Consider the following 144,179-nt stretch of genomic DNA (forward strand, 5'->3'; position numbering starts at 1 on the left):
TGGAATTTAAGAAAAAGTACAGATGAACATATGGAGGAGGAAAAAGAGAGAGGGAAACAAACCATAAGAGACTCTTAAGGACAGAGAACAAACTGAGGGTTGATGGAGGGTGGTGGGTGGGAGGTGGGCTAGATGGGTGTTGGGTATTCAGGAGGGCACTTGTCGTGTTGAACACCGGGTGTTGTATATAAGTGATGAATCACTGAATTCTACTCCTGAAACCAATATTGCACTGTATGTTAACTAAGTAGAATTTAAATAAAAATGTGAATGAATAAATTAATTAATTAATGAAAATCTGCTCAACAGTGGAAAAGGTAAATATAAATAATACAATCGTTTTAATAGCATTTGTAAGTATCATTCAGCAATTTGATTCTTTGCACTTAAAATTATCTTTTTGAGATTCAATCTTAACCTTTTGTGTCCATCCATTTCTCTCTATCCTCACTGCTAACCCCTTAGTCTAGGTCTTCATCATGTCTAATGGAATTTCAGCAACAACACCCTAACTGACCTCCTTACCTCCAATACTATTCTTTTCTAATCTGTTTTCCAAACATAGGACACAATGATCTAAACCCCAAATGTTCTCCTTAAACCTTTATTGGTTCTTCCCAGTGGAGTTCAAACACCTTAGTGTGGTATGACACCTGCTTGTTGTCTGGCCTTCTTGCTAACTATTCTCCCTTCCATGGTCTATTCTGCATTTCAGTCAAAGGAACTAGCATCATTTCCTACATTCCAGTCAAGTCGAACTACCGTCATTTCCTACAGAGCCAAGCCCTCCTGCCTCTGCCCTTGTGCACACTGCTCTCTGTGCTGTGATGTTCTCAGCAAACTCTTTGGCCAGCTACTCCTACTCATCCTCCAGGTCTCTTAAGTATATGTTTTCTCCATTAGGATCTCTTCCCTCCCCTTCCCCCTACCCAAAGCAGGGCGAATGTCCTTCTTTGTACTGTCCTGACACTATGTTATATCCCTTTTTTTTTTTTTTTTCTCTTTTCTCATCTGGTTTCCTCACTAAGACCTCAACTCCCCGAGGAAGGGCTATCTCTTATTTGTCTTCTTGTCTCTGATTCCCAGAACAGAATAGGTGTTATTAAATGGATGGGGAGTAATAGTAAAGGCCTTCATAACTTTGAAGTTATCTTGATAACATCCCTTTAAGTCATGAACCCAAACAGGAGTTCAGAGAGCTGACTCTTTGAAATCTCATGCGAGGGGTCAGAAGATCACTTCTACAAGAACCATCTTCCCATGTTGGCCTGTTTCAAATGTTCTGTATATCTTAGATTTACCATATTGTGGAGTGTGTTTCTCCTAAGGTATTTCCATTAGTTTTTAAAGCCCACATGCATCTTAAAGGAAATGTAAACCATATGTTTGACATTCATTTACACTTAACTATGTTTTTTTTTTCTATAAAAGAGAAAAATGTAAATTGATGTTCAGATGCCTTTGGGGCTGTTTAATAAATACAACTTTCAAGTCATTTTTCTTTCCATGGAATTATTACAAAGGAAAATGCCTTTGAACAATAGAAGGTCATGGCTCAGTCCCAAATTCTAAGTGAGTGGTATTTTAGGAGGCTCCAAACTTGGTTAAAGTCCTTATCCCAGAGCCCTGAACCACAAAGGTCCCAGTTGCATTTGTTCTCTTCATCTGTCAAAGGTAGAAACAGAAGATACTGACCTTTTATTTATCTTTTCATCTTTAAAGTGTAATTTGAGGAAAAGTTTCTGTAATTAGAATAAGAACATCTGGGTTATAGCCTCGACTCATGCTAGAAACAGGAGTGACACCCATATTCTACCTGCCGCATAATGTTGGTGGGAGCATCAAGTGACACGGACGTGAAAGTATGTGGACACAATAAAGAACACCACTCACAGTCTGTCAGTGGGAAGGCAAATTGATGCAGCCTCTTTAGAGGGAAATTTGGCAATGTCTACAGGAATTTTAAACAATGCACATGACCCCTCACTAACAAAATCTGACTGCTATATATTTACCCTATGGATATGTCAAAATATATGCATAAAAATATTCATTGGACTAAACTTTTTCATTACAAAGAAGGGTATAATCTGAATTAACATACTTGGGAGCCAGTTACATAAATTAATGGAATACTAAATGATTGTTGAAAAAATACACACACACACACACACGCATACATACTGATATGGAAAGAGCATCAAGATAGGATATGTAAAAAAAAAAAAAAAAAGCAAGGGCATGTCACTGAATATTGCATTGTCCCATGAAGGGAGGAGAATAATATCAAGGAGAAACAAACAAAGCAAATAAATTAGAGGAGGAAATACATATATATTTCACAAGGCAATGCAGAATATTTTTTCTTGGTAGGATATATAAGGAAATATACAAATGGTTACTTTTGGGGACAGAGCCTAGGGAAAGCTTTTAATTTTCATCTTCTGCTATTACCATACTTGGATTTTCATGCCATGCATGTGTAGGCAATGGGCTTATGGGACAGTTTTGCTTTCTTCTTCATACTCTTTTTTACACACATGTACACACAAACATACACACATATACACACATGAATATTTAAATAATGTTTAAAGAAAAATGAAAGTATGCAGTCCCTTAGCTTAGTAATAAAGAGCACAAGCTTCAGAGCAGACAGATTTGGGTGTGAATATTAGCTAAGCCTCCATTCTAGTTACATCACCTTGGGAAAATTACTTGAACTCTCTAAACCTCAGTTTCCCCATATGAAATTTGGGGGAAGATAACCTATCTTTTCAGCCTATTATGGGAGTTACATTGTATAATAAATAATGCATAGCGTTGAATATAACTTACAACATGGTAAAACCTCATTAAGTTGTGTTTATAGTTATTGTTTTTGTTACTATCCTCACAATGAGCTAGCTAACACCTTTAAACCTCATTCTCCATTAAGAAGATTAGTTCAAACAATGTAGTCCTCAGCCTTGATTCAGGGCTAATTTTAGGAAAAAGAAATGTGAGAGTGGGCTCCTGATAAGGCCTAGCTGTTAAAACCAAAAGGCTCAGGTTTTTGGGGGGTGGATAAACCAAGTAAGATGAAGCAGGAGGATTTCATTTGAAACATATTCCCCACCTACCGTGTATGGCCCTAAATGTCAATGCCACGTCCCTTGAAATTCCCTGCTGCAACATGGTGTCTTAACCAGTTGACAGTATTTAGCTCTTTTATTTCCCTAAGAAGCTCCAGTGCCAGGTTCAGATTCTAGAAACCCTGGTCTCCAGCTTAGTGCCTTTGGTGGACTCATGGTTTCATGCACTCTCAGAACAGACTTTTCTAGAGTTTGAAAAAGTTAAAGTGCACTCTTGACCCAAAACCATTTCTTGATTTTGAAAAGAAATTGTTCCTGGAAGTGCTTCAGGGAAAGATTTGGAGGAGCAGCTTTCCATTTTGACTTGAATTGCAAACTCACATTAAAAAACATTAAGGATAATAAACTGGAAATTCAATTACCAGGCTTGAAGCCAGAACACCGCACACTCGATTCGGATTTGCATCTTAACTTATAGCTTGTTCTTGCCAATATTACTTACAATTCAGACCTTTGCTCATGGTTAAAAAAAAAAAAAAAAAGCACTTAGTACACAGATGATTTCTCACCAAGTGCTTTATGATGGACCTGCCCAAATGTCGATTTGGGTGTGAGCTTAAATTAGGAGGAAATTTAAAATATTTCTCCCTTTTATTCTTATATTTTTATTATTGCATTTTGGGAATCCACAAAATTACATGACAAGGGTTTCAAATTTCCAAACATATTGAATGTCTCCTCTTGTATACAACAGAGATTTCTATTAGGATTATAATCTAATTTGTTTACAAGATACTCATGTTGAGATGTTAGACACCTGTCTTTATGAAGATGATTCCTAGTAGGGGGTTGGAGAAACAATGAAAGGATATGTGATAGCCTTGCCAAAGAAAGCAATGATAAGAGTATGAATTTTTGGTTCACCTTGATTTTTTAAATAATTCAGATATCCAGATGAGGGTTTCCATGAATCTGGATAAATGACCGTCAAGATGGGATCTTTCCAGTTCCTTTTTGAAGAGTGGCCTGACTTAGCCATGAAGGGCCTAGGCAGAACCAAGTATGTTGTTTGCATTCTCTTGGTGTGAATATAAGCTCGGTCTTTTATCAGTTGTGTGACTATGGACAAGTTCCTTAACCTTTTTGTGCCTCAGTTTTCTCGTCTGTAAACTTGGGATTAATTAAGAAGAGCGTATCTATCTTTTAGGGTTGTGTAATGATTAAATGAGTTACTAATGCATGCAAAACTCTTAGAATAGTGCTTGGCAATAGTAAACACTCAATAAATATTAATTTATTATTATGAGGTGTGACTCATGGAAGACTTACAGGAATAATTAGCTTATTATATTTGCTGTAGAGAAAACAGTGGTTTCTTTTTGGATGCTTCCCAGGATTTTGGCTTCTATCTATAGCAGTGAATCTCAGTCTTGGATGCACATTGGATCACCTGGTGTCAAAGTATAATTTCAAAAGTTGAAAACTTGACTCACATACAAATACGCAGTCAGTACTTGCCAAAGACTTATTTGATTCATTTAATGAGAGAACCAGCAGGATACGTTCAAAGAGAATTAGAAAGATCAAATAGATATAGGTCCTGAAAAAATGCTGGAATAAGATTGTTAGGTTAGATATAAAACTGTTTAATGTCTTATGGAGCCAAAAAAAAAAAAAACCAACCCAACCCTATAATCTTGGAATTGGGCAGAAATTATTAGCATCTCTACTGGAAAAATGTATTTGCATTGTTAATGGACCAAAATCTCTAGCACTGCCATCAGACTTCTACAACAGAGGTTGTCAAACTTGGGTGTGTGTCAGAATCACGGGAACTTGCTAAAATTATCCAAACCCAAGCCCCATTCTACTTTAATAAGCCTGGGCTTCTGTATACTTTATTAGCTTTCTATGTAACTCTGTTAAATATCAAGGTTTGAGAACCACTTTTCCACAAGGCAATATCTATTCTTACGGAGTTGTGAAATATCCTAGTAAATATGAAATTAAATGAAGGTACGTCACCCTAAAGACTTAAGATAGTCTTTGGGGTGAGCCTGTTAAACAGTTGCTCCACCATGATGTTGAAAGGCTATGTGGTTATCCTGTTGCTTATTTCCAAGTTTTGGAATTGTTTTCTTAATACTGAGCCATGACCAGATAACATCCCTAGGTTCTGATTAATTGATCTGAAGCATGGCATGGGAATCAAGGGTTTCAAAGCTCCCTAGGTGATTCTACTGTGCATTCAAGGTTGGGAACTGCTGGCTTTAAGTTTGTCTCATTTCCTGACCACATTCTGTGTTTTATGCAGTGTCAAGAACATGGTGTGTGTACAATATTATGTATTTAGTTAAAGAGTTAATAAATTAAATTTACTAAACACAGACCACTTTGGAATGACCCATGTTGAAAAAGACACAGATTTCTCTGGCCAGCCTTTAATAGAGGTAGATGCTCCTTCAAGGGCTGGCTACTCCATTCTCAGTTTCAGGAAAACAGCAGAGAACTCTCCAGTTAACATTCTTTCACGTCCAGGGCACTGTTCACACTGCTATACCCAATTTACAGGTCTCCTGGATATGACTAACCTATCTTCTCCTGCCCAGCTGTTCTAGACAAATCCTTCCTGTCAGACACATATATTCCTCTTTTCTTTCAGTCATTTACAAAGTCTTAGAAGAGATACTTCCAAACACAAGATAAAAATAATTTATTTTGGCTTCTGTCTTATTCTTACAAACTTAAGGGTTGTTAGAACAACTCAGCTGTTTCAACTCCAGGCTCCCATGTCTTCTCAAGATGTTGCTTCCAGTATGGCATTGCTGCTGGTAGAAAGTAAGGTGGATGATGTAGGAGGTAGACTCCTCAGCCATCATTCCCTCATTATGGTCTATTTTGAGGAGTCATTGGTCTTTCCTTGTGGTTTTTAAAATTTCATTCTTCCCGCTGTTTGTGCTTTTGTTTGGATATTCTGTGACAGGAATGAAAATTATCTTCATTGCTGTCACCAAGATTCTTTTTGAGCAGGAAGCTGCTTGATGTGGGAAAATAACATCAGGAAGTGCTAGGATTCAAGATGAGACGCTGAGAGCACAGGAGTTGGCTGGGACTTAATCAAGTAAGATAATGGCTGAACTTCTCTACCTGAGACAAAGCAAGGTATTTGTTTTTGCTCCTGAGAGGGATGAGGAGAGCCCAGAAGGAAGCAGAGAAGAGAAAAAGTGATGGTAGAAGGCTGGACAGCTATATGAGGGGAAGGACCAGTGTAAAACCCCTGGCAGGGTGGCCACAAGGACATTTAAGAACAGGCTGGCTTTGTTTGCAGCTCTTGGCACTGCTGTGGGATGAGTGCCACCTCTTTGCAACATTGCCCCCCAAGTCTTCAGTGAAATCTATTTCATGCGTCCATGTGTGCATATGTCCATGATAAGAAATGGCACGGAATTTCATGACTGGATCAAGGTAACACAGTCAACATACATGCAAGCAATAGCCAAAGCCAGAAGGAAACTATAATTATGGAAATCTTGAGGAGGACTGTGAGTGGGTTGAGGTTCTGGAATGGGGTTCAAGGCAGTCTTGTGTGTCTCACAAGTAGGGTTACGTTGAATTCACTCTTTCCACTAGATTTAATGGAAGGATGAAGAATGTATGACTATGCGGTACAGAATCTCAAGACAGCACAGATGTGCCTCATCAAAGGGCTAACAATCTAGTCATGAAAATTCGAGATACATACAAAGAGCTAGACCTACCAGGGAGAATCTAAGGGTCTTGGAAGTGCAGATGAAGGAATGTTAGTTCAAAGTAAAAAAGGATTCCTTCTGATTGGAGAAAGTATCATAGGCCTCATGGAGGAGATGGCATCTGAGGTAAACTTTGAAAAATGGATAGTATTTAGATGTAGAGAACAGGGAATTATAATAATTACTCCCATTTATTAGACAGGAAAAAATACTCCCATGCAACCACTTCTTCCATCAAGATATACAGTATATTTATCACCTTAGAAAGTTTCCTGGTGCCCCTATCAGAGCAACACCTCCCAACTCTTCACTTCAGGTGGCCACTGATCCGATGAGTACTCACTTGTGTTCTCTCATCTGATCCTCACAACAGTCCTTTGATGTAAGTGCAGTGACTGTTGTCATTGTACACGGGAGGGAACAGCTCTGTTTAGTAAGAAATTTGCTCTAAATTGCACAGCTAGAAAATGACAGAGCTCGAACTTGAATCCAAGGATAACTCTGAAGCCCAAACTCTTACACAGTAGAGGGAGTAACATGAGCAAGGAGAAGAAGGAAATTGCCGGACATGTACGGTCAATAGTGAGTAGTTTGGCTACAGGATAAGTTTTGTGAGGCAAAGTAAAGGGGAGTTTAGCTAGAATGTTGTGGTTTTCTATGGATCTCTTTTCCACCCAGAGGAAGGGTTGTGTGTACTTATAATCCTTACGACTCCTGAGCCTACAGGTTGAACTTATCTTCTAAATGATGTTTACATGTCAAAGAGTGTCCTATTTATGAGGCGGAGAATAACTCCCAGGTGGCCCTGTGAAATATTAAGTGCCGACTTCATAGTATTTGCGATTATTTATCCATATGCATGTACACATTTGTACAGAAATAAATACACATTGTACACATGGGCATCTGTGCTGAAGTATGCAGCCAAGTGTCAGCACATTATCAGATTTAAATTGGCTGCCTGACTCTATTAATAGCCCTGGTTTTCCAGTTTCTAAAATAAAAGATCCCAGAACAGCTGGACTGAAATCTGAAACAGAATGGAAGAATACAACCCTGTAAGCAGTAGTAGTCTCGTCTGTAACTGCTAAATAAAGTTTGTAGCTTCATAGATTTGTGGAGATGCCTATAAAAGCACCCTTGAAAATGCTAAGTGCTTTTTAAAAACCAGCTTAATCTCCAGCCAGTGAAAGGGATTGATTATGCTTTATCAATTGTGGGATTTTGAAAATCTCTCTGACATCCCATTAAAATTTGAAAGGAGAGCTAAATCCAGGAGCAGACGGCGTCCACCTTGGCCATGTGGCTCAATGAAAGGGTGGTGCGAAGACCACCACTCACCCACTAGGATTTCTGTCTCAGCAGTTTATCATTTCTCGAATCTCACCATTAAACGTTTGGACTATTAAAGTGCAGTGCTTTTCACGATCCAGTCCAATATGCCTTCTCGACTCGACTCCTGCTGTCCCCTCTACTCCTGACTATACCCCAAAGTACCATATACTCCTCCCTCACTGCTACCTGAACACACCATACACGATGCTCTTCTTTGTCATGTAGTTCACACTGTTCACTCAACCCATGTGTCCTTCCTCCCTTTACCTGGAAAAACGCTACTCAGTCTTCACAGCTCACCTGGAACAGCCCTCCTCATGACATTTACAAGACACTCCTTCACAGCCTTCCTACCCAGGCAGAGTAAATCATGTCCTCCCTGCTGTTCCCATAGCACTTTGTTCTTGATCTGTAGTGAAAATACATCCTTTCAAGGTGTCTGACCCTTGCTTGAGTGAGCTCCTACCTCCTTGTGGCCTTAAATAAGTGTGATCTTCGGCCTGGTAGTGTTGCTTTCGCCTGTGAGCTTGTTAGAAAATCAGAACATCAGCCTCTGCCCCAGATATACTATATCAGAAACTCATTTTAACAGTATCACCAGGTGGATTCATATAAACATTAACATTGAGAGGCTCTCCTAAAGGACAGAGATTATGGCTTAGTGAGCCTTTAATTTCTTGACAGTGCATAGCCTCATCAAAGGGCTAACAATCTAGTCATGAAAATTCGAGATACATACAAAGAGCTGGACCTACCAGGGAGAATCTAAGGGTCTTGGAAGTGCAGATGAAGGAATGTTAGTTAGTTCAAAGTAAAAAAGGATTCCTTCTGATTGGAGAAAGTATCATAGGCCTCATGGAGGAGATGGCATCTGAGGTAAACTTTGAAAAATGGATAGTATTTAGATGTAGAGAACAGGGAATTATAATAATTACTCCCATTTATTAGACAGGAAAAAATACTCCCATGCAACCACTTCTTCCATCAAGATATACAGTATATTTATCACCTTAGAAAGTTTCCTGGTGCCCCTATCAGAGCAACACCTCCCAACTCTTCACTTCAGGTGGCCACTGATCCGATGAGTACTCACTTGTGTTCTCTCATCTGATCCTCACAACAGTCCTTTGATGTAAGTGCAGTGACTGTTGTCATTGTACACGGGAGGGAACAGCTCTGTTTAGTAAGAAATTTGCTCTAAATTGCACAGCTAGAAAATGACAGAGCTCGAACTTAAATCCAAGGATAACTCTGAAGCCCAAACTCTTACACAGTAGAGGGAGTAACATGAGCAAGGAGAAGAAGGAAATTGCCGGACATGTACGGTCAATAGTGAGTAGTTTGGCTACAGGATAAGTTTTGTGAGGCAAAGTAAAGGGGAGTTTAGCTAGAATGTTGTGGTTTTCTATGGATCTCTTTTCCACCCAGAGGAAGGGTTGTGTGTACTTATAATCCTTACGACTCCTGAGCCTACAGGTTGAACTTATCTTCTAAATGATGTTTATATGTTAAAGAGTGTCCTCTTTGTATGTATGTACAAAAGTGTATGTATTCACTCAGCAAAGAGATATAATGAATCACATGCCAGACATTGCCCTTAGAGCCAGAGATGTAAAGATACTGGAGAATTTACAGGTGTGGCTGGAGTTAAGGGTCCTAGAGATGAGGTAGGAAAAGGCTAAGCCTGTTGAAAGCCTTGAAAAGGTCTTAGGATCGAATCAGTCTGAAAAACACAAGCCTGGAAGTTATTCCATAGATTCCTTTACTTGGGTGGGAGGGAGGTTCTCAGAGCACTGAAATGTCACTATGTCTTGTGACTCTATAAGATGGCGGTGTGTGCCCCAAACATATTTGATCACAGAAACCTTATTTACTTGCTTATTAAATAGGGCCCATTTATAGGATTAATGCTTTTCAAGGCATTGGGAATCACTGGTCTACTCCCATACATTTGGAATTCATTTTGTGTGGCCTGGTGACAGTGTTTGTATTGCCTTATCTTGTGATTTAACTATAGCATGTCTTTTGAATGTCTCTTCTCAGCTGGATTGTAAACTCTTACAGGAGAAGGAGGAATCTTGTGCTTATTTTTCTACCCTCATTTCACATTGATATTCGTGTTTTTCCATGATTGTCTTTTATATCTACCTTGCAACCAAGTAGAGGCCAAAGACATGGTGGGCACTTGGTTAGTATCTGAATGGCCTAAGGTGGATTTAACGTACTAGGGAAGACATCTGATGGGGATTATAATCCTGGCTTGGACATTAACTGTGTTGACTTTGAGCCAGACACTCACCCTCTCTGGGCTCCATCATCCACTTCCTCAGCCAAGCACAGCCACTGGATGACAGCCTCCCATGGAGTTGGGTCTGCAAGCTTCTGAGTCTTCAAGTAGATTTAAGATATCATTGGAGAGATTTGAATTTAATTTTAGGGAAAATACTGTACTCTGCTTTTCTGGAAATAGTGTTTGAAAATTAGAGAAAGTCAATATTTTAGAATAATTTAGAGGAGAGGCACGACCAAGGTCATAATACAAAGTCTTCTTGAAAGAGATTTTGCAGGACTGAAATTCTGTGATCTGTATAAAATGAGAACAATAATGTGTTTCCTTCTCCCATTAGTCATTCTGAACTTGAATAAATCTGAGAAGATTTAGCCTTACTAATTTTAAAAGTAGCTGCTGGAAATATAATTTGATTATAACCACCATAACAAAAGAACTTAAACATATGTTGAACTTGCAAGCATTATTAACACTCGGTTAAAAACATAGTACCTTCTGCTTATAGAGACGGTTCTCCCAAGTAGCTCAAAGCACTTTGCACTGAAATGTTAATATCCTCATTTTATGGATAAGGGAGTGGAAGTCCAGAGTGGGGCTAGCTGACCCAGTTCCCGACTAACATCCGAGTCAGAGCTGGGTATTGCCCTGGACCTGAGGTTTCCGAGTATGGCCTTTTCCCCACCACCAGATATGCAGAGTGTTCATTTTGATCTCCAGCCCAGTTGATGAAAGCTATCTTCCCTCTGAAATATGTGTATATTTACTGGATGCTGTATATGTATGTGTCCCCTACAAGACACGTGATTTCCTGAAACCTGCAGTTAAACAATGATAATTGGAAATGGACAAGGTGCTTTGGCAGATTTGAAGTACTGTAATACTTAATATTAAGTCTGAATGCTTCTTGCGATAAGCAGCCTTCAGTTACCCGAAATCAGGGCCCATGATTAACTGGCAATTGGCTGGTATTAATTATGAGGCACGTCCTGTAAATCTCTTTGCTGATGGGGCCCCAGGCAGGTCTGAGGCCAGCCGAGGTCTGCAGCATGTGGAATCTGGAAGCACAGACCAGAGCCTAGTGCTCTTCCTCCCCAGCCCACATTTGCTTCCTAGTTCCTGGCAGCCCTGACTGCATGTACTTCAAACTCCATTTCCATCTCAATGAGGTTATGTCCAATGTGATTGTACCTTCCCCTGGCAGGGCCCATCCACCAACCTTGTTCTTTTATCTCCCCCTCGGCTTCTTACATTGGAGAACTTGTAGCTCCTTATGATCTGCTGAACATTAATATTCACTAACTTGCTCCAGGGATCTACGCTTCACCGAGCGCATTTTCACCTGAAAGGAGTTGTTTAATATAAACATTTGGTTAATATTCTGTACATTTGAAAGTATTTTATCAGCATCAGTGTAGGACCAAAAGTCATTTAAATTCAATGGGAACTGATTATGTGCCAAGAATCAGTCCTTTCCAAAAGAGTATGTTTTCCCCCCTACTATAATGTATACATTATAAAACTCACTTACACGGTTGATAGGAACACTTTGTGGACAAACCAGCAGCCCTGCATTTCATCTGACTGAGTATTCATCAGCTCTGGCGCTGGTGTTAAGTGGGGGAAAATATTATACAATATTGCTTTAAAAACTGTCTAAATATAATTATCAACATCTTTGGAGTGATAATAATTATAACAAGAGCTCATCAGAGAAAACACACAGTTTGATGAGGATCCTCTACTCGAGTCCCTGCCCCCTTGCAGAAGAAGGATGAAAATTCTTTTTTTTTTCCCTTCCTAAAGAACCCTAGTTCTCTGAACCCTACTTCTGGCTGCCCTACAGTTTTTCTTTGTGTGTGTCTGTGTGAAATTCATTATCCCAAATAGTTGTTAAGTAGACAATACAGGCAGCTCCAAGAAAGGTTGAAATAGACAAATGGAGAATGCTGCTAAGATTTGTTTGAATTACATTCCAAACTTTGGGACAAAGTCTTCACAAAAACAACTATTATTACTTTCTGCCTGAGGCACCTGTGGATACCGAGTTTTCTTTAAACGTTTTTTTTTCTCCTGAAATATAACTTACTGGAGAAGGAAGTGTGTATGTATGTATGTGTACATACAACAAATAAAAATCTATGTGGCCACCATCCAGGTCAAGCATCCCTGTATGTGCCTACCTGACAACAAATCTCTCACCCCCATGGAGTTAACTGTGTCTTCAAGTTTAGCTGGAGTTTGTTCATTTTATTTATTTATTTTTAAAGATTTATTTATTTTTGTGAGAGAAGAGAGAGCAAGCAAGCATGAGCGGGGGTGGGGAGGGGCAGAGGGAAATGCAGACTCCTTGCTGAGCAGGGAGCCTGATGCAGGGACTTGATCCCAGGACTCTGGAATCATGACCTGACCCATAACTGACTGAGCCACCCAGGTGCCCTTGGAATTTGTTCATTTTAAATGCTAGATAACCTTTATGATAATGGATTTATTTATCCATTCTAACATTGACAGACATTTGGGAAATTTCTGTTTGGGGCTATTCCAAGCATTGTCTCTCTGAGCATTCTCATTGGTGTACATATACAATTGTTATCTCTGGAACACATCCTTTAGAGTATGATTGCTAGGTCATATATTTGCATTTCTTCAATTTTATTGGATAATGCCTAGCTGTTTTCCAAAGTGGTATTACCAGTTTGCATTCCTGCTAGCAGCATGAGAGTTGCAGATGTACCACATCTTCATCAAGACTTGTATTGCCAGGCCCTTAAATTTGAGCCAATCTGGTGGGTGTGTAGTGGTGTCTTTCTATAGTTTCAATCTGCATTTCTCTAATTATCACTGAGATTAAGCTTATCTTTCATTTGTTAGTTGGCTGTTTGGGGTTCTTTTGTGAAGTGTCTATTCAAGTCCTTTACTCATTAGTGGGCTGTCTTTTCCTTATTGATTTGATGGCCTGAAAAAGAAATGAAAGCTCTATCATGGTGTCTGCTTAGGAAGTACCCAACACTGTATCCAGCACATAATTTAACGATGATAAAGACAAAAAATTAGTGTAGATGCCAAGGCAGACTCTGCTACTTCTGAGATTCTTATGAATTTCTAGAGTAAAGAAAACATAAGTTATTAAAAAAGGCCACTGGGGCCATATATCTCAGTGCCAGGAGTCCTCTCCTTGTAGTTGGGTTGTTTTGGAAGGGCTCTGGATCCTTCAAGGATCATTTAGATTGCTGCCGCAGGGATTTAATAATGTATACCATAGAGTTCCAGAAACAAATAAATTCCTCTAGCAGCAAATAGCCCATTTACTCTCAGGACCCTGGAAGAATACCAAAAACTAAGCTCTTGGACATTCAAAACACTCATTAGTGTTCTGACAGTGGAGATAGCCACATCCTAATTGGCAACATAGCCACATCCATGATTGTTACATTGAGCCAGACCAATGTCAAACATTGAAACAGCCAGCCAGAACTTCTTTAAGGAGAAGGAGTTTGGATAAGAATGTGCCCAACTCACCCTCTGAGATGTGGCTTCGAAGGGTCCAGACACCTTCTAATTCTAGGACTTGCTCTGGATCTGTCTTCTATGATTAAATACTTCTCGATTCTCCTTGTGCTCCCGAATTCCCACATCTCCTCTGCATGTCTCCAGTTCCAGCTCCCTAAGAGAGGGCATTAACTGCTCCACTTGCCCCCTTAAAGAATGTGTCCCGGGCGCCTGGGTGGCTCAGATGGTTAAACGTCTGCCTTCGGCTCAGGTCATGATCTCAGGGTCCTGGGATCGAGTCCCACATCAGGCTCCCTGCTCCTTGGGAGCCTGCTTCTCCCTCTGCCTGTCTCTCTCGCTCTGTCTCTCACAAATAAATAAATAAAATCTTTAAAAAAAAAAAAAGAATGTGTCCCTTTTTTGCTGTAAATCTTTTCTAGATCACCCCCTGGGCCGTTTTTTGCAAGTTATAAGTACTTTTTTTGGGTTCACTGCTGGTCAGACTCCTAGAGTTCTGGCCTCTGTGTAAGAATCCCTTGCAAATGTTTTTGCTTAGAAGCCATGGCTGTGGCACATGTTCAGGGTCAGGTCTGGAACAGAGGCTCATGTGACATCTCAGTGCTAACCAGAATCTTGGGAGAGGTGAGGCTCTCCAGCCCCCGCTCTGTTCTCTCCTCCTTTTGTGATGGAATCAGTTGACTTGAAGCTGAACATATGGCAGCTACCATCATAACATAGAAACCATTCCCTCTACCATGGCAACCGGAAAATCAATGCACACTTATGGCTTGGACGTACTCAGTAAATGCACAACATATAGGAGGGTTTTTTTTTGTTTTTTGTTTTTCTCTTTTTTAAAGAAGCATTTGGAATAGCAGCAGAGAATTAAGACCTTTTCTTCAAACACACCTCTTAAGTCCTTCTGTGGAGAGGGGTGTTTGGAATATCTTACCTATATTGTTCTGTTTCATTACCACAGGAGTTTCTTAATGGAACTACATTTTGTTTCCAAATTTCAGGCGTATTATTTATCCCTGAATGAATTGGATTCAATTCAGTTTTCTCCCAGAGATCTTTGAAATTGATTCGTCAATATATTGTTCCAAAGTTCTACACCTAAGGGAGAGTACTGCGATTAGAACCTCCCTAAAGCATCTGACATCTATAGACTAAATAATTTGGCTCCATATTGATGAGAATATCAGAGGCACACATTCTGTCTAGTGTCTTAAGGATAAGTGTCTTAGTTTTATTACCATGTTCATCTTGGTGAATTCTCTCCTTGCTCAGACCTAGAAGGTAATCGTATCTTATTGTCTCTATCTATGTAGTTCCATCACATAAATAGTTGGAAGGGCAAGAAAAAACGGGACTTTTTTTCTGTGAGAAAGCATTGCCAGGGGCTGTTTCTTCAGACTTCCCATAACCTCATTCCAAGGAAAAAAACAAGCCAAAGAGTTGAAAGGAGCAATAATGGAGACTAGGAGCCATGAAAGTTTGGTTTCTACTTCTGTCCTACTTTGGCTGTCTCTAGCTCCTCAGATAGAGCGGGTCGTACAGACTGTGGTTCGAAGGACCCTTCTGCGTGAAATCCATGTTCCCTTAACTCTCAGCAGTGTGTTGTTTTCTCTGTGTCGTGCTCACCCATTAGCATTTTAATTTAGCTTCATATGGCACTGTTCTGCAGATGGATTTGCTTTCTTGCTTTTGTTTATTGTACGAGTGACAAACATGAGGGCATTTTCATGATGTGAAAAAATGCCGTGAAGTTGTGAAAATGAGGTGACTTTTCCTTGCCAAGCCCCAAGGAATGTTAAAGCAGAGATAGCTCTGACAGGGAACCGCAAACGTTCCCAATATTAAAATGTTCAGGAATCTTGATCTAATTGAAATGAGAAGTTTTGGCCGAGGGCTAGGGACTCAGACATGACCTTACACTTCTGTCTGTTCAGTGGGATGTGGCTCATCTGACTCTTCGGGAAGTCCCTCAGTCCTTTACAGAGACACCTTCTTTCTGTGGATTTTGAGCAGCACTTGGAAATCAGACACCTCCTGCTTTGGGGGCATAGTGGTGAGTGGATGGTGAACACACTCTTACAAAACTAGTCTCAGGTATTGAAGGGCTTTGTTTTGTGAGTCCATCACTCCTTGAGATCTGTAAATTCTTACATCTACCTGGTAGTCCCTAAGGATCCACTTACGCATTGGGTCTAAAAGTAAACAACTTTCTCATTGGAGGTTTTTAAGTAGGAAAAAAGCAGTTTTAGGGAAGGGAAGCATAAGAAACTGTCTTATAAAGGTTGTCTCTTTCCTATACATTGGATATTCCTAAACACTTGCCTTCTTGTTTAATATTCGTTGAGATTTCTTAGAGCAAAGTGTACTGTTTAAGGCAGGGGTGGCCAATACTTGTTCAACATCTAATACCAAGCCAGAATTCATGACAGACATCGTTAATCAAGCACAGAATTCCTTCCTGCTGAACCAAGAAGTACAGTGTCAGAATCCTTCTCAGTACGACTCCACCAGTTGATCAGAGTTGTGATGCAAAATGAAACTGACCTACCTTCCCTGGTCTGGACTCAGCCAGAGATGTGATTCCTCTTCTTAGCATGAGTAGCCAGATATAGCAGACAACCTTCATCTGGAAACTATGAGTATTCAACACTTACTACAACTTCCCCTCCCTCTGACTCTAGTGAAGCATTGCAAGTATAAGAGGGGCTCTTTTGTTGGGCAGGTTCTTTCTTTGTCTCATCTCAGGCCACCTCCTCCTTTATGTCTCTGTGCCTTCGCTCTGCATTCATCAGGGGCTTGGCATGCTCTCTCATGGCACATCCTCTCATGTCTGGGTCCTGGTTCTGTGGGAGTGATAGGCAGAATTCTGAGATGGTCCCAAGATTTCTGCCCCCTGATGTTTATACCCGTTACTCTCCTGATTAGGTTACATGATGTGACAAAGGTGAAGAGATTTTGCAGATGTAGTCAAGGTCTCAAATTCGTTGATTTTGAATTCATCAAAAGGAAGAGTATCGTGGGTGAGTCTGATCTAATCAGATGAGTTCTTAAAAAGCTGGGTGGGCCCTTTGTGAAGGAAGAAACCGAAATGCTCCTGCTGGCCTTGAAGAAATAAACAGCCATGTTGTAGATTGTCTATACTGAGTGCTACATGGCAGGACTCCAAGAGCATCTTCTAGGTGCTGAGAGTGGCCCTCAGCCAATAGCTAGAAAGAACATGGAGACTTCAGTCATATAGCATCAAGAAAATACATTCTTCTAGGGCGCCTGGGTGGCTCAGTTGGTTAAGCAACTGCCTTCAGCTCAGGTCATGATCCTGGAGTCCCGGGATCGAGTCTTGCATCGGGCTCCCTGCTCAGCGAGGAGCCTGCTTCTCCCTCTGACCCTCCCCCCTCTCATGTACTCTCTCTCATTCTCGCTCTCTCAAATAAATAAATCTTAAAAAAAAAAAAAAAGAAAATACATTCTTCTAACCACCTAAAAGAGCTTGGAAGTGGGTATTTCTCTAGTTGAACCTCAAGATGAGGATGTAGATGGCCAAAATTTTGTTTTCAGTCTTGTGAGGACCCATTTGAAACATGTTGGGCTCCTGACCCATGGAACCTGTGAAATAACAAATTTAACCATGTTAAGCTGCTAAATATGTGGTAATTTGTTACACAGTAATAGAAAATGAACCCAGCAGGCCAGATGTAGGGTACAGGATTTTCCACTTGGCCCTTTCTGCTGCCTTCCAAAACCAGCAAAAAATCATTTTGATGGGGAGATGGGTGGGGGTTGGTGAGATAGGTAATGGGGATGAAGGAGGGCACCTGTTGTGATGAGCACCAGGGTGATGGATGGAAGTGTTGAATCACCAAATTGTATGCCTGAAACTAATATTACACTGTATGTTAACTAACTGGAATTTAAATAAAAATTTAAAAAAATTAAATAAAAAAAACCCCCTACATCACTTTATTTTTAGGGTCTGATTGGTTTTTCCCTTAGGAAAATAATTATAGTGTAACAAGAGTAACAAAACAGTGATGATATTGGGAGGATGAAAGAAATTTCAAAAGCTTATAAGTCAGAGTAATTATTTCTAGTCCATATGAAAACAAGAAGAGAGAGTCAGTGCTTCCTCACTTCCTCACTCCCACATGTATACAGTGAAATGGGTGTGGCCCTTAGCCCAGGAAACACCAGTAGTAATGGCTGTTGAGACCTGTCTTAGAAGGAATCCTGACACTCCCTGGGCCTTGCTTCGAGAATTCTTATTTGCAAGTATTAAATCTGTTTATCCTTCATTTTACTTTACTTTCTGTTACTTTTTCTATATGGATACCTCATCCTCCTCACGAAGGGAGGTGGCTTTCTTCAAGGGGTTTGGTAGACAGCAAACATCAATCATTGACATTTTGAAAAGTTCTGGACAAGAGACTGTGTTCTCATTCTGCCATTGCTCATCATAGGCAGTTTACCATAAAAACTATTTCCCATAGCCTTTATTTTGCAGTGAACAAATGGATCCCCTCCCTCCTGTGGAAAGGTCTTTTTTATTCCCATTTTCATTTGGGACTTCTATTTATTTTGAAGAACGGGGGATGATAAGAATCTCACCTGTTTCATAAGGCTTTTGTGAGGAATAAATAAGGAAATACACGAGAAGTTCTTAGTACCATCAGGCACATAGCACATGCATAATAAATGTTAGCCATTATTATTATAATCACTATTATAAATCTATTATGTGCCCAGCAATTTGCAGGACCCTAAAGTGGTGAAGCAGAAATCCCTGTGTGACTCCTGCCTACATCACAGTAGAGACTCTCAGATGAAACATCACAATGGCTCCTGGTCATTCAGGAGTGGGGGGGGCTTGGGGGCCAGAGTATAAACTGGTGGATCTGAGCTTGCTGAAACCAGACAGCCAGTCTCTATCAATCAAGAGGGGCTTAATCCAGAAAGGTAGAGTCTCGGGTTTGAGATCATGGAGGGGAGGGGGTAGTTGAGCAAAGTTTCTATTTGGGTTTTTTTCTGGACAAATGACACTGGAAGGGGAGAGAATTGAGTGGATAGTTTCAGAGTTTCAGAACCAAGAGACTTTATGATCTAGGAGTTGCAGTCGATGATGAAGAAAATGGGGTGGGGGTATGGGTTACCTGAAAGTATGCCAAATCAGGAAGAATTATGTTTTCTGTCAGAGTTTTTTCTCTTTCTGTGCACTCAGAAAAACCTGATTTGCATCATTAGGTTGAAAGTTTTGTATATATGTGTGTGCGCATACATGCATATATAATATACTGTTAAAAAGGGGCAGCATAGTTGACTAAAGGACCATAGTGTATGTTTTTTGTGTCCTTGCTGTCTATTCAAATTATAGGTGAGCTCGACAAAGGCTTCTTTATAAACCTAGGGAGTTTCCATTTATCTGCTGTTTGGCCTGTATAATCCTCATGTTTTACACTTTTAGCCCTTTTAAAAATGTCATTCTTTTCCCAGGGTTCTTCTGATCATTGGGTCAGAAGCATCTGAGTCCTTGTCATCAGTTGCGCCTCAGCTGTACTAGAAACTAGATGTTTAAGAATATCATAATCCCAGTGTGATATAAAGACCTTTCTAAGGAAGATGAGATACCCAGAGACTGGAAAGGAAAAGTCTGAAGGATTTGACCACATTAAAATGAAAAGCTTTGGTTCAGCAAAACACCAGAAACAAATTCAAAAGATAAAATACACACCGGAGAAGCCCATTCTCTCAACACATCTGACAGTTCACAAAGAGCAACTACAGTCCAACCTGAAAAATGAACAAAGTGGTAGGAAAATGGGCAGTATTCACTATGAGGACATAAGAAATAGGGATGCCTAATTAGGTGGCAAAAAGCTGTTCAGTCTTAATAAAGAGTGAAGATAAAAGCTTAGTAAAGATTAACATTTACTGAAGATTAAAATGACACTTCTGCCATAAATAAAAACATTGTTGGCAACATCGTGGCTAAGTGGGCGTCCTCCTGGGGGTACCTACAAGGGCACATCTGCTAGGAATGGTAAACAGCACTGGCTTAAGCATTGCCCAAGTTTGTGGCCCAGAATCTGAGCAGGGGTCCAGCAAGGTGGAGGCTCCCACCTCTGAAGTTCAAGCAAAGAATGACTCCTTTTGGTGACTGACCTCAAAGATAGGAAATTTTTTTAATAGTCTTCTAGTGTTCATTTGGTTACATCTGAGGCTAAAATTCTTCTTTGTCTTTTCATGCCTAGATGTTTTTATTTACTTAATTTGTTTTGTTTCTTTGTTTAATTTTTTATCCTTGAAGTTCATTACCAGAATGTCTTGGTGTTTCCCAGGGTATGGACAGTCCTTTCTAGTCTCATTTGGGCCTTTCTTTAATTAAGCAATATTTTCTTTTGTTATGACTCATTTCTCTTTTTTGGTCATCTGTCCCTACTACATAGGCTACTAGTTACTACATATGTTGGATCTTTTTATTATTGTGCCATGGGTCTCTTTTTTATTATACCATGTCTATAATCTCTTTTTATTTTGAAACAGAGATTTTTGTCCCCCAGGGAATATTTGGCAACATCACATGCTTATTGACAAGCTGCTGGCATCTAATTGGTAGAGGCCAGGGACACTGCTAAACATCCTACAATACGTAGGACAGCCACTGTCACAACAAAGAATTATCTGGTCCAAAATGTCAGTAGTTGCAAAACCTCGCCCCAGGGTTCAGGCTGGATCCTGATAGATCTGTAGTTTTATTTTTTTAAAGATTTTATTTATTTGAGAGAAAGTGAAAGAGGGAGCACAAGCAGGGGAAGAGGGAGAGAGAGAAGCAGGCTCCCCGCTGAGCAGGGAGCCAGACATGGGGCTCGATCCCAAGACCCTGGGATCATGACCTGAGCTGAAGGTAGATGCTTAACAGACTGAGCCACTCAGGTGCCCCAGATCTGTAGTTTTAAATTATTTCAAATCATGTGGAAGAAATCCAGAACTTCTATAGGAGTAATATGTAGATAATGTTTCTTCTTTTAGGTAATGTTTTTGATACTAATGCTAATGCTGGAGAATTTGAGAGCATGTGTGTGAATATTTGAAACACAAAACCGGAGAGATGTTTCTCTCTACATACATTTATATGTATCTTATACTTTTAAGTGATACTATCATAAACCTTGATTAAAACATGATTACCTAACATATTAAGGGCTCGTGCTATTTGTGTGGGTTACATTTTCTAGTTAATGGCAACTTAACCTCAGAATATTTTTGTTTCAACCTTTGTTTTTCAGAAAAGATGTATTTCCAGGCTGAGGTTCTTGCAGTGTTTCTGAATAATCAAGCAAGTTGAAAACCCTGTAATCTTACATAAATGTAGGAGGAGAGAATTATGGTTATTAACACAATTTCTTGTAGATAATGAGATTGGACTAAAATGATATTGAACAAAATACATTTTCTAAAAGTGATTTTAAAAAAAAGTCAATATCTAGCCATAATGAATTCCAGCTATTCGACGTCTGACTGAAATTTTATTTACCACTTCAATCACATTGTATACATCACTCTTATCAGCATGGAGAAATTCCAGGAGAGTAATGAACTGACCCAGACTCACTTTATCTCCTTTTTCCATAAATACACATATTTTAGTGCTCACTGTTCTAATTGTTTGCAAATTCATTTGCATGATTTCTTTCGATCTTTCACAGAACTTAGAAAATTAATTACTTGATCTCTGTAATAATAACCACCCTGTCTCCTCCCTTTCTGTATTAAAGCTAATTTAAAGGGAGGAATTTAATTCAATCATCTCATTGTTTACTCAAATTACACATGCATAATGAGATCTCAGTAGGAAAGGATGCAGAATGCCACCTTGAAGACTCAAATCAGTACCTTGGGGCAAAAATATGATAGTCTAACCATGTAGTTATTAAGAGTTCCCAGATTATAGCATTTGGATGATCAAACCTATGGTTTCTAGGGCTCTTCTCAAATCAGAGATGCTGAAAAGATTCGGAGGAGGGGGGACAAACACTTCAGGGGGCAGAAGTCATCAATATCATCACTGCAGTAGGGGTTGCATACGTTTTATAATTTCCAAAACCCACTGATACTCTACACTTGATAAAATGATGTGGTATCTTCAGTTTATTTTCCTTTTCTATGGCCATTCCTTGATATTTCCCAATATCCTCTCCCCAAAGGGTTGAAATAAAATACGAACAAAACTAACACATATAGTATTGTCAATCTGGACCAAGTTTTGGATGCCATTTTAATTTTTCTCTCTCTCAGCTCAGTAGTTCTAAGGGGGTTAACCAGAACAGTCTTCAATGAAGTTAAACACATTTTAATAATTACCTAGTGTTCATTTAGATGGGCATTTATTTCAGAGGTTATTCAACCCATGGTCTCTTTGGAAGTTGTCTTTTTTATTCAAGGTTAGTTGCTTATACCTAACCATGTTCCAGAAAGAGCTGAAGTCAGCTTACAAGGATGCAAAATTAAAACCATGCCGAGTTCATGTTTTACTACACCATGCAATCCCAGGGGCAATCAAAATAGCAGTGAGTGCAAAGAATCTTTTGGTCATTGTTGGACACTCTTTGAAAACAGTGTAATCAAACAAGCCATTTGTTCAGTGTCTGCTGTGGGCTCAGCATTGAGTTGGACACTGTGGAAGTTATAGAAAACATTACCTAATGGATATAGAAAACCATACCTCGTGGATTGGAACATTCCACATTCTGGAATTCAGCTGTCTGGTAAATTTAGCTATTTAGAAAATAGTCAAGAGATCAGCCTAAATAATGAGATAGTATTTCTAACACTAACTGGAGATCTGTTTACTCATACTTTCCTTATAAATCTAGCAAACATGATTCTTTGATGTCCAAGCTCATAGCACTCATGGAGCAATAAATTGGAAGGCAATAGTTTGCTACTACAGGCACATTGATGGCTGAAAACTTCTGCAAATAAGAGAAGAGAGATTTGAAAAACAAATAGGTAAAAATCAAAAGGCTCCAGAGTGAGGACATTAAGTGCAAGGACACCTAATCATGAGGCACAATTCAGTAATGGGTGGCAAAGATGTACTTAACATCTGTTTATTTAAAAAGACAGATACATAAGATATACCATAAACATGCTTTTTGCCAAAATGTTTATACTTTTTAAAAAGCTTGGCCTGGGAAGAAAACCCTCAATTATCTGGAAAACTCAGTCGCTCTGATGCATTTGTTTTCTGGATAGCTGAGATTTTAGCATTGTTGATGAGGCAGGACTAATAGTAAACAAAGTGATAGGATGTCATTAAATACTGGGTTGTTTGTCATCTGCTTTGATAGATTCCAGGGTAAAGTAAGTGATTCTAAGCTCCACGGGTGAAAGAATGGTTAAAGATTTGTGCTATGCCTTGAAGCTAGACTAGAATTTGAAAAGATGTCGGGGTTTCACACCGATTAAATATGAAGTCAGTGCTTTCTTGGCCCTTTATCCCCCTTTCTCTCTGGAAAGTGGTCCAAGGAGATGGACCACTTGGAGGGTAGAGATTCCAAAAGGGGGCAGGTGGTGGTGCCAAAGCACAATGTGCCATAGTCACCATTTTTCTCGGTACCTCCTTCCATCTCTCTGACAATCTTCCTTCCTCCAGCCATCCTGAGTCACGTGATTCTGTTCCAGCGTGAAGCGGAGAGAAGAGCAGGGCCGTAAGAACCATGCTCTAGGTTCGCATTCTGGAGTCTTACTAGCTGGGTGACCTTGAGCAAGACGTCGACCCTGAGCTCCTGCAGATGACACCAGGACGCCTATGGTCACAATGATGAGTCAGCAGAACAATGCAGGCACTGAGTATTTTCTAAACCACAAAATCCTCTGAGAAATGTTGTGTTAGTTTTCCACTGGATGATAAGATTCTTCAGGATTCCTAATTTTCTCTTCACAAATCTAGGACTGATTATGGGAACAGACTGCTCTTTAGGACTTGAACTCAGCAGTGCTGCAATTATTATGACATGTGGTTTAAATCTCAGCATGAAGGGCAAGTCATTGGAAAACCTCCTCCTTTCCAGCATTTGTCCTAAGAAAGTATCTGAAGATGGGCATTATTTGGTTGATCGAGGGAAGTGTGCTAGGAAATTATAAAAATGTGGATGGCAAGACTGAGAGTGGGAATAGTAATGAGTCCAAGTCAGTCTGTTGAAGGTTTATGGAGAGTATGATAATGATCGATGACTGCCCATTTGAGCCATTATGGCCTGTAGGTTCAAGTGCACAGGCTTGGAAATCCCTATCAAATGAGAGGGGTGGTGTGGCCACTTACACAAAATGAGCCCTTTCTCAAGACAGGATCATAGGGGAAGGGAGGAAAAAATGAAACAAGATGAAACCAGAGAGGGAGACAAACCATAAGAGACTCTTAATCTCAGGAAACAAACTGAGGGTTGCTGGAGTGGTGTGGGGAGGAGGGATGGGGTGGCTGGGTGATGGACACTGGGGAGGGTATGTGCTATGGTGAGCACTGTGACTTGTGTAAGACTGATAAATCACAGACCTGTACCTCTGAAACAAATAATACATTATATGTTAAATCAAACAAACAAAAAAGAAGATAGTAGGAAGGGGAAAATGAAGGGGGGGAATCAGAGGGGAGGACGAACCATGAGAGACTATAGACTCTGAGAAACAAAATGAGGGTTTTAAAGGGGAGGGGGGTGGGGTGCCGGGTTAGCCCGGTGATGGGTATTAAGGAGGGCATGTATTGCTTGGAGCACTGGGTGTTATGCACAAACAATGAATCATGGAACACTACATCACAAACTAATGATGTAATGTATGGTGACTAACAAAATAAAATCATTAAAAAAAAAAAAAAAAAAAGATGAGTACTTTCTATCCAAACCAGCTTGTCTACCATTCCATTTACCAGAAGCAAGGCCTGCTGTGTCTCAAAAGAACTGTACTCTACTCAGGCTTTGCGCCTAATGAGATAGAACTCATTCCTCTAATTGGTTTGAGAGTGAATCCTGCTCCCTGTGTCTAGGGAGATCTGCAAATGCCCAGAGCTCACCCTGGATCTCATCACCATCAAGCCTCATTCCTTCGAACCCCTCTTCACCACTGGAGTCAGAGTGATCTATTTAAGTACAAGTCTATAATATAGCATTATATGTTAACTATACTGGAATTTAAAATAATATTTTAAAAAATGCAAGTCTAACCACTACTCCTACTCCCCAGGTCCTCTAAAATAAATTCTGAGTTCTTTAGCATAGATAGTAAAGCCCTCTGTGATCTGATCCTCAGGTCAGTGATACAGCCTTAGCTTCTGCTGGTCTCCAACTAGCAATTTATGCTCTAGTAATGCTAGAGTACTTGAAAGCCATGGCCCTCTTACTTCTTACCATGAGATTATTTTGTACTTCCATACCTTTGCATTATTCTTTATTGAAACACTCTTCTTAATCTCCTTACCTGGCTCTTCTTATCAGCCTTCAAGACTTAGCTCAGACATCTTCTCAACAACCTTTCTTATAATTCCAGAGTGGGTACAAGGAAGGTTGTGCTCTATGCTTGCACTAAAATTTGTGCATGCCTCTCTACTTATGATGGTACATTGAAATGATCTTTTATGTGTTTTTCCCATTAGAATATGGATTTTTAAAAAACAAAGACTGTATTTTATTTATATCTAAGTCATGAGCACTTAGCAAGAGACCTGGCAGGCTACATAGCAAGTATATGTCAAACTGAGCCATTAGTTGTGCCTCTAGGACATTCCTATATAGAAATCCATGTTAGTCCATGAATGGAGATCTACCTTGAATACTGGACAAAGGGGAGAATTGAAGTGCTTACCAAGCCGATATTGGATAAGCTGGGTATTGTCTACATTTTCCACTGAATGAATCTCCCTGTATTTCAAAAGTCATTTTAATATCTCCTCATTTCCTTAATAGGCATTATGAGGATACATCAATGACCAGAAAGAGCACCTGCCCCCAAAGGGTTTGTTTCCTAGGGGTACAAAGCTAAATATGTGCTGCAAGAGAAGTGACAGCCTTGGGGGTTCAGTGAAGAGACAGACGGCATGCTCCTGAGGGAGTCAGAAAAGACTTTGTAGGATAAGGGACACATCAAATAACCTTGGAAAATGGTGACGATTTTGAGAACTAGAAATTGGGAAGAGATAAAAGGCAGAGTGGGAGAAGATGCATTCTAGGCAGAGGAAATATCAAAGGCAATGAGATGGAAAAGCCCTGAATGTATTTGGGAAATAAGAGGAACAACCGATTGTTCTCAACTGGATCCTGATGTGATTCATTTTCCACTACTTACCCCCACCGCCATGCTCCAGCCATCCCAGCTCCTTTCTCTGGCCCAGTGGTTCACAAACTTGCGTAAGAATCAGAACCGTCTGGAGGGCTTGTAAAACACAGATTGCTGGACCCCATTCCAGCTACCAAGTTTCTGATTCAACAGGTCAGATGATGCTGATGCCATGGTCTGGGGCCATATTTAAAAATCACTGCAAAATTGTCCTGTGGATGCCACCATGGCAAAGACCTGGACACATGTTCCTCAGTCCCACTCTGGAGACTGTCGGAGATGGACCTTAGAGCATCCAGTTGCTCAGCCTGTGAGGTGTGTCGCACCACCAGGGCAGTGGGTACAAGAGGAGCAACTGCCCCCAGAAACCACAGCTAACCACCCATTGGCAGAGCGGCCACCACCATTTCAGTTGTAGAGCAAGCAGCATTTTCCCATCATCCTGGCAAATGAAAGACTAACTTGAACCATCTGGTTCTGTAACACCCTCCTACACCACTGCTTAAAAGCAGCCAAACATATTTTGTCTTACATTTTGTCAATAAAATATTGCTCCCGGAGGCTGTCGGCTTGTCATGTTTGCAGCCCATAAGCAATGTTGGAGCGCTTAGTGGTGGCACCAGCAAGAGGAAGGCCATGGGCAAGCCCCTCAGCCTTTGGCTGCTGACACCCTGTGCACCCCTCTTCTCAGGGCAGATTCTCTAAACTGATGCCTGCAAGTAGTTTTTGAAAGTGGAACTAAAATGTGTCCACACCTTTTCCCGGCCGCTCTGCCCTCGCTGGCCTTTTAATCTTGTTTTGCCTTCTGACAGTGAAGAATCAATGTCTAGCATTTCCAACAGCCAGGTACAGTGTGTACACATTTATTAAGATTAATTAAAAAGTAACAAATTGTAAAGTAATAACATTAACAACCAGTAGAAAAAGTGTAGACAGTTTGACAGTCTTTTTGAATTTCATTAAAAGATGGTAGTGACAAAAACCCCAGAGACTATTTCTACTTTACTAAAGAAATAGGTCACAGATTCAATTACAGTCACTGAAGCATGGACTCAATCTATCATGGCAAATTAAGTACATTTTAGCAACCTACTTTCCTTTAAAAATTTTATAGACACTTTCAGTGGAAGAAGAAAGACTATAGAAAAAAAAAAAGAAATTGCAAAACCAAGTCACACCCCAACTCCCCCCACAGCTTTTGAGTAAGCATTTGGCTTATTTGCTTTGGGTATAAGACAGAAAATCATTAAGAAATACCCGGCTCGCTCACAATTATTACTCTTCACTCGTTCATGGTTTAATGATGCAGATTTGGAATTGGGAGTGGGAAACAGCTCCAAATTAGAATCGCTGGTCTTCAAAGGGGGACTTTGTTCTCCAGGAGGAGCCCCACCCCTTTCTTTTAAAAGAGGACTATTTGTACTTTACAGCTTTTATGAAATTTTTGCCTGAGACTCTCAGGGCTGACATGTTGTGTTCATTTCGGGAAAGATAAATAATTAAATAATTTTTTAAAAAAGTGCTCATTTGGCCTGTGGATGTGGTTTAGCCAAGTGCAAATATTGGGACAGCGAAACAGCCTCTTGCCTGTAGCAGAGTTGATTTCATGTTGACAACTGGAGTTTATGAAGGGCCTCTTGCCATGAAGCAGCGGGGGCCATCTCTAAGACCCTGCAGCTGCAACAGCAATTGTAGAGTGGGGGAGGGTGAGACCCTCGTGTTTCCGCTTTGACAAGTTAAGGGCCGAGGGCCGGGACACTCCCAAGCCCATCTTAGGAGTCTGTTGTTGGGCCAGAGCAAGCAGCTTCAGAAGCCCAGGTTAAGTCTTATTCCTAAAAAGACGCTGCCACCCAATCACCTATTCAGTTTAGTGCTGGTGTTTCCTGTCCCTCCATAGTCCTGCCTTTTCCCTGAGAACCTGGCTGGCTTTCTCCTGATGCTAGCCAAGGTAGTGTAATGGGCTCAAACCAGAGAAGTGATTGGCTTTGCTTCCGAGAGAAGTGATAGAGATGCTTCCAGGCATCTCTGAATTATCTTGCTATTGCCCAATTAAACAAGAGCCTCCCTTTAGCCAGGCAGAAGACTAAACTCACTGGTAGAAGCCCGCAGAACCTCATTTCTACTTTTGATTGCCAAAGTGCATCTTCCTTAGGGCATTAGGTTTAATAGTGGAAAGTAAAGTGAAGATCTCACAGGGTCAGCATCACCCTTCAAAGTATCTCAAATCCAGAGGTATCCACAGTTCCCTCGCTGGGAAGTATATAGAACTCTGAGTCAAGAAGCCCCTGGGTCTTCTTACACTGCAAGTTCCTTCAAACTACTGAGTTAAGATAACTGGGAGCTGATGTGTCTACATTGTGTGCTGTGAAAATGGGATCGCTCCTAGAAAGGGAGAGTGATGAGTAGGGAGGCGGCTTATATGACCAGAATGGTAAAAGATTGCAATAAGTGGAGGCTGTAGGTTCTCCATGTAAAGGTGACGAACACATATTGGTGTTCATCTGCCGTGGCCATGCTCGACCTAAATGGATGAGAGTGCCAAAGAAACTGCATGCTTAGGCAGCTACCTAGCCCACCCATGAGATTGGAATGGTGTGCTGGCTACCTGCACTTATCCTTCAGCTAACTAAGGGCAGTAGTAACGCCTGCTGCATCTCCCGAGTCTGAACTTGTACCCACTGCCCTGGTGGTGCGACACACCTCACAGGCTGAATATAGATGGTTGTGGATAATATAGACAAATTTTTTATGCTAACTCTGATTTTACAGTATGTTTTAAATTCTGCTCGGTGCAATGAGACTCTTCTACTATGCAAGGCCCCTGGGAACTGAGACCAAAGGAATAGCTGTTCCCATCTCAAGCACATTTGCAGGGTGTTGGAAATGACAGCAGTATGGAAAGCAAGGCGTTTTGGTGTCACTCATCTGGGGTGGGCCAAATGTTGGTAGCTGTGTTTTCAGGCTTGTCACGTGATTGGAATGGATAGCATTAATTGAGTACCATGGATTTAAGTTATTTGCATACATTAAAATCAGTTTCAGCATGACTCCCTTATACTATTCTTTCCTGTTGTTTGGGGAGCCATCAACTTCCCCAAATCATCCTTTTTGCTGGAGAAGGTGAAGATGCTGCTAAGCCTGGTCAATCTCCACTTGGGAGGGGGGGCTCTCACTACACCTGAGCATATGTGTGCCCAACTGACAAGGTAGATAGCGGGTAGGGCTACCCAGAAAGACAAGTGCTGTGCTTTGCAACTTTCCAAATGAATTTAAACCTCGGAGATCAATGTTGATGAGATGGGTGTTTGAACACAGCCATATGAAGTCAGGAACCAGACCAGTGGGATTATCTCCAGGAATATGTAAGAAACAGCTCAAGATTCTGGATAAAATCCATCTTTCTCTTGTCTGAGTTTTTAAAAGGTCTGATCAGATGGTACACCAAGCTTAGCTTCCTTGGGAGATGGTATAGCATAATGATTAGGACCATACCATCGTAAGTACCATTATAGACATTATGTATGTGGTCATAATTTGGGGGATGGCTCGTTCTGTCCTTAATTACATTATCTTTTCATAGGTTAAACAGTAGGAGAAAAAAAAAAAGGTATGTTTTCAGAAAAATGATATTAACATTTGTCTCTGGTGGACCATTGCCAAGACAACATAGTGAAGTGGATTTGGAACTGGAATACCTGTACCTTGTAGCTTCCTAGGAGCGACCTTGGCCAAGTCTTTGGAACCTTTTGAGTTCTAGTTTCATTAAGTGAAAACATGGAGATTCTATATGTCCCTGGTGTCCTTTGATGGGATTCTCATTAGGACCTTATGAAAAATTCTTCATGTTCATGTAGCACTTATTTTACAGAGCATTTCTCATAAATCATTGCATTGAAGCCTCATGCTAACACTTTGAGATAGATGTTATCCTTCCCAATTTACAAATGAAGAAGTGGAGGCTGAGAATTTCCCAAGGCCACCAAAATAGTTCACTGGCATATAGCTAAGGCTCCCAGGTTCAGTAGTATTTCTAATAGGCCATAAGTGTATTATTTTGGGTAAATGATGTATGGGAACATGCTTAGGAGATTATAGTGTGTGATGTAAATGGTATGTTATATAGTTATTTGGAGATTCCCCCTTTGATATGATGATGTGATGTAAAGAGAAAGGTAGCACAGAAGCAGCAAGGTTTATTTACGAGAGTCAGTTATTAGCAGTGAAGTTGGTACCCAAACAGCAACTGAATCCCTATATCTAGTGTTGATTCAGGAGAAGCATCATACTATTGATCCCTTTTATCATTTACCCTTTTTCCATTGCTGGTTTTCACTTCGGGGTGACACATAGCTCACCTATTAAATAGTCATCTTTGTCCACATGGAAATTAATGAACTGATGATTGTCTCCGGTATATACCAGTGAATTCGAGCTCAGGAAGTAAAAGGAAGATCTCCGGAAAGTAGACTAACCAGGGTTTCCTGGTTGAGTTATTCCCTTCCATCTGAGTCTCATTCTGCCTTCCCCTATGCCTGCTCTCCGAGAGGCTCAACCATCTCTTGATGGACTTGGCATAATAACCACGCACAGCTGGACTGCAATATGGTTTGAGAAGAAGTACACTCACAGCCTGTGATGTTAGATGAGCTTCAATTTGTTCAAACCACTTGCTGTGTCAGTCTGACTCCAGGCATCAGTGTGAAAAATGGGAAATTTAGATACCTTTATAGATAGTAATAGCAACAGTCATACCTTGAAATTTTATAATATTTTTCAACTTACTATGCACATTCACACATGTTTCAGGCAATTCTTACAACAATTTGGTGAAATAGACAGGATTATTATTCTTAGTATGGATCAAACAACCCCAAGACTTGGGAAATTTTTGACCTGTTCTCTCCTACAGCTGGTCAGGGGCAGACTTGTGTCTTTACTCATGTCCTGCCTCTTTGTTTTGCCTGTCCAGGGCCACTTTTCTGGAAATAGGCCACTTGTAATTTTGGGACCTCCTATGCTCTCAAACATTTTGTTCCCAGCTCCCATGTTCTTATCAGACCTTATCCTCCTGACCATACTTGATTGATCCAGGATTGGACAAATGACACAATGTAGGTTAGACTTTCTCTAGAGTTTTTCAAATTGGAAATGGGAGAGAGCGTCAGGAAGTTTCCAATAAGGGAAACTTAGCCGTGATTTTTACTATGTTGATAAAGCTGATTTGAGGGGAAAGAATGAACCTGACAGAGAAGCAGAGCTGGGGGAAAATGAGAGAATCTTGGTGGCAATGATGTCCCTGGCTCCAACTATTCTTAAAGCAGCATCCCTTGGGAAAATGAGGATCGTTAGCTCTCACTTGACATAAGCAGATAATTACATTCCTGAAAGGTTTTAGTGAGATATCATTTCTCTGCTTTTCAAATCAAGGTTCTGAATCCTTAATGTCATAAGAGTTTTTCTGATTGGTGTAGAGTTTAGAATATGGAGCCAGATTGCCAAGTTACAGATCTCAGCGCTGGCATTTACTGTCTGCCTAACCTTGGGTACATGTCTTTATGTCTCAGTTATGTCATCTGTAAAATGGGCAATGATAGAGCTACTTCTTGTGGTTATATAAAGGCTAAACAAATCAATATCCATAAAGTGCTTAGAATGGGGCTTGAGCATAATACTTGCTACATAAACAAAGCTGTTATTATTCAATGAATTTTTATTTTGGAACCCCTTCCATACATGAAGAACTCACTGTAGTTATTATAAGTGAATATGTTACAGTTGTGCTTTCAAATATAAAGAGTAAAAACAGGATCTCTAAATAGAAGAACATTTCCACATACCTCTCAGGAGTTAAGTAAAAGATATTGAAAAACATAGTTAATAATGAATAATTTCAATGATTCTGTATAAAGAACATTCATGATACTACCGAGTAACAAAGGAATATTAGAGAAAGAGTGATTTAGATGAGGAATTCCTGAAGTTTCTGTGTCTAAGATAAGGATATTTCTAAGGGTAGAAATTAAGTATATGGTCACAGATTTAGAGACAATCTTTTTAGTTTGAGCTATTTTGAGAGCAACTTAGAGATGGGGACTAATCCATGTTTGCATCTCAAATACCAAGCAAAATTTCTGAAGAACAGCACTGGTTCTTTTCATATTAAATGTGAAAAAGACTCTTCTCTTTTGATTTTACCCTGCTGTCACAGAATACTGGTGGCAGAGTTCACTGGTGGAAGTAAGATGGGAAGAATGACATCCTAACTCTTTTGCAGTTAACCAAAGATTTTCATGCCTGGAAAGAGAAAGGGGAAATTTTTCATATTGTTCTTTCTTTAAAGCTCAGAAGCATTATGGGCACACAATAGTGATTTCTTATAGAACTTCAGATACTAAGAAAAGAACCAGAGTGGATCATTTTTATGTTAGAAAAATGTAAAAGACAAGGTAGTGATTACAACTGAGAGATAAAATGAGAGAAAATGTGTCTGTGTGCTAGGAATTCTGTTTCTTTTAACTCTTGCTCCTTGTGTGATTTGTTTGTTTGTTTGTTGATGTCCAACTCTCAGCTAACTATCATTTCTCTAATTGCTGAAACTGCTGAGAAAAAATTATGTTTGGACCATGATACCCAACTAGCTGCATCCAAGACAATGTTTCTAACTCTGTGCACTCACTATCTCTAAGGCAGAGCTGCTGATAATATCTACTGGACGATTGCAAATGACATCCCAAAAGAAATTGGATGGGGTTCTTGTAGAAGGGTATTCTTTCAAGTGCAGCTCCACTAAGCAATGGGAGGCATCGCACTTCAGAACTTTCAGCTCTTTTATAAAGTGTAGCAGCCTTGTAGATTTTTATTTGATAATTCTTAATAGTCTGCTCTATAAGTGAGGCTAATTAGTCAATTCTGAAAACATGTGTATAGACCCATGTATACTATTTAGTGGGTACACAAAGTTCACTGTGGAGTGGATTTAGTGAATTTCTGAGAGATTTGAGATTGATGGGGTAGAGCTAATGGGAGATTGGTGTAAACGAGGTACATGTAATCAACAACCACCCATTTTGGAAAGGTCAAAGGAGAATCCGTTTTCTGGCAGACACTTCTTTCTTTCTCAGCAACTTAAAACTATAAATAAAATGTCCAGTGATACAATTTTTACATTTGTGTGGTATTTATATCAATAAAACTTTTCATGAACATTATTACCTTTAATTCTCACAAAATGATGAAATAGGTAGCTCTTACCACCCCCAGAAACATTACTAAGGAGGAAACTATAGTTTGGAGAAGTAAATGGTTGGGTAGACAGAATATGCTCTGAGATTTAATTAGATAGCCCTCCTCCTTGCAGACATTTATGTAAGGGATCTAGCAAGTTTCCAACCCAAGTAGATTTTTCTGTTCTTGCATTTCCCAACTGCCCGCACCCCCCCCCGCCCCTGCCAATTGTAGTCTCTCAATACTTACCTGCTTTAGAAGTCTGACCTCTTCAGGGCTCCTGAGCAATCCTCTGCTTTCTAGACACCAGGTCTATGAATTTGGTTTCCAGTTTTCTAAAGCTAATGCATAAGGCCTTCTTTGGGACATTCTTTAATAGATTTTCATATAATTGTGCAACAATCAAGATAGACCTAGAACCCTCACAAATTTTTGTTTATTCGAGGCAATGTTTTATAATTTATTAAATTCCAGAAAAAAGGTAGATGTATTTTGATTTTCCAGAATCTCTTTCCTCCTTCTGGCTCTCCTTTTGGATAATGCACACTACTCACTCAATCTTAGCAATGAGAATTTGGGGGTGATTGATACTAATCCCTAATTCAGTATAGGAATTCTGATTAGATCAGGACAATAAGCCATACTCAACTTCCTAGCTGAGATTGGTTCAGACAAGGACCCAGTCTGAGCCAGTAAGAGGGTAAGTCACAGGTGAGGGAACTCTAGGGAGAGGCACTGTTTTGTCCTAAGTGATGTGGTTCAGTGGGACTTTATGAGACATGGACCTACTTAGATTATTTTATTTACTTAGATTATTTTATTACCACGAGGAGATAGCCTGGGACCACTGAAGCTATGAAGGGAGGCTTGCAGATGAACCTAAGACCTCAAGGACTGTGGGTCCATGATGACATCCTTTGGGCAACTGGGACTTCTGGACTTTTCTAGAATGTGAGCCAATAAATTTTCTCTGCTATTTAAGCCAGTTTAGCTGGGTTTCTAAGCTCATAGCAGTGTGTATTTGGCCCTCATATGCACGCATGCTGACTCCCTTCTGATAAGTCCTTTCTCCCCTTTCTGTCTTTTCACCACTCCCATCTATGGAGGGTGAGAGCTGGAGTCCTGAGACCTGAGTTCATGCCTACGTCCATTACTTACCTGCTGTGCATATTGAAAAAGTAAATATCCCATATTGTAGGTTTGAGAGACAGTGATGATAAAAACAATATTTAACCTACAGGGTTATCAGGAGAATCAAATGAGATAATGATGATAAAAACACCACAGAAATACTACCTTTCTGAAGAATGTTAATTTAATCTAGAAATTGTTGTCCAGCCCATTTCCACCAGGTTCTTTCCAGGGACAAATGTATAATGACCTGGGAACCGATCTATAACCTGGTAGAAGCAAGAAGGGTTATGTGCAAATAGGTCATAGGTAGAAAAAGAAAACTCTAGTTTTATCTAAATAAAACTCTAGTTTTCTGGTATCATAATTATTTTATATAGGGCCTGATTTAATGCATTATGGAATATTCCACTGAATGAAATCATTGCAGACTTTCAGCAGCAAGCAAAGATATTAAGAAGCAGAATTTGTACATTGTGATTGATCATATTAAAATAATTTAGTTCAAAGTAGGCATCATTATATCTCATCTAGAATTTCCTCCTAATGTGAGGAAATGTTTCTGCATGGTAAATTTGCTCAATTTTGCAGCAGCTGTTCCTGAGCTGGAGACCCTTACAGCTCCCTGGGGCTGGGATGCTAGGGCTTCTGGAAGCTGGGCAGTGTCCCTTTGACCTCACTATAGAGTGGGCACGTGCCCTAGACTCTCTCCTCTTGACTGACTCTTGTGTCTGCCCTGGGCCTGATCTTTTCGGAAAATGTTACACAGTTGCATAAACAAGTTCAAAACTGGCTCCATTTTTCTGGTCTCACCAAATCGAGCTGTATAAACATGGAAAAGGCATTCACTAGTGCTTCCCTTTGTAGGGAACTCATTCCGATTGCCCCATCTTGTGGAAGAAAGAAAAAGAGCCAGTTGTTTTTTTTTTTCCCTTTGGGCACATGCCCCAGAAGAACCAATTCAGCCCAGCTGTCTTCTCTATCTCTGTCTATAATCTGGTTCACATAATACATTTCCAATAATTTATTCTGAGGAAAGGCCAGTGTTCCTCATATATTTGCAACCTGACCTCTTTTCTTTACTGATAGGACCAGGACATGATGATTGCATTCACAAGTGCTAGACAGAAGTCTATGGTGCACGGAGGACTCCAGCCCTGCTACTGTGATTTAGATCCAAATCAGAGTGCTTTCCTACAGGTCTCTTAGCTTCCTGAGTTCTTCTCAAGATTTGGGGAACAGAGTGACCATCTCACTTCCAGCTCTCTGAGATGTTTACCCCTCTTTCCACCCTACTTTCTAGGTGCTCCTTTGTACACAGAAGTCTGTCCAGAGGAAGAGTGGATGAAATCAATTCATGTATTTGTTCACCAGTTTACTTATTTATTTATTCATTCATTCATTCATCTGTTTCACATTTATTTATTGAGGACCGTCTCTATGCCAAGCACTATGCTAGGTAGTAGGGAAAGCAGTGATGGGCAAAACAGCCATATTCACCACTCGGACGGGATTTACATATTAGTTGAAGTTGACTACGTAGACATTAATCAAATAATCAGACAAATATATAATTGCTGATTGTGATAAGCCTCTGAAAGACAATTAAAGGGTACTATAAGACCATAAAAGAAGAGATCTGACCTAGGAGACCTAACCTTTCCTGATAAAGGGACACTTGGGCTGAGATCAGAAGAAATAGGAGCTAAGGGGATGGCAAGACATTACAAGCAGAGCTTTTGGGTCCAGAGGGAAACAGAGCTCTTGGCCTGGAGAGAGATCAGTGGCTGGAGTAAAGAAAAAGGAGGAGAGTGAGCCTCCCAGAGAGTCTGCAGAAGCAGGCAGGGGCCAGATTATGGCAGGCCTTTGAGGGCATGGTAGGAGTTTGGCCATCTGACCACATTACTTGCCAATATGAAGCACGGTCCATTAATCAAACAAGACTGACCTCCTCTGTTCTCGCTCACGGCCATTGTGGCAAAGGAGTCAGACCAGTACTTCATGGATGTCTCCATTTCTTTCTGGGCCAGGAGAATGCTGTGGGTTCCACTGTCCATCTTGTGCTTTTTCATTCCAGTGCTTGACTCACAGCTGCATCTTCATGAGGTGCTGTGTACATTATCAAATTAGTATCTTTGTAGTGAACTCTAAGATTTATATAGCACCTAAGAGTGTTTGTATTCATGTGTATAAATGACTGTTGATTCTGTCTCTAAGCGACAAAGACCAGCTTGCCTCCTCAAGCAGTCAGCCTGAAAGTTGCACAATACTGACATCTGGTGCTTGTGTGTGATTTGAGATTGTACAAGGTCAGAAGGAGGCTTCTGAGACTAGTCCACGTTGTAAGATATAGCGAGGCCAAATGTTTGAAAATGTTGAGTACACACACACACACACAGACACACACACACACACACATGCCCCTCCACAGTCTTTTGTTTTGAACTAATTCTGACTTTCCAGTAATATGCATACTTGAAGGCTAATTTCAATATGATGTTTTCTTATTGTCATTATTTACCATTGGACATGAGGTTCACATGATGGAAGGTGAGGTGCTGCCTGGGTTTGGGAGAAAAACAATGAACAAAACCATAAATCAATGTTCATTTAGCATATATTAATATAAATTATAGGATTAAGTGTAAAGAAAAGAGTCACCCTCATAAAAAAATCTAATAATGGTGATTTTAAATAATATTTGCATAGTAATTTACAATTTCGAAAGCATTTTAGCATATATTTCCATATTCCCTCAGTCATTCAATCATTTATTCATTCATTTAAGAACAATTTATTGGGTGCCTACTCTCTGTGAGTGGTCTAGGCTGCAAGGGATCTCTTGGTCCTGGCAGGGCAATTAAGAGAGATAGTGTAGTTCTTAACCAAGTATGCTTTGGATTTGACTTAGCTGCTCAAAGCGTCTGCGTCCTCATGTGTTAACTGGGCAGTGATAATAACAGTGTCTATCTTAACCGAAATGTCCTGCGGATTAAAGAAAGAAAGTGAATGTAAAACATTCACTACCTTGTCTAGTACATCACAAGTAACCAGTGAACCATGGCTTTAGGTATGGCAGGAATTATTTTACTGCTAATTTTCAGTTTCAGAAACAAAAGACTTTCAACTTGAATATGCTCAGTGGTGGGAAAAATAAAAAATGGGTATGCTGTCCATGAATTTATCGGTCTGGGAAGATCTGGAGGGCTAATGGAAATAAACAGGTTGAAAAGGTTAGAAAAGAGGGCTGGCTCTATTGTCAAAGAACTTTAATGTCTAAGAAGTTTTGACTCCACTCTGTGGGGAAGTCTGTAGGAAATGCTGTTCTCAGAGTAATACTTTGGGGTATAGGTCCCTGGGGCTGAATGATGGGAAGGGTCAGAGATGGAAAGCAAAACCATCCGTTATAAAGCTCTTCCAAGGGTCCTGGTCTGAATGAGTTTGACCTGGAAGCACACACAGATCATGGTGGGAGTATAGAGGAGGAGGTCGATGAAGGATATTGTAAATGAATCTAGATGAGAGGTTGTCTGTTCCTTGTTTATTGGCCTCTTCCTAGGATGGCTGCATTGTCATCTTTTGGAATCAACCTTCCTCGGAAATACAGAAGAAAACACTCTGTTTCTTTTACTGGTTTCCGCTTTGTAGTTTGTGGAGATCAAGTTCTACTTCAGAAAATTCAGTGTATCCAAGCAACTTATTTATGCTTTGAACACTTAATTAGGATGGGTTCCCTGTCAGTGTATGGCCTGTGGCCTTCAGAACATTCAGACATTTTTCTTTCTCAGAAAGGGAACCAAGAGGGACTTTGCAAATAGGATATGACTAGTCTAGTATCTGAATGCTCTGGGTTTAGACCTCCCAAGAAAGAGTCTATAAAGGCTGCTTCTAGAAAGTGAAAAGTATTGGTTTTTAGTGAAGTGAAAGTAAAGAGAATGATAATTAAGAGGTGGACACTATTATCTCATTTAAGAAATACATTTTATAATCTATAGCAAATACATGTTTTTTTCTTATGACTAGAAATTTTGTCCATATTGATCATACAGCCATAAAGAAAACTGTATAAATTCAAAAGTATAGGAGTCTTAGAGAAATTCAATCCCAAGTTTACAAATCATTTAGAAAAGCATGTAGCTTGGGGCGCCTGGGTGGCTCGTCGTTAAGCGTCTGCCTTCGGCTCAGGTCATGATCCCAGGGTCCTGGGATTGAGCCCCACATCGGGCTCCCTGGCTCAGCGGAAAGCCTGCTTCTCCCTCTCCCACTCCCCCTGCTTGTGTTCCCTCTCTCGCTGTCTCTCTCGCTGTCAAATAAATAAATAAAATCTTAAAAAAAAAAGAAAAGAAAAGCATGTAGCTCATTGTGAATATTTTAGTTATTAAACAAGAAATTTAAAAAATCAAGATGAATTAAAAATATTTAACTTAAGAAACTAAAGGTAACATCAAAACAATCCAAACAGAGGTAGGAGATAATTGGTGATGATGAAAGCTAATTTAATGGAATAGGAAACAAAATGCAATTAATAAAGCAAAAACAACTTCTTCAGAGCATCAAAGTGACCCCTCTGCCTTGAGTGTCTACTGGAGAAAAAACAAGAAGAGAGAGTAAACCTTTGGAAAAAGTAGAAATGTTACAATAGATATTAAGAGTTTAGAAGGACTAGAAGGAATGTTTTATGTAACCATATGCCAATAAATTTCAAATAGATAGGTTCCTAAAAAAATTAATTATTAAAATTGGTTCAACAAAGGTAAATATTCATACTATTTCAGTCATCACAAAAGCAATATAAACATTTGTCTAAGACCCACAATTTGAAGAGCTATCAGGATTACGAACAACTCTTATGATAGTGGTGATATGTACTTGGTGAAATGGACCAATTCCTTGTAAAACACATCTACCAAAACTCATGCAAGGAAAAATAGATAAACTGAAAATGCCTATATATCTACTAAAGAAATTGAATCAATAATAGTAACCTTCCTAAACAGAGAGCACCAGGCCCAGATGGGTTCTCTAGTGAATTCAAACAAATATTTAAGGAAGAAATGATACCAGTTCTCTTCCAGAAAACAAAAACAGATTCTGTTCTATGAAGGCAATGCAGGTATCAAAAAATACACAAACAACTCTTAAAACAATAGGAACACAGCCTAATTAAAATATGAACAAAAGATCTGAACAGATACCTGATCAAAGAAAATCTACTGATGGCAAATATGCACAGAAAAAAGATATTCAACATCATACCTCATTGGAGAACAGGAAGTCTCATTCATTCCTGGAGGGAATGCAAAGTGGTACACCTACTTTAGAAGTCAGCTTGTCAGTTTCTTTCTTTCTTTCTTTCTTTCTTTCTTTCTTTCTTTCTTTCTTTCTTTCTTTCTTTCTTCCTTTCTTTCTTTCTTTCTTTTTACAGATTTTATTTATTTATTTGAGAGAGAGAGAGAGATCACAGAGGGAGGGGGAGGGGGAGAAGCAGACTCACCACTGAGTGGAGAGCCCGATGTGGAGCTTGATCCCAGGACCCTGGGATCATGACCTGAGCCAAAGGCAGACACTTAACTGACTGAGCCACACAGGTGCCCCTAGCTTGTCAGTTTCTTACAAAAGCAAACATATTCTGGGGGTGCCCAGGTGGCTCAGTTGGTAAGTGTCCAACTCTTGATTTTGGCTCAGGTCAGGATCTCAGGGTTATGAGATCAAGCCCTGCATCAGGCTCTGCACTCAGCAGGAAGTCTGTTTGTGGTTTCTCTCTCTTCCACCTCTGGCCCTCACCCCTCCCTGCCAAATAAATAAATAAATAAATAAATAAATAAATAAAATCTTTAAAAAAGAAAAAAATAAGCATACTCTTAACCATACAATCAGCAGTTGCACTCCTTGGAATTTATTCAAATGAATTGAAAATTTATGTCCACACAAAAACCTATACACAAATGTTTATATCACGTTATTCATAATCATCATAACTTGGAAACAGCCAAGATGTTCTTCAATAGGTAAACAAACAAATGGAGGCAAGTTCATATAATGCAGTATTATTTAGCAATGAAAAGAAATGAGTTATCAAACCACAAAATGACATGCAAGATTGTTAAATACATATTGGTAAGTGAAAGAAGCCAGTCTAAAAAGATTATGTAGTATATGATTCCAACTATATTACATTCTGGAAAAAGCAAAACTATGGAGATAGTAAAAAGATCAGTGTTTGCTACTAAGGGTGGGGGAAGGGAAGGAGGGATGAGTAGGTGAAGCATAGGGGATTTTTTTTTTTAAGATTTATTAATTTATTTTAGAGAGAGAGAAGGAGTGTGCATGCCTGAGTAGGGGGAGAGGCAGAAGGAGAGGGAGAGAGAGTCTTAGGCAGACTCTGTGCTGAGTGGGGAGCCTGATGCAGGGCTCTATCCCAGGGCCCTGAGATCATGACCTGAGCTGAAATCAAGAGTCAGACGCTTAACTGATGGAGCCCCCCAGGCACCCCATAGGGGATTTTTAGTGCAGTGAAACTTTCTGTATGATACTGAAATGGTAGATACATATTTTTGTACATTTGTCAAAAAATCATAGAAGGAGCCCTAAGATAAACTATAGACTTTATTTTTTTTTAATTTAATTTAACTTTATTATGTTATGTTAGTCACCATACATCATTAGTTTTTGATGTAGTGATCCACGATTCATGGTTTTCGTATAACACCCAGTGCTCCATGCAGTACGTGCCCTCCTTAATACTCATCACCGGGCTCACCCATCCCCCCACCCCCTCCCCTCTAACACTCTCAGTTTGTTTCTCGGAGTCCATAGTCTCTCATGGTTCATCCCCCACTCCGATTACCCCCCCTTTCCCTTTTCCCTTCCTTCTCCTAATGTCATCTGTGCTATTCCTTATGTTCCACAAATAAGTGAACCATATGATAATTGACTTTCTCTGCTTGACTTATTTCACTTAGCATAATCTCCTCCAGTCCGATCCATGTTGATGTAAAAGTTAGATATTCATCCTTTCTGATGGCTGAGTAATATTCCGTTGTATATATGGACCACATCTTCTTTATCCATTCATCTGTTGAAGGGCATCTCAGCTCTTTTCACAGTTTGGCTATTGCGGACATCGCTGCTATGAACATTGGGGTGCATATGGCCCTTTTTTTCACTACATCTGTGTCTGGGGTAAATACCCAGTAGTGCAATTGCTGGGTCATAGGGTAGCTCTATTTTTAATTTTTTGAGGAACCTCCACACTGTAGACTTCAGTTAATTATAATGTATCAATATTGGCTCATCAGTTAACAAATGTACCACACTAATGCATGATGTTAATAAAGGGGAAATTGGGGGTGAGGGGACCCATGTACTTTCTGTTCAATTTCTCTGTCTTTTCTGCTCAAATTTTCTATAAACCTAAAAGAGCTCTAACAAAGTCTGTTATTTTTTAAAGTTATAAGATGAAAAATAGAAAATAAAGGATACCAGGGTTGAATGGTTCTATAGGACACTCTTTCTAAACTTTTAGGGACAGCCAACACCTAAATTATCCAAATAATGCTAAAATATGAGGGAAAAAGAAAATCTTCCTAATTCCTCTGGAAAATGACAAAAATAAAATAAAAACCACACTGAAAAAGAAAACTATAATACACTCTTATTATAAATAAATATGCAAGCACCCAACACAATATTAGGAAGGAGAATTCAGCCATGTATTAAAAGAAAAAAATTACAGTGTCACAGATTTTATTTTAAAAGTTCCACAAAGGATCAATATTTAGGGATTATCTTTTTTTTTTTTAAAGATTTTATTTATTTATTTGACACAGAGGGAGAGAGACAGCTAGAGATGGAACACAAGCAGGGGGAGTGGGAGAGGGAGAAGCAGGCTTCCTGCTGAGCAGGGAGCCCGATGCCAGGCTCTATCCCAGGACCCTGGGATCATGACCTGAGCCGAAGGCAGATGCTTAACGACTGACTGAGCCACCCAGATGCCCCTGTTTAGGGATTATCTTGAGGGGAATTCTATGTCAAATCTGCTTAGGAAATATACTCTTGGCAATTCACCATGCACACTAACACATTAAATATTCTGAATTCCTACAGAAAAGAAATGCATTTTGGTTTAAAATAGTTTTCCCAAAAATATTTGATAAGAGAACACTCTGTTACTCCTATATAGTAATGGTATTCCATAGAACACGCCACTCAGTGCAGAAATGCCTCTCTCCTTTGACTTGTATAAGGAACTGTGTAGGCAGACTAATGGTCTGAAGATGCTCATGTCCTACTCTCTGCAGCCTGTGAATATGTCACTCGACAGAGCAGAGGGGAATTAAAGTTGCAGATGGAATTAAGATTGCTGATCAGCTGACCGCCAGATAAAGTAGTTATCCTAGGTTGCCTGGAAGGGCGCAATTGTAAAACACAAGTTTCCTTAAAAATGGAACAAGGAGGGAGAAGAGAAATCAGAGAAGGAAGTGTGACAATGGAAGGAGGTCAGAGTGCTATGATGGGAGAAGGACCTGCCCTTGCTGGCTCTGCAGATGGAGGAAGGGGCTGTGAGCCAAGGAATGTGGATAGACTCTAGAAAGTGAAAAAGACAAGGATGGAGATAGATTCTTTCCAGAGTGTTCAGAAGGGAATGTGGCTCTGCTAACACCTTGATTTTAGCCCACTGATACCTGTTAGACTTCGGGACTGTAAGATAATAAATTTGTGTTGCTTTAGCCACCAAGCTTGTAGTAATTTGTTGCAGCAGCAATAGGGAACTAATACAGGGACTGCCTTAACATCTCCTTTAAAAACCTCATTACTCATTTTTGGTCTTTTATTTTACAATTAGTCCTGTGAAATAAACATACTAAGGGTAAAGTGAGTTGGAATTAATACAGAGTCAAAGTTGTATAGAATATGTATAGAGTATAATTGCGGTGTTCTTTACTCTGGCTGTGGTAGAGTGGAAAAGAAACAGCATTTGCAGTTTCAATGTTGCTGTAATTTTGGGAAAACTTTTCTCAAGCTGTATTTGTGCTTTTATAATTATATCATGGAGTTACTGTAAAGACTTAATAGGAGTCCATATTGGAAAGAATTTGAAAACTGTAGAGTCACCTGGGGGCGTTTGAAGCATGTCTGTGGTCCTTGCTGGCTATGTTAATTCTGGGGAATCTCCACCATGCTTACTTTGTCTGCCTTCCCCATTCTCTCCATTTCTTCTACCTTCCCTTTTGAGACAGACTTTGCACGGATAATATACACTCCTATGTGTCTCATTCCAATAAATTCATTATAAAATTTCAAGTAGTGAAATGTTTTTCTCTTAACTTTGTCCTACATCCACCCCATTCCCCCATGATACCTCCCATGTTCACCCATCAGTAACTGCTGTTCTTAGTTTCTTATGTTCTTATATTTCCAGATTTTACCTTATGAAATTCAAGACAAAATATATGTTCACATTTTCCCATTTTACATAAGAGGTGGCTTTTTATATACATTATGCTGTACTTTTATTTTTCACTTAAACAAAATTACCTTGAATACTTTTTCCTATCTGCACACAGAAGTCTCCTTTATTCTTTTAGCACATACAACAATACTTCAAGAACTTATCTAATGAACAGGTTAGAGTTCTTAGTAGTTAGCATATTTAATTTATGGGTTCATTATGCTACTAACTTGCTTAATATTTTTTTTCTCCTAAAATGTGCTAAACACTTTCCCAATTACCCAAATTATGACAAATTGAGGAATAATGGACTAGTTTAATGGCAAGTTGCTATTATCCTTGAACATAACTTAAGCTGCATTTCAGCTAAGACAGCCCAGGTTGAAAGTTGTCCAATGGTGCAGTAAGAAAGGATGTAACCCATGTTGGGGAGAGGATGAGTTTCCTAGTCATTGGAATGGTCGGTAGATGTATACCTAATCCTAAAGAAGATGAATATTTCAACTGGGAAAAAAAATCTTAAATAATTCAGTTCTCTTATGATTAAGCTGTCCATAAAATAATTTGAATATTGCTGAAATGTATATAAACTACATATCTTATACATGTTTACATATTATATAGGAAGTGTCTATTGTATATCCATCATTACTGTATTCACTCAAAGGTTAATACTTGCTGTTATGCTATTTGTTTGCAGAATAATGGTAGGGGCCACTAAGTAGATAAAAATCACATGTAAAAAAGTAATAAACATCCAGCTGTAATTAGCCTGTTATGAAAGTTTCAGTTTAGAGACTTTATTTGAATGTCACAAAAAGAAGTTCTGTGGCATTTTGAAATAATGTACTAGACCAGGATTTAGGTAACCTCTTTGGCATTCAGCTTTGATTACAAAGAATGGAAACCGAAGTCATATTGGCAGGATATGAGAACATCTCATGAACCCAAGGACAGGAATTACAGTTGGTTTTCATGAGGATAGGCAAATGGAATTCACTCATTAGTAGTTTCATTTCTATAGGTTTGGTGGTCCCAGCTTTCTCTTTGCTGCCCTGACCAGCTAGGTTTTAACTAGATTATTTTGAAATAATTGCTACTCCAAACGGAGGGTATCTTCCTACCTGCAGCTTCTTCTGCAGTTTCAAGGAAACTCTCCAAAAACTTCAGCACAAAACAGAATTGTACAGTGGAAAGAATATCAGCCTCCACAGTGGTCAGCAGTCCAGGGTGCCAGGACTGTCTCAACCATTATCTTGCTATGTGAGTAAGAAAAAAACTCATGTAATTATTTTGACTCTTTGTCTCATTTGTCCTGCCACACTGCAAAGGTATTTATTCCCCAGACTTATCTCAGATATGCCTCTTCTTTCCATCCCTAGTACTGGAGCCTTAGACTTACCATACCCATTGCAATTGCAGCCCAGTTTCTCTCTGAAGAGTTCACTGCTGCAATGATATTGTCAATAAGCTGGGAACATGAAGATTCAAAGATGTGTGCATTTTTTATCTGGACAATAAGCCTATTCATGACATCTTGAAGAGAGACTTATAACATGGAGGAAAGAATATGGCGGGTAGCAAGATGGATTCACTTTTCTGCATATTGAAGTCAAAGTTGTGATGTAAAACCTAAATTGACTTGTCTAAGACTTAACAAGGAGGTCTCATCTACAGGGATGGATTTGGAAATTATCAGAGTGTAGGTGGTGGTTGAAATGCCCAGGGAGAATATATATGTAGAGAAGAAAATCCAGGCAAATAATTTGACGGATGTCTGGTTCAAGGCACCCCACTGCAAAACAACAACAACAACAACAAACCCCAAAAAACAAAAGCTAACCAACCAACTAAACAAACAAACAAACAAACCACAAAGTTGGGGACCTTGGTTTACATACAGTTAGTTTATTTTGGGAAGATGAAAATGTTCTAGAGATGGATGGTGTGATGATTGTGCAACAATGGGAATGTGCTTAATACCAATAAATTTTATATTTAAAAATGTTTAAGATGATACATTTTCTGTTATATATATTTTACTATAATAAAAAAAGACTGTGTATAAGGTTAAAATTGCTTAAGCCAAATTAAAAAAAATGTTTAAAGCCAAATTTTTTTAACCAGCCAACATTATTTTTTAAACCCTGTAAAAGGTGTCTCATTGGAGACTCCAAGTGCAGGCATTTCCTCCAGCGTTGGACCCAGCTGTTGAGTACCAGAGGAAGTCATTGGCCATGTTGTGCAAAAAACACTTATCTTTAAACATCAGAATCCTAGGCAACATGGTGAGATGCTCTGTGATAGACCCAGAGGGACTGGGACCCAGTGAGGGAATGGTGGAGCCATCTTTCATCTCATACTCACTGAGGGCAACATTCTTTGAGTAGGGCCCTGGGCTGAAATGCTGTGGTCTTGAAATGTTTTCTTATTCTCTCTTTCCCTTTCCTGAATATGGGTGGTTGAATTCATGCAAGTAAAATGAATATTTGGTACAACTCCACTGGAATAACTATTACTTACAACATTTTATAATGTGCCAGGCATTGCTCTAAGTGTCGTACTTGGAATATTTCATTCTCTTTTATAGTCAACCCATTCAAAGGCCAATTTTGTCTTTGCTGAGCCTGCTACAGCCTCCATAAGGACATAACAATATTGACCTCATGCTCAACGCCTAACTGTGAAAGATTTGACCCGTGTCCTGGTTATGTCTGCCAGTACCTGAATTAGGAGTATTAGAGGTCGTTGTCAATGGCAGGAGGGTCTGGCAAATTAGGGCATGTACACTCAGGGCCAGGGGCTGGTGGCCAGGTCAGGCCATTTGTAAATAGTGGCTGGTGGTGGAGAGAGAGGAGACTGAGAAGCAGAAACAGAGACCCACCTGAGAGATGGGTAGATGCTTCTATGATTGAGAATTTTCAAATTTCTGTGAAACCTGGCTGCACTTTGGCCTTTTTGTTCCAAGTGTCTCCCTTGCATGTGTTTCATCTCTCTTTTCTTTGAGCTAGCTTGAGAGAGTTCCTGTTCTTTCCAGCCTTGATTAGAGCCCAAGCCCACATTATTAGAATGCCAGTTGCGCTCATAAATGGTTCATCTACATTGTGAGGAGAAAGATAGCTTGGTCCTAAGGGAAGGACCAAGAGCGAGGGATCAGATGTGTTTTAGTTCCAGTACTACCATTAACTCTTGTGACCTTGGACAAACAATTTACCCTTCCTGAGAGCGCAAAATCCTAACCACTAGACCCCCGGAGAACAATTTACTCTTTCTGGACCTCAGTTGCTTGAGTTATAGAATGAGGATAATAACACGGCTTGCTCTATCTACTTCATAGAAGGAGGATATAAAAATAATACATGTTCAAAGCATTTTAAAAGGTTAAAAGCATTCTAGAAAGCAAATAATGACTATTACATTTGGCCAAAATGAAAATATGTTTATCTTAAGACTTTTTATACTTGTAAAGTTTCTGAGAGCTCATTTGGCACTTCAAGTTCAGTAGAAGTCCTCACAAGTGCTCTGACTGGTATGGGACCAAGAGACCATATGTGGTTTTCTAAAGCTTCCTAACCTCGTGCTTTAACTCTCCAACTAGATTTTAAGTTGACAGAGGGCAGGAACTCTAGAATATTTATTTGCTTTTTCCTTTGGACCAAGTGCAATGTAGATGCTTGTAAATATGTGTTGAATGAGTATCTGACTAAAACAAAAGAATGGATGTTGTTCTAGAGAACTTTACTTTCTGTAGAAATTCAAGATGAGTTTTCAGTTCTATATGACTAGTTGTATTCTAAGAACACATTAGAAAAAATAGGAAAAAATAGTTTGCAAGTAGGCATACATATTATATGCAGTGCGTGCATCTCTCATAGATAGATGCTCTTACAATGGAGCAGTACAAATGAAATCACTCTTACTGATCCTCTCAGCTGGGTAAGAAACTATTTTATTTTATTTACTTTTTAAAAAGATTTTATTTAAGAGAGAGAATGAGAGAGAGAGAGAGAGAGAGAGAGCATGAGAGGGGGGAGGATCAGAAGGAGAAGCAGACTCCCTGCTGAGCAGGGAGCCCGATGCGGGACTCATCCTGGGACTCCAGGATCATGACCTGAGCCGAAGGTAGTTGCTTAACCAACTGAGCCACCCAGGTGCCCAAGAAGCTATTTTAAAGTTGAGGTTCATATATTCACTAGTGTGAATATATTTAGGATACCCTGCACAATACTGCTCAGTGGAAAAAATGTTCTAGTCTTCTTGGACAGAAGGAGTTTACCATGTCAAGTTTTCAGTATTTGGAAATTTATCAATTTAGTATTCTATGAGTCACACAAACAAATCTAATTTCAAGAATATCCTAAAACCCCCACATGCCCTTGATGAATATGGGTAACCTGTGCAGGCATGAGCTTCCTGTTACTGGAGATATTGGAGCTGTGACTGAATAATCATCTATTAGGGATGGTTCTGAGGGCAAAATTTGGGGGAGGAGCAGAAAATGGTCTTGATTCCTACTGATAGTCCTTTTTCAACTTGGATTCTGGAATTAGATTGCATATGTTGGAGACTTACTATATGTCTCTATAAAACCTGTTGAGAATAATGCCCAAACCTCAAGGAATTTATATTCTAGAACAGGGGTCAGCAAACTAAAGCCACAGGCCAAATATGGCCTATGACCTGATTTTGCAAATAAATTTTTTAAAAGATTTATTTATTTGAGAGGTGGAGGGGGAAGGGCATAGGGAGAGAATTTCAAGCATACTCCCCACTGAGTTTGGAGCCCGACTTAGGGCTCCATCTCACAACCCATGAGATCATGATCTGAGCCAGAATCACTAGTCAGACACTTAACTGACTGAGCTACTCAGGTGCCCCTGATTTTGCAAATAAAGTTTTATTAGAATTCTGCCATGCCCATTTATTTGTTTATTTTCTATGGCTGCTTTTGTATGACAACAACAAAGTTGATTAGTTATTACAGATAACATCATGCCTGCAAAGTCTAACATATTTACTATCTGACCCTTTACAGAAAAAGTTTGCCAGTTCCCATACGAAGTAGATTGCAAAGTTCAGTGCATGCTTCCCAGACTGTGCATCCTTACTTCCTGGGGGATAAAGTATATTAGATCCTCTATGTATATTCATTTTTATCTTATTTTTAACTTTTGACCGTTTCTAATTTTTAGGCTCCTCATCTCTAGATTGGGGCTATTATTCATAGCCACTCCATTGGGTTGTTGAGAGGCTTAAAAGGGATCATTTGTGTGAAATTGTTCAAATAGCTTGAACCTGAACTCCTGCTATACTTTGTGGAACCAGGACACCACAGAGGGCAGCGAAGTAGAGGAGGTCTGGGGAGGTGAAGGAAGGCTTGTTGTAGAAGGTGTGACTGGCCTCGAAGAGAGGACGAGGACGAGAATGGTCCTGGAGCTACTGTTCTCTGCCTCAGTTACAGGGAGGCTGGCTAAGCCAACCTCTAATCTTCCTAGCGAGGGTCCTCCCTTCCTTCCCCCAACCCTCTGCTGTGTTTTGAAAGGCCAGAGAAATTTTTTGCCTGCTATTCACCTGATCCAGAGAAGTAGGTGCCTCTGTAATTTCAATCTGTGCTTTCTATCACTAAGATAAACTAGTAATGATTTGCCAGTAAGATGCAATTACTGTGCCTGCTGAGGTCAATATTCAATCAGTGGTTCCATTCTGAGTGCTGCTTTGATCAGTTGGTCAAAAATTTCCTTTCTTTAGATGCTCCGTGAACCAGGATTGATCGAGAGGTTTAGGGGTTTAAGATTGGGATGTGATTTCATTTCTAATCCAACTTTGGAGTAGCACTTCAAACTGGCCCAATGTGACAGGGTCTCCCTTGGGAAGCCCCTGCCCACATCGAGACTGGACTTGGCATTGCTTCGCATTGCCCCTAACCGTCTCCTCTCCCTCCCCCAAATAACGGTCAAGCTCTAAAGTATCATAAATAAAGTAGATTATTATCAAGGTTTTGTGGGGAAATCAGGAAGTCACGTTGGTCACTCCGTAGCAAAAACTTAATGCATATTTTTCATTAAGCATTTTTTTCAGTTCATTCCTAGCGTCTCCCCATCTGCTTGCTTTTTTTTTTTCTCTTTTCTTCTCCCCTACATAGCCTCTTAGGCTTTTCTCTATCAACTAGAACAACTTAGCTTTTTCCCTCACTTCGGATATCTCACTCAAAGTAATGAAGCCCCTGTAGATAAGCAAATGAGGCCACTGATTATTCCTCAAACATGCCCCTTGGGGGTATCAGCCTAGATTACCATACTAGGAGATCCTTGGCTGATTTAGAGGAATAAAACAAGATCTGGTTGAGAATAAATCCAAATGAAATTGAAAAATTTCATCCCAGAGACCCAAGATGATGGTACTTGATTGGATCTTGGTGTTCTGCTTGGTCATGATCAAAGTAGACAGCCTAATGTTTTGGGGGCTTCCCTTTCTATCTCTCTCTAACTGCATTTATCTGCATGTCTGACTTGAGATTAGTTTAAAGGCAGAATTTTCATCTTGGTTTTGATATGGATTCGCATTTACTTAAGACATAATCAGGGGCTTCACGTAGCTGGTGACAGTGCCTCTGTGAAGCTGAGATTTTGCTATTTTATTTTTAAAATTTAAGTTTTTAATCCTTCTTGATTTAATTTTTCTAATGTGACAACACCTTAAAGTTTACATTTGAAATATATGTAGCTCTTGTCCCAGAAATCCCTGTTATGGGAATCTGTCCTAACGAAATCATAGCCCTAGGGCTTATAATCAAGGACAGTTATTACAACATTATTTGTCAAGGCAAAAACAAAACAAAAACCAAAAAGCGTGGTATACATCAGTATGGGAAAGATTGAGTAAATTCTGGTATCAATCCTATTGTGGAATATTAAATGTTTCCTCAAATAGGTAAGTTAAATCTCTATCTATTGATCCAGAAGGTTGTCAATAATGTGTTGTCATGTGAAAAAGGTACCAGATGACAGTAACAACCCCAAATCCCTTACATCAATGTTTATTTATAAAAAAAATGTATCAAGATGTGAGTAGAAAAACACCAGGCTGGTATATTTTACTTTTGTGGGAGAGAAAGATAGATGATTAGCATTTTCTTTATATGGATTTTTATTTTTTCATTGGTTTCAGTGGTTGTGGTGAACACCTGTCAGTTTTGAGGCTTGATAAAAGATGATATCTGGCAAGATTTTTAAAAAATAAAACAAGTCAACAAACAAAAAATACTGTTTCCCTCCTTGGAAAATGTGGTGTCAAATATTTTGGGAGCTGCACACATGTGTGCACAGAACAGTCTTGTGTGGTATTCTGCCCGCAGTCAACCTTCTTTTTTTTTTTTTTTTTAAAGATTTTATTTATTTATTTGACAGAGAGAGATACAGCGAGAGAGGGAACACAAACAGGGGGAGTGGGAGAGGGAGAAGCAGGCTTCCCACTGAACAGGGAGCCCGATGCGGGGCTCCATCCCAGGACCCTGGGATCATGACCTGAGCTGAAGGCAGATGCTTAACGACTGAGCCACCCAGGCGCCCCTGCAGTCAACCTTCTTGAGAGCTGGGATAGTTCAGTTAGGGAGAGATCTGAATTGTGACAGGAGACATCCTAAAGCTGTTAGTGTTGGATTCTGATGATTTTACCTTTATTTTCCCCTCAGTGGAGTCCCACTGGCCCTCACTTTCCCAGTAACTTACCTACCATTTAACCCACTAGAGGTTAAGAGGATTCCAACCAAATAATATCACAGCAAATTTTTAACCTGTCTCCTTTCTGTCACCTTCTGAATTTGAGTTACTGTTCTGCTTTTTAGAGATAAAAAAGGATTAGACTTGGAGGACCCGAGACTCAGGTTTGCGTCGACCCTCTTGGAGCCATCTCTGTGACCTTGGGTAAATAGTGGCTAGTCTTAGATTTCTCCTCTACACAACGGAGATCTCTTCAGCTGACCTCACTAAGCATAGTGGTAGTCCTAAATAATGCATAATGGTTGTGAAAATACTTTGTAGTCTTTACAAATTTAAAACACTGTAAATTATCTCATTTCTCTATGATTGCCTTCCTTTTGGAAAAAAAAAAAAGGTTACTTCTGTATTATGTGAGGGCCCAGTGGGGAAGTAATGTTGGACTTTTGGTCTTTTTTTTTTTTTTAAGATGTATTTATTTATTTGAGAGAGAGAGAGAGAGAGCGTGCGCGTGAGCTTGAGGGGGAGGGGCGGAGAGAGACTCCTCAAGCAGACTCCCCTTAGAGTAGAGCCCAGGTGGGGCTCCATCTCAAGACCCTGAGGTCATGACCTGCGTCAAAATCAAGAATCAGACGCTTAACTGATTGAGTCACCCAGACCCAGGACTTTCGGTCTTTGTCTCTGGTGCTTCTGCAGTAGAGGGTTAAGTTCAGTATAATTGGTGTCAGGGAAAATTCTACAGATATGTAGAACACAATTTCAGGTCAAATTACTCTTTTTGCCTCTTGGGTGAGGATTAAGTGTTCCCATTGTTTCCTATGTTATGGCATTCAACAAATCTTTGATAAAAACAAAATCACTAACAGGTGCCTGGGTGGCTTAGTCTGATTGGATGTCTGACTTTTGATTCCTGGCTTGGGTCATGATCCCAGGGTCATGGGATGGAGCCCCTCGTTGGGCTTCCAGCTCAGCGTGGAGTCTGAGATTCTCTCTCACCCCCTGCCCCTCCTCCTGCTTGTGTGCATGTGCACTTTCTCTATGTTTAAATAAAGAAAGTGTTAAAAAAAAAAGTGAAATCACTAACTCATTAGCTCTGGATTTATATATTTTTGTTATCACTGGATAACAACAAAATAATCTCTTTTCGAAGTATTTTTAGTTTTTCCTTAGATGCTCAATCTGTTCTTTTCTCTTGGTCTCATTTTTAAGTTAAGCATAGTTTATACATTTGCTCCCTTTTTAAAGATAGAACAAAGGATTGCCTTAATAATAGGAATATTCTATATACTAAGTTGGGTATTTTTTAAGGCAGGTGTCCATTATAAGAACATGTTAATAGCCAGTGTTAGTCTATTATTTGCAATGACTTGCACATGTATTCTCTCATGAATCCTCAAAGCAGAGGCTTGGAAGGATACCCAACTTACTCACATTGCTAGTGAGTGACAGAGTCAGGACCTAACCCATTATTATTGGATGAGCAACCTAAACTCTAACACTGGATGGAAGGAGTAATCACCTTTATTGAATTAATGATCATATCAAATAGACAAGTAACAAGTAGCCTGACCAGTTTCTGTCCCATGTAACCTAGAGACTTCTTATTCCTGGGACTTCTCAGATAAGCTAACCTATATTCCAACTAATAGTCAAACATAGCCAATTACAGAACTCTTTTGAAGTGCATTTCAGGGGCATAGGTCTAAAAAAACATGCCTTAGGAAAAGCTGCTCCAGCCAGAGTCTTGTGCTGCACTGCTATCCCATCCCCCTTCCCCACCTCTAGAGACTTGTTCTGCTCTTGTAAGAGGCGGCATTTAAGTATCGTTTGTTGTTCTCTTTTGGATGTGCAAACTATTAATTCATTATAGTTGTTAAGAAATGGGAATTACCAAGTGTCCTTTGTGCTTGTGATCTGGTGTTCTTTTGTCAGAAAGCCCCAAAGCCTATTGTTCTAACCCCTCTTGGGCTCACATTGTATTTTCCATGACAAAGCACATTTATTGTCTTCCATCCCGATTTGGGGTTCTGTTTGTAGGGTTTTGGCAGTTGCCATTCGGAAGAGGAGCAGGGCAGACTGGTGTACTTGAATGGGCCTGCTCAAAGTGACCAGACCAGTCTCTTAGTCTCCTGTGTTTCAGGTGGGTTTTGCAGTACAGACACTAATTAAGGATGGAGGAGAGACTGTTCCATCGCTTGGTTATTAATTTTCTCCCCATGGGAAAGGGGCTGAGAGATAGATTGCTGGGTATTTACCTAGTGAACAGGACGTAGTCCGCATCCATCTGTCTTCCATTCAGTCTCCTTTCAGAAGACATTATGGGTGAGCCTCACTCTTCTTTTTTTTTTTTTATTCTTATCTTAATCCCCATATATTACATCATTAGTTTTAGATGTAGTGTTCCATGATTCATTGTTTGTGCATAACACCCAGTGCTCCATGCAGAATGTGCCCTCCTCAATACCCATTACTAGGCTAACCCATCCTCCCACCCCCCTCCCCTCTAGAACCCTCAGTTTGTTTTTCAGAGTCCATCGTCTCTCATGGTTCATCTACCCCTCCGAGGTTCCCCGCTTCATTCTTCCCCTCCTGCTACCTTCTTCTTCTTTTTTTTTTTTCTTAACATATATTGCATTATTTGTTTCAGAGGTACAGATCTGAGATTCAGCAGTCTTGCACAATTCACAGTGCTTACCAGAGCACATACCCTCCTCAGTGTCTATCACCCAGTCACCCCATCCCTCCCACCCCACCCCCCACTCCAGCAACCCTCAGTTTGTTTCCTGCGATTAAGAATTCCTCATATCAGTGAGGTCATATGATACATGTCTTTCTCTGTTTGACTTATTTCGCTCAGCATAATACCCTCCAGTTCCATCCACGTCGTTGCAAATGGCAAGATCTCATTCCTTTTGATGGCTGAATAATATTCCATTGTATATATATATACACCACATCTTCTTTATCCATTCATCTGTCGATGGACATCTTGGCTCTTTCCACAGTTTGGCTATTGTGGACATTGCTGCTATAAACATTGGGGTGCACGTACCCTTTCGGATCCCTACTTTTGTATCTTTGGGGTAAATACCCAGTAGTGCAATTGCTGGATCATATGGTAGCTCTATTTTCAACTTTTTGAGGAACCTCCATACTGTTTTCCAGAGTGGCTGCACCAGCTTGCATTCCCACCAACAGTGTAGGAGGGTTCCCCTTTCTCCACATCCCCGCCAATATCTGTCGTTTCCCGACTTGTTAATTTTAGCCATTCTGACTGGTGTGAGGTGGTATCTCATTGAGGTTTTGATTTGGATTTCCCTGATGCTGAGCAATATTGAGCACTTTTTCATGTGTCTGTTGGCCATTTGGATGTCTTCTTTGGAAAAATGTCTGTTCATGTCTTCTGCCCATTTCTTGATTGGATTCTTTGTTCTTTGGGTGTTGAGTTTGATGAGTTCTTTATAGATTTTGGAAACTAGCCCTTTATCTGATATGTCATTTGCAAATATCTTCTCCCATTCTGTCAGTTGTCTTTTGGTTTTGTTGACTGTTTCCTTTGCTTTGCAAAAGCTTTTTATCTTGATGAAGTCCCAATAGTTCATTTTTGCTCTTGCTTCCTTGCCTTTGGCGATGTTTCTAGGAAGAAGTTGCTTCGGCTGAGGTCGAAGAGGTTGCTGCCTGTGTTCTCCTTTAGGATTTTGATGGACTCCTGTCTCACATTGAGGTCTTTCAACCATTTGGAGTCTATTTTTGTGTGTGGTGTAAGGAAATGGTCCAGTTTCATTCTTCTGCATGTGGCTATCCAATTTTCCCAACACCATTTGTTGAAGAGACTGTCTTTTTGCCATTGGACATTCTTTCCCGCTTTGTCAAAGATTAGTTGACCATAGAGTTGAGGGTCCATTTCTGGGCTCTCTATTCTGTTCCATTGATCTATGTGTCTGTTTTTGTGCCAGTACCATACTGTCTTGATGATGACAGCTTTGTAATAGAGCTGGAAGTCCGGAATTGTGATGCCGCCAGCTTTGCTTTTCTTTTTCAACATTCCTCTGGCTATTCGGGGTCTTTTCTGGTGCCATACAAATTTTAGGATTATTTGTTCCATTTCTTTGAAAAAAGTGGATGGTATTTTGATGGGGAGTGCATTGAATGTGTAGATTGCTCTAGGTAGCACTGACATCTTCACAATATTTGTTCTTCCAATCCATGAGCATGGAACGTTTTTCCATTTCTTTGTGTCTTCCTCAATTTCTTTCATGAGTATTTTATAGTTTTCTGAGTACAGATCCTTTGTCTCTTTGGTTAGATTTATTCCTAGGTATCTTATGGTTTTGGGTGCGATTGTAAATGGGATCGACTCCTTAATTTCTCTTTCTTCTGTCTTGTTGGTGTATAGGAATGCCACTGACTTCTGTGCATTGATTTTATATCCTGCCACTTTACTGAATTCCTGTATGAGTTCTAGCAGTTTTGGGGTGAAGCCTTTGGGGTTTTCCACATAAAGTATCATATCATCTGCAAAGAGTGAGAGTTTGACTTCTTCTTTGCCGATTTGGATGCCTTTGATTTCTTTTTGTTGTCTGATTGCTGTGGCTAGGACTTCCAATACTATGTTGAATTACAGTGGTGATAGTGGACATCCCTGCTGCGTTCCTGACCTTAGGGGGAAAGCTCTTAGTTTTTCCCATTGAGAATGATATTTGCTGTGGGTTTTTCATAGATGGCTTTTATGATATTGAGGTATGTACCCTCTATGCCTATACTCTGAAGAGTTTTGATCAAGAAAGGATGCTGTACTTTGTCAAAAGCTTTTTCTGCATCTATTGAGAGGATTATATGATTCTTGTTCTTTCTTTTGTTAATGTATTGTATCACATTGATTGATTTGTGGATGTTGAACCAACCTTGCAGCCCAGGGATAAATCCCACTTTGTCGTGGTGAATAATCCTTTTAATGTACTGTTGGATCGTATTGGCTAGTAGTTTGGTGAGAATTTTTGCATCCATGTTCATCAGGGATATTGGTCTGTAATTCTCCTTTTTGATGGGGTCTTTGTCTGGTTTAGGGATCAAGGTAATGCTGGCCCCATAAAATGAGTTTGGAAGTTTTCCTTCCATTTCTATTTTTTGGAACAGTTTCAGAAGAATAGGTATTAATTCTTCTTGAAATGTTTGGTAGAATTCCCCTGGGAAGCCATCTGGCCCTGAGCTTTTGTTTTTTGGGAGATTTTTGATGACTGCTTCAATTTCCTTAGTGGTTATAGGTCTGTTCAGGTTTTCTATTTCTTCCTGGTTCACTTTTGGTAGTTGATACATCTCTAGGAATGTCTCCATTTCTTCCAGGTTATCTAATTTGCTGGCATAGAGTTGCTCATAATATGTTCTTATAATTGTTTGTATTTCTTTGGTGTTGGTTGTGATCTCTCCTCTTTCATTCATGATTTTGTTGATTTGGGTCATTTCTCTTTTCTTTTTGATAAGTCTGGCCAGGGGTTTATCAATTTTGTTAATTCTTTCAAAGAACCAGCTCCTAGTTTCGTTGATCTGTTTTACTGTTCTTTTAGTTTCTATTTCGTTGATTTCTGCTCTGATCTTTATTATTTCTCTTCTCCTGCTGGGTTTAGGCTTTATTTGCTGTTCTTTCTCCAGCTCCTTTAGGTGTAGGGTTAGGTTGTGTACTTGAGACCTTTCTTGTTTCTTGAGAAAGGCTTGTATTGCTATATACTTTCCTCTTAGGACTGCCTTTGCTGCATCCCAAAGATTTTGAATAGTTGTGTTTTCATTTTCATTGGTTTCCATGTATCTTTTTAATTCTTCTTTAATTTCCTGGTTGACCCATTCATTTTTCAGTAGGATGCTCTTTAGCCTCCATGTATTTGAATTCTTTCTGACTTTCCTCTTGTGATTGAGTTCTAGTTTCAAAGCATTGTGGTCTGAAAATAGGCAGGGAATGATCCCAATCTTTTGGTTCCAGTTGAGACCTGATTTATGACCTAGGATGTGATCTATTCTGGAGAATGTTCCATGGGGACTAGAGAAGAATGTGTATTCCGTTGCTTTGGGATGGAATGTTCTGAATATGTCTGTGAAGTCCATTTGGTCCAGTGTGTCATTTAAAGTCTTTATTTCCTTGTTGATCTTTTGCTTAGACAATCTGTCCATTTCAGTGAGGGGGTTGTTAAAGTCCCCCACTATTATTGTATTGTTGTCGATGTGTTTCTTTGCTTTTGTTATTAATTGCCTTATATAATTGGCTGCTCCCATGTTAGGGGCATAGATATTTACAATTGTTAGATCTTCTTGTTGGATAGACCCTTTAAGTAGGATATAATGTCCTTCCTCATCTCTTATTACAGTCTTTGGTTTAAAATCTAATTTGTCTGATATAAGGATTGCCACCCAGCTTTCTTTTGGTGTCCATTAGCATGGTAAATGGTTTTCCACCCCCTCACTTTCAATCTGGGGCTGTCTTTGGTTCTAAAATGAGTCTCTTGCAGACAGCATATCGATGGGTCTTGTTTTTTAATCCAGTCTGATAGCCTGTGTCTTTTGATTGGGGCATTTAGCCCATTTACATTCAGGGTAACTATTGAAAGATAGGAATTTAGTGCCATTGTATTGCCTGTAAGGTGACTGTTACCGTATATTGTCTGTGTTCCTTTCTGGTCTATGTTGCTTTTAGGGTCTCTCTTTGCTTAGAGGACCCCTTTCAAGATTTCTTGTAGGGCTGGTTTTGTGTTTGCAAATTCCTTTAGTTTTTGTTTGTCCTGGAAGCTTTTTATCTCTCCTTCAATTTTCAATGAAAGCCTAGCTGGATAGAGTATTCTTGGCTGCATATTTTTCTCATTTAGTGCTCTGAATATATCCTGCCAGTCCTTTCTGGCCTGCCAGGTCTCTGTGGATAGGTCTGTTGCCAATCTAATGTTTCTACCCTTGTAGGTTACATATCTCTTCTCCCGAGCTGCTTTCAGGATTTTCTCTTTGTCTATGAGACTCGTAAGTTTTACTATTAGATGTCGGGGTGTTGACCTATTTTTATTGATTTTGAGAGGGGTTCTCTGTACTTCCTGGATTTTGATGCCTGTTTCCTTCCCCAAATTAGGGAAGTTCTCTGCTCTAATTTGCTCCATTATACCTTCTGCCCCCCTCTCTCTTTCTTCTTCTTCTGGGATCCCAATTATTCTAATGTTGTTTCGTCTTATGGTATTGCTTATCTCTCGAATTCTGCCTTCATGATTCAGTAGTTGTTTATCTCTCTTTTTCTCAGCTTCTTTATTTTCCATCATTTGGTCTTCTATATTACTGATTCTCTCTTTTGCCTCATTTATCCTAGCAGTTAGTGCCCCCATATTTGATTGCACCTTATTAATAGCCTTTTTGATTTCTACTTGGTTAGATTTTAGTTCTTTTACTTCTCCAGAAAGGGTTTCTCTAATAACTTCCATATTTTTTTCAAGTCCAGCTAGTATCTTTAAAGTGATGCTTCTGAACTCTAGATCTGACATTGTACTAATGTCCGTATTGAGTAGGTCCCTGGCAGTCGGTACTACCTCTTGTTCTTTTTGTTGAGGTGATTTTTTCCGTCTTGTCATTTTGTGCAGAGGAGAATAGATTAATGAGAGAACAAAATGCTAGCAGAGTAACAACGTCCCCAGAAAATATACTCTAAACAAATCAGAAAAGACCTAAAGCAGTGGAAAAAGAAAGGGAAAGAGAGAAAAAAGAAAAAGATAAAAACAAACAAAAACAAACAAACCAAAACAACAACAACAACAACAACAAAAAACCAGAATGTGATCAAATATGATCAGGCTGGTATATAGATCAGTGCCACACACTAGATTTGGGGTGTATTTTGGTCTGTTAGAAGAAAGTGCCTCCCAAAATTTTAAAGAAAGATAAACTTATATATGTACAAAAATAAGGGTTGATATGATGAAGGGATGGAATATGACTGTAAAGATGGAAATTATAAAAAATTTTATAGAAGGAATTGATAAGAAGTTGTTTGAAAAAAGAAAGAATAGGATTTAAAAAAAGAAAAAAGAAAAAAAAAGGGAGAGAATGTGGTCAGGCAGGGGAGTAGAAAAAAACTATATACTAGAGATTTAGGGTATATTTTAATCTGTTAGAAGAAACTATCTCAAAATTTTAAAGAGAGAACAACTTATATATATATATGCCAAAAATACAGGTAACTACTATGAAGGGATAGAATATGACTCTAAAAATGAAAAATAAAAATGTTTTTTTAAAAAAAGGGATCGATAAGATGTTGGTTGAAAAAGGGAAAAAGAAAAATTCAAAAAAAAAAAGAAAAAAAGACAGTTAAAAAAAATTAACTTTGAAAGTCTAAAGATTCATGGTAAAAAAGCCGTGAATTCTATGTGCAGTATTCCCCTAGCGCTGGAGTTCTGCCGTTCTCATTGATCAGTAAACTTGGTCTTGGCTGGCTGTTCTTGCTGATCTTCTGGGGAGGGGCCTGTTGCCGTGGTTCCCAAATATCTTTGCCGGAGGCGGAAGTGCCCCGCCTTTGCCCGGTCTGGGCTAAGTAATCTGCTCGGGTTTGCTCTCTGGGGCTTTTGTTCCCTGCAAGCTTTCCCTACAGCTTTGGAGGCCGAGAGTGAAAATGGCGGCCACCCAATCTCCACCCTGTAGAAGCCGAAAACTCGGGGCCCCGCTTCTCAGTGAGCCCCCAGAGAAAAGCCATCAGTCACTCCTGTCTCCCCGGTGTCCGGCCGCACTCCGTGCTCACCCGGCCTGTGACTGCGCGTTTCTATCTCTGGCACCGGACCCCGGGTGGAGTCTCCAAACCCAGCAGATCCCTGCGGTGCACTCCCGTGCCTCTCCTCCCGGGGGAGGAAGGTGAGTCTCCCCGGATCTGCTGCTTGTTGGGCCCCTGCTGGAGGAGCAGGGGCCCGACTGTGCCGCGGATCACGGTTTATGGCCACCCCGAGCTGAGAGCCCACGCCTGGGCTCCGCCTCTGCAGCCGGCTTCCCTGCTCCGTTACCTGGGAGCTCTGCCGCACTCAGGCACCCCCGGTCTTTCTGTGACCCCGAGGGTCCTGAGACCACACTGTCCCGGAGGGTTCCACCCCCCGCTTAGCCACCAGAGTGACGTCCCTCAGCGGAGCAGACTTTTAAAAGTTCCGATTTTGTGCTCCGTGGTTCTATCACTTGCCAGAAGCGGCCGACGGAGGCTCCTCCCCCGCCGTCTATCCTCCCGAATATCACCTCGGATTCACTTCTCCGCACGTCCTACCTTCCAGAAAGTGGTCGCTTTTCTGATGAGAGAGTTGTTGCTATTCTTTACTTCGATCTCCTGTTGAGTTTGTAGGTGTTCAGAATGGTTTGATCCCTATCCAGCTGAATTCCTGAGAGGAGATGAAATCCAGGTCTCCTACTCCTCCGCCATCTTGCTCTGTCCCCCAGCGAGCCTCACTCTTCTAACTGCAGGTATCACCACTGATAGTTTTCCAAGTGGCCTGAACAGCTCGCCAGGAATCAATGTAGCTTTTCACAAAGGGATTGGCTTGATCAATATCACCAAGCAAACCCAGACCTAACAAACAGATCACATAAACGTTTTCATGATCAATAGAAGATACACAGAACATAAATTATTGGGGGTATATCACAAATCACAAATGCTTTCTGTTGATAGCTCTTACCCTGAGAGCCATAGTAATACAACATAAGTGAGAGGAGAGACAGTATATAGGTTGTCAGACAGACCATTAGCGACATGATCTCGACAAGGGACATTAGCTCAGGAGATGTAACTCTGCTTTTGAAGGAAGAATGGTTTTAAGTAGTTGACATTCACATTTTTCCCCACCAAGTAGGTTGTAAATTTTGGATGGATGGGGTTATTTTGGTGTCTCAGTACCATGGGTATGGGCATATAATGGGCATATCAGTAAATTCTTGCTAAGGTGATCAGCATTCCTATGCCTATCCAGGGAATGGCGCTAATACCAGGAGGTTATCCCCGTCATTTACACCTTCTCCCTTTTCCTCTAGACTCCTTGGGGACTCTTCAGTTCTAAATGTTGTAAAATTTCCTGACAAATAATCTACAAGTGTGGACATTCTGAGATGCTGAAAATGCTGGAAATAAAACCTAAGGCAGAGCTACACCACAATAATAAGTCGACTCCTTACCCAACTTTTCCTGGTGTTTACGTCTGTATCAATTTTCTCTTGCTTCATAACACATTATTCCACAATATAATGGCTTAAAAAGCTGCTGTTTTATATACTTATGATTTTGTGGGTCAGCAGTTTGGGCTGAGCTCCGTGGCCTTGCCTGGGGTCACTCATGTGTCTTTAGTGATTTGGTAGCTCAGCTGGGCCAAATGGTCCATGACAGGCTCACACCATGTCAGGCAGTCCTGCTGGCCATCATCTGTCCATGTGTACTCACCCTCAGGAAGGCTAGCCTGGCCTTCAACCTGGTTAGTACTCCATTCCAAGAGGATGAAAGGGAAAGCAGCAAGGTCTTCCCAGGCCGAGTCTCAGGAGTCACACAATATTACTTTCTCTCTATTCTGCAGGTCAAAGATAAGACACAGGGTCGGCCCAGACTCAAGGGATAAAAGAAATAGATGCCCACCTCTTTATGGGGGGGGTGGGTGGAGCAGGAAGGCCACTGTGCAAGGGGGCAGAGTAAAAAGATGGAAAGGATTACTGAAGCCATCCTCACAAAAAGTATCTGCCACAATTTCTCTCTACCCCCCCTGCCTGTCCCCACACATGCACCCCAATACACATCACCTGTTCCCCATTCAAGAAGTTAGGTTTTCTCTGCTCCAAAAGTGGCTACAGCTAAGAAGGGATGGAAGTGGAAAGTAGAGAAAAAAAATGAGTCTTTCCTATGTTTTATGTTCTAAAGGACTAAGCCTAAGGGTAAGGGGGATGCAAGGCAGAGACAGATGCTGGGAAGAAACATCTTGAGTCAGTTTCTCCAGGAACTAGATAAAACTTACTTGGGCTGGGCTTGGGGGTCAGGGTCAGGGTCAGGGAGGATGCTGAGCTGGGGATCAGATAACTATGAGGGACCTGAAACAGGCTTACAGAGATAGTCATGCCCCAGTGTCATTAACCTTGACATAAACCTTCCCTGGGATAAACCAGATCAAACTGGCTACCTCTGGCAAATATTTCCTATCTGTAGCCAAAAAGGAAAACAAAGCCAGTTACCACAACTTACCATGGATCAAACACTGTGTTATAGAATTTATCTGTATTCTATCCCTTAATTTCCTTGACACATCTGACCATGCAATGTCTCCCAATACTATGCCTCCTCTACAAGGGTCCCCTTGGAAATTAGTAAATATAGTGAGCATTATCTCCCTTTCATCTTAAAATAAACAACATTTTGTCAGTTGAGTTAGCTTTCATTCAAACCCTTCTTCTAGAAATGATAAAACCTGATCTGATAAACTAAGGCAATGTGACAATGGGTAACAACATCCAAGGATGAAAATAATCATGCTTCCCATACTTTGTGGGAAATTAAGCCATGCGTACCATTAATAGTAACCTAAGAACAGAAGCAGGAATACCACAGAGCTTTGGGGATTCAGTATCAGCTCATCAGTATATTTTTTCTGATCCCTGTTTAACCCCACTTTAGGCATAATGAGAACTTATTTATAGTTTCCTTTCTTTTTTTTTAACTTTCAGAGAAACCAGGCAGTCAGCTGGAGTGAAAAGATGCACTGACATTTGTGAATGAGCACACAGCCCGCCTCTCATTTATCATTTCTCCTCTGAGTATCCTCTGAGAGATACACATATACAATTCTAGGGACAAAACTCTTTTCTCTGATCATGAACAATCTGTAGTTTTATCCTGGATAAACCCAACCAAACTCAAAGATTTGATAGGTATCAGATAAGAGCTTGGAAGGCAGCTTGGAATTTCTTACGGATGTAAAATATCCTAGTTTCAGCCAAAACAAAACAAACAGACATAAATAAATCCATGACTCTTTTTGTTTGTCATCAGAAAAGCAACCTTTGAAAGTTTACAATATTTTGATTTTCAAATAGCAAATCAAGAAGAGAAGTCCTCCAGAGTGCTGGTTTAAAGATTTTTGTGCCATTAACCTCAGGGTAGATACTTGGAGGGGAAGCTCTCTGCTACTGAAGTTCCTTTGGCTTTTATTTTTATTGGCACTGAGTAGATAAATGTAGTCGAGGGCTAACTTTGAAGTTGGCAATGAGAAAGCAATGTTCTTATGAGGTTTTAGTTTCCCCTGGAGTAGTCTTAAATACCTGACGAAGTCTCAACAACATTTTAATATTTCTAGGGCATTAAGTACCTTGAAAAATTGATAAACCAATCTATCCTCTCTGCATATCATTCCAAGGGATCTGTTCTGAAAGCAATCAAGCCTGGGTCTGGTGATTGGATGAATGGCCAGAATCAAAGTTTTTGCTGAGTGCCCAGTGACCCAAGGCTCTGGAGTGACAGGTGCAGGGGTTCTAATCCCAACTCCACTACTCTCTGGCTACTTGACCTAGGACAGATTATGTGTCTTGCTTGATCCAGTTTCTTTGTCTAGAAAATGAAAACAGTAATGGTGTTTACCTACCAGGTTTGTTGGGATCAAAATGACTCCAGTGGCACTTAGCACTGCATGATACACTAAGTGCCTAATAAATGATTTATATTACAGTGGTGCCCTGTGAGCTGCTGGGTTCCATTAAGCAGAGGCTGTATCTGTACAGTCAGGGATCCTTATCCCTGTGGAGGATGGGGTATATGGGTAGATGCTCAGCAAGGAGGTGCATAAACTTGGATGGAAAAAAATAATATCTCTGCTGACTTCCACCCAAAATCTTCAATTATGAGCCTACATAACAAACCACAGGAGTGTTAATGGTACCTATAATGTTTTCATCCTACAGAAATCCCTGGTGTTTTCATATTACAGTTGTCATGGGGATCTTGAAATAGTATTTATGCGCAACAGTGCTTCAAAATGATGGTACTTATTAGATTTGCCAGTAGATCTTGTTTGTCAGAGTCAATGGTCCACATGTTATGAGTGGGCAGGCTTGCTCTGGTAAAGGGTAGACCATTCCTCAGAGGAACATCAGGGAAGAGCCGGCCTCCAAGTTAGAACTGCCCCCCCCCTTTTGTTCGTTTCCTCTGTGACTGCTGGCCATCTCAGATTCAAGGGGAAAACATGAACAAGACCTCTCATTTAGTTTTCTGGCTTGAGCAATATTGCCCAATTCAGCTTTGAACTATGTGGACAAGTTGAAGCAGAGCCTATAATCCCAAGTAGCTACTGTTCCTTACATTTAGGGTGTTTTGAACAGGATCTCCTTAGGGAAAGAGGAGTGGATAGTCTTACCCCGGTCCTAAACTTCTGCAGCAAACCCTATCAATATCCCTGCTAGATAATCCCTCTAGTAAATATTAACATTTAAAGAGCACTTACTATGTCCCAAGGACTTCACTAAGTTCTTCACATATATTGTTCCATCTAATTCACATAATCATCTTAGGTATGACTGTTATTATCCTGATTGTTCAGAAGAGAGAATTGAGGTTTAGAGAGGTTCAATAATTCACCCAGGATCACTAGCTAGTAAGTAAAAAAGTAGGATTCTAACACAGACTCCTCTGACTCTTAAGTGTTGCATTGCTTCTACTACTTTCCACAAAGTAAAATAGAAAAAGTAGATTTTACTTTCTTGTTCGGTTTCTCAATGAGAAATCTGATACTTTTATCATAATATATCATGGAGAAGAAAACTCCCCCTCTACAAAAATGACAGAGAAAATATTTTTTCTAGATGTTTTTCTTTGGGTGAGGGCAAGACAGTTCTTTTTCTTGAAGCAAATTCTTTCTTTGCTTTAATGATGAAATACTTGGAATTGTTTAAAAAAATACGTGCTCTTTCTGGTAGGGTTGAATTTTTTCTTGCTGATGAATGAATGTTGGCATAAGGCCTTTGCTGAAAACCATTCCTGGACACTAGGAACTTTTCATTAACTGAAGGCCTGTTTTTGGGGTTCTCGTATTGGAACCCATCCCATAAGTGGCCCCATTATTCATCCAGTTGGACATGCTAGCAAACTGGGAGCCTCCCTCTCTCTCAGCAGCCATAGCCAGTTCATTACCAAAGTCTCGTCGATTTTAATCTCCTAAATAGATCTCAGCTATGTCACTACTTCCTATCTGCTACCATAACTATAGCAAAACCATCATGATCTCTTGCCTGGACTATGCAGCAGATTCCCACCTATCCATTCCTACTGCTCCATGATTTGGCTTCTTCCCCATCTTTTCTCCATATGAAGTCAGTGTGTTGTTGTTGTTGTTGTTGTTGTTTTCTTCCAGATTCTTCAGCGATTTCCCTTTGCTCTTAGGACGATATCACATGTCCTTAACATGGCCTACAAAACTCTTTAACTATTTGACCCCTAAAGACCTTCCTTTCTCACCTTACTCCATGCTCTCCCTTATTCTCTCTCTGTCAGCTACACCTACTTTCTTTATCATTCAGGGTACGATAGGTTAAGCTGTAGCAACAAATAACCCCCACATGTCAGCCTCTTAAAAGCACAAAAGCTCACTGATTACTCATCCTGTGGGTCCAGTATGTATTGGCAACGGCAGGAGGTGCACTGATCAGGAGAAGAAAGCATGGCAAATTACATATCGGCTCTTGGGGCTTCTCCTGAGGAATGGCACACACTTGTCTGCTCACATTCCATTGGCAAGAGCAAGTCATGTGTCCACACCTCCCTTCAAAGAGGCAGAGAAACACAATCCCAGCATGTTCCCAGGATGACAACCTGAATCAGCACCAGGGCATTTTACTTGCTGCATTCCTTCACATGCCTTTGAAGATGCATGACCCCTCTTCTTAGAACATCTTTTCCTCCATTTGGGGGGATAACTGCCATTTATCCTTCAGATCCACCCTAAACTTCAGAAATCTTTCCTGACTATGTCAAATAGGCTTATTATTATAGACTCTTACAGCAACATAAATATATATAAAATCTGTCATTATTGCAATTTGATCTTTGTTTGAGTCATTAAAATCTCTGTGTCTTCTATAAGACTGTAGGCTCTACAAAGACAGTGACTATGTGGGATTTTACTCACAGCATTAGAACAACAACAAAACCCAACATATGTCGCATGCCACATATCGCTCTAAGTGCTTTGTCTGAAAAAACTCATTAATATTTACAGTAATTCTATGTGGTAGGGTTATTGACACATTTTATAGATAAATAAATTGAGGCATGGAGAGGTGACGCAACTTGTCCAAGTTTGTGCAGCTAGTAAGATGGGAAGCCAGGATTCAGACATAAGCCTTCTGCCACCAGAGTCATTCTCTTAACCACTGTAATTCATAGCTTTTTAAACATCTAGCTATTCCATGGCACCAAAAGTAGTGCTTGGTAACTGTTTATTGAATGAATTGATGAAGGAGTAAACTAATATTGTGTGGAGCCCACACAGGAATAGGATAACACAGGTGATTTTTCTGGAATGTCAAAACGACAAGGGCCCACAGAGTTTGGCCAGCTTAACCCTCTTCTCCTGCAGCCTGATAAACCATCACTCAGAGTCAAGGTTGATGCAGAGTCTGCATTCTGGCTCTCTTGGCAGGAATGACATGCCACTTCATGTCTCCCAGAGCTGCACCTTCCTTACTTTATTGAACAACAAGGTAGAAAATGGGACCAGTGGGGATTTCTTCCAACAGACCAATGGAGAGTTTGTGTGTGAAAGATTTGAGTGCAGAGAGTAGAAGTCTATTTTATGTTCCCCTCTCTGTTCTGAAATTAGATTTTCTAGGACAAAAAAGAATGCCAAAAGTAATGAAATCTCCACAGTTACACACACAGTTTAAATTAACAGTATGAGTCAGTGTTGAGAATAGAAATAGCAGCATAGGCTGACATCCACGGAACAAATGACTCAATTAACTGTATGTGCACTGCTACCAGTTAAAATTTCCCTGATGATTTATAATCAGAAACCCATGAGAGTTCAATCTCAAAGGGGCTGTGGCAAAATGTGTATTAGTTACCAGAGTGTCTGGTTCATTGGAATCGATCGGGAGTACTGCCTGGGAACCTGGAACTTCCTACCTGTTGTTGAGTTCTACATGCCCATTACCCACATCCCAGAGGCATGGCATGCCTCCTGGACAGGGAAACATGCCAAGCACCACCTCTTTAGTTCTCACTACCGGAATCCAGGTCCTTAGAAAGCAAATCCAATTCCCCAGCTGCCCGAGAAGGGAGACGGTATATAATAGGTTTTGGCCAAGCAGAAGTGCTTCCGGGGAAAGGCTAGATCAGGTGGATGTGGCGTGTAGAAGGAAAGTACCTTTGTTGACATGACATTTACTCATTTTATCCTCAAGGAGAGAAGGGCGCAAGTAGCTAGCACATTTGAGGCACTTTGAGCCCTGAGAATGAAGCAGATAAGGAGGGAGAGTTGCCCCTTGTGGTAACTGAGCATCCTTTGCTGCAAATGGGAATTGACTGAACCGAAGTTTGGTCAGTAAGTGATAAAGAAGACGTGCATCCCAAGGCCTCTTGGAGATCCAGCCAAAACAGGGAAGTCTTGGGGAGGCCAGGCTCCCTCTCTTCAACCTCATCTTCTTTGAATGTGCTTTCAATTTTCCATCTTTGTAAGAATGTGAGCTCCTTTGACCCATCTGCAGCCTGGAAACCCAGTGCAGGTGCGTCCTTTCTGCAGCATCGGGAGTGAGAGAAGGAACGTGTGGTTTGGGGCTGGAAAGCAGGAGTCTGCCACTCATACCGTGCCCCTCAGCCCCACCCCACAGTCTCATTCTCTGTCTGATTCTTGACACCTGAATGGACCCCATAGATTAGAGAGGGTGTGACAGCATCTCTATCCTGGTTGCTGGATCTTTCATAGAATGGGTGCCTCCTATGAAGGAAAATAATGCAGGCTTTGTTATGATTAACCTAGTTACCCGATCTGGAATCCAGGGCCATTATCTCTGGACATAAGCTCCAGGACACATCTCTTTTCAACTTCATTGCTCTCTTCTCATCTATCTGCCCTCCCCTCTACCCCTCCTGTATATTTGTTTGTTCCTTTAATCAGTGAACACTTGTTTTATGCATACGTGCCAGTTACTGTGCTCTGTGTTTTAGAGGACACAGGGATAAGTAACTCGGAGAGATGGATTCAGGGTCTGTCTGCACAGGAGATTGTAAAAGGTCTGTGTTAGAGCTGACTCATCCCTCCTGGAGAAGGCATTAAATTATTCTGTCACCCACAGTGCCAAGCTTGATGACTGAATCTGAGCTGCCTTATAATCAGCCTAACCTGGAAGGAAGGGCACAGTGATCCTAGAGACATCAACCACCTCCTTCTCCTACCCACTCCCAGCAGAGGACTGCCCCTTTCCCAGCATGCCTCGGGGCCTCATCTCTGCTTTGCTATGCCCAAGATGTAGCTGAAGACTTTCCCCTCCAGAAAGAGCTGGGTCTCTTATTTCAGGAAATTAGAACACAGTGGAAGAATAGAGAGATACCAGCTCCCTGTGAGGGTGGGCGGGGGTTGGGTGATCAGTTTCTATGACTCAGGCAATAACCTTAACTAGAACACAAGGTTAAGTGGAACCACACACACGTGGTCTTTTTTTGTTATGATTGGACAGTGCTACCTTTGAATCATGATCTTTCTGGTGGGTCACCCAGAATCCTGCTCAGAAAAAGCGAGAGCATCATGCTTTGAGACTGCAAAATGATATCACAGCCACCCTCTGAAGAGTTTCCCTATAGGCCTCTGGGGTAGGCAGGGCAGGGGCTATCATCCTGTTTTATAGACAAGGAACTAAGTCTTGAGTAACACTAACAGCTGGCATTTCCTGAGCACTTCCTGTGCGTCTGGTCCTCTGCTCAACCCTCCTCATGAACAGATCTCATTGAACTCTTAAAACAGCCTCAGTCTGCTGGTTTAAAGATGAGTAAAATAAGGCCCCGAGAGGAGAATCTATTTTCCCCAGACACAAAGATTTAGAGAGTGGTAAAGCAAAGTCTCAAACCCAAAACTTCTGGACCTCAGGTTCACACTCTTGAAGACCTGGGCTGTATATATTATCCTAAGAGCATACAGCCACCAGTGGTAGGTCTGTGTGGTAGGCATGGACACCTGGGTCACTCCTTGTCACCCTGGAAGGGAATTGTTGCTGATAAAAGCCTTAAGTCCATGGTATAAGGGCTTTCTAACTCACTTGAAGGCCAAGGTTTGAATACCTGGAAAAAGGAGATTCCTTTGGCAAAGGTAAAATGTTTAAAGATGCAGGTACGTCCGTAACCAGAGAGAATTAGACCGTAGAGACTGGAACCCTTTACGGCGTGCTGGGCAGGCAATAGCCACTAATACATTCTTATCTCTACCTAAAAGATAAAGAAACTGAGATTCAGAGAGGGTCACTGGTATGCCCTGATAAGGCCAGCTGAGCTTTGACCTCTAGTCTATGTGGCTCCCCGAGTTCAGTCACCATTAGGCACCCTCTGCTGTCTGCTGAGCCAGAGTCAGAACAGGAGTTTCAGACTGGGAGTCTCATTGTGAGCAAGCAGTAGGAGAGGAAAGGCAGGGTAGATGTGGGACAGGACTCTAGGAGTCTGGTGTGAATGCCTACTAGGCTCTCTGATTTTTCACCTTGAAAGAGAAATACAAACTAATAGCTGGGGGAGCACGCAGCTCTGGTGGGACAGGCCAGTATATGGAGTTCCTTCTTTGTTGGTGAGATATTGAACATTTCACTTTTTTCTTGAAATTTGCAAGTTGAAAATTTACAGTTTCTTTCTTTTTTTTTTAGAAAATTTACATTTTCTTGAAATGTGTCCCGCTTACTGATTTAAGCAGATAAAAACATTTACATATTTATAAAATTTTTGCGGTGCCATGTGGAATCTCCAGTTCTGTTTGATTTTGCTAATTGCCAGAGTGCCTCCTCTCTACTAGAGGATCAATAATAATAATGATGAAAAGCCTAAAAATGCATAAGCATTTTCTGTTTCCAGCTTCTGTTTTACGAATAAAACATTGATGCTCTTTTTAAGTTGGCCATCACTCATCTGGTAGGTTTTGCAGACAATAACAGTTCATTAGTAATATCTGGTGGGGAAGATGTATGATGCTGTAAATATTTAAAATCAAATTTGAAAAAGAAGACAGAGATGAATGCATGGGATGGGGGTGGGGGTATGATCATGGTGCTCAGGGCTATGGTTTTCACAGCATCTTCCATTTGGGCCCTGCTATTGTTTTCCCTTCTAAGTCCCCTGCAAGGGGACTCAGTGATGGGGCTACACCTAGCAGGGTCCAAAATGGCAGACGTTGAATTCAATGGGTAGCCTAGCCTGAGGTCCTTCTAAAAGTAGCCCCTTTCATAAGGATTTAGGTCTAAGTATTATGTTGGGAGGCTGATTCCAGGAAGCATTATGAGAGAGTGAAGACACATGAAAGGGAAGGGCAAGGCCATCAAGGGTAGTTCAAGGAAGAGCATTGCTATGGAGAAGTAGGCGAATCCTACGGGGAACCCTCTTTGGTAAACCTCTTTGAAGGAACCCTCAGGGGCCAGGAAACTGAGGTCCATCCTCCCCCAGCTCTTTCTTCTCATCAATAGAGTGTTGTTCCTAAGAAGGCCCTAGGGAGTCTGTAGGTGGCTGATATGTGGAAACTGTGTGCATGTCAGCTCCCAGGGGGTCCCTGGGGATGCACAGGACCATCACAGCTCAGCTGCTATGGGTGCAGGTGGAGCCCAGAGTTTGTTGAGGTGGATGGGACAACTAATCAAGAGAGACCAGCTAGGGGAAGCTGAGGCCTAGAAGGAACAAGCGGAGTGAATGCAAGCCACAATGGCACCAGGTGAAGGGATTCAGCCTAAGGAGAAATGGTCACTGGTCATTGGAGGAGGCTGCCTGTAGCTGTTAAAAGGCAGCCCAGAAAACGCCCCTTCTGTCTACTTCCTCTCAGAGTATTTGGAGGAACTTGAGCCCAGCTGGGACTGCCTGGGGAATGCCCTTCCCTTCGAGCCTTCCCTCTCTGTCCTTTTTCCTCAGAGCCCAGTCTCAGCTCTTTAGTCTCCACACTTATCCCTCCCACTCTTCTTTTCTAAAACTCCCCTAAACATTGTTTTATTTCTTTGAATCCCTGCTTTCCACCTGTATTCTGATGTTTATAACTGAGATTGGAGTAAAAAGGTATGTTTTTCATTTGAAGGATCCTCAGGTTAAAATGTTTTGGCTCAAGTGTTTCTAAGCTGTCTTCCAGCTCTGATTCATATGCATCAATAAAACCATGAAATGTCAGGTCAGAGAGGAAAGACCTCAGGTGCCTCTGATGCAATGTCCTCATGTCACAGGAGCGCAAATCAGGGTGAAGAGATGGGAAGGGACTTCCTTGAGGTGGAGATGTATAACCTTGTGACAGGCTAGTTAAAGGAAGGTATCAGATTCTTCAGAGGGTCTCAGACCTGAGACAGACCTGGGAGAGATCTACTGTGATCCAGGGATCACAGGAAGTGGGGGAGGCAGGTAACCATTCCTGGCCCTGACCAAACAGGACCTGAATGCCCACTTTTAGCCTCTGTGCCCTTGCCAGAGGGCCTGGAAAAAGTTTTAGAGTGGGTCCTAAAAACATTCCTGGTGGTCTCGGTTCTATCTTTACCCCATTCTTGAATCTGCTTTTGAATGTAGAGCCCAAGGAGTTGTCTAGTCTCTGTTTAAATGTCCTTCATGATGAGATGTTTACAAATACAAGATGCAATTCCTTCTATTTTCTGATATCTCTGTTAAATCTCTTCCTCTGTGCCTGCAACCCAAACTTGTCTGCCCGTGGCACCCACCCATGGGCTCTGTTCTTAGAACTAAGGTCAGAAGGCAGATCTCCTGGCAACCTAACAACTATCTAAACGGTACCAGTTCTTATGCTCCTTGCACAACCTCATTTTCATTGCCCTCGCTTTCCTCTTCACACTTTGAAAATTGCCACTTGACTTCTTAGAATATAGGACTCCCAGCTGATTTACCAGACTCGGAATTAGAGGGCTGACCAGCCTCGAAGGGGGGATCCCTCATCTTGCCCTGTGCTGTATACCTGAGTGTGACCCTGAGGAAGTTATCTGACTTCTGCAAACATACTTGTGTGGATCCAGCCTCAGATAATATTTGTATATTTAGTTCTCAGCAAAACCATAGTAATATTTTTTATTTTATTTATTTATTTATTTTTTTAAAGATTTTATTTATTTATTTGACAGAGAGAGACATAGCGAGAGAGGGAACACAAGCAGGGGGAGTGGGAGAGGGAGAAGCAGGCTTCCCGCTGAGCAGGGAGCCCAATGTGGGGCTCGATCCCAGGACCCTGGGATCATGACCTGAGCTGAAGGCAAACGCTTAATGACTGAGCCACCCAGGCACCCCAATACTTTTTATTTTAAACACAATGGGAAACTTCAGGCATTTTCTATTCGCTTTGCTGTCCATTCCTAACCACTCCCCCCACCCTCATCATCCTATCCTTGGGGAACTGATATCTGGGCTCTGAGAGCAGTGGTTCCATTTTTGGCAGGCCTAACCACATGTCTTATATGGTGACTGGATGATTGGATAATAACATTACTATATGTAGATACTGTAATGATGACTGAGGAGTAGGATTTTGGTAATGGCATCACATACTCAATCTGTGAAATAAACAGGTTTAGTAGAAGAGATACTCTACATGAACTGTGTTCTCCTGAACACACTATGGTTATTGTAATAGAGGATTCTGCACAGGCAGGTGATGGGGTGGAGTGGATGGGAGCCATGATCTCTAACTTGATGTCTTGATGGAAATCAGGGGAATCTTGTGCTTGGTTGGAAGACCTCAATGGAGGGCTTTATACCAGATGAATGACCATAGGGGAGAGGTCCAAAAAATATTACTTGGGGTATTCTAGACCCAGAGATACTCCATAGAGAAAGGGTTCAGATAAAGAACCTTGAAATTCAGCATATTAACGCCCCCTCTTGGAGGTTATAAGTGTATTAAAGGTCTTGAGAAATCTTGCAATGAAGAAACTCAAATAAATTTGTTGAATTATGGTTTCCTAAGCCTTATTTAACCACCAAAACCCTTTCTTTTACAAATAATTCCAACTGCATTTGGAAAGACTGCTTTGTACAGACCGTTTCTCGAGCTGCCTCAGTTTTCCCATCTGAAGTTTACCGGCATCTGAGTTTGATCTTTACAGGATGTTCTCCTTGGAGGTCATTTTTGAACTCACAAATATTTATTAACCTGGCCCATTTAAGTCATAGGTTATAAGAATTGAGACCGAATAAAGGATATTCTTTCTTGAAATTCTAGCACCCGATTAAGATTCCACTGTAATAACAAAGCATTTGCTCAAGGATTTCATTATTGGGTTAAGAACAAAAGGAAAGTGAATCTTGTTTTCCTTCTTCTGAGTGGGGATTTTTCTGTCGTTATTGATGCTGGATTATAACCTACACGTATTTACTGAGCCCGTTCTAGGCACTTAGGATTGTGATAGGACTTGTAGTGGATGTAGAAGGAAAATGATGAACTGTCATTTTTCCCAAGGCACTTACAGGCTAACCAAACAATACCAATGAGAGAAAGGGTAAATGCCCCAAGCAACGTTGCCCAGAATATGGCATAAGAATTAATCAAAAAGAAGAAATCAGTGGGTTGAAGTAGATGGGGAAGATTTCATAGAGTTAGCAGGACTTAGATATGGCAGGAAAGACTGGGAAGAATTTTTCAAAGATAAGAGGATAAATAGAATTCCAGGCAATAAAAAAAATCAACTCTTGACAAGAGGCCTCTGGGAAAATTCCTTTTCCTAGGGCCTGGGCTACTTCAGGAAAGTGTCACTGTGTAATGAGAGTGTCTTTGTTCATCAGAATTTTACTGAAAGTAGTTGAAACTTATGAACTTGAAATATAAAGCTGATTGATGCAACCGGATTATATGTCAGGGGTTTGAGTTTAGATACCAATATATACATTCAGTATCTACTAATTGAAGAGTAAGAGGGTAATTAGCTTTTATTTCTCTATATTTTTATAAAGACTGGTAAGTTGCTTGAGTAGGGGCCACCCAATCCTGGAATGGGTATTCTTAGCACTAGTCAGGACAACACCCAGCTTACTTAAGAGCCTGATAGCCCACTCTCTGGGGCAGTAGGACAACAGGGTCACAACACATTCCTAATTGCCAACATTTAATAGTAGATGTGCTTTTTATCCTTCTGGCTAGACAAGGTTCAGTCTCCTTGGGACCCTAAGGGCTATTTGTCCCTGCTTCAGTTTCTTCATATTCAACATAAGCAGCTTCTTGCTTGACTGTTGGAAAACTGTAACCTGAACTTTCGTCTACACAGGGACCCTCCCCTTCTTCCACACTAGGGATTGGGAAGATAGAAGATGGTTTTAAAGTTTCCTTGCCTTTTATCCGTATGTTTCTTTGTATCTTCCTAAAATCCCACTCATTTAAAAAGACTGTGCTTCTCAGCTTCACCCCAAAACCAGAAGGTTAAGTTCAGTGTTACTTAGAATAAGAAATGGATTATCTCCAAGTCCCCATTCACTAGCTATCTTCGCTCCATGCTTTCTTCTCCACTCCTTGGACCAAAATTTGACAAGAGAAAATGAGCAAGCCAAGACTAGTGGATTCCATCAAGGACTGGTCCATGGCGCAGTGAATTGCTGATGGATGGAGGAGCTCTTCAGAATGCCAAGAACCGCCTGCCAGCTTGTAGACACCATCCACTCAAACAGGGCCATCCACCCTTGAGATGATTTCCAGCAGAAACAGAGCAGTGTAATGAGGACCAGAGATAAGATATACAAAGCCACTGACAAAATGCCTAGACTATGGTTAGAGTTCATTAAATAATTCATTTCTTATAGTTATCATTATTATTAGAATCCTGGGATTGTGTCGGCCCACCTATGAATAGTGCTGGCTCCAGAATGGCAAGCTCCATTAACTTTATAATAAAAAATAAAAATATCAGAAGGCCATATTTTGAGAATGAACTATAGTCCTTTAGTATGATGCAACAGCTAAGAAAGGATGAGGTAGGTATGTGTGCACTAATGAGGAATGAGTTTTAAAAAGCAAGTTGTAAAACAACATGAACAGTGTGATCACATTTTTGCTTTTAAAAACCAAAGCCCCATCTAATACATAGCTACCATTTAATGAGTTATTACTGTTTACCTAACACTGTGCTAAGTGCTTTTAAAACACTTACCTCCTTTCATGCTGACAATGGTGAGAAGGTGGCATTGTTACCAATGCCATTTTACAAATGCAGATATTGAGGCTTGGGGGAGGTGACGTAGCTTTCCCAGAGACACACATACAAGTAAGTGGTCTGATTCCAGTCTGTTCTAGAAGTTATTATGAAATTTAAATCTTCCTGCCTCAAAAAACACAGGAAGGATATACACTAGACTGTTATCAGAGGTTACATCTGAAGAGTGTGATGTGGAGGAGGGTGGAGGGGCAAGGCAAGTTTGGGACATTTACTTTTTATTTAAGTTTATATATTACTTTATATATTCACAACAGGTATATTTTACTTTTGTAGCTACAAAGACAGTCCTTTGCACAAAAGGCCAAATATTGTATGATTCCACTTAGATGAAATATCTATTTTTTTAAGATTTTATTTATTTATTTGAGAGACAGCAAGTGAGAGAGAGCATGAGTGGGGTGAAGGGCAGAGTGAGAAGCAGACTCCCCGCTGAGCAGGGAGCCCGATGTGGGACTCGATCCCAGGACTCTGGGATCGTGACCCGAGCCGAAGGCAAGCAGACACTTAACCGACTGAGCCCCCCAGGTGCCCTGAAATATCTAGAATAGGTAAATTTATAGAGTCAGAAAGTAGACTAGAGGTTACCCTGGGCCTGGAAGGAGGAGGGCATGGGAGTGATGGCTTAACAGATACAGTTTCTGTTTGGAGTGATGAAAAATGTAAATACACAGTGGGTGATGGTTGTGCAGCATTGCAAGTACAACTGATGTCCCTGAATTATACACTTAAAAATGGTTAAAGTGGTCAGTTTTATGTTTTGTGTATTTTACCACAATTAAAAAAAAATCCTTTGAATGGAAGTCTCCTGGTTTTTGGAAAAGTTTATAACCCTTATTTTTCTCATTTTGCCTATATGGCATTGAGTCTTACAGAGGCATGGCATCCCCCATGGTTCACAGGGCCAATGTGATGTAGCTGCAGCCTTACCTATTTATTCAGGTTTTTTCATCATTGTCTGTGAGTAGTGAGAACTACCTCCAAGCTTCCCTGTGTTGCCTGAAGATATAACTGTGATCAGCTCAGAGATCCCCTTGCCTTGTTAGGGTACCAAGGAGTGATCTAGTAAGATCTGAGAGATAGCCAGCATCATAATGGGAAGCATCTTACATTCTGCATTTGCCAAAGATGGGTTTGGGTCCGCCTGCAGAGGTTTTATTTAAATGAACCAGGCTCCCAAATGGAGGATCAGAGAACAGTCACTCATCTATCCATCCATCCGTCCGTCCACCCATCCATCCATATGTCCATTGTACATCCATTCCGTTAACAGAACTTTAAGGAACACCAACTACAAGCTGGACCCTTGGCCAAATCCTGAGTATTAAGAGTCCCATTTCTCATAAGATGTTGTCGATCAGCATAATGTTACATTGAAGACATTAGAATAGGCATTTAGGATCATGGCTTCTTCTGTCATCATTTTTACTCACTTGCTGTGTGACTTCAGGCAAATTCCTTCTCTGAGCCTCTAAAATGATTTAGGACTTGCCCTCAAGCTCTCAGATGTGCAGATTCTGTTCATATAGTTAGTATCAAGCCATTCACAAACATTTTCTGATAAGTTTGCAAGTCTGCGATCGTGAGCAAGACACACATAAATTGAAATTATGCTCACACCAGTAGAAAATGATAAGAGTTGTTGCTGTCCCAGGCAGCATTTGAGTGCTTAATATTGGTAACAATGATAATAACAGGGAAAGTATAAGCATTTGCACATATAGAAGGAATATGTGAGTGTGATTTATAGAATTGAGCTAAAGAATAGTTGTTCATCTGTGAAAAGATTTTATAAACACCAAATGGAAAAACATGTTCAGCTTCCCTGCAAATGGCATGAAGGAGTGCTCAATAATGAGTAAATATACTTTTTTTGTGGTATGTGTGTGTCTTTAACAAATATTGACCTGTCCTTTACTGTTATATTTCAAAACGTGAGTAAATCAAAATAAGGTGTGTTTTAAGGGACTCTCTTGTTTTATTATCTGTCATTTAATTTTTAATACCTAAGTGACAGCTGATATATTACCTAATCAAAAGAAGAGAATTATACATTGCACATAATCAGTTATTTTTGCCATATCACTGAAATTAGACTAACAGATGAGGAAAATAAATAAGATGAACTTTAAAAATGAAAATGCTTAGCCTTTGGAATTTTAGTTGACAGCTTTTGAAAATTAAATTATAAGTCAAGTCCTGATAGGTTTGATATCTTCTTTGCAGCTTTGCCGATGATGTATTGCCGCTTTAATGGAATATCATTTATCATCTGATAATAACAAATGTAGTATTTCTGAGCTTGTCATCTCTTCTGTGATGACAAATAGTCCAACTTGTAGCGGTGATAATGGAATTTTATAATGATCTGTCCTAAACTGACTCAACTGCAGCCTTAGCTATTTTTCTTAAATCTCATAATGCCTATTACATGTAGATTACAACAGTCCGCGCCTCCCATCTGAGCACTGGAGCCAATCAATGAATCCAGATTTTAGGCAAACAGCCCAAAAGTATTGAATAATATTTACTTGTTTATCAAAATTATCCCTCCTAGGCTAATAAGAGAGCTTGTCAGAGGCTGTCGGAAATGGCAAAGTATAAAACATAGAGGATAAAAAAGGTGACGAAAACTCTGTTTATCTCTTAAACAGTAGGCAGTGCATTCAGTTGCCCGTTCTACTCGTCCAATCCATCATTTCACAGAGATTTATTTAATGGGGGCCCAGTGCTGGGAACACGGGTTAGAGAGCCCAGTCGCCCCTCCACTTTATCTTGAAGTAGGATTTATTTTATGTCTTAACTCTTGGCTCGTCTCGTATCATTGCCTTGTTGCACGTCTGCATTCTATAGTCCAATTCACTTGCCCTCTTGACTTTTCTGAAACTTCCAGTCAGCCTGAGGCATCATGGAAAGCCGGGGTTTGGAGGATGTGGGCTTCTTGAAATACCCCATTGATAAGTGGGTGTAACTGTAGCAGCCATGATGCTCTGAAGTCTGCCTCACAAAAATGGACGTGATCAATATAATCAGGAGAGTCCAAGTGGATCTTGGAGGGTGCAGTATTCCACATTGCAGATCTGATTTTCACCCTCACCTGAGCAGAGGTGATCTTCTGTCTGTGGTCATAGCAGGCCACTAGCCTATGTCAAAGGCACAGGCCCCTGTGAAGGTCTCTTTTGACACCCTGACACGAGGGAGCTGAATGGAATAAAGGACAGGGAGTACTGTTAATGCCATGGACTGATATGCAAACTGATGCCTGGCAGGTATGGTGTGTTTACCTGGTGGGGACAGACAAAGGTGATAGGAGGGAAGTATGCATTTCTGGTGAGCTCTGATGACCAGGCCAGAGGGGACATTTCAGAGCTACTCAGTCATTGCCCATGTGTTTCAATGTCATGGCAGATGTCTTCTTCAGTGGAGTTTCACTCTAGCCCCAGCCAAAGTGCCTCACGCCTTCCTTCATGTTCTGGACTTTTCTATGGGATTTCTTTTTGAGAGAGATTATTCACACAGCGGTAGGGGACCTGCACTGGGGCTGCCACGAAGCCTGGGTCTCCCTCCAACTTCCTTGGGTCTCCACTTCCTCCTGCTTCTTTCCTTTCCTCTCTCTTCCCTTCTCTGTTTCTTTTCTCTCCCTGCCCTTATTCTCCTTAACATTTCCTTTATACAAAGAGTCACAAATTAAGAAGCTATAGGACCAAGTAAATAAGAAAACAGGGCAACAGGAGAATTAGAGGACTCATCTAAAGAACACCCCAAGTCCAGCCAATTGTTGCCAGATGGAAAGACCAGCCCCAGGTAGCCAGATTGAAAAGCTTTTCAAGAGAAGCTGGAAATCTGTTTTTTTTTTTTTTTAAGGTTTTATTTATTCATTTGAGAGAGAGAGAGAGCATGAGCAGAGGGAGGGGGCAGAGGGAGAGAGAGAAGCAGACTCCCCACTGAGCAGGGAGCCAACGTGGGGCTTGATCCCAGGACCCTGAGATCAACACCTGAGCCGAAGGCAGACGCTTGGTTGAGCCACCCAGGCGCCCTGGGAAATCTGTTTTTTATATTAAAACCATACTTTGAAATATTGAAAACACTTCAATTAAAAAAATATTGTGGGGGCGCCTGGATGGCTCAGTGGGTTAAGCCTCGGACTCTTGATTTCGGCTCAGGTTATTATCTCAGGGTCCCGTGATGGAGCCCCTTGTCAGGCTCCATGCTGGGTGTGGAGCCTGCTTAAGATTCTCTCTTTCCCACTCCTTCTTCACCCCCCACTCTCTCTCTCTTAAAAAAATTATTGTGGTACCTAAAAAAAATTGAATTCCAAAAAACTGAATTTGTGAGCTGTGGTTGACATACTCTGCGTGGGTGACCTTTTTCTACTCTGATGACATTCAAGTACCCACCAGTCAGAAACCGGTGTCCACAGGTATGTATGATCAACTTCTCAGTCTCTCTTGTCTTTTTCTATCTATATTTCCAAATGTCTGCCAGATGTTTCACACACATTTCAAGCTTAGAGACAGTATAGGAATATTGAGAGAGAGTCTTGGTTTAAATGGAGGGCTTACTTCAGGGAGAGTGGAGACTGAGAGCAAGTAGGTTGGGGTGGGGGTGGATTTTTAGGAAACTTGGGTGATAAGAAGGGAATATCAATTCATTAAGCAACTGGGAGCCATTGTAAGTTCCCTTACAATGTAGAGTTACGTAGTGGGAAGGGAACTTTAGGAAGATGACTCTAGGATTACATATGGAAGAGAGGAAATGAAAGCAGGGAGAAGTGAAGGGGGTCCAGTGAGGATTGGACCAGACCTTCAGCAGTAGGGATGGAGATGGGGGTGTGAAATGAGAGAAATTTAGAAGGCACAGAGGATGGGATTTGACATATTTAGCATGGAGAATTAAACATCTGGAAAAGACTGATGAGAAGTCTGGTGGAAATGCAGCAGCTGGGCAACGGAGCCCTCTGGTAGGGGAGGTAAAATAGCTGCCCTCACTGGGTTGGAACTCCCTTCATCTGGGTTTTCCTGGAGTGCTCCATTGATCTGAGTCGATTATACTATAGGCCTTAGGTAGGAAAAGCCATTACATCTAGTGTTTTGCATGTGGGGAGCCTCCTTAGAGCCAGGAACTTTTGGAGGGGCAGGAACACAAAGATGAATAAGATAAAAATCCCTGCCCATGAAAAGCTCCAAGCCCATAGGAAGATTAATGGTATAGATCTCAGTGGAGAGAGAACTAGACTGACCTGGGGGAAATCATACAACATTACTTTACCTTATTTTCTTCATTTGTAAAATGGGCATGAATCCTTCCCTCCCTAACTGGTTGAGTTGCTGTGTTATAGTGAGCAACCATCCCAGTCTGCACAGGACTGAAGTGTTCCCTGGGATGCAAGACTTTCAGGGCTAAACCCAAGAGAGTTCTGGGCAGACTGGGACCTTGGTAATCCTACGGGAAGCAAAACAGTACAACAGATGTGGCAGTCCTTTGGAAAATACAAATACCCACCAACATGTGAGATGGTGCCGCTTGCTAGGAATGCTTTCTAGGTGTGCTGGACCACAGTGGGGCAATTCTGATCCGAAAACAGATACACAGGTCATTGAAATCCAGTCACAGACACTGGCTCGCTTTTCCAGTATCTCATAGATTTATGTAATTTTATCTTTCTCTCCAAATGTCAGATAATGGGGTATTTGGAATTTGAGTAGTACTTCTGCATTTTGACTGAAAGTTATTTATGAAGAATTAAATCAGTTAAAAAACCTGGTGACTTTCCCCCCTGAAAAACAATGTCCTAAATCAAGGATGAAGATGATTTTTCCTGTTGTCTGGAAAACTACCAATTTTCTGGATAACCCAGGGTAATATAAAAACTTTCCATCTGGGTGCATCTGGGTGGCTCAGTCAGTTATGCATCCGCCTTAGGCTCAGGTCATGATCCCGGGGTCCTGGGATTGAGTCCCCCCATCGGGTTCCCTGCTCAGCTGGGAATCTGCTTCTCCCTCTCCCTCTGACCCCCCATTCTCTCTCAAGCCTCAGGGCTTATATATAATATAAGGGGATGGGGATAATATATATTAAATAAATTAAATAAATATATATTAAATAAATTAGTTATATAAATTAAATAAATAAATAAATTAAATAAATAAATTAAATCTTTATTAAAAAAACCTTACCACCTGTATGGGTTTTTTTTTTTTTTAAGATTATTTATTTATTTATTTATTTGAGAGAGAGAGAATGAGAGAGAGCAAGCACATGAGAGGGGGGAGGGTCAGAGGGAGAAGTAGACTCCCTGCCGAGCAGGGAGCCCGATGTGGGACTCGATCCCGGGACTCCAGGATCATGACCTGAGCCGAAGGCAGTCGCTTAACCAACTGAGCCACCCAGGTGCCCCACCTGTATGGGTTTTAAATTTATTTTTATAATGACTTTGAAGCCCTATTCCTATGGCCTTTGTGTTTAAAAAAAATCTGGTCTTGTCAGCCAAATTTCCAGAAATAGTGAAGCGAAAGAAAGAAAAGAGGAAACTTAGAAATGTTGGTCAGTGTCATCATAGTTGTATTATTAAAAGACAATTGTGATCTTAAGAATTAATAAATGAACAATCTCTTTTTTGTTTGTTTTCTTCTTTCTTTTAATTGAGGTATAGTTGACACATAATGTTATATTAGTTGTAGGTGGACAACTGCACTTTATGCTGTGCTCATTACAGGGTAGCTACCACCTGTCAGCATACAACATTGTTACAGTATCATTGACTCTGTGCTGTACTTTTCACCCCGGTGACTTCTGGCAATCATCAGTTTGTTCTCTGTATTTATGGGTCTGTTTCTGCTTTTTGTTTGTTTGTCTATATAATTTTGACGATGACACCATCAAGAGGGAGGTCGGGGCAAATAGCATTGCCTGTTACACCCAACAGCGATGACACAGTCTGGAAGCATAACATTGGCATCTCTGAATAACATGAAATATTTGGGGAGCTTCTCAATTAAGTCCACACCTGAGAACACTTTCCGTGTTTTATCAGAGAGGAGATCAGACTTCAGTAACTAGCTAGAAAGAAAGAGGAGGCTGTTTTAAGATCTGTTACCATTAAGATCTCTCCAGAGAGTCTTGTGGGGAATCCTGGCTTTTCTACAACTTTCTAGTTACCCCGTTGTGGTTTGCTTAGATATGGAAGATTCTACCTGTTCAGTGGCTTTCCTGCTGGAATATTAATCATGATACAGCCCAAGCTCTGTTTCACAGGCCTTCTAAACCTGTTCTGTCAATAAGTATGTGTAGAGAAGGTGCACCAGATTAGGTGCAGTGGGAGATGCCAGAGGATATAGCCTGGCTCTTGTCCCAGAAGCTTTCCATCTAGGTGGGAAACTGGATCTATACCTCTGGGAAATTAAATCATCCAAGGTTAAGTGCCAGATAATCTGTACAAACCAAAAAATTCTGTGATAGTTCAGGGGAGGGGACACAGAAGGCTTACAAGATAGAATCTGAAAAGGGGAGCTTTGGGTACCCTCCTGGCTAGAGAGAAGCCATGTGCCTGCCTTTTTCCTCCTAGAGCAAGGGAGGGACAGCTCAGAGATCACTCTCTGTCTCAGGTGCAGCCCTAGCCATGAATCAAGTCTAATTCAAATTGTCCTATCAGTGCATTTTTCATCATGGGCTGGGAATGACATTCCTCACTTGGTAACTTATGGACCCACACCACGATGTTGGCATCCCTATAATCTTATTGTGTAATTTACTTCAACATTTCTTTCACAATGGGTAAGTTGATATATATATATATTTTAACTTTTTCTCTTGGTATAGTTGAGGGAGCCCACTTGGAACCCCAGAATTAATATGAAGATTATTTTAAACTGAAGACATTGGAGATTCAGCAGATGCTGAAAGAAGTGTTACTGGAGCTTCCCTTATCTGACTAAAAGCAGCAACTTTTGGGAACTAAAGCTGCCATAAATTCAGGGTGGATCTACTCCCAGAAAGGATAATACAAATAAAACCTACCCCAAATTCCTTCTTTGGGGGAGTTTTATGGCCCTGAAGGAAGCAGACCACTCATACTTACATAGACAAATCTTATCAGAAACTGTCTTCTTTTATTGAGATAGAATGGATATATAACATTATATTAGTTTCAGGTGTATATGACCTAATGATTCAATATTTTATATATATTGTAAAATGATCACCACAATAAATCTAGTTCGCATCCGACGCTATACAGTTACAATTTTTTTCTTGTGATGAAAACTTCTAAGATTTACTCTTAGCAACTTTCAAATATACAATACATTATGTTAACTATTGCCACCATACTTACATCACATCCCCATGACTTGTTTTATTTTTATAGCTGGAAGTTTGAACACCTCCAACATGGGGCTCAAACTCACGACCCTGAGATCAAGAGTCGCAAGCTCCACTCCCTGAGCCAGGCACCCTGGCAGTTTGAACTTTTTAATCCTCTTTACCCACTTCTCCCACCGCCCCCAACACCATTGCCCGTCCTCACCTCTGAAAACCACCAGTGTGTTCTCTATATACATGAGCTTGAGTTTCTTTGTTTTTGCTTCTTATTTTATTTTATTGCTTTTTATTTTATTCTTTCTATTTTATTTTTTGATTTCACAAATAAGAGAGATTATGTGGTATTTGTCTTTCTCTGACTTCTGCCACCTAGCATAATGCCCTCAAGTTCTATCCATGTTGTTGCAAATGGCAAGATTTCTTTCTTTCTTACGGCTGAATAATATTTTATTATATATAAAGTTTTATATATAATAAATATATATTAAATAAATTAGTTATATAAATTAAATAATATATAATACTGTGTTTTATTATATATTATAATATTTTATTGTATACGTGTGTGTGTATATATATATATGCATATATATACATTTTCTTTATTCATCTATCAATGGACATTAGTTTGCTTCCATATCTTGGTGATTGTAAAAAATACTGCGGTGACTATGGGGGTGGGGACATATATCTTTTCCAGTTAGTGTTTTTGTTTTCTTTGGATAAATATCCAGAAATGGAATTGCTGGATCATATGGTAGTTCTATTTTTAAGCCTGCAGAAACTTTCTTATCTCTTGTTTGTTCTCCTAAAAACCCATTTTTTATCTAAAGAAACCCATTTGTTCCTCCCACAGGAATCTTTTCTCCTCCCTCCCTTTTCCCTACTAAGTTAGGTCTATAAGTCTCAAATTCTAACCACCTCTTTGAGTTACTCATCACTGAGCACTCTTGGGCATATGCATGTTGCCCAGGTAAATTAACTTTTTTCTCCTGTTAACCTGTTCTTTATCAATTTAATTTACAGGCCCCCAGAAACTAAACCTAAGAGGGTAGAGGAAAAGTTGTTTTTCCTCCCTGACATTGCAGTTATAGGGTTTTTTTCCAAATGCAAATTGATTATGTAACAATTAAAATACAGGATACTTTGGCAGTGTGCTGGAAAATCATGATGGGGGGTGGTTGTGACGAATAATAAATACTCCTTCCAGGTGTGGAGTGTTTGGTGTAAGTACCATCTCACTGACCTTCACAACAGCCTCATGCAGTATCTGTAAGATGGGGATAAAAAGTGGTCATATGTATGTACTCACCCTCTCCCCCCAACCTTGGCCTTGTGAGAAGAGGTCTCTACCAGCTTGTCCTGCACCTGCCCCTCTTCTTGTGATGTTTGTGGGTACAGGTGAGGCAGAGAACTGGAGAAGTGAGCCAGTCTGGGTGGTTTACTGGAGAGGTGCCTGCTGTGGGAAGGAGGAAGTAAGGACTCAGGGAGGGAGCAAGGAGGAGAGGAAAGGAGGAAAAGAGGAGTGAGAGAGTTGAGTCTCCAGAGAGCTGGGATTTGGGAGGGGGAAATGAGGTTGAGGACAGCTGCTCTTTGTGAGAGGTACTAGGAGAGAGATGGGGAGAGAAGTTTCTAAGTTTTATAAATGTCTGGATGGAATTCTCTGGCATCTCCTTGTGAGATGTAAGTAAAGCATGGAGTCATCTTTCAGTACCGTTCCATTGTGAGACTGATCCTTTTTAAAAACGTGATATTGTGCTTAGCCTGACCGCAAGGCAACTTTGTGCGGGTCACACAAAGAATTACTTTCCTCAGTTCATAAATATACGGAGGGGAAGTGACTTCCCGAGGTAGGAGAGCTGGCCTCTGAATCCCTTTCCGACTGGCTGCCCAGTGTTCCTTCGTACTTCCCCACGGTCTGTGCATCAGAGCCTCTAATAATCTAAACTGATGAAGCAAGGCAAACTCTTTTTTCATGTGGAAATTTCCCATTAAAAAAAAAAAAAAAACACCCAGATAGACAAACAATTTTATCCTTGTGAATATTCCCAAATACTCTCCCTCCAAAATTTCAACCTTCCCTCCCCACTCCACTTTCCTGGTCTCCTGTCTGTCTCTTTCTCTTTTCTTTCTTCCCACCTTATATGTACATTCTCTACTAAAACTATATTCCAAATATATGTTTCTGGTGGATCAGGAACTCTAAAGAAAGCATCAGAACACAGGAAAAAAAAAAAAAAAACAAAGAAGCCCCAGAAAAACAAAAACAAACAATGAGAAACAGACAAAGCTGGAATATTATTGAGCCATAAAAAAATAATGAAATCTTGCCATTTGCGACAACATGGTGGGACTTTGAGGGCATTATGCTAAGTGAAATAAGTCAGAAAAAAACAAATACTATATGATCTCTAAAAAACAAAACAAAACAAAAAACCCAAACCAAAAAAACAACACACACACCCACACACTCATGCAAACCCAGCTCATGGATATAAAGAATAGATTGATGGTTGCCTAAGGCAGAGGGTGGAGGGTAGGCAAAATGGGTGAAGGAGGTCGAAAGGTACAAATTTCCAGTTATAAAATGAATATGTCACAGGGATATAATGTACTACACAGTGACGCGAGTTAATAACACTGTATTTCATATTTAAAAGTAGCCGCAAGAGTAGATCTTGAAAGTTCTCATCACAAGAAAAAAAAATTGAAACTATGTATAGTTATGGATGTTAACTAGACTTATTGTGGTGATCATTTTGTGATATATACAAATATAGACTCATTACTTTGTACTCCTGAAACCAATATAATGTTATGTCAATTTTACCTCAATCTACAAAGAAAGGAAATGGACAAAGCTGTGTTCTAATGCTGACTGCAGTATTTATTAATTGTATGACTTTGGGAAAGTCACTCAAATTTTCTCAGCTCAGTTCCCTCAAGTGTAAAATGGGTCTAATGGTAGCACATCTCAGGGTGCTGGGAGAATTCAGTGAAGGAAGTCATGTAGGGTGCTTAGCCCGGTAGCTGTCATAAGCACTCAATAATTACTGGTAGGTAAACATGGGTGCACTGTCCTCCCTCCCCACCCCCACTACCCCACTGGTCTATTATTATTGCCATTGCTATTGTTAACTTTGTCCCTCCCTCCCCTCCCACCAACTCCCATCTGACTCAGAGTTCATACAGGATGAAAGGGTGCTCCTTCTCCATCAGTCTGGTAACTTAAAGGGCAGGCAGCCCACACTGCTCAAGGATGAAGTTTGCTCCATGCAGCCTCTGGGCCCTCCCTCACCACGAGGGCTGGCCCCCGGGCACAGCATTACTTTGATTTAACCTCTGTCAGCAAACATTCCTGGCTCCCGGCAGGCTTGTTTCCATCAGTGCCCAGAGCCTGGCCTTGCCCCTGATCTCAACAGGCAACCAGAGCAGGGCCTCTGTGCTCCTTTGGTCTCTGAATATCTGTTTTGCTGTTAGCCAAGAACAGATGCTCGGAGTAGAGGGGTTCCCCTCCACCCTCCAGCCATGCAGTGAGCTTCTTTCCCCTGAGGGCCAGTGCCTGCCCTGAGGTGCCAGGAGAGGCTCAGCAGTAGGCCTCCTACCTCTCTCACCTATTCCCACCATCACACAGACATAAATGCTTAGAGATGGGCAAGCAGTCCCCTGCCCTGGCCTTGCCTTCAGGGACCTTCTTGCTTCGGGACACCATGCTGGAAATGTTCTAAGTATCCCGCCTATGCCTGTGATTAATCGGGTTGGGTGCCCATGTCAGGTTGGGATTCACATGGACCCAGTCTGGGTTCTACCCCTACAGGGCACTCTCTGACCTTCTACTTGCTGAGCTCTATATGTGGGCTCAATTGATGGTCTTACTTCTAGGAAGGTAGCCTGGAAGTTGATTGCCCCTGCTTCTGGCACAGTATTTGTTTTTTTGTTTTGTTTTTGTTTTTAAAGATTTTATTTATTTATTTGACAGAGAGAGACACAGCAAGAGAGGGAGCACACGCAGGGGGAGTGGGAGAGGGAGACCAGGCTTCCCGCTGAGCAGGGGGCCCGATGCAGGGCTCGATCCCAGGACCCTGGGATCATGACCTGAGCCAAAGGCAGACACTTAAGGACTGAGCCACCCAGGCACCCCCACAGTATTTGTTTTTATAGGATCACATGAGATCCTGCAGCCAAAATGGTGCTGACACCCTGATTTTGGTTTTTTTTTCTTCCACTCTGATTTTGAATGACTCTCACATCAGGCATAGGAAAACATAGCCCTGGGCTACAAACAATCCACAGCAGACCTGTGGGCTTAGTCACACATGTAAGCCATGCACAAATTATCCATAGCCCCTGAAAGTGGCAGCCTCCAACCCTAACACAAAATTAGTCACCCTGTCCCCTCCATAAGCTCCCCACCAAGTGTCAGGGGTAATCACACTTATGTCCCTAGAATGTTGCTCAGCATTGCCGTTGGATCCTTCCACATGTCCTTTCTTGCCTCCTATGGATGTGGCAAAGTTATGCCCTCCCAGGTCATTCTTAAGCCACACCAGACAAGAGATGGAACATGGCTTCTACTAAAAGGATCTCTCATTCTTCTTGCTCTGGCCATAGACCCCTCACCTACCCTCCCTCTCTGGTGGGGATGTGGGGGCAGCCAATATTAAAAGCAGTCATATTTGGGGTGCCTGGGTGGTTTGGTCAGTTAAGCATCTGACTCTTGATTTCAGCTCAGGTCATGATCTCCGGGTCATGAGATCAAGCCTCACAGATTCTCTCTCTTCCTCTCCCTCTACCCCTCACCCCCTCTTCCTCTCTAAAGAAAAAAAAGCAATCATATTTTATAAGCACTGAGTAATCTATAGAATTGTTGAATCATTATATTGTACACCTTGGACATTAATATAACAGTGTATGTTAATTGTATTTGAATTAAAAAAAAGCAACCACATTTTGGAAATGCAGCAATTTCAATCTATAGAGCTCAAGAGAAGACATAGGTGAGGTGGAAGATGTGTTGTTCTGCTTTTTGCCCAAAACATTTAGAACAAATTTAACATGATCAGAGCACTGATTATTGTACACATTATTCTGTATACTTTGGGGAAGACTTGCATTTGTAGGTCATCATTAGCGAAGCTCACTAACGAACTCTGAGAGAGACATTGCAAGCCATTGGGGGGGTCACATGGCTGATACAGCCTCATGAATAATGTTGTAACTCATATTAAATAGAAGGTATTAGGGACAGCAGCTAGGTAAACATCTATATTGTTTCAGTACAGACAGGTTGGGAGGAGCCATGGTGTTGTGAAGAATGACAGTGTTGTTATCTTCTTCCTGTAGCAGAGATTTAAAATTAACTAAGAATGGTGCATTTGATAATAGAAAACACAGAGAGTTGGTTCCTGGATCTAGACAGGAAAAGTTGATGCCTACACACTAGGAAGAATCTTCACATGCATTGATTTGGTAATAAACAAATACATAAATATCTCTTTTCTACTCATTATTCTACATCATCCTAGATAAGCCACTATATCTCACATGGGCCCATGAATTTTATAATGCATTAGAAAAAATCAAGTAGATTGCATAGACAGGGACACTACAAAAAACATTTGTCCAGGGGCACCTGGGTGGCTCAGTCGTTAAGCGTTCGCCTTCAGCTCAGGTCATGATCCCAGGGTCCTGGGATCGAGCCCCACATCAGGCTCCCTACTCTGCAGGAAGCCTACTTCTCACTCTCCCACTCCCCCTGCTTGTGTTCCCTCTCTCACTGTCTCTCTCTCTCTGTCAAATAAAATCTTAAAACAAAAAAACAAACAACAAAAACAAACAAACAAAAAAAACATTTGTCCAGTGCTACACACACATTAGGGGTGGACCTGCCTTGGAGTAAATGAGGGCGACTCAGATGAACTGCCTGGAAAAAAGTCATTTTTGGGAATGAACGTTCCTAATCTCATTAAATTCTTCTACTATCTCTTCGTTGTGTTAACACTACCTCCATACACAGACACCCACAGACACCCACACACACACCCCCCCACACACACACCCACACCCCCCCTCACCCCCCCCCACACAGAGTATGTAAGTCTCCCTCCTCTGTACACATCCTGTAATGTGTAAGCTGGACATGAGTGCTTGCTTGCTCTGTGAAGAAAGGAACAATTGTACACGGGCCTAAACACAAAGAGGGCATATAATAAAATGTGTTAAATGACTGAATAAATGTTGAATGCTTGCTAGTGCTTCCTTTAATTGATTAATTAGTTGGTTAGTTAGCTAATTAAGCCCTGTTGAGCGTCCTGTGACATTGTTCCCATATAATTTTAAGTCATTCATTATTGCTGTGAGAATAAAAGTTGTCATTCTTTTCTTGCTCTTGATGCCTCTACAGAGAAAACATTAGAATTCTTAAGCTGCCTCTATCAAGTACCACTCACCTGATCAAAAATAATACCCAGATATTTTGCTGATTGGCCTTGTGTTGACTCTCCTGACAGAAAGGGAATTTGGTATATGTTGCTGGTCTGCTGGACCCTCAATACCTTTTCCCACTCCTAAATGATGTCTGGAATTTCCACCATTAGTGCTTCATTTCATTGACTTGACTCAAGCAGGCCCATGGCCCTCCAATATGAATGCAGTTTCTCAAGGATAGTGAGTACATTGAGCCAGAGCAATATGAACACTTGGGTTTGAATTTTCTAAGAATAAGTTATGTCAGAGGGAATGAGTGAGAGAATGTGGGTGCTGGCATCTCAGATGGGGAACTAACATGGCTGAGGCTGAGGCACTGTAGCCAAACATGGACCATTTAAACAATTTATATTCTGAATCTTTCTGTTTTTGTATGGATGACATATTGCTTAGGTATTATGTCATAATATAAATTAGAGTCATAACTTATAAATATTAGATTATACTTTTTAACTCTTACTAACACTTATGTTAGTAAGTTTTAATTAAGTATTATAACTTAGGGTTACCCTAGACATTGGCCCTTCAGATATCACCTCTATCATTCTTGCTATGTCTGTAAATCCCTGTGCTCTCTCTCACGAGTTGTATAACTGTTTTAATTTTGGTTCCTGAACGCTAATTCCTATCTTTATAATACCAAAGTTGATTATGAGAAGTAATAATAAAAATATGTGTATAATAATAAAAATACTGCAGTATGTGTAATTGAAAACATGAGTTGTGTGATAACTGTACTTAAAGCAATTTTAAATCAAATCCTTCTTTATGACTTAGCTTTGACCTAAGCAGCAGTATCTACAAATTCATGAGTTTGAAGTACATCCTTCCTCACTGCCCAGATCATAACTTTGATGTATGTTTTATAATGCATCAAAATAAACATATCATTTAACTTTAAACAGTTTATTTATATGACTGACATTTTAAATCATCTTGAGTAGCATTAGGGGTATGTGTTCCATGCTTGGAAAACACTGTTTCAGTTGTCCCTGTGGAGGATTGTGCTATTCAAAGAGATAATACCTGTGAAGTTATGCCTTTTTTTTTTTTTTTTCAAATTTATGCCCATAGGTGAGTGTGCTGGTGGTGGTGGAGGAGGGAAGGACCGAGAACTTAAGAAGCTTGAGCTGTACTTCTAGTTCTGCCACAGAACTTCTGAGTAACCTTGGCCAAGTCCCTTTCCCTCCCTGGGCCTCAGTTTCTCCATTTACCCAGTGAAGAAGGGATGGGGCCCTCCAAGGCTTCCTATCCATGACCCTGTAGATCACTTGATTTCTCTACAGTTAAGTCAAGTATGTTTAAGTAAGCAAGCCACCTCCTGCTTGCCTCATCCGGCCTCTTATCTTAATAAGTAATGAGTGTGCCAAGGGCTGACAATGACATATTTTGAAAATAGTTTTAATGCATAGCTGGCAGAGGACCTGTTGGGCGTTGACAAATTACACAAACAGAGATGATGAGGAGTGCATCAAATATTAACGGCCCCAGGGCCCAGATGGTAATGGAGAACTTACCTGTACCTTACATAAGCCTACTCATGTTCAGCTGAAGGGAACATTTCTTTTCAGCCTCAAGTGGAAAGCTGGCCTCCAGGAAAATGGAGAAGAAGCCAGAGTTGGTTTTTGCAGACCCTTGACTTGGGTTTAATTTATTCCTGGAGAATATTTGAGAGTCAAGCTCTTTTAAGTGGACCTTCTCATTCCCTATATGAATGTTATAAATTGGATTTCTGTTCCTGGATGCTGATTTCTATTTTAAAAGTACAAAATTGACTATGAAAAGTATTGAAAACCAATAACAAGGTATAAGCATATATACTCTTGGAAACATGTGCTGAGAACATAAACCCTAAATATTTTAATATAAAAGCAAGAATGTTTCTTATGGGAGATTTTTCAACATAAGCTTGATTGATTGCATCTTTTTAAACATTAGTCCAATAAAATTTAAGCCATTTTTCCAGTAACTCTTTAAACAATCTGTCCCTCCAAGTGCCTTTGAACCGAGTTCAAAATCAAAGTGATGGTGTCCGAAATGTTCGCTGATGATTTGAAGAGGCTGAGTCCCCAAAGTGGATTTTTCATCAGTATCTCTTGACTCTTCAATGTAAGTGAGATCCTGAAAGTTCTTTACTGTGAGCAAATAACAATATTCTAGCCCAGGTAGGTTTACCAGATTTGCAAATAAGAATATAGTATGCATCGTTAAATTTGAATTTCACATGGACAAAAGAATATGTTTTAGTATAAGTATGTTCCATGGAATATTTGAGACATAATAAAAAGTATTTATTGTTTATTTGATATAAAAATTTAACTAGGCATCTTGTATATTTTTGGCAACCCTAAACCCAAAGGTTGACAAATGTTTTTGTTAAGGGCCAGCTAGTAAATACTTTAGGCTTTATGGGCCATAGATAACTATTTAATTCTACCACAGCCACAGAAAATGCTTAAATGAATGAGCATGACTGTGTTCCATTAAAATTTTATTTGTGGACATTAAAATTTGAATTTTATAAATTTCCATGTGTCATGAAATATTATTATTCTTTTTTAAAAATTCTTTTTCTCAATCATTTAATAATGTAAAAACCACTGTGACCTTGCAGCCATAAAGCAAACAAACAAAACAAAACAAACAAACACTTCATATGCCAGGTTTGGCCTATAGGTTTACTTTGTCATCCCCTGTAAAACCTTTAAAGATATAGCCACTGTTTTAGCCAGTTCAGGTTGGCTAAAGTACCATAGACTGGGTGGCTTATCAACAACAGATATTCTGAAGGCCAAAAGTCTGAGATCAGGATGCCAACTTGTTTGGGTCTGGGAGAGCTCTCTCCCTCGTTTGCAGATGGCCATCTTTTTGCTGTGTCCTCACATGATGGATAGAGGGCTAAATAGCCCTCTTAGAAACTAATCCTATTTATAAGGGCTTCACCTTCATGTCTTAAGTACCTCTCAAGGGCCCCACCTCCAAATAGCATCACATTGGAATTAGGATTTCAATATATAAATACTGGGAGGGACAAAACATTCAGTCCCGTGAAACCATCATCTAAGTTTTTGGAGTTACCACTGATTTCATGGTAAAGATTGCTCATCAATTTAGAGCTGTCTATGTTCTATAGTAGCCATTAGTCACTTGTGGCTATTGAGCATTTGAAATGTGGCCAGTTAGAAATGAGAAGTACTGTTAAATATATACACCAGACTTTGAAGACTTCATATGAAAAAAAAAAAAAGGATTGAAATGAAGAAATAGAAAATATGAACAGATAAATTACTAGTAAGGAGATTGAATCAGTAACCAAATTTCCCAGCAAAGAAAAATCCAGGATCAGATGGCATCACTGGTAAATTATACCAAATATTCAAAGAAGAACTAATACCAATCCTTCCCAAACTTTCCAAAAGATATAAGAGGAGGGAATACTTCTAAACTCATAAGTCAAGCATTACCCTGATACTAAAGCTAGACAGGACACTACAAGAAAAGAAAATTACAAGCCAGTATCCCTAGTGAATATAGATGCAAAAATGCTTAACAAAATATTAGCAAATCAAATTCAACAATATATTAAAAGGATCCTACACCATAATCAAATGGGATTTATTCCATGGATGTAAAGATGGCAAATCAATAAATGTGATGCACCATGTTAACAAAATAAAGGACAAAAAATCATATGATCATTGCAACAGATTAATAAAAAGCATTTGACAAAATTCAACATACATTCATGATAAAAACAACTCTCAATAGACTGGGTATAGAGGGAATGTACGTCAATATAACAAAGATCATCTATGACAAGCCCACACCTAACTTCATATTCAGTGGTGACAAACAAGACAAAGATGCCCACTCTCACTACTTTTATTTAACATAGTACTAGAAGTCCTAGCCAGAGCAATTAGGCAAGAAAAAGAAAATGCACTGAAATTGGAAAGGAAGAGGTAACAATGTTTCTATATGCAGATGACATGATTTTATACATAGAAAACTCTGAGGACTCCACCAAAAAACTGGTTAGAACTAATAAATGATATCAGGGAAGTTGTAGGACACAAAATCAATATACAAAAATCTGTTGTGTTTCTATACACTAACAACTAGCAGAAAGAGAAATTAAGAAAACAATCCCTTTTATAATTGCATCAAAAAGAATAGAATATTTAGGAATAAATTATCCAAGGAGGAGAAAGATCTGTGCACTAAAAATTAAATACATTGATGAAAAAAATTGAAGAAGACAGAAATGAAAGATATTCCATGTTCATAGATTAGAAGAATTAGTAATGTTAAGATGTTCATGCTGTGCAAAGCAATATACAGATTCAGTGCAATTCCTATGAAAATTCCAATGACATTTTTCACCAAAATAGAAAAAATATACTAAAAATTTGTACAGAACCTCAAAAGACACCCAAAAGCCAAAGCAGTATTGAAAAAGAACAAAACTGGAGGCATCACACTTCCTGGTTTCAAACTATATTGCAAAGCTATAGTAATGAAAACAGTATGATATTGACATAAAAACAGACACATAGATCAATAGAACAGAATAGAGAGCCCAGAAATAAATGCATGTATATATGATCAATTAATTATGAGAAAGGAGCCAGGAAGATATAATGGGAAAGAATTGTATCTTTAATAGATGGTTTTGAAAAAAACTGGATAAACATATGCAAAAAACTGAAACCATACTTCTATCTTACACTGTACATAAAAGTCAACTCAAAACATATTAAAAATGCATTAAAAGCTTAAATTTAAGATCTGAAACCATAAAGCTCTTAGAAGAAAACAGGGGGTAAGCTCCTTGACATCTGTCTTGGCAATGATTTTTTTGGATTTGAAACCAATAGCAAGGGCAACAAAAGCAAATATAAACAAGTGGGACTACATCAAGCTAACAAGCTTCTGCAACGCTAAGGAAACTATTGACAAAATGAAAGAGCAACCTAGGTAATGGGAGAAAATATTTTGCATATCCTATATCTGATAAGGGGTTAACATCCAAAATACATAAAGAACTTACACAACTCAATGGTAAAAATACATAGATAAATAAACAATACAACTTAAAAACGGGCAGAGAAACTGAATAGACATTTTTCCAGTGACAACATGTATGACCAACAGGTACAAGAAAAGTTGTTCCATATCCCTATCTTCAGGGAAGTGCAAATGAAAACCACAGTAAAATGTTATCTCACACCTGTTAGAATGGTTGTCATCAAAAAGACAAGATACAACAGGTGTTGGGGAGGATGTGGGGAAAAGGGGCCCCTTGTGCACTGTTGGTGGGAATGTACATTGCTGCAGCCACTATGGAAAACAGTATAGAGAGATTCCTCAAAAGGTTAAAACTAGAACTACCATATAATCCAGCAACTCCACTTCCGTGGATATATCCAAAGGAAATGGAAAAAGGATATTGAAGAGATATCTGCGCTTCCATGTTCACTGCAGCATTAGTCACAGTAGTTAAGATGTGGAAACATCATAAATGTCCATCAGCAGATGAATGAATAAAGAAGACGTAGTATATTTTATTTGTGTGTGCATGTGTGTGTATAGCTATATATCTGCATATGTATTTGAATATTATTTAGCCATGAGAAAGAAGGAAATCCTGCCATTTGCAACAATGTGGATGGACCTAGAGGCATTATGCTAAGTGAAATAAGCAGAGAGAGAAAGATAAATACTGCATAGTATTACTTATATGTGTAATCTAAATCAAAAGTCAAGCCCGTAGAAACAGAAAGTAGGAAAGTGTTTGTCATGAGCTAGGGGTCAGGGGAAATAGGGGGAGGCTGGTAGGAGGGTACAAATTTCAGCTATAAGATGAATAAGGTCTGAGGATCTAATGTAGAACATCATGACTATAGTTAATAACACTGTATTGTGTAATTGAAGTAAGCTAAGAGAGTAGAACTTAAATGTTCTCTGTTCTCACCAAAAAAAAAAAAAAAAGATAAATATATTAGGTGATGGATATGCTAATTAACCAGGTGGTAGGAATCCATTCACAATGTATGCTTATAATTACCACAATGCACACTTCAAATATCTTACAATTTTATTTGTACAAAAAGAAAAAAGAAATGAAAAATAAAAAATATAATGAAAAAATAAAAGAGTACCCCCCAATTTTTTTTAAAGTTATGCTAACTATACTGGAATTGATATTTTAAAAAAAGTTAGGAAAGAAAGCCTCCAGTTGAGCTAAAATCTGAAAGAGAAGTAGTTACGAACTGAGGAACAGAAGGGAAGGGACATTTCAAATAGAGGGGTGTGATGGGGGCAGGAGAATTGAAGGAGTTTGTGAGGCTGGAGTAAGAGGATGAGGGCAAACACAGTGAGGGATGGAGCTTCGGAAACCAGGTAGCTAGGAACCACATCACCCACTGTCCTTCTCTTTCATTGCATTTCAAAAGCCTCTCTTTGCTGAGGGTCTTTGGTCCTTGGTAAGCTAGGCTGCATGCCTGAAGGCTGACAGGTGAGTCACAATTCAAACCAATAAAATCCCCTGAGGGCTCTCCTTGAGGGAGTTTTGGGGGGATGGTGAGGTGCAGGCAGCACTTTTCAAGATACTGCCCCAGAATTTCCCAGAGCTCCCTGAAATCTCAACCCAGACCTGTGTGCTCTGTGGAGTACTCCCAGAGGAGTGGCTTTGTACTCCCAGCGGAGATTGTCCTCATCCAGAAAGGGCAGTAAAATAGAGTGTTGACATGGGAATCTGGAATGTTAGTACCAGAATAGAAAATGTTAGAACTGAAAGAGATTTTACCATCAGTTAAGTGGGATTACCTCCTCTAGAAATTAAAGGTCTTGAAAAAGTATAGGTTGTATGTGTCAGAACCAAATCCAACTCTTAAAGTTTCAGCTCAAAGGAAGACACCTGATAGTAGCTTAACCTCATCACAGTGTTGTCCTCGTCCCCCTCCTGTGCACACACACACGCACGCATGCACACACACCTTGTGATGCTCCACCCTTTACCATTAGAGATTTAGATTGTGCCATGATTGAGGTGGATCATTCCAGAGTGCTTTTCATTTCTATTTTGATATAACATTTGCAGTGCAAATAGAACTGTGACTTAATGTTTCATAATTTATGTAGCAGATTCTCTGTGAGATTGTTTCATGTCCTATCACATTAAATTCACCTTATATCTACCCTTCTCTGAGCTGCTTAGCCATTAGTTGTGAAGTGTGGCTGGAGTGTAGAGTGTGGCAACTCAGCAGGGCAGGCAGGAAGGCATTTAAAGGGAGGGCATTCCACTGGCTAGTCTGTTTTACCTGGTAGGCAGTTACCTCCGCCAGAGAAACTTGGAGCCAGCCTGGGCCAAGTGAAGCAAGGATGCTAAGATATAAAATCCTTCTGTAACCTGGATGATCTGCTAAATAGGTGTGCGACTGGGGAAGGAAGGAAAAGAGGGAGGGAGGGAGGCAGAAAGGAGGGAGAGAAGGAAGGGGCACCAGGAGCCTATGGCTGTGGCCCTTCACTCCTGCAGGAAGGAGGATGTTGCCCCATCTTGGAGGTTTGAGGGTAGGCCTTTCCCACAGGCACTCTACAGTGATAACTTGCCCTTCCTTCAGTTGAGCTGAGATCACTTCCTCTGTCTTTCTTCCCTCTTCCTGCCCTCAGGGATTTGAATGAGTTCATCCAGGGGCACTTTTTCCCAGTAGGATGGGGAGTGATGGAAGAAGTTCTGTCTGGAGGAATTCATCTGTGGAGCAACTGGTGGAGAATTGCTGGAGCTTACTGTCCCCAAACTCTTGTCTAATTCTTGTGCTGGAGTGGCATGCTCTAGCCCCAACCTTGTGACAGGGAAGAACAGGGACAAAGGTTTGGGCAGCGTGTGCTGTCCCTCTCTTCAGAATTCTCCTAATAGTCCTGGCTTAGGTCCGAGTAACTTTCTTTATTCTGCTTGAGCTTGCCCCATTACCAAAGCTGATTGGCTGGGCACCTGACCTAAGCTGAGCCAATCAGTCCTGCTCAAAAATATGAATGGCATGGAACATACAGCTGAGCCACATTGGCCTTGGAACCACAAGACTACCTGGAGTTAGGATCACAAGTAGCCACATCTGAGTGAAACTTGCAAAGGTCTGGAGGAACAGAAAAAGAGTCTCAAAAAGGAAGAGAGTTTGCAGAAAGAATGGAATATTCTTGCAAAGAGAAGCAGGAATGAGAGGTCAAGTATTCCCCCCCAAAATAAGGAGGCAAGAAGAAGAGCTGGCTGGTGACGTTCCAGTTGTTATAATGACCAGCTGTATTTCCTCAAATAGATTTCACAAGATTTCCCTGCATCCTTCCAATAAATTCCTCCTTGCCAAAGCCAGCTTGAATGAGGATCTGTTTCTTGAAATAAATTGATCTTTCAGACTGGGTTGTAAAATTTGATATCATAGGGAAAAGATAACCCCACTGGTTTATGTCCTGGAGTCATTGCCAGTCTTAGGCATATGGTATGGGGGGTGGGGGTGGCTTCGGGTCTAAATTCTCTCTTTCTCTGACATGGCATCCTGCTATAGATTTCACCATTAGGGAACCATTCCTTTGGGTTAAGGATTTGTCTCTCAAGGCACTTAATGTAACTCAAAATAACTCTAATGAGCTACCCAGGGATAATTAGCTTAGAGGAACTTTAGAGGGGCACAGACAGGTAAGTGCACAGCCCTGCAAGAACGCGACTCCAGATGGGCAAGCTCTGGAGTACTCTGTGCAACCCACTCCTTTCAGCCAGACTACTAGAGCCACTTTTATTAAAATCATTCCAACAAAGGGATTCTTCATATATATAAAAAATCATAAACTTAGAGCATTTTCTCTAAAGGCTATGAGGACTTCTCACCTCCTTTTCAAGATGCCAAAGCAAGCACCACCTCTCTCTAGGAAGCAGAGATTTCCATCGATATATATACTCTGATTTTTTTTTTCCTGAGTAGTTTGGTTTTCTCATTTGTGAAAGGAAGATGGTGGGGGAAGAAGGTGTCTGGTGGACTCTCTAAGGCCAGGTGACCCACTCAAGTGCCTTTGGATGAGTGACATGAAGGAACAGAGTGGGCCAGGTGAGAACTGAGACAACCTGGGGGAGGAGAGAAATGCTTGAAGAACTTCAAATCCAGACTAAGCAACCACCTCTGAAGGGCCGTATTTTTCCCCTGGGGTGCCAGCTTATAAGCTTTGTCCTGTGGTTTCTCCTGGTACTGAAAGTTGAATGCTTCTAAGTTTGTCTTTGGGTATGAGGACAACTGAGAGGAACCAGTGAGTAGGCACTGAAAATTCTTGTTGAGAAGGGGGAATTATTTGGAATTCCTGTTGAGAATGGATAATGATACAGATGGTGGGGGAGAATTCTAGGAATCCCCTTTCCCCTCCCATCTTCCTTCCCATCCTGTGCCTCCATTTCCTTTCCTACATGCTCTGCGGGGGCCTCCTGTGAGTTTTATGGGCAGGACCAACCGTTTGTGTTCACTGGCTCCTATATCATACAGGGGCTTGGCAGAAGCCCAGAGAAATGGCACGTGAATAACGCTATGGCTTTGTGCCAAGTACAGTTGAATTTGTCACTGAGGATTTCCCTTGGCCCGGACCACATGTCCCTGTGGTGCTCAGAGATGCTTAGTAACGAGCTAATTTTCTTGGCGTGCAGGTGGACTGGAATCATGTGTCCCCAAATACTAGTTCTGATGGCCTTGTTATGGTCCTCCTCGCTGGCTCAATGTGGGGCATGTCTCCAAATAATGCACTGGGCCAGGCATCCTTCTAGAGCCCACATGTAAGTACCAGAGTCTGACATGGCCCATGACCCCAGGGGTGCCGGACTCATAATCATTTATACTGCTTTTTCCATCTGAGTGTCACCAAAAATCTTGTCCTAGGATGATAATATTAGAGATTTGGGTAAGACCTTGGTTTTCTATTATTTTGAAATAATGGGAATGGTAAATACATTGAGAAGTCTGGCACCAGCTAAGTTTCAATTTTTCATATAAATTGTGCCAAAAGGTTTTAAGTTACGCTGTTCTGTATTCTCTTTCATTCCTTTGTCTGTCTGTTGTCCAGAAGGACATGGGGTAGGCTCAAGCCTGCACAAACCAACTTCAGTCTGACCCTGATTAAAATTTCCTTCCAGCAAACCTGAGAAACAGCTGTTTCTCAGTGAATGGCCCCCAGCACACCCCAGCCATCTTGTCACCCCTAGAGGCCATTCCTCAGAAGCCATCTGTTGTGAGTTGAGAAGATGAAAGGTGTCAGTCCCGTAATGCTTATAACTTAGGGTAGGCAACAAGATTCTTTCTTCGTTTTATCCTTTTAAGTTGAGCATGTAACTGTTACGACTGGGGGAGGAGTCATCATTTCCATTTCCACCGCATGGGGAGAAGGGATGTGTCAATCTCCTTAGTGAGAAAAGAACATGTTTGCTCCTGATATGCGGGGTTGGTTTATTTTGGAATACCAGCTTTCCTTTGTTCCAGGCTGTTTTGTTGCTGTGACATTACAATCCTTGCCATTTAAATTGTGGGTGGAGACAAGGGTTTCAGGGATCAACCTGAGGCCCTGGGAGAGTTTTACCAACCCTCCAAATTAAAGCTGGTGAAGGTGACTTAAGTTGTTGCTCTAGTTGTAGGAGAAAGGGTGATCTGGGTTCATCAGTGGGAGTCTGGAGGCTTTCTTTACCTTAGTTTCTGACCTGCCTCTGAAGGTACCTTCTTTTAGTCCATCCAGCTGTGAGTAACTGAAAAAGAAGACTTCAAACACTGTCTTTCAGGATATACTTTTCATTCATCCCAATTCTGGATCCATTCTCCTCCTTCTTAATTAATAACTAATATGTGAGTATGGAAGTACCATTTATAAAACATCCTTTATCTCATTCTGAAAAACTGGGGCTCAGGGAGTTTGTCTGACTTGACCAGCATTCCCTGTCAGTAGATGGTGGAGACAGACTGTACAGTGCTCTACATGGCATACACAGTCTGAATCTGACCATAATCTTAGGAGAAGGTTCTCAGGAATGCATCATTTTTAAAAAGGCAAGAGTTTTAGGATCTGGAGATTTAAATTATATACACACAGATATGTGTGTGTGCAGGGATGTGGTGAGGGATGCAAAATCTGGAAGTAATTAACTGATTCATACTAAAATGTAAATGGTTTGACATACTTTTCTGCTCAGAGAAGTTTCTTTAAACACATTTATTTAAAGATGACCAGAAGGGCAGTGTTTAGCTTGAGGGAACGCATACCAAATGCTATAATTTCATAATGTTATATACAGTATACATATAGTAGACAGTATAATACAGTTGCAGGTTATTTAGAAAGGTGATTTGTCTCAGGTGAAAGATGTTACCTTTCCTGTATTACAGTCTTCAAATTACATGATGGTTATATTTTAATATAGATGCACATCTGACAGCAAATTCTTCTTTGTTTTTATATCATGACTTGGAAACATTGCATTCATTCGATTACTTACTAAACACATTTTGAGCTAATTTATTACTAATCAGGAGACGTTCTAGAAACTGAGGATATGAGGATCGCTAAACCAAGTATTGCTTCCCAAAGAATATGGCATGAAGGCCTAGAGAAACTTCTCAGTTGTTGGAATCCAAGATGGGACACACTTATTCTGGCTTAAGTGTGAAGCTGTCATAGGGCAGGGAATATCTGAGCTGGGCTTTGGAGCATGGAGTCCACCAGGTGGAGGAGGAAGGGATGGGTATTCAAGGCAGAGGCAATAGCCTATGAGGAGAGGCATTGATTGGAGTATTCCATGTTACAGCACATCAGAAGAATTTGTTGTACATTCACCAAACTAACTGAGCACCTACTGTGTACCTGGCAAACTATTAGGTACTAGGGATACAAAAACCACTCATATGGAGGCCCTGCCATCTGGAGACTTAGAATCATAGAATGCAGGGACTTTGAGGGATCTCAGCAATGGTGTATTCCAGTGCTGTCCTAGATTCTGAATTCCTAGTTGCTGAATTCTAGACGGTATGCTTCCTAGGCCCCTAGGGAGGTTGGAGGGCACTGGAAATTCGAGTGTATTTGCCAGCTTAGGTCAAGTTGTGCTGCAGTAACAAATGACCCCCAAATCTTAATGGCTTACAACAGCAAAGGTGTATTTCGCACTCATGTGGCATGACCATCATGGATCAACTCTGGCTTTGCTTCATGGTTTCTTCATTCTGGAATTTTCTATAAGAGAGGCTTTTGTTTGGGACATGCTGAGCCCATTTCAGAGGGAAGAGAGTGGTGGGCCATGGCTTTTAAAGCTTCTGCTTGGCAATAACACCTGTCACTTCTGTCTGCACTCACTGGCCAAAAGCAGGTCACTGGCTAAGCCTGACATCAGTGCAACAAGGAGGTATATTCCTTTTCCAGGAACAGGGGGGAGATATTTGAGTGGTGATTCAATATTCATCATGGAGTCTAGGAATTCCCTACCCTGGCTTCAACTAATGCAGCTTCATGTCTAACTGTTCTATATATTGGGTGCATATGCAATTTTGGACTCACATTTTGCTTGAAGAAGCATGGCAAAGAATGCTAGATGTCCACTAAAATCTGTTCTCTCCTCCCACAATGGAGTCATAACTCACCTTGCATCTAGATTTGGCTGGATGTTTACTTCTCATGAATAGAATATATGTAAAAATGATATGTACTGATTTTAGGCCATTATTTTTAAGAAGCACTTATATACTTTTTTTTGTTTCTCCCCTTAGTGCAAGAAGATGCAGATAATGCAAGGCCATAGGAGATGGCCCAGAAACCAGAGAGATGGCCCCTGAATCACAGTATGGGGGAAATCTGCCAACTGTCCCGCTGGGGATTATTGGGTAAGTGAGAAAAGGAGATTCTATATTTTCTTTCTTTAGCCATATACATTTTTGGGTCTATTTGTTATAGCTGTTTAAACTCTAAAGATTTTGCATATAAAAATAAATTTGGTCTCATCTAATTCTGTCCTTGTTCTAAGAAGGAAGCAGAAGATGAGAGGATGGTAACTTGCGTGCATTTACACAGTGATGGCAGAATGAAGACTTTACCCCAGGTCTCTGGACTTACAGGCCAGGGTTTCTCCCAGGGTGTCTGGCTGATACCCCAAGAGATGGAACATGGGATTAAAATTTAGTTTCCAAATTGCTGGTTCATGCCCAGGATTTGGTCCAAAGATCCTACACAGGGTTTTAAAATAATATGAATTAATTATAAATATGTAAATATCAGGATATTTCATAAGAATAGTTAGGTTCCAACTTCTCTTGAATAATTATAAGGTCTGGTAGTGCTGGGTCCATATTCCCACCATGGGACAAATGGCTTTAGCTCCTCCCAGTTTAGATAAAGTATATCTTCTTCAATTCACTATTGTCCCCTCTACACCCTATTGCTTTTCTTCCTCTGAAGCTTAGAGTTAGTTGCCATTTATCCTGATGCTTTTAGTAAAGAAGAATGTAAATGTTTATTTCCTTTGTTCCTAAAAAAGACAGAATAATGAAGCAACAAGAGGTAAGTGTAAAAAAATATATAGAGAGAGAGTCTATTTCTTTGGAAAAGTGAAAAACCTTGCCTACCCCAGCTCACTTCACCTCCTTCTCTTACCTAAGCTCCCATAAGTATTTTCATTTTCGATACTAGTGATGCAGGGGAAATGACTTCTCTTCCCTAAGGCCATCATTGGGCCAATACCAGTGTCCTTTTCTGAGTCAGAGGTGTCATATACAGGTTATCACCTACTTTGGTGTGGCATGACTACTTCCTTTACCCTTGTGGTGAGTGCCTACTGAGAGCAAGGTGCCAAGCTAGAGGCCTGGGCTGGTGGGGTCAGCAGTGATTGACATGGGATCTCTGCTCTTCAGAGGCTGGGAGTGAACATCAAGGGAGGCTTCAGGACTGTGGGTCTCAGCCTTACTTCCCCCTTCTCAACCACCCATGATGGCGGATTTGTTCACCGGGGACATCTCTATCAAAGCCTACCCAGGGTGTATGTGTCCTGTAATAGTATTTTGAAATATTAGCTGGTGTTTTTCTACTCTACCTCCTATGATCGCCTGTATCCTATCACTTAAGAATCCTCATCTCCCAAGACAGCTAAGATACAAAGGAAAGGTATTCTGGTTTTTGCTATTTGGAAGAATAGGTGGTAAGTTCTAGCAGAGATTCTAGGCTCTAAGACTAGGAAATGGCTCGACTTGGACATTTATGCAAACTTCTGTTCAAACATAATCTTCCTTGTGGAGACTTTTGCTTGCTACCCAATTTGAAATTATGTGCCTCCTTACTATCCTTCCATCCTCTCCCCACTCATCCTTTAGATCATTTTATGCATATTTTGCTTGCTTAGTGGTGTTTTCGTCTCTAGGTTGTGAGGCCCATTGGGCAGGCACCTGGTCAACCTTGTTTCCTGGGGTATCCTCAATGCTAGGGTAGGCCTGGCACAGAGGAGCTGCTCAACAGATACTGAGTGAATGAATGGAGGAGGTGAATTTGATACTGGTGGGTCTTTGAGCAAAGGCCCTGGGGTTGTGCGGTAAGTGAAGTGTAGGCTGAGGGTGGGAGTAATGGGAACCCCACACAGCTTATAAGATTTGAGAGTAAAATAGAACTGTGCTCCTTCCCAGGTAGAGATAAGGGAGGCTGATGTTTCCAGAGTGGTCATAACTGTGTGGAATGTCTGGGTGGACATGCCCGAAGGCAGGAGAATGTTTTCCAGACACTCAGAGCTCTGGGTTTGGCCCAGAGAGTTGATGGAACCGGCAGGCCCTGAGACTGTGAACAGAGCACTAGACAGGGACAAGGAAATCACACTGGGTGCCATCTTGGATAAAGGACAACACTGAGGATGAGGGCCGTGTCCCACTCCTCCCTAAGCCTTCCCACCACATCGGCCCTTCTACCTCTATCCAGATGAGCTGGGAGGGCAATGCAGCCCCGATTCAACTGAAATAAAGTTTATACCACTTGGTGAAATGAGAGTCTACATAGAAACAGTTAAAAAAAAAAAAACCCAAAAAACTTACATTGCTCACTCATCTGTGCATGTGGACTGAAATTTGTATTCTCAACATGGACAGTGCTTCACAGCTGTATCTCCACCACTTTCTCTACCACTCACGGGTTGCGAATAAGAGTGATTTTGTTATAGGAATAAATGTGGATCCGCTCTAATTTATTTCTAAAAAGTAATTAATTCACAAATTCCCCTAATTTGGCTCTGATTTGTCAGGTTACTCATTATGCCCATTGCAACTGATTATGGAAATGTGTTCAAGGCCTGCGGCTGTGATAGTGGGAAAAAATGCCTGTTGTAACGGGGAGAGCCTTGGGCTCTGAATCCAAGACTTCGGTTCCCTTTACAGCTGTGCCGGCTATTAGCTGTGGGCTCCTGGCAGTTTCCTTCCCCTCTCTGGGCTTCTGCCTTTGCATCGGGTGATTGTGGGAATGAACATTACATGTGATTGTCCGAACTGCAGACCAGCTGTGCTGTTATTCATGTAATGACTTTTCTTCAGTTCAGCTAAGAACCTGAATATTTCTGCTAGATTGCTTGAGATCAGGCCTTGTGAGAAGCTATCAGGATGGGTAAACTTTAAATGTCCTTTCTCTCTCTGACATTCTGGTCTGTGCCCTGTGACTTTTGGAGGGAGAGCCCCCAGGCCACTTTCAAACTTCCTGTGGGCAGACAGTCTATTGAGCCCACCCCTGAACAATGGGGGAGCTGCTGTCTATTGTTCCCAAGGCATGGCTGTAGCCGCAGGTGACTGCTTGTAAATGGAGAGGTTCTTAGAAAATGTTTGACAACCTCACCTTTGTTAAGTGTTCCCCCAAGGGATTTCAGTTGGGTCCCTGTTTTCTTGTTTATATTTTACCTCTCCTAAAGTGCCACTTACCTTCGTGGTGTGATGCAAATGGGAATGCCTGGCATTGCAGGCTTGGGTTGAAAAAAAAGAAATCTAAATGAAGGCGAGGATTTGCCAGCTGTCCACGAGAGGGCAGCAGAGTCGCGAGAATCGGGATTCTCTGAGGCTTTGTACATCGAAGTGTTGACATGTGACTTGGCAATTGAATAATTTTTGATACTGTGCTGACACATAAACACCTAGAAGCAGGTTTTCAAAGGTTATTTGCACACTAAAAGAGGAATTAACAAAACGAACTTGCATGCCAAAAGTAATTTTCAATATTCTACAAAGAACCACGGCCTCATAATGAGATTGCTTTTAGAGAATATTCAGCTATCGTTAACAGGATATGTTAAACTTAACTGGCAAACATGCATTCAAAATAAATGAGGCTGAATGGACCTAAAAAAAGGTAGATCCGGTGACTAATAAAAATTTCTGCTGGGATTGGGGGCTGGCCAGCTCACCCAAAAGCAGCTATTTGGTTTTAAGTGCTTTTTCTATGTCCCTCAGACCTTGGTGCTCCCAGATACGCGGTACCAACACGATTAAACAATTGTACACTTACTACATGGTCGTGTGTGTCATTGTGGCAATTTATTTTTAAACTCTTACTCTACCTTCAGCAGAAAAAGTCAGCAAATTATCAGAGTTTATTCCCTTGACATTCTCACATCTTGAGAAATAGCCCATTTGTATTATCACAATTTGATATATTTCCCATTTACTGAGCTTCTTTGGCAAGTTGGCATTTTCATTTAATTATACTTTTTGCTAATGGTCTTTATTTTTCAGTGTCTGTGTGTGAAACGCCCGTGGGTCTGATGATCTCCCCCACCTCTTCCCAGGGCCAAGCTGTAGTGCAAATTTATAAACTGACAAAATTCAGCGTAAAATTCAGGAGGTGAAATGAAGGAATTTGTAAAGCAGTCCTGCCTGAACCACGAGGCATTTTCTTCACTTGAAGAGTGTGGCCCTGTCTTGCATGTCTTCTGTTCCTGCCCTTGGTGTCACCGACAGGAACTTTAGCACAAAAGAAGGTGGGGGCCGTGCTTAGTAGGTCAGAGGAGGACAGAGACCACCTAGGGCTTGGACTCCTCCCAGGGTCTGTTCTGTGCCTCTGAGGATCTAGCAACAACAGCAGTAGGAGCATTTCCTTGACTTCTTGGTGCTGCTTGGAGCTTGTTGGGGCTTTTCCCTTAAGAATAGTAATTGATTGTGGAGGCCTGTAGCTCTCCTTGAAGACGGCAGGCAGGCTAGTGGAGTCTGGAGGAGGCTCTCCCAGGACTCCGGGGACTGCACTGGCTTGCATTTAATAGCAAAGAGGAGCTGCTGGATGCATATACCCAGAGAGGTGAGTATACACATGCACACTCACATTTGCACAAGTGTGTGCACGCCATGTCCTCAATTCTAAGACCCCACTGACTGTAAGACACACCACTGATTCAGTAATAGCCTTTCAAGGGAAAAAAAAGAAAAGAAGAGGAAGAAACACTGCCAGATTGAACATACACATCAATTGTAAGGTGTGTTCTAATTTCAGAAATGCTAAAAGGTAGGAAACAAAGGCTGATTTTAAAATCTTGGAAATTTAGCATGTATAATTTTGATAGATATGTTTAAGGCAAGGTGGGCTTTCAAAATGGGTCCTGGAATACAACTCAGCACCTGGAAACCTGTGTAACCACAGTCAAGTTGATAATGTCCTGACTCCTAAATGGTAGAGTGATCCTCGCTCTGTTTTGCAGGGATGGGGGAAGGAACACGATGCATGTCTCTGGATGTGCTCTCTGTAAACTGTAAAGTGACAGACAAGGGTTCTTAGTGTGTTTCCCTGGATATGTGTTCTCTGTGCTTGTTTTGTGCTGTTTTGTGGGACTCAGCTGAATTTCTCCCCAGGAACCTGACTCCTACCTGTCCGCATCTCCCCCTTGTGTTCTCACCCACACTGCCAGCTTGGATGATTTGCCCTATAGAAAAGTGTGTGGACAAGAACCAATTCATTTAATCCGTTTAGCTAAGCCCGGGACAATTTATTTGCCTGTTCTTGAAAAGACATCCATCCGCTGCTTCTGGGAAGGCTGAGGAAACCAGGAGAGTTCTAATGGTGGAGGGGTTTCCATTAAAGCAGAGGGCGTGGGGGCTAGGGAGGACGCCTGTGAGTGTGTCAGGCAAGATCTTGGTGACACCATCAAGGACCCTATGAGCGTATCCATTACACACCTCCGGGAGGGTGGGGGCGGGATCCCAGCCACAGAAAGGTGCTGCCTGCTCCAGTGATGGCAGGAAGGAAAGAAAGGGGCACACAGTTGAAGAACAGAGCGTGTTAATTACCTCACTCAGGGGATTCCATAAAACATGATGCATATGTAAATTGACACAATGAATATGATTACTGCAGGATTTAATTTTCATACAGAGGAACAGAGGAGCCAGGGGAAGGAAACGGGCTCAGATGCCACTCCGATCTTTGCCCTCTCTTCTACCAGTGGGAAGTCCTGCTCTTGTCTAACTGGTTGCATCTCTATGGGCCGGCCTCCTTGGAGTTAATGCAGTCCCTCCATTGCCTCTCCAGTTGCTACTCAGTTGCTTGCGTGTACAAATGAAATCCTTTTGCACCATGAGAGATAGGGTATAAGGTTAGAGAGGTAGGTAGTGGAAGCCAAGTCATATAGAAGGTCTGAGAGCTTCAGGAAGGCTTTGAATCTCCCTGGCTACTCGTTGGTGCGGAGAACTGGCAGTGTGGATGGTGGGAACATGGGGAAGGATGGGGGCCAGTTAGCCAGAGATGGACACAGGGTGGGGGAGGAAAGAAGTCATCAGATTCTGGTGTATTTTCATTGATGTGCATGGGACAGAAAAAGACCCAGAGCAATGAATGATGATGCCAAGGTTTTGCGTTGAGCAAATGGAAGAACCGTGTTGTCAGTTTTTGATATGGGGAAAATACGTATATATATTATGTAATATATATTTAAATGAAAATGTAAACTCTGTAGCAGTTGAAAGAGGCAACAAGTACTGTTTGGGATAGAGTGAGGTTGACTGACAGAGAACAGAGAAGAATTCAAGACAAGATGTAGGAGAGAGAAAGCATAAAAGAAAACAAAGGTAAGAACAGATTCAAACTCTTGACAAATACTCAGCTATTGTAAGACAGGCTGGATTCCACTCGACCTGGAAGGACATATGCACTTAATTATTATTTAATATTTTTGTGTGTGTGCTGCCCCTTCATTCAGGCAGCCGTGAGCTCTTTGACGGCAGGATCCTCTTGCGTTCTTTGGAACGCTGTAGTCATTCAGTTCACACTTGCGAACTGTCTGGCCAGGGCCGCCATGAGCACCGGAACCTAAGGGGTCTCCTTGGCTGACTTCCAGATCTGCTGGGAAGGGTGGACAACCAAGGGAGAACACCCTTTTCTTGTTTTTGCTAGGTGGGACCTTCAGACCCTACCCTCACCCACGTGGTGTTCTCCTTCATGTTTTTTGCCCTTGGAACAACTCTTCTCTCATGTTCTCACACTCAGAAGACGCTGCGTGGAATGCCATGGCGTCCTTGTCACTGTCTTTGTCGAGTCTGGGGGTCTAAGAGAGAGAACAGTCCTGGCATTGTTGTCTCAGTAAGTTTGTCCTCTGTGCTAGAAGTGTTACAGAAAAGAAGCAACGGGCCCAGTGAAGCGCGATCAGCCTTTTAGTTTTTTGCATTTGGGGGACCCATATTCAGCGACTGGGCAGTGGCAGATGGGCTGGTGAGAAGTCTGGTGTTATGGGAGACACTTGAATATTTTAAGCCGAAGAAAATCCATGTCACTCCTCTGTTCTCTTTCATTGGGAAAGAGATATGGCAGCTGATTGGATATCATGAGTAGAACTGGTGGTACCTATTGATTCAAGTTTCTTTTTAGGTCATGATTTTATTGTCCAGTCATTCTTGTAAACCCACATATCATTGGCCCTGGTGTGCTTCTCTCAGTTTAAGGGGGTTAGTGGAAAAAACACAGACTCTCCCTAGGTTTTACTTCTTCATTTGCCAGGGTTGGTTTCTCATCGCTGACCACCAGGGAGCCCTTCACACCCAGCATTCGGCCTGAAGGTGTTTTGTGCATGTGGCAAGGAGCATCCTAACCAGCTGCATCCCTACCCCAGCATCAACAGGGCCCTCACTCGCTGAGAGAATTGGGAGACCCAGGAGTCAGCTTTTCTGGCAAGATGGAGACTGTCTGGTCCACGAAGTCTTTGTCTTTGAGTCTGGTGACTGCTGGGGATAAGAGAGAGATTTAAAAAGCTACTCCTTTACCACTGGAGAAATCTGCCTCTGAAATTGTGATGCAAGAGCACTAAGCACACGGTTTTTTTTTTCTGGAACAGAGATGAAGGATCAAGCAGAAGAAACAGAGTCTGTTTCCTGGGGACCCGCAGCCGCCACACCTTTGTGCCTAGACCCTCAGCCAGCACACAAATGAAATAGACTACATAGGATGGTTTGTAATGATGAGTCTGTGGATCAGCAATTCGTCTACACTCAGTTAAGTATTTTTCTGCTGGTCTTGTCTAGGATCACTCAGTTGAGTTCAGTCACAGTGGCTCAGTTTTGGGTAGAAAGTCTAAGATGATTATCTCATAAGACTGTCCTGGGAGCTGGGACAGCTGGGATGGTTGTGACAGCTGGATGACCATATGACCTCCCTTTGCATGGCAGTTATAGGGGTCCAAGAGCTTTATACATATTCCTAATGATTTCCTTAGGATGGTTTTCCAGAAGTGAAACTACTGGGTCAAAGAGCCTGTAGCGTTTTAAGGCTTTACCTGGGTCTTACAAAAAATACATGTTCTTTTAACAGATACTATGCCCAGGTATTATCTTTATAGTGATTTTCCTTTTGTTCATGTTTTCTATAACTCACATTCATGTGTAGAAAAAAAAAAGGCACACTCTCTACCTGACTGCATTCAATCAATTCCTAAATTAAGTAGTGCAAGTGGAAATGTAATTCAGTACACATATCCCTCAGGAGCAAGTGGACTACAGACTCGTTAGGTGGGCTTCATCCCCGTTATTAAACATATCCCGATTTTCCTAGCTGAAGAAGGGAACGGGACAAACATTTTTACTTTAATTAAATTATTGTAGTATTGAAACCAAACAACATGTCTACAGTCTCCTTTGTTCAGGAATACCACGAATTTCTGTAATTTCTACCTATGTCCCAAATATAACTGGAGCCCTTATTCATTTAAAATCCAAGGAGACCTGCTGATTTAAAAACCTGGCTGCCATTTTGTTTCAAGAGCTCTACCAGAGCATTATTCAACCTTACATCTATCTACGTGTTTTCCATTAGTGCACCAGATCGGGTCAAAGTCAGTATGGTGCCAGAGTAGCAAGCTTCAGAGACAATGCTTTCTTCCATCTAAGAGCTGCATAAATAACCATGCCCATCGGCTTATAGCACAGACACTTAAAGGGGAAAGACAAACACAAAGTCAATAGAAAAGTTTCTTGGCAACTCCTGGTAGTTTCTCCAGATGGTCAACTTCTCCCAAATTATCTTTCAAGAGAGACAGACAGGCATAGACTAAATATTAAGTCGTTACATTTCCAAATCACTTATCAGGCAGTAAGAAGAAGAATTTTAAAAGGTCTTAACCTCTAAAATGGATTCTGAAATCCAGATCTTTTGATAAAAGTTCTGGACACTGAGCTCATCAATCTTCTCACCCCGCGGTAGGATGGCAGTGAGTTTAGGAAGGCAGAGATGTGTTTCTTTGGTTTCTGGATGATTGCTTCTTGAGGGCCTATATCCCAAGCTATATTTTGAGCTAAACTGCCTTTCTTTATGCTTTTGTAGAATTGAATACATTTGTGTCCTCACTGGTAGGCAAAGGTTAAGGCAAACAAAGAGACAAAATACTACACTTCACCCCAAACCCTTTATTGAGTTTACCTCTGAAGTCACACTGGTGTCTTTCATCAGCATAAGGCTTTGAAATTGCCTAACCATTGTGGTCCCAGAGACATAAGTCCCAGTACAAGCTTAGCCACATACCAGTGATGTGACAGGCTAGTCACGCTCTGAGTCTCAGGTGTACTCACCTTCAGGAATGAGACACCGATCTCCTGTTTCAATCAGCTGTTATTAGTGTAGATTCATTGCAATTGTATATAAAGCAGGTGACACCGAGCTGGGCACATAGTACATTTGAATTAATAATTATCCTTATTGGTACATTACTTCATTATACTATGTCCTGTGTATAACTAGCTCAGATGTTATTATTCTCATTTTAGGGGCAATAAAACAGAAAATGGAAGAAATCTCCCAGGTTTGTGTTGCCAGCTCCAGAAAGCCAAACAGGGTCTAGCCCCACACGATACAGCACTAGCAGTGACTTTCATACAGTTGATCAGGCTAATGAGACTGAAATGACCAAGACTTCCCTGGGCTGTAACACAGCACATTATTTTATTTTATTGTCTTAGATTCATAACGGAAATAAGCAAGATGCTGAGCATCTGAGTTTAAGAAAGCATCCCTTGTTTTCTGTGACTTTTGATATTGGCTCTAAGATTCAAAATCAGTTTCAAGACACTGGCCTCCACCATACCATATGTGCATCTACTTTGGTTCTTTTATTTATTTTTTTATTTTTAAGTAATCTCTACACTCAGTGTGGGGCTCAGACTCACAACCCTGAGATCAAGAGTCGTGTGCTCTACCGACTGAGCCAGCCAGATGCCCCTATTTTGGTTTCTTTTTGAACAGTCCTAATGTGTAGCCCCCAACAGACCAGATGCAACATTTTTACCCATTCCACGTTTGTAGCCTGATGCAGGTCATTCATCTCAGCTAGAGTGGCCAATGTGATAAATCTGTTCACAAGAGTATGGTGATTAAAATTTTAAATCCTCAGTGGAAGTGGTGGTATATTGGGTTAGGCTGGTGACTATTCTTAGGAATATCTGCTCCTAATTCAAATGCAGATACTTTTCTTTTGCAAAATCAGAACAAACAATCTGTAAAAACAGACTCCTGGCTCCATTCCCGAATGTACTCCCCACCGAACAGCTCGGGATGGTTTGTCCTTCCATTGCCAAGTGGGTCTTCTTCAACATGGCTGTTCTTACCAGTTGACTCATTAGCCAAGTCTTCTTACTCTTCCCAACCGCTCTCCATCTATGAGATGTGAATCTGTCCTTTTGTTTATGGAGTAGCACAGTCAGGAGCTCATGACAGAGAGAGAGGGAGAGGGGAGCCGTGTTGGTGGAAGGCAGGAGGGAAGTAGGGTTTGAGGGGACAAGGCAAGTGTGGCTTCGTGAGATGGCTTTATCCTATAGACATGCTTTCTGACTCCAAGACGTGGCCCATTTCATCAAAAGCCAAAGTAGCATCCTAATCTAGTTCATTGCGAGTTTGAACTGAAATCTTAAAGAAGTATGTGTGTGTTACAGGGGTGTTCGTGCCAAAGGGTGAATGACATGGTGTTCAAGTGGGAGAAAAGTAGAGTAGTTGATCAGAATGTGTACGTTGGGGCAGAGAGAGTATGGGGCTTTTCGGCAAGGTAATGGCTAGGCAGGGGGCTCTTAGTGATCCTTCTTTGCTCAACTCCTGTATCCTAGTTTGTATACTACTGACGAAGACGCTGCTAGTTCTCCAGCCACCCCCCCTTCCTTACAAAACACGTGGCATTTTTCCAGACCCTTGGTGTGCCCCGTTGTAATTATTCACTGTATCAGACTGCTAGCTGCCTGAGGTGAGCATGTTACTCAGTGGTGGCCAATGAAACATAAACCCAGAAGTTTGTGGAAAGCTTTTTCTTTCTTGATAGCGATATGGTCCTTCTAGCTTCTCTTTTCTTCTTCCTGCCTAGAATAGTGTTGAGGTTGAGCTGTGGGGATATCGTCACCATGAGGTGATAGGCACAGGGGCAGATGCCTCCTAAGAGAGGGCAGAGGATCTAAAAGGAAAGATCCTGGGCCACCATCCTGACCCACTCATGGCTCTGAGGCTCGGTGTTCCGTTATTTGAACTAAATGCATTCCTAACTGAGACAATTGATGGCATCAAGCCATAACTGCATTCATTAGGGTAAGAAAAGCTGTTGTCAACAACTGCCAAACATCAGCGCATTTTCGAGTAAAAGCTATTTCTCACTCACATCAAGTCCCACACTGGGGTTCTTGGTCAGCAGAGAGCTCTTCTCCAGAAACAGTGATGCGGGGATACTGTCTCTTCCTGTCTGGTGGCTCTGCATCTTCGACACGTGGCTTTCAAAATCACCCTGTTTGTGGGCTCCAGCTCGCAGAGTGGGAGGAGGGAGAGTATTGTGGGGTGAGGTGGGGCACTGGGAGGGGGTGTACCAGTCCTGAGAGTGGCACTTGTTACCTCTTCCTTCTTCCCATGGACCAGCCTTGGTCTTCTGTCACCAGTAACTATACTTGAGGCTGGTGACGCAGTCCGGCGGTGAGCCCAGGAGGGAGAGAAGATGGGTTTCCTGACAAACTAGTTGGCCTGTGGGGCAACCACCAAAACTACACCTAGTCTGTCATCGCTTCATTGCTGGGGTGTTGCCTTGGAGTCCTGAGGGACGAGTTGGCACCTCATTTTTCATCATGGTGATTTACAGTCCTACTGGTTTTTCTTCGGTATTCAGATGATGGGATATGAGTCTAGATAAGTAACCAGGCCTGTGGCTTTTCTTCAGCTGATGAGGAAGGAGAGAAGGTGGGGGAGGATGGCGGGGTCTGGATGCAGATATGAATTTCCCTGTTTGACTTAGGGTAAGCAGGATGGGGGGGAAGAGAGGAATAAAAATTATTTAAATTTCTTAACTTTCAAAACCATAAACTGTATCTCATAAAATTACAAGTAGGATCTAAGCAACAACTATTTGGTTGGCCGGGGTTCTTCACTAATCTTCTTTCTAGAAAGGGGGTGGGGTGTAGTGGTTAGAAACTCAGCCTTGGGCTTGAATCCTGGCTCTACCACTTAGTTGTTTGGAGACTTGGGGCAAATTTCTTAGTCACTCTGAGCCTCAGTTTCTTTATCTGTGCAAAGGAGTTGGTAAAGCAATTGCCTCATAGGGATGTCGAGGACACCGAACAAGATGTAAGATATAAAGCTCTCAGTATAGTGAGCATTCCATAGGCATCAGCTAAGGATGATGATTTGGAATGAATTAAACACTTGATTTAGTTCGGGAAGCACTTACAGGCCAAAAGTCAACTTAGCACTTTCTTTCTTTCTTTCTTTTTTTTTTTTTAAAGATTTTATTTATTTTTTTATTTATTTGACAGAGAGAGAGCACAAGCAGGGGCAGAGGGAGAGGGGAAAGCAGGCTCCCCGCTGAGCAGAGAGCCCGATGCAGGACTCGCGATCCCAGGATCCTGGGATCATGACCTGAGCCGAAGGCAGACGCTTAACGACTGAGCCACCCAGGCACCCAACTTAGCACTTTCTTGTTCTAAATTTTCTTTTATCGTGATAAGAACGCTCAACGTGAGCTCTACCCACTGGACTAATTTCTGAGTGCATGATACTGTCAATTCTAGGCACAGTGTGGTACAGCAGCGCTCGAGAGCTTATTCATCCTGGGTGATGGAAACTCTATGCCCATCGATTAGTATCTCTCCATTTCTCCCGTCCCCCAGCTCCTGGCAACCATCATCCCACTCTTAGAGTCTATGAATTTGACTATTTTGGATACCTCATATAGAATCATGTAGTATTTGCCCTTCTGTGACTGGCTCATTCCACTAGGATAAGCCTCCCCATGCTGTTGCAGATGCAGATTTTCCTTCTTTTTTAGAGCTTCATTGTATTCCATTGTATGTATAGTCCACATTTCCTTTATTCACTCCTCTGTTGATGGACATTTAGATTATGTCCATAGATTGGCTAATGCAAATAATACTGCAATGAACATGGGAATGCTAATGTCTCTTATAGATCCAATTTCAGTTCTTTTGGGTAAATGCTCAGAAGTTGCAATTCAAAGGCTTTTGCACAGCAAAGGAAACTGTCAATGGAGTAAAAAAGGCAAACCATCTATCTGACAATGGGTAAATCTCCAAAAACAATATAAGGAACTCCTCCTACTTGATAGCAAGAAACAAAATAAAAAAACAATGAATACCTACATTAAAAAGTGGACTAAAGACTTGAATAGACATTTTCTCAAAAAGACCTGCAGTTGGCCAGCAAGTGTATGAAAAAATCCCCAATGTCCCTAATCATCCAAGGAATGCAGATCGAAACTACAGTGAAATATCACCTTATGCTTGTCAGAATGGCTATTATCAAAAACAAAAACAAAAGAAACCAAAGACAAGTGTTGATGAATTGGAGAAATTGGAACCCTTACGTGCTATTGGAGGGAATGCAAAATGGTGCAGTCGCTCTGGAAAACAGTATAGAGGTTCCTCAAAAAATTAAAAATAGAACTACCCTATGATCCAACAATCCCACTTCTGGGTATTTAACCAAAACTATTATTATTATTAAAGAATAACAGTTCATCAGCTTGGAGTGTCTGAAGAAAGCCTCTAGATGGTGCTGAAGCAGAGAATCAGCTTGGTACCCAATCTGAGAAGCTCAGACATACTATTGCTTATCATTTCTCCCAAGCCAGGAACCTCATAAGTCAAAACCATAGTTGTGTTGGATGAAGTCATCTGGAAAACTCCCCTCTCTACCTCTGTGAGCTCCTGTGTCTCTCGAGTGGGAATTGTTGGCCATTCTTTGGTTGTTCCCTAAAACACTATTGACCTCCAACCTCATTTAAATCCAATGAGACAGTGTATGTACGCACAGTATTGCTTAATACACATTAAGTGATCAGTAAGTACAAATTTCCCTTTATTTTCTCTAATAGGCAAAGAGTCTTTCCCTCTATTTCTTTCCTATTCAGCATGGTCAGTGGGCAGCAAACTTTGAAAAATCTATGTATTTGCTTAGTAAAAGTTTGAGGTAAGCAAAGTTTGCCTGATCTATTGATCTGAAAGGCTGTTGGATGTAGAGACTTCAAATCTGAGCTCCGGACTCAGATAAGCTTGGGCTTGAAAACCCAGCTCATCCAGGAACTGTGTGATCTCCATCATGCTCTTTCCTACCATTTGTCAAATAGGGATGATGATACATCTCTTATTTGAGCGAATGAATGCAAAGTGCCTAGCACACAATAGACATCCAACACATGTTGCTTCCTTTCTCCTTATTCAGAAAATATCTGTTTAACCCCCAACTTCTCCCTGTGTTGCACTTTTCAGAATGATTCTTCCCTAATTCCTGGCTTTGGTTGGGGGCATCAATAGGATGCTTTGGCTTCCGTCTATACCAATCTTCCCTGCTCTTTTTTTCTTAAGACACTTTCTTCTCTTCTACATGTGATGGGTTAGTTGGATGAGCTAAACACAGCCAGGGTGAGCTAGCGAACTAAGCTCCCTAAGCTAGTCAGTAGTGGTGAGAGGCTAACCTGACTGTGAGTTCTCTGACTAGCTGAGTTATCTGAGACAAGGTGTCTCTGAGCACCAGCTCCTTGGACTGAATCATCTCCACTGGGCCTTTTTGCCCTTAGTCTGTGCTCCTCATGAGTGCAAACATGGCTACTGTGGGCGGCAAGAGAGGCCATGAGACCATGTGTCCTTCCTAGACATGGGAGTGGGCCTTGGTTACCCTCCTACTTATGTATTTGACGATTTTCTCAATCTTCAATCTTCATGGGAGGGAAGCTGGTCCGGTTTGATGGATGAAGACAGAAATTGTCTGAATTGCAAAGTCAGTCCTGAAGGGCAGTGTGGGACTGAGAAACATGAATGTCTTGGGAAAGCTGATAGTTTGGTGCCTCTTTAAACATGATCCTGACAAAGTCATATATGCAGTGCATGTGTGAGAACTTGATTTATTCAAAACTAAAGAACAATTAATTACAAGTATAATATTCATATACTTCAACCTTCATGTTCAGATGAGGGACCTATTAAGATCCTAAAGATGATATTTCTTTAAAATATGTGTTCATTAAAAATACAGATAAGCATGAAGAAAAACATAAAAAACTTGTTCACAATTTCACTCCCCACATAAATTCTGATGATCCAAAAAGTAGTTACAGTTAGCAATTGTAAATAGGTCAGGAAGGAACGTAATGAAAAGGGAAATCCCTTCCCCAGTCCCTTTTTACTACTGCTAGCAGTTTGCTCTGATTCTTCTGGAAACATTTTATGTGTTTGCCGGTACACATGTGTGTGCATGCACATACACACATTAATTGCAGGAAAGGACTTTAACCAATTTTCACTTCCACTGAATATAATCTTATGTTTCAACTTTCCCTTTTACATTTTTTTTGTTCCTCAAAACAGTATAATGTTGGTCGCTTAAAGCCACCAACGTAAAGTGATTTATGCGGGCGTACTTGCTGAGTTTTGTTCAAGCTGCCTGTAAAGTTTCTTTATCTAGCCTTTATGGTGGTGAAATTTTTTTTAGTATCCCTTGTCCTCTCTTAAGTTCTCTTTTGCAATTTTCTAAATCAGACATCTTCTTGGGAGGCATATTAAAAGGGTTTAAAATTTGGATAATAAAATAAATTGCTCATTTCCTGTAAACAGCATTCCAGCATGCATTATTCAGCTTCAGAATTACCGTGATTGCAACTGCTGACTCCAGGCAGCTATGGCTTCTCCACTCTTGGGCTTGGTGACATGGTAGTTTTATTTTAGGGGGGAAAAGTGGTCTTTTCAGAGAGGATTTTTGTTTGTTTTATTTTGTTGTAATCCCCAACTACAGGAACTATCCTGTTTTGTGAGACCAATTTATGTTTTGTCAGTTCCGTAAGGAGTCGTTTGTGGAACTTTGAATTCACTGGAAACCACGTTGGCAGTCAGTATACGTGGTGTTTTCCAGCCCTTGCAGAAAGCCAGCTACGGCAACTGCATTGTTGACCCGACCTTAATCAGAGTCTCCTTAAGAACAGGGGTAACTGATGCATTTTTCTTCGATGCTGTAGGGCGGGGTTTGAGTAGGATTTAGAAGTTCGTGGAAGCTTCCAGATTGCTCTGGAACAGAACAGAAGAGGATATACATGTTCTCCACTCGGGCAGCAATGTTAGCAGGGTCTGCACCCAGATCATCTCAAAGAACAGTGCAGTTGATGCTGAGCTTCTGCTCTCGTAATCAGGACTGCAGTGTGACAATGATTCTCATACCTGTCACCTCTGAACCATCTCTGATCACTGAGATGTGTCCTCTCAGGAGGGGGATGGGAGAAGAGAACTGTCCTTTTAACTTTGGGGAACGCTAGAGACCCAAACCGTGTTACGTAAAATTACGAATCAGTTCATAAAATTGTCAGAAGTGACCAGCACCATGTGAATTTTCTGAAATGGGCACTCCGATGGGGCGCAAGGAACAGGTAATGAAGGGACTTTCCAGAGATGATTAACAAGGGCCTCCACTTTTTATTAGACTTCATTTTGCTAATCCCTAAAATTAAGGAATTCCAGGTGTATGGAGCCAAGTATGCAAATGATTTCCTTCCGCCTAGCTGCTGATTTCATAAAAGGTTCTCAAACAGAGAAATAAAACACACAGAATGGGAAAGCTTTATGGCACAGTCGAGAATATTGTGCCTTTAAATAGTTCAGACAAGCAGTGCGTGCTGTAAATTTGCCACAGAGACAAATTTGTGCAAAGCTATAAAAAGCACAAAAGTGAAGCTGAAAGAAGGCTGGGGTGGGGAGGGGGCAGGGAGAACCCTCGAGGCCTCGTGGTGGCCAAGGCCGTGTTGATTCAGCTGAGGTGGCCTCGGGGGGGAGTGCCAGTGGGGAGCATGCTACACAGAGCGGGATCGTCAGACACAGAAACAGATGGGGGTGGAAAAATGGAGACATTTTTCTTTAGCGGAGGCTGAAAGCGTTGCACTTTCCTGGTGTTCTAGTTGTCGGGATTGGCACACTACAGCCTGAGGGCCAAATCCAATCACTTACCTGTTTTCCCGTGGCCGAAGACCGTTAAGAATGGTTCTTGCATTTTCAAGCAGGTGAAAACAAACAAACAAAGCATAATATTTCATGACATGTGAAAGTTCTGTGAAATTCAAACTTCAGTGTCGGTAAATAAAATTTCACTGGAATGTTGTGGGTGTGATCTCTAGTTGCTTTATGTGACAATGAGAAAGTTGAGTTGTTGCAACAGAAACCATAAGGCCTGCTAGCCTTTTGCAGAAAAAGTTGGAAGATCCCCCGGTTCTAGATCAATGGTTCTCAAAGAGTGGGCCCCAGACAGGCATCACCGAGGAGCATGTTAGAAATGCAGTGTCTCAGGTAACACCCAGATCTACTGAATCAGGAACTCCAGGGATGGGGCCCAGAAATCTGTTTTAACAAGCTCTCCCCGCTGCCCCCTGCCCCACCATGATTCTGCTGCACACTCAAGTTTGAGAACCACTTCTGTAGAGTACCTCTGCAGCGAGAGCCTCATGGGACACTGAATGTCAAATCCCCACCAGAGTGGACGACAGGGGCTTTATGAATGTGGGGAAGTGCAGGGATATTTATCACCACAGTGGGTGCCCCAGGCTGCCACCTGGCTGGCCTGCTCCGTAAGGAGGGCTGGTTAAGCACAGCAGGAGGACCAGATACTGTTGGAGAGCCAGCAGTTCCCCACACAGAAGCAGCAGGTACTACTGTTCTTTCCCATTTTACAGATGGGACAATAAATAACTTGGCCAAAGTCACAAAGTGGAAGAAACAGCCTTCACATATGGGGTCCATGTGACCTCAATGTTTGAGTTCCTTCCCCTGTCCCCTGGAAACTTTGGATGAAATGTATTTACAGATTCTGTAGGGACTCACCTTGTTTCAGGCTCCAAGGAATTACTTGGAGCTGGTGCCTTGGATTTTGGAGTTCACACCCTGCTAAGCATGGTATCTGCTCTCAGAGCTAGCATCAGAGAGAGAATCATTTTGCAAAATGCAGGGAAATCAGCAGTCTCTTTGGGAAAATGTCTGGTTATTCACAGTATTTATATGTGTAGAGCACAGAATATTCTATTGTGAAAATATTGAGATAACAACTACTTGGGGAGCATTTTCAGTGAAATATTTACTTGGGAGAACAGGAAACATGTCTAACGATAAAAAAATGTAGGCACATCTGGGTGAACATTATTTAGCTGCAAGTGTTTGCTTAGATATTTTTAATATACATTTATGCACTTTAAATTTATTTTATTGGGTGAAATAAGGACTTTGGGGAGAAGAGCTGGGGCATAGATTTTTAAATGTTCTGGGCAAATGAATACAGCCTCTGGTACACGATGATGCTCCCAGCTGCTTTTGTTTGACGGATTATCCTGATGTCCTTCGTTTTATTGTAGTGCTAAAGTAATGGGTCTGCCTGGAACAGTTTGCTGACAGATGAGAGCCTTGGTCTGTCACTGAAAACCCAAGAATTTAAAGGGAAATACATAGCAATTCACCTGGGCTCCCACTTATTACCTGCAGTAAAGGGGGCACACATGGGGATTGACTGGCATTTATTTTAACTTTCAAAGAAGAGATTTCATCTATATTTCTGCAGAGACTGAAGGTACAGAGAAGGCAGGTGAATGTCTGCAGACATCTCCCTGGCACATTAATCAGATTTCCTGCTTTTCTAGCAAAAAATCACTTTCCTGAGACAAGTTCTCTCACAGCTCACATGTGGGATATTTGTAGAGAAGACGTGAGGCAGAGGACCTGGATGGAGAATCTTCCCCTGAGATTTTTTTTTTAAACTTTTTTTTAAAATTCTTATGTTAATCCCCATACATTACATCATTAGTTTTAGATGTAGTGTTCCATGATTCATTGTTTGTGCATAACACCCAGTGCTCCATGCAGAATGTGCCCTCCTTAATACCCATTACCAGGCTAACCCATCCTCCCACCCCCCTCCCCTCTAGAACCCTGTTTGTTTTTCAGAGTCCATCGTCTCTCATGGTTCGTCTACCCCTCCGATTTTCCCCGCTTCATTCTTCCCCTCCTGCTACCTTCTTCTTCTTCCTTTTTTTTCTTAACATATATTGCATTATTTGTTTCAGAGGTAGAGATCTGAGATTCAGCAGCTTTGCACAATTCACAGCACTTACCAGAGCACATACCCTCCCCAGTGTCTATCACCCAGTCACCCCATCCCTCCCACCCCACCCCCCACTCCAGCAACCCTCAGTTTGTTTCCTGTGATTAAGAATTCCTCATATCAGTGAGGTCATATGATACATGTCTTTCTCTTTTTGATTTATTTCGCTCAGCATAATACCCTCCAGTTCCATCCACGTCGTTGTAAATGGCAAGATCTCATTCCTTTTGATGGCTGCATAATATTCCATTGTGTATATATACCACATCTTCTTTATCCATTCATCTGTCGATGGACATCTTGGCTCTTTCCACAGTTTGGCTATTGTGGACATTGCTGCTATAAACATCAGGGTGCACGTACCCTTTCGGATCCCTACTTTTGTATCTTTGGGGTAAATACCCAGTAGTGCAATTGCTGGATCATATGGTAGCTCTATTTTCAACTTTTTGAGGAACCTCCATACTGTTTTCCAGAGTGGCTGCACCAGCTTGCATTCCCACCAACAGTGTAGGAGGGTTCCCCTTTCTCCACATCCCCGCCAACATCTGTCATTTCCTGACTTGTTAATTTTAGCCATTCTGACTGGTGTGAGGTGGTATCTCATTGAGGTTTTGATTTGGATTTCCCTGATGCCGAGCAATATTGAGCACTTTTTCATGTGTCTGTTGGCCATTTGGATGTCTTCTTTGGAAAAATGTCTGTTCATGTCTTCTGCCCATTTCTTGATTGGATTCTTTGTTCTTTGGGTGTTGAGTTTGACGAGTTCTTTATAGATTTTGGATACTAGCCCTTTATCTGATATGTCATTTGCAAATATCTTCTCCCATTCTGTCGGTTGTCTTTTGGTTTTGTTGACTGTTTCCTTTGTTTTTTTAAACTTTTTATTCTGAAAGATTACAGACCTACAGGAAGTTGCAAAAATAGTACAGACTATTCCCATGTACTGTTCACCTAGCTTCCCCCAATGTTAACATCTTACATAACTATAATGCATTATCACAGCCTGAAATTGATGTTGGTGCAATACTAGTAACTGGAATACTGGCTTTAGTGAGTGTTATCAGTTTTTACATGAGCTCGTGTGATTGTGTGTGTGTGTGTGTGTGTATTGTTCTGTAAAATGTTATCACGTGTACAGATTACTTGCTGTGCTTTCAATCACTAAATAGTAGCAACAATTGCAGTATTCTTTCTAACTTTTAAATGATTGGAATAATAAAATAACAAAATATTTTGTGTCCTTTATCCTGTCTTTACAACCATTCTGTCATTGGGGTGGGAGTGTACTCATATCATGAGTGCTTGAGGCTTCAAGCGCCCTCTTGACTCTCCAGGAGAAGATGAAATGTGATCAAGAAGAAATAGGCCATTGAATCACTATGGTATACACAGTGGGTATTAACCAATGAATCTTGTTCTCCTCCATGGAAGGTTACGCTGCCCCCCCTCGGGAAGTTAGGCATGGCCTGATGCCTTGCTTTGGCCTGTGACATGGGAGCAGAAGCCTTCACCAAGTTCCTGATGCCCCTGCCACAGATATCATGGAGGTAAAGGTTCACATGGAGGTTTGTGAGACCAAAGCCACTTTGCATGGAGGATAACCCAATCCAGGAGTATAACCCAACCAGCAACAAACTTGCCTTGTGTGAAAAATAGACTTTGTTGTGTTAAGGTGCAGAGATTTTGGTGCCATACTTATCTACCCTCGCCTTTCCTGCCTGATGCAGTCCTACAGCATGGTGCCATCTTGGGAGAAGAAGTGAGCTTGCTGGCTACTCTTCCCCATGGTGTGGTCTTTCTAGGATGGTTTGTTCTGCTCTGGGAGAGACTACTCTTCCATAGCTGATGGGGCGAAATTGGTCTGGTGGTCCTTCCTGCTTGAGAAATGTCTTCTACCTCCCTTAGCCCCACCTTAGAAAGCCAAGCAGAACCAAGGTGAGGCCTCACCACCTCCTCTGAATCAGAAGCTCTGGAAGTTGAGTCCAAGTGATTGGGATGTGATGATCCAATTTGGAGATCCGCTCGTCTCAATGCTCCTTCACTTCCCTTTCTGTGGCTTATTTACTGTTTTATGAATCCTTGAAAGCCTGGAAGTACTGGGACTCTGGCTCTCCACCAGTATGCATGGAATCTAGCATGACAAAGACAAAACATGCTGTGATCCACACCTGTGTAGGTGGTGGGATTTGTAGAACCCTCACTGATTTTAGGCGAAAGATTCAGGCTGAATGGGGCCTGAAGGCCTCTCTCTCATTACTGACAAGTTCTTCTATGGTTGTTTTTCTCTTTTGTCATCACTTGCTCCAGCTCACATGTGATGGTTAGGATTCATGGTTGGCTGCCTTGCTGAGATTTTCCACCTTCATTCTCCCATACTCCTTGGCATGTAATTATATTTCTATTTTGAAAGGGGAAGAAATGCTAATGGTGCAAGCATTATGGAAAGATTATTAGTTTCTACATGAGGTGCTCATGTGCCCTGGGTGATGATCCACCAAAGCCGCCATAGCTTTGGCTATGGTGCTAAACTTCATTCATGATATTGCAATCCTGTGCATGTGTTACTCCACTTGGATACCTAAAATACACATTAAGCCTACCCTAGGTACAAAAGCGGGGTGCTCCACAGTGCTGTATATTTATCCACAGGCAGCAAGGAAAACCTTCTGAGCTGAACTGACCCCACCGAGCATCACCGCAACTAAAGCAAGAGTCAGTACTTATAGCTTGGAATCTTATCTGGCCCAATGTGTAGACCAAGCTTCCTTTTAGGGGAAGATCTGGCTAGAGAAGCTAACTTCAGGTTCCAAACTGGAGGGCCAGCAGGGATGCCCTATGCAGAGGTGGAGAAAAGAGGCAGGTCTTGCAAAATGGAGCGTGGTGGTATCTAGAGTGACTGAGACTTCTACCTCCTTGTGGGAAGTGGGAAGACAAAATGCCATGAGCTAAATTGTAGACCTTACAGTATCACATTTTGCTTGTATTAAAAAGGAAACATTCCAGATGAGTAGTGACATCATGCTGACATTTGGGTTACTGGCTTCTCCTGTGAGTGGCCCTCACCCTTGGGAAGATGGAGGATGGAGAGTCTGTCAAAGATAAATGGCCAGGCGCAGTGAGTGGCACTGACAGATCTCGGGGACTCTTTACAGTAATAAGGTGGCCACACGCCATGGAGGCACAGTAGAAGAAAGGACTGTGTTTCATTTTTAGCTTTTATTTTTTACTTGTTATAACAAGTGATGAGCGTATAACACAGAAACATTAAAAGATAAAAACACATAAAAAGAAATATATAATGGCAAAAAAGAAGTAACTTTTATTAACATGTTGGCATATGTACTATCAAAGTTATATATAAGTGTCATCCAATTGGGATTATCCAGAATATACATTATGATGTTATATTTCTTTCACTGAACAATGCAGAGTAAGCTATTTGCCCATATTATTACAGAATCTCCAGAATGATTTAAATCCCTACATGATAGTTCAGTTGTTTGCTTTTGTATTTATTTGCTGGACAGACATTTACTGGGGCCTGGCTGGGCCCTGAGAATGCAGTGGTGAGGAGAGACGCCCTTCAGGGTGCCTACCTCTCTCTTGTTGGCTGCTGGGGTCAGGAATCACACTGAACACTCAGGAACCTCCCACCTCCCACCTCCCACCCAAGGCGCTACGGGGAAGGGTGGTTCATGGCTCCTGTACTTTGAATGGACCTGCTTGTACTTTGGAGTTTCCAGGAGTCAACGTGCTGCAGATAAATTGGAAACTGCTGCTCTGGCCGCCTGCGGGGCGAGGCCTGATGTCTGTATGGTTTCGATCGAAGACAAGGTGAGTGTAATAAGCAGACCACCTCTCCTCCTGAGGGAACACACTGATTCATGGCACCACATCCCGGTTTCCTTCCAGCTCAGTGCCACTCGCTGGGCCTGGCCATTTATCTTTGACAGACTCTCCACCTGAAGCTTTCCCCAGACTCCACTGTGGCCCATGAGTCCCAGACATGTGACTGGGGGAGGCTCACGGGAGTCAATGAAGGGGCCCGCATTTAGAAAATGCGAGCCTTTGCAGCATGAAAACAGGACACACCATGGGGTGTGTTTGGTGCCACAGAGGATTTCTGGAGGCCCACATCCAGTAGATAAGTATAATTTGTTTTTTTCAGTAAATTTCACTCTTGGTGCTCTATTCTTTTGGGGCTTGGGCTCGATCTCTGCTGTTTGGTTGGCACAATGGCTGAGGAGTCTGCACTTTTAAGTAAGTTATTCCAAAAGCTTGTTTGATTCTTGGGGATTCTGAATGCCTTTTTTGGGGGGTATCCATAAGTATCATGTGAAAAATAGTGGGTAAGATTTTGTGGGGGCCCCTCAAAACCAGTTATGAGGTATGTTGTAGCCAAAGGTATAATGTGTCCATCTGGGAGCAGAGACCGGGCAGGAGGGAGTCCTTGCTGTCTGTTCTAGTGTAAGACTAACCCCTAATGGAACTTTAAAGAACTTAAGTTTACTTTTGTTTTCTTTCTCCCTTCCTTACTGGGCCCTTCTCACCTTTGAGGACTCACTCCCTGTCAGAAACTCTCATTAGAGGACCTCAACCCCATCTGCCTGCCCCCACCACAAAGCCCCCATTTCCTCAGGGCATCTGCCTCCTGTAGGACTTAGAAGTACTAAGCTTAAGTGGCTGATGTCTCTTGGCCCTGACACAGATAGTTACAGGACTTTTTTTTTTTTGAGGCTTCTATTTGGTGAATTTCTGGATCGACCAGCTTAGCAACGCAACACAGCGTAGGTGGGAATTGTGGAAGAGAGCCTCGGCTGGAGAGGCCTTTGTGTAGTCTGCCATCTAGGAGAGTTTGACCTCACTCCTGCCTCTTGGTGTCTCCTTCCCTTTCTGCACTCTCTACCAACAGCCTCCACCGACTCAACAGATGTTGAGTTAGGATTGAAGTCTGAAGGGTGAGGGTGTTGGGGTAGAGCCAAGGTCACATGGTACCTCTGCTTACAGCTCATTAATCACATGGCCATATCCATCTGTGGGGGAGGTCAGGAAATGCGGCCCCTAGCTAGGTGGCTAGGTCCTCAGCATTCTCCTTTACTTATGCAAGTAAACGAAAATGAATATTGGAGAGTGTATGAGTTTGCTCAGGCTGCCATAAAAAAGTACCAAAGACCGGGCAGTTTAAACAACAGAAATTTATTTTCTCACAGTTCTAGGGGCTAGATAGAAGTCCAAAGCCAAGTTGTTAGCAGAGTTGCTATCTTTCTGAGACCTTTCTTCTTGACTTGTAGACGTTCATGTTTCCCCTGTGCCTTCACATGGTCCTTCCTCTGTGTCTTGATCTCTTCTTCTGAGGACACCGGTCATATTGGATTAGGACCCACCCATATGACCTTAATTGCCAATTTAAAGGCCCTGTTTCCAAATAGTCACATTCTGAGGTACTGGAGATTAAGACTGCAACATATGAATCTTGGGGGGCACAATTCAGACCACAAGAGGGAGGAACTGAGAATGTCTCCCACAGTGCTCTATCTCTGCCTGCATTTTGGCCAAATCTGCTTATTCTCGTTGCCAATTAGACGGAAGGCTTTCTGACAGTGCTGGTGATGGCTTTTGACTTCATTTAGCTCCATAGCATTTGGTGCAGGGCTGTCCCCTGTGACTGTTCAATAAATGCAATGAACTGAGTACTAGTGGTAATGATGATAAGAAACGTTGTAGTGATCCAAAATAAGGCAGTTACCAATAAATATAATTACATATCTCAGATAAAGCAAAAGTCAATTGGAAAAGATTAAAACAAAGGAGCAGAAAATATATATTCGTTCACTCATTCATTCATTCATGTTCTTTGTTAAACAACTGTTGATTGGGTACCTCTTATGGGCCATCTTTGTTACAGGTGTTGGGGATACCATGGTGAACAAGACTTTGTCCTCACAGAAGTTACATACTAGAGGGACAAACAGTGACAAGTGAATTAATTAACAAGATAATACCAGCTGGTGATAATGGCTATTCAAGATGAGAGCAAAATAATATGAAATTTAGCGTGAGGATGGTATTTAGGTGTTCAGGGAGGGTTCACCATGGGGACATCACTAGAGGCGAGATGCACAGTTGAGAAGGAAACAGCCCCCAGAAAGGCTGAGGGAAGAGCAGCAGGCGGAGAGAACAGCGAGAGCCAGGGCCCTGAGCAGGGGACCAGTGTGTCTGTTTGAGGAACAGAGAGAGGGCAGTGGGGCTGAAGCAGCGTGAGGGAGTGGGGCGAGGTGGGAGGTGATTAAGCTGGAGGCCAGACGGACCAGAGTGTGCAGGGCCTTGGAAGCCAAAGTAAAGGCATGGATTTTACTCTAAGGAAGATGGAAACAAAGAAGTGATGTTGCCCAATACAGCTCATGGGTTGACTACTGGTAATAACTTCTCCTTTCTATGCTGCAGCCCCCAGAGTACTTCCAAAGCCGCCATTTTCTTCGTAATTTTAGTGGATTGAATATTTTGATCCCCTGACTTGCAGAGAGGACATAGATGGGCTAAAGTTCCAGATAGCATTTGAAAACAACAAAATGCTTGCAGTGTTAGTGCTAGAACAAGGCTGAGTGTAGTTAATATCTGATGTGTGCAAAGGCCCCTTGAGATCTGCTGGGTCTCAGAATTGTGATCATTACAAACACCGACTTTGGTCGTCCAGCTAGAGATGGAGTTGAACGTGCAAAGATCTTGAGACAGATCTTAGGAACTACTTTCAAAAAATACACATGCTGCTATAATTATAAAATATTTATTATTTTATATGTATATGGATACTTACAAAATTATTTTCCGAAATTATTTGCTGACATGACTTTCTTGCCTTTGTCAGTTAAGCCCTTTCTTGTAAAAGTGCTGGAAGGAGTTCTTGTAAACTGAGCGCTCAACATTTGGATGCTGGTGCCTGAGAATTCACTGTGTTGTAATTAGAGAATTGGCCACCTTGATTGGCTACAGAGAATTATAGGAACACCAAGTAATGTTGCAACAATTATGCCCCAGCAATTAGCAACCAATAAAGCAGCAGACCTCATTGATATAGCTGTCCTACTTAGTAAAAATATTGGAAAACAAATACCCTACAAAACAAATAACACACAACTAGCTCTGGCAGAGGAGCCACATGAACTTGGACATAGCAGGGAATCTAAGAGCAGCGGGGCCTGGGCTGAGGGGGAGCGATTGCTGAGTACGGGATGGCCGACCCAACAATCGGGATAGTCAACCCAGAGCCCCCGATTCTCATGCTTAGTATGTGTGAAGGGCCATTCTAAGTGTTTAAGAGGATCGGCCGTATGGCATCCTCACAATGACCCAACGAGAGAGAGCGCGTTGTTAGCAACATTTTACAGATGGGGAAGTTGAGGCCCAGAGAGAGACACCATTGTAAGTGGCAGAGCCTTGATTTAAACCAGAACTTAAATTAAACCTAAGAGTTTGCATGGTGACAACTAGGTTATCCAGCATTCCTAACTGAACCAGTCTTGGTTGGAGCCTCAATGACGCGTCTTAAGGATTTCTGCCCCCACCTCCCCCCAGATGGATTGCTGTTCAGCCTGTGTCAAAGTTAAGTCCTTTTTTGACAGATAATAACCATTGAAAGCGTGTTTGAAGGTGTGTACTCACCACTTGTATTTTGCTATTTAATTTTCAATGACCTATAGTGGTGATATAGCTTGACATAACACCAAGGTCATTGGACTAGGCCAAGATTTCTATGAAGTGGGAACATTCCATTCTGCCCTGGATCCTTTAAATTGACTCACTGTCCACTCATCACTGTTCTCCCACTCCTGAACCCATCCAGACCCCTCCCTCTTCACCCCTATTTGCCATACTTCCCTTCCTCTGCTCCTGGTCCCTCATACCCTGACTTCACCCCAGTTTGGTTGTATCCTTCCCCTAAAGCCCTCCAACTTGGAGGATCTGCTTTATCCTCCTTGTTCTGACCAGCCCTCAGAATTCACTTGTAGGCATACCCCACATCCACATAGGAAGCGGAGACGTGCGGTGCCCAGAAGCTTGAGTTTGTATCTACTTGTGTGGCCATGGGTGAAATATTTAATTGCTCTGAGCCTCAGATTCTTCATTTGCAAAATGTAAATATCAATAGCATCATCTCCTCTTGGTTGGTGGAGAGCCAGTGATGGAGTCATGTTCAGTACTGTACTTCTTTGGTGTGTGTCCCTATATATTCTAGATATGATTGAACTATGCATGGCACATTGGGTGTATTCCCTACATAATAGCTACTACTATTAAGAGAAATCTGTCCACCCTGCCCTGCCCAACAACGTAAGGCCATTCCCTAGCTATGGATTGAATGGGAAGAGAGTCAGTTGTGTGAGAATAAACATTATGCCCATGTTATTTCTTTTGTATTCCCCACATCTAGCATAGCTCTTGGAAAATGACAACAATAACCAGAAGAAAAATAGTGCACATTTATTGAGCACATACTAATTTCTAGGTGCTGCATTAAGCAATTTATCCATGATATTTAATCCTCACTAGGATTCTCTGGGGTAAGTCCTTTTATTTTCCCCACTTCCTAAGAAAGTCGAGCTTCAGAAAGGTGAAGTAATTTGGTTAGTGGGAGCCAAGCCAGAATTCAAAGTGAGAATGGTCTATCTGTAAACCCTGGGCTTTAAGCACAGAATATGCTGCTTCAGTAAATAGTAAAGGGAAGGAGGGAGAGAGGGTGATAGGCAGGAAGGAAGAAGAAAGGGAGGGAGGGCTGGGCTGGAGAAAGAAAGGAAAGGGCGCCCTCTGGAGTCCCAGCCCAGCGTTGATAATAGTTCTTAAACTTGGCGGCACGCTGGAATCATTTGGCCAACTTAAAAAAAAAAATACTGATGCCCGGGTCCCACCCCCAGAGACTATAATTTGATTGGTCTGGTCTGCAGCCTGGTCATCAGGTTGTGAAAGCTCCCAGGGGATTCTCCAGTGCAGCCAATGTCAAGACCCGCTGCCTTAGCTGGAGCACATTGCCCCTGTCCTCCAGGGTGGCCGGGGAGCGCTTTTCATTAGCACATGTGAGCAGCACCTGAGGCCTTGGAATGGTGGTGCAGGTGCGCAGGGCTCTGACAGTGCAGGGGTACACGCAGGGACGGACGGTGTGGTTGATGTTGAACCCGGAGGGGCACGGAGCTCAGGAAGTGGGGTTTATTACAGTCCAAATGACAAAACCTTCTGGGCCGAGTTGCATGCCGACAGTGCTCAGACTGCGGGAGGGGATTGATGCAGTCCCTTCTGGTGAGTGTCCCCCTCACTACGGTGACAGGGCGCCTCGTGTCTGGAATTTCCTTGACGATGACTTTTTCAGATTGTCCCAGTCTGGTGCCCTGATCCACCTCAAGGTCTCGCTCGCTGGGGCTGAGCAGCTTTTCATGGGCCAGGCCTAGGGATTCCCGGTCAGGTTGGGCAAACCCTGGGGCTTGGCACTAAGAGGGAAAGAGAGACAGCGGCCTGTTGGGGGGGGTGGTGTCTGAATCACCGTGGGAGTTGCTGAAGTTATTTGGGTTGCATTGCCAAGGGAGCTAGCATTTCCTTTGATTCAGGAAGGAAATAGAGCTTTAAAAAAAAAAAAATACGAGTTGGTGAGTATTCCTCAGATTCATTGCCAAGCCTGGAACTGGAGGCTGGTCTGCACCATTCCCCAACATTGCACTCCATGGAGAACCGTGCAGGTGGTCTGCTCTCCATCTCTTGGCTGCCACAAGATGCATCAGTACATGGGAGATCTGCCCTCTGCAAAAAGAAACAACAATATAAAAAAAAATGATCAAACAAAAATAACCATTCTCCATGCTTAGCCCAGCCATCAACTCAGCATGTTCTTGAAGCTCATAATAAAAGTGGCTCTTTATGTTGCTTGTGTCCCAGATCTTGTGCTAAGTGCTTTACATTATTAGATCATCTAATCCTCACTTGCTCTCCAAGTGGTATATGATATTACCCCCATTTTATAGAAATGTAACTTGAGTTTCAGAGAAGTTAAAATAAATCACCCAACGTCAGGGAGCTTATGCATAGCTAAATCAGGATCTGGACTGAGTTCCACCAAATTTATGTGCTCGATGACCTCACTACACTGCTTCTGTTTCGTCTGTCTCTGAGTTTCTGGCCCCTTGCACAGAGTCTGATGCCTTAAAGAGCCACAGTAGTGTATGCTGGCTGGCTGGCTGGCTGGCTGGCTGGAGGTACAAATGAAGCCAGGAATCATTCTGATCTCAGTTCTTCATTGGCTCGGTGGAAACTGTCAGAGCAGAGAAATGACATGTGTGACAAAGCTTTAAAGTGGGAACGTCCTGCGTGGGTAAGCAAGCCTTGCCCACATCAGCGAAAGCACTCAGAAAATTATGCCAAAAGCATAAAATATCTCACTGCGTCTACTCAGAATCTGTCCATTTATTTTACTGATCCGCCAAAAAAAAAAAAAATCAGAGGGGCAAGACATCAGATACGAAGGATCTAGAACACTTTCCAGGTGATAAAGAATTCATGTGAGAGATTCCACTTCAGAACATTCTTTTGGCTCGTAATTTCAGGGCCTGTGGGGATTGGAGCTGGGGGAATTCTGAGGCTGTGTGGGAAGCGCCAGAGATGGGAAACACAGAGGAGGTTTGCCACTTCACCCAAGTCACAGAGAAGAGCTGCAAGGAGGGTCTGAGGTTCTGATTTGCTGCCACGCTCCCCCCCCCCCGCCTCCTGCCTGGAGCCTCGCTGGAGCCAAAGGGTGGCCTGCGCCTTGCACGCCCGCACCCAGGCCTGGCGGACCAACAACAGTGTGATTGATGCTTCCTCTGCTTTTGTCATTTATTTGCCTTGTTTTTTTTTCCTTCCCCCAACAGAGCTGATAAGGAAGGTTTTGCTAGAGAATCATGTATCTCTTCTTTTTTTTTCCCTTTGACCAGCGAGATGCGGTTCTCATTACCCCAGCCACTTTTCAAGGGTAAGCAGTTTTGCATTATTTAGCACCAATGCTGGGCCTTGAAAGAGACTCAGCAGAGGCCTCCTCCTGTTGGGGGGTTCTCTGTCCACTCTCTCCCAACAAACTAACCTGTGGGTTCAGGCCAGCATTTCCATCCGATCTCAACGTATTTTGGTTTCTGGATTTTTGTTTCTGCTCGTGACACCGACCAGAATGTGGAAGTAGGCAGTGTCATGGGATAGACAGATCGGGAATCCGGGTCCTGCAAGGACCGTACAGGGTGGATTCCAGCAAGTTCGTTCACTTCCATGAGCTTTATTTCTGCATCTGCGAATCTGAGATCTGGGGGCGTGGGGGGGGAACTAGGGGGAGACAAGAGGGGCAGCCAGGGTACAACATTTCCAGAAGCATTTATGCGTGTCCTGAAAGTGAACGTCCCTGAGATGTTGCCCCCGAGAAGACTCCTCGGCCTCACCGTAGTCCGGGCCCCAGTGAGATGGTGAAGATAATAACCACTAACCCTCATGCAGCATTTAACTGTATGCCTTCCACTATCTCGAGAGGCTCACGTGCCTTATGGCCCTCAATGGCAGGTGTTGTTACTCGCATTTTGATAGATAAAGACACTGAGCTAGGGGTTGTTACCCTCTCACGATCACAAAATTTATCAGCGGTAGAGCCATGCCTTGTACGCGGCAGTCTGACACTGAGTAGATGCTTAACTAAATGCTTGTCAGTTAATCTGGCTGTGGCTGTGATTCAGGTGTGAACTCAGCAGCCACATGCCTCCCCTGCAGCAGCCGGAATTCTGCCTGGGCCCTCAAGTGGCGTCGGGCCACCTCTACCAGTCTTGGAGATGACAGATCCATTTACAACGCTGCTGAATGGAGTCATAGGAACTTATCCATCTCTGCCAAATGCTATTCATTGTGAGATCTGCCCCATAATGAAGCGTGATGGATTGCTTCTTTTGGCCAGAGAATAACTTAACCTCTGACTCGAGATGGAGGTATGTTTTCCATGAAAAGGTGCTTAACAGCCTCTTCCCTTTGTCAGAAATACTGGCCAAGGCAGTGTGAAGTGCCAAAAGCCCTATTACATCCTTGAAGTCTGTGAAAATAAATTCCTCCCAATATATTATGTATTTGGTTCCCCATCTGGGTTTCCAGGAATTAGGGCTGTTATTATACAGTCTAATTTTAAATCTGGAACTTTATTATTCAAAAGAAATGTCCTTCTCCCCCCCCCCCCATTCTTTTCCCTCCTTCTTGCTCTGTGTGGATTCTGTTGCGGGTTTAATTGAATTTTCCCCACAAGGATTCCATTGCAACCTCAGGGCTTGAATATCCTGATAGTCAATGGAGCTTTAAAAAAAGAGAGAGCTTTTGCAGGCGTGACTGTATTCAATGAATCCCTCATTTCCATGGAGAAGTACAATATGTCCAAGTGTGCTGGTTTCATATTAACTTTGGGGCAGGCAGTGGAGTCCGAGAATGTGAGGAGGCACTGTCTTGAGGCTGTCCGTGCGGGGAGCTCTGTGGCCGTGGAGGTGCTTGTGGGGTGCTGGGCCTGGGCAGGGAATCTGGGACCAGGCGCACCTTTCTGCTGATCTTTTTCTCTCCTTCCCCCCTCTCTGTCTTTCATCCCACCCAGGGGTGAAGTCGCTCCGTATCCAATGGACATTACCCCAAAGAATCCCAGGCTGTGACATCTTTACACTCCAACACTTTCCTTCCTGCCTTTCTAGGTGGGCGTGTTTTGGGGAGGGCATCACGTGGGCCTTGGGGCTGAGTCCATGTGCTCTCTCCTCTTTCTTTTTTTTTTTTTTTTAAAGATTTTATTTATTTATTTGAGAGAGAGAGAATGAGAGACAGAGAGCATGAGAAGGAGGAAGGTCAGAGGGAGAAGCAGACTCCCTGCTAAGCAGGGAGCCCGATGCGGGACTCGATCCAGGGACTCCAGGATCATGACCTGAGCCGAAGGCAGTCGCTTAACCAACTGAGCCACCCAGGCGCCCTCTCTCCTCTTTCACCATACTCCTCTGGGCCTGTTCTTCTGCATACTGATCTGAACCTTCGTTATTTTTGTCCTGTCTCTGACATGGGAATGCTCAGACCTGAAAGAGATCTGTAGCCTCGGAGGCACATGCAAAAGAGATAAAAATCCAATTGAATTTTAAAATAGTCTTTTTTTTTTTTAAAGATTTTATTTATTTATTTGAGAGAGAGAGAATGAGAGAGAGAGAACACATGAGAGGGGATAGGGTCAGAGGACGAAGCAGACTCCCTGCCGAGCAGGGAGCCCGATGCGGGACTCGATCCCGGGACTCCAGGATCATGACCTGAGCTGAAGGCAGTCGCTTAACCGACTGAGCCACCCAGGCGCCCCTAAAAATAGTCTTAAACATTCTAAAGCAGTGCTGGCATAGGGTATGATGGTGCTTTGGAGCTAATGTGCTGCAAGCCCAGCTCCTTCTCCTCTTAGCTGGGTGATTTAGGTCAGGATCTCGGGCACTTGGGTTCTCAGGTTCCTCATCTCAGCAATGAGGCTAAGGCCCATGTTTATCTCAGAGACAGTCATGAATGTTTAATGAGGTGTAATTCTTAAACTCCTTACATGGGACTGACATAAACCCTCAGTACACGTTGGCAGTGTTGACGGTGGCGGGGGGAGATGAATATGATTGTTTATTGTTATTATTATCATCTCTCTCAAAGCTGAGTCTCGCCCTGGCTCTGGAGTGTTCCATTGGAAGGCATGCAATTTGTAGGGTGGAAAGAGACTCCTGTTACTTCTGCCTCTCAGCAGCACCAGGAACCAGTTCCATGAACTGTGGACTAAGGCACATGTGGTCCCTAGCGAAGACCGGGCAAGGAGTGAGGGTGGAAAATCTCAGGTCTGGCTGCCGTATGGGTGGCTGACCCTATTAACCATTAACAGTTTATCTTGAATCTGATTCTGATTTCATTCCATATGTTCTCTTTTGGCCCCTTCCTTCCCTGGTTCCCTCCTAGAATTTACATTAGAAAATGCACAGCCAGTGTGTCCCATTTGTTAGTGTTGGAGCCATGGCTGTTCTCCCATGTCGGCTCACCTAGGCGTTCCCTTGGTTTTTTAAGGACTCACCGCAACATCACGGATGGAAGAGAGAGGAACTTTTCTCTGGGCCTGTTATTCCATCTGTGAAATAAGATGACAGGCTTTCAACCATCCTACATCATTTTGGCTTTCAGAGGCAATGGCTTTTGAGCTCCAGAACAGAAAGGCACTTCAGAAACAGTGGGATATAGTAGTGTTGCATCTTACATAGAGGTTAGGTGGGTGCAAAAGACTGATCAAAATTTGAATGCTCAGTTATCCTTGCAACTGTTATAAATTGCCCAGTGAGGAAGCACAGAAATCTAGGCATTATGCTATAATTCTGGATGTGTATAATATGGATATGTCACCACAAAATGTATACAGATTATACATAACCTATAGAATATAATTGAGCAGTGTGCCAGATGTCACTGTATGTAGTTGTATTTGAATTATCTAAAGAGAGATCACACATTGTTGGATTTAGATATTCAATACGTGCTTGATTCTGTTCCTCTCTGTCATAACAGAATTATTTTGCTTTTCTGTGAAAAGAGTTCCACGAGAAGAAGTTGTGTTTTAAGATTTAGAGATAAGTTTAGTTTCTTAGCTATCACGTAAGCCTTATCAGAAGAGGAGCTCACCTATAAGTTTGCCCCACAGAAGTTAGGGAGAAACCACTGCAGAGCAAAACCCTAGCTTTATTTTATCATAAATAGGATAAGAATGAACATACTCTTGATTGGCTGACAGCAAGTGACCATCTCGTACAGACTCATGGAGACCCGTAAGTCTACAATCCTATTTCCTCAGGGCCAGTTACCCAGACAGAATAGCACTGACAACAACAGGAGTGAAAGCCAACAGTAACTGACTGCTTCTGTGATCCAGGTTCTATACTGAGCCCTTTGTATGCACTGTTTTGTTTGAGCTACGTACTATGACTCTCCCCATTTCACTGATGATGAAACTGAGGTATAGAGGTGTTAGATACCAGGACTGGCCACTCGGCTAGGTAGCCTAGCACCCAGGATACCAACGCTAGCAGTCTGATTCCAGAGCTCATGCTCTTTGCTGTAATTTGAATGTTTGTGTCCCCCTAAAATTTGTATGTTGAAATCCCAACCCCAGAAGGTGATGGTGTTAGTAGGCGGGGCCTTTGTGAGGTGATTAGGTCATGGGAGTAGAGCTTCACAGATGGGGTTAGTGCCCTTATAAAAGAGATCCCACAGAGCTCCCTAGCCCCACAGCGAGAAGGTACTGTCCATGAACCAGAAAGCAATCATGCTGGCCCACGCTGGCACTTACATCTCAGACATCCAGCCTCTAAAACTGGGAGAAATAAATTTCTGTTATTTATAAGCTACTCCTTCTGTGGTATTTTGTTATGGCAGCCTAAACGGACTAAGAAACTCACAGAAGGACAGACAAACCCAAGGCTTTCTTCTTGGTCCCCTTCCTTCATACCAGGGCAAGCCATTTTCTCTCTCCCCATCTCTGTTTTCCCCACCTATGAATGGAAGACAGTGGTGTCTGGATGGGAACTTGGAGCAAAGACACTGAAATAATGCGGGGGAATGGGTATGCAGCTCTATAAGGATAGAAGTTTACAGGTTGGTGCTAATTTAAAAACTAAGACTGGGTGGCTGATTGGACTACTGGCTGGTCAAGACCTGTTGATACTTTCTTGTTCCCCTAAGCTCTGGCACTTCCTCTTCATCAGAGGCCATAGGTCACAGGTGGCAGGGGGTAGGATGGACCTATCCCTCTAATCCTGGAAGTGCTTCTAAGCTTCTAATCCATGGGGTGCTTCTGACTTTTCTTCTAATCTATGAAGTCTTCAAGGAGTGCCCTGACCTACTATTCAGAAAGGGCTGGGTCAGTACCCATTAAGGATATGATCACTGCATCTGGTGACTTAAAAACAGTGAGTCCCTGCCTATTAGACTCCTTGCTTAGATACCTATTCATCTGTGATAAATTGCCTTAATAAATGCCATTGAGCCTGGGAACGACGAGAATGAGGCCAAGTTAAGAATAGAGGGCATTCTTCTTCAGGGAGACAAGACAATATGATATGCAGTGTCCCGGGATTGTCACAGTGCACTCAGTGAAATGACGCTGATGCCGGAAAGCATGTGAAAAGGAGGCAAGATGCTTTTCTATGTGGTGGGGAAAAGGAAAAACCAGCTCAGCTCGTTCGTCCCTTGAAACACGTTTTCGTGCACAGTAAAGAGGAAAGAGGGGATCTGGAGTCTGGCCGTGATTAGCAGCCACCTAACTAGGTGTCTGGCAGGGGGTGCTGGAAGTTGAGCAGCACTCGGTTGTGGTGGCCTTACATGGTGCTATTTGAGGGAAGCCAGCAGCAGTGGGGGGTCTGAAGCTCTGAGTTGGAGTGCAGGCTCCTCCTGTTGGCTGTGTGACTTTGACCTAATCTCTCGGTGTCTCGGTGTCCAATCACCTCCCTGGGCTGCTGGGGGCACAGGTCAAATTTGTGAGAGGACCTTATTAACTGTTAGTAGCTGGATGCCTGGGTGGCTCAGTCGGTTAAGTGTCTGCCTTTGGCTCAGGTCATGATCCCAAGGTCCTGGGATGGAGTCCCACATCAGGGTCCTTGCTCAGCGAGGAGTCTACTTCTCCTTCTGCCCCACCCCCCTGCTTGTGCTTTCTCTCTCTCTCTCTGTCTCTCTCACTCTCTCTCAAATAAATAAATAAAATCTTTGAAAAAAACCTGTAGTGACTGCCTGTAAATGTAAAAGTGATCCTATCAATGTTTATCAAGCACCTACTTGGTACAAGAAATTATCCTAGATTCTTGGGGTCTGACATTGAACAAAGAAAGCCACATGACCCCATTCTCAGGGAATTTGCAGCTAGGTGATAGAGCCAGACAATGGCAAATAAATACATAATATGGGAAGGGGGATATTTGAGCAGGGAAGTGATAGCATCTGATCTGAGTTTCAGAAGGATGGCACATAAAGGGAAAAGTTGAAGAATAACCAAATTCTTGCTTCTTAGTTTTATTTGAAGGGGGTCATTCAGAAACTCTAGTTGGTGTTGTCTTTTTTTGATGCATCATAATGTGTAAGTATGGCATGTTGCAAAAGCATTTAATTCCTAAAATTGCACACACATGCCAATTTCATAGCAAATTTCAGATCTTATTTTATACTCAGTATAAAGTGCTTCTGATGCATGTCATCTATGTAACTTTATTCTGAAGCTATTTTCGAAGTTCATCTTAAACACTGCATTTGTTGGGTCCAGAGGACTAGTTAATGGTAAGTTCATAACCATCCCCCACATATATTCATTCATGGAATTTTATGGAGTGCCATGAGGTATTGTGCTGAACCGCAGGATGACAAAGATACGGTCCTGCTCTCCTGGTGGCTACAGCTGTCAGTTCTTTTGGGGTTCTGTTAGCTCCTGAACACAGTCTGAACTTTTCTGTGGCAAGGAGGGCTTTGTAAACAGCTCTGTGTTCTTCATGCTCCTCGGGTTTCCTGAGGCTGGAGGTGGTGGAGTCATGGGCTGGGAAGCTGAGCCTGGGCCGAGGACAGGTCAAGGGGCTGGGCACAAGGAGAGAAGCTTCTGATATCAGAACATTTGCATCTCCAGGCTGGGAGGGCACCCACAGGCTGGCTTGCTGATGCTGTCTATTGCCTTCTGATGTGAGTTCGGTGGAGAGTAAGCCCCAGGGGATCCCTGATGTGCATCCCCTCTCCTTCTAGAGAAAAATCTTTCTTCTTTTTTTTCAGTATTTGCTCAAATTTGCTTTGTTTCCTGGATATTTTCTTTTTAACTTTTTACTTTGAGCTAATTTTAGATTTATAGAAAAGTTCTCAAAGTGGAGAGTTTCCATCTACCCCTTGCCCAGCTTCCCTTAATGTTAACATTTTACACAATCACCGTGAAATATCAAAACCAAGAAATTAACTCTGGGCCAGTACTATTAACTCAATGACAGGCCTTATGTGAATCTCATCAGCCTTTCCCCAGTGTTCCTTTTCCTCTTCCAGGATCCAATCATTGCATATCATTGTTATTTTTCCTTAGTCTCCTCTGATCTGTGACTATCCCAGGGTCTTTCCTTGTTCCTGACCATCTTGAAGTACCCCCGGAATCACTTAAAGAGCGTTAGGGCTATAGAGCTTTGCTGCTGGATGGGCAGTCTTAAGTAGTGAGGCTCCAATCATCGGGATCATTGGAGCAGGATTGGGAGGATTTGGCTCCACTGTAGATTTGCAAAGGGAACATGTGTAGGCACACGGTTGGGCTCTAACAGTGATGATGGGAAATGGTGTCTCTCACTGTAGCACCTTTCTTCTGAGTTCCACGCTGTGCTCAGCCCACTTGGTTTGAATCTGGGCAAGTTATTTCATTTTTCTAGGCTTCAGTGTCCTACTCTATGAAGTAGAGGTAATAGCAATGCAAATCTCAGGGTAGCTATGAGGAATAAATGGGATAAGGCATGCAAAGTATCTGATGCCATATCTGGAGCATGAAAAATGTTTGATATATGTTAATGCTATTGCTATTCTATTATTCTTATTCACTATGTCAGTATTACTTGCCAGGCATGATGCTAAGCACTTTGCTAACACATCTCACTTTGTCTTAGCAATTCCCCTAGAAGGTCTACATTTTCCAGAGAAGAACTTGAGGCTCGCATATGGCTTCGGACCTAATTCTCTCCACCCTAGGGCCTATGTTCTTTGAAGAATTGCCCTATCGCCTCACCTATAATAATGGAGATACTTCATGCATATGTTTCAACTCTTTCTCATTTATGGGTTTCAATTTCTCTTCAAAACATTCTAGGGATGAGATGGGACAATGACATCCCATTTGATGGACAGGGAAAGTGAGGGACAGTTTTAGAAGGAAGTGAGATACTTCTTACCCATGCACATATTCTTTTGGGCAAGATGCCACTAGAATCTTGACACAGTCCTTCCAAGCCCTTAATTAACCTGCACTAATTTTCACAAAGCATTTCGAGTTGTCTTGTGCAGTATCAGTGTGAGCCTTCAAGCCCACACGGTACAGAAGATGCTTCCAAGGGGATGTTTGCAAAGACTTCATGACCAGCTCAGGCTAAAAACCTGTCTTCTCTCTCACCCCTCCCCGCCGCCAGAAAATCTCCAGCTAAAGAACCTTGAAATCGTCCCATATTTGCCAAACAATTCTATAATTTAGGATTTGTCTTTTCTCCTAAATTGAGACAACCCCTCCCCAACCACAAAGCCCAGATCTCTTGTGGCTTTGTTTGGATTTTCTAGCTTGAAAATCCTTGCATTTCAGAAGCAAATATTGGCCACAATTCTGATGTTTGGGGAGAGGCATTAGAGACACTTAGAGAATATAAAAGTAAACACTGACATCTTTAATTCCCATTGAAAGGAAACCAACCCAAATGGTGGGTTAGGCAAGGCAAAAGTCCCTTTAGTTCAAAGCATATTCTCTGAGCACTGTGCATATTGGGGGCCACAGACAAATGAGATTTGGTGTCTGGAGACATGGGAATGATCACAGATGACACTTGCTATGTGCCAGGTATGTGATACATGTGTTTTTAGCCTTATTTTGTTTCTTCCTAAACAACTCTGCAACTCTACAACTCTCTTGGAGATCCAGAGAGATTGAATAAGCAATCTAAGGTCACATAGCAAGTAAGTACAGACCCAAGATTTGAACTCAGGTTCTTCTGACCCCAAAGGCTGTGCTCATTACATATTGCCACATGACCCTTAAAGAACATATAGGATCAGTGTGCAAGACAGGCAAGCAAGCTAATATTTGTGATGTGGTGGTTTGACCACCAATTGGGTCTCCCCTCATAATTCTATGTGTAGACACCACAGGGAGGTTGCCAAATCTGTTTTCAGAATATGCTTCCAAGGGTCTTCCCAAGCCCCATTTACCTGCTTCTCTTCCTCATTTGCTTGAGGTGGACGTACACCTGGTCTCTTATCTTGCAAAACTAGAATGGAGACAATAGAGAAGAGAATGAATGAAATGTCCGCTTGGCAATGAACATGCATTAAAGCCAGATGAATTCAGTTCATCATTAAAAAAAATTGTTGAGCAGGAAGGCATCTGGCTCATAGTGGGCATTTGATACATGTGAGTTGAGTGAATTAATGGGTGAGTGAATAAATTTTGAGACCTAAAGAGGTTAATAAAGTACCTTTGGCATAAAATGGGCTGATGAATCAACTCTAGCTCTATCTCTTTTGGTAGAAATGTGGAAAATGAGGTAAAAAGAGTTGCTGTAGATCAGCATCACCATATGTTAAGGAGCAAGGAATGAGTTGTACCAAAATGTACACATGAAATTGCACTTTTGCTTATTACAAAAGGCCATTTATAAGAAAAGAGAAATTTTCATCATTACACAGCTATTAAAATGGCCAAAATCCAGAAGACTGACAACACCAAATGCTGGCAAGGACGTGGAGCAACAGGAACTCTCCTTCATAGCCAGTTGGAGTGTAAAATGGTACAGCCACTTGGGGAGACAGTTGGGTGGTTTCTTACAAACCTAACCATACTCTTACCATGTGATCTAGCAGTCTTGCTTCTTGGTATTTACCCAAAGGAGTTAAAAACTTATGTCCACACAAAAACCTGCACACAGATGTTGATAGCAGCTTGATTCATAACTGCCAAAACTTGGAAGCACTGTGGGAGTGGGTAAACAGTGTTACATCCAGATATTGCAATATTATTCAGTGCTAAAAAGAAATGAGTGATCAAACCATGAAAAGACATGGATGACCCTTAAATACATCTTACTAATTGAAAGAAGCCAATCTAAAAAAAGTCTATATACTATATGATTCCAACTATACAATATTCTGGAAAAAGGCAAAGCTATGGAAATAGTAAAAGGATCAGTGGTTGCTGGGGTGGGAGGGGGAAGAATCAATGAATAAGCAGAACACAGAGGATTTATAGGGCAATGAAACTATTTTGTGATGCTATCATGGTGGATACATGTCCTTATACATTTGTCCAAACACACTGAATGTCCGACACCAACAGTGAACCCTAATGTCAACTATGGACTT

This window comes from Mirounga angustirostris, unplaced genomic scaffold (assembly GCF_029215605.1).
Source record: "Mirounga angustirostris isolate CCGP_5_RB_7025 unplaced genomic scaffold, mMirAng1.0.hap1 SCAF_16, whole genome shotgun sequence".
NCBI lineage: Eukaryota > Metazoa > Chordata > Mammalia > Carnivora > Phocidae > Mirounga > Mirounga angustirostris.